Below are 121,037 nucleotides of genomic sequence, written 5' to 3' on the forward strand. Positions count from 1 at the left end.
CTAAAGACGATGCGCATCGGCATAGAGTGATGTTCCGTAAATGTTTATTCGATATTTTTAAAAAATCCTCCAAGGCACCTCACCAGCCACTTATGCGCCAGGAGTCTGCTGCGGTGTTAATGTGTCGTGCCATTCTACTCTTCACTGCTTCTTTTTTTAAAGATTTTATCTATTTATTTGACAGAGACAGACAGCGAGAGAGGGAACACAAGCAGGGGGAGCGGCAGAGGGAGAAGCAGGCTTCCCGCGGAGCAGAGAGCCCAACATGGAGGCTCGATCCCAGGACCCTGGGATCATGACCTGAGCCGAAGGCAGCCACTTCCCCGACTGAGGCACCCCGGCGCCCCTTATTCACTACTCCTGCTCTTTTGTTCCGTCTACTCAAAATGTCCGAATCAGCCTTGTGCTACCTCCTCACCCTTTAAGACCCAACTCAAACATAACCTCTGGAGGAAGCCTTTCCTGCTGCTCCCAAGCACTCCCTGTGGACCACTGTCCTTGTTCTCACTCCTCAGCATGTCCCTCTTCCTGTCCATCTCTCCTCCTCGGAGCACAAGACTGCAAGGCCCCTGCACCACCTGGTCACTAGGTCTGCGCTGACAGGAAAGTCTCAAGAATGTGCCTACCAAGAAACAAACGAGTCCCCGAATCGGTGACTTGGCTTGCCTCGCATCCACATTTCCAAAACAGCCTATACTCAGTCTTAGACAAATCAAAGACCAAACCCTCTGGAAAGTAAAGGGCTTTCAGAAACACATGAGCAGGAAGTCGGAAGGAGAAAACAAGTTAACCCTCCCCACCCCCCCCACCCCCGTCCCCCCACCACACAAATCATAGGACAGGCAAAGGAAACCCAGAACACTGGCTCCTCACCCCTCCCCGTATTCCACTGTACAGATCAGGACAGCTAAAGAACCCTAAGATTCCACAACTGGATTTTAAAATCACCACAGAACCTTCTAAAATAAAAAAAAATCAAGCAAAAATGACTTAAGTCACTTAGATAGGAATTTTTCACTGGAAAAGATCTTAGAGAGGCCAATGTTTTCCAACACCACCACCACGACACACCAACGTGCTCTATTTCGTTACAGGCTGATCATACATACGACCTTGAAATAAACCTATGCCTCACTCTTTCATGACAAAAATTCCAGAAAACACCATCATAAAGCAGAGACTAGGGTGCGGTGGTGGCAAAGCCCCTCACTGTGAGGAGACCCTGGACACAGCCTCCTTCTGTCTCTCCTCCACTGTCCTAACCTTACCACAAGTCTCTCCTGGATTTACAAGAGCTCACTGTAAAACACCTCAGAATCGAATCTGAGAAAAAATGCTTTTTATTTTAATATCATAACTAAGATATTTATTAGACGTTCAGATTACAGAGGGATTTGTATATAAAGTATATAAAACAATGTTCATTCACTAAATGGTATTTCAAGGACTTGCACACAGAGGAATAAACTAACAATGTTAATTTTGTATTCCTGACAGGAAGAGAGACAGTAATCACTACGTGGCATTTCAAAATTTCAAAGTAAAGGCAAAAATATAACATAAAACAGAAAACTTTAAAATATTATATAGATAAAATACGTAATATGCCCTTTATAATGAGTATTTAAATGCTAATTTAAATTTTTCACAAAACTGAGAGATGCTGCATTTTACCCTTTTACAAGCATAATTCATGCCACAACCTAAAACAAACTCTTTCTATCTATATCTCTTTAGCCAAAACAACCAGCCAAACCAAATGCTTATTTTATTTGGATACATCTGTAGATATGATGGGTGTAATTAATTGTTCAGCTAAAAATGCAATTCCAGGGTGCTTTTAATGATTTAGGTATACACAGCTTTAGTTCTCAGAGCAGACTAAAAATAGTGATTTTAATTTATTCCTGCTGCCTACAATTACCCACAACCATGTATTTTTAAATATTTCCAGCCTATAAAAATTACTAATTTTTGCCACTTGTGTTTATCTGCATTTAGACTTTGATTTGGATAAATTAAGCTCTCAAGTGTTCCTTGCTTTATGAAACTCTGCATGTTGTACACTTCAACACAAATAAATGACTTGTACCATTAGAGGTTTAAATAATGTAATGTATTTCATGCTCAGCCTGAAGCTGGATTCCGATGAAGTTGCTAATGCACGTAATGATTAAGTGTAACTCAAATACTAACTGTGTTGTTGAAAACATGACAGGCAATAATTTGGTCTATTATATTCTGCCATTTAATTGCCTAGTACAGACATTCTCTGACACATTATGAAGCAATGATTTACAATTATTCAAGCTGCAAAGGTCAGAAAGTGACATTATAATCATCTACATAGAGATCCCTTCTAATGCACAAAAACTAGGTAATGCCACACACACACACAGAGTTTCACTGCATTAGTAACTTTCTATTTAAGGTTTCTCAAACCGAGTAAGAATAAACAGCTCATAAGCACATTAATACACAACAGAAAATGTCTAGAATCTTTCCATGAACCTGGAGGTGACGGACTTGAAAAAAATGCCCTTATTCTCTCCCAATTAGGTAAGTTCCACTCAACTACTTAACTCCACACACAATACTCAAGACCAGACACAGGGAAGTCAATCAGAAAGAGAACACGATCCCCAGAGCAGGCATCCCGGCATCTCTGTGAAGAGAGGCCTGCAGCACTCAGCCAGCACCGCCCAGGCTTCCGCAGATCACAGGCAACTTACTAGTTTGCTACTAACTCGCTCTCTCTCTCTTTTTTTTAAGTAACTGGTTATGAAAAAAAAACACAGTAACCTAAGCTCATCAATGTTTACCCCTCTTGCCCTAATGAAGAGACAGTAATATCTTCATCTGTCTAGGCACCTAATTCTATTATACCATGTTCAATTTGTAATAACCCAAGTGCAATAAATTATAGTAATAAAATTATTTAAAACAATGCTTTAATGTGAGAAAAGTGAAACAGAGAAAAAGAGATACAAAAACAGACTGAATACGACAATGTTAAAGGAAAATACCACGCAAGCAAGTTTTTAAAAGCAGAAAACAGAAGTGGCTGGGGCTCGAAGGAGGTAAGTTACAGTTATTACATTCTGATAAAAACAACCTAGAGAGAAAAAAATAAGACAAATTAAAGTAAGTAACCAAAATAACAGATATTGCAAAAAGCAGAGAATTTTTTTTTTAAGGGGGAGAGTTAAAAGGAAGGAAACAGTGGCCTACCATTACCACCGCATAATCTGAGTCCATCACTAAAAACACATCTGTACAATGGGGATAGTAAACAGGAGAGAGACAATTTCATGACACCAGGAGAGCAACAAAAAAAAGTGAAAGCTAATGAAGGTGTAGCACACTATTTATTACTGATAGTATTACATACACTGTTACACGTATGTCCACACAGAGACAGAGAGGATCAAATTTAAATAGATCTAACAAAACATGGTGTGGGTAAGCCACTGAGATTTCAAGTCATTTTTTTAGTAGCCAAAGGGAGATCACTCCTTTAATAAAAAGCTGTGTTTGATCTATTTTTAAGCATATGTTTCCAACAAAATTAACTTCTGTATCGAGATGCTTTCTGTTATTTCTTATTCTCGCCCCACCCCATGTCAGACCCATGTCAGACCCCATGTCAGACCCACAGCACATGCTCACATGAACTGCCCATTAAGTGCTCACTATACATATACCTATACTGTGTAAAATTCCTCCTGAGATCACATTCGGGTGTAAGAAAAACACTAGGAAACCGTACTCTTCAAAAACTGCTCCTCCTAAAAGTGAAAGTAAAATGAAAGGTTTTTAAAATGAAGTTACCAATAACAGGTTCTTAACACAGGAATTACAAAGCAACACACTTCCGAAATTTTTACTGCAACATGAGCACATACAACATTGGCAAACGTGAGAGAAAGCCTAAATTCTGAGCCCCAACTACCTGACAGGAATTAGACACCTAGCACCTTCAGCTGCTTTACAAACTAACTTAAATCCATGACATACTGTAGCTAGGATTTGCTGATGCAGTGGAGAGGATGAACCTTCCAGCTCCATTTTAAGATAAAAGAAAATCAGCTAAAAGAAAATCAGCGTGGGTCCCAACAATGCAGTAAAAGCTTAAATGGCAGTCTTTGTTAGGGGAGTAGCTAATACACAACTCAAACTCAGCCTCAGTAAAAGTATTTGAGGTACAGATTTGATGAGCATCTACAAACTTCTTATATAAAGACTGGAAAAACAAGTCAATTACAAGTAATCTAACCATTAATACAGGGCTCAGTTCAACAAAACATACTGTCATTTTCATCTATTTCACTATAAAATATGAGGTTTTGTTTTTTGTTTTTTTTGTTTTGTTTTTTTGTTTTTGTTTTTGTTTTTTTCAACAAAAGCAGGAGGCTACTAAGACAAGATAATACAACAGATAATACAACAGCATGAACAATAATTTCATGTTTAAAATGTGCCTGTTCCATTATTTCTATACATTATTACCTAACCAGAACTCTCTGAAGAACAGTTTATCTCTTACAACTCCGGTAACGAAAGGGATAGAGATGAAGGTCCTGACTACTGCGGGAAGAAAAACACAGTGCAAGACCTTCTGTTTGTGACAAAATTATAGAGTTAATGTCCCTGAAAGATCACGTCACCTTTTAAAGCACGATTTTTTTTAAAAGGTAAAATTTATAGCGATGAAAGCTAATGAAGAAATGCAGCATGAGCTGCTTATGCTCAGGAACTAATAGGTCCACTGAGCATTTCTGGGATTATTTAGCCATCAGTGATAATGAATTGACGTTGTCACTAATGCTAATGCACCAGTGCTCTCCACTGCCAGGAACCTGAGAGCCAATTCTCAGTTCTCACTTTCTTCCAGGCTTCTCATGTTAGCTTTTCACCTACGTATTGTCCCACCCCTTCAAAAGATATGAAACACAGATGCCCTATGATACTTTTTCTTTACCATTAAAGGGCTCTAACTCATTATTGTTCTGTTTCAACCCCAGAGACCAAAAGGCCTTCTTCGATTTACTGCAATTCTTCAGAACTTTTAGCTTCACTGCAAAAATATCTACCCTATGAAAATCTTCATTACATCACTTTTAAATCAAATTTCACTTAAAAAAATTAGGAGAACTATTATTTCAAAGTCAAGTAAAATTCAGTGACCACCATAATGCTAAAAGATACAATTTTGAAATCTAGATTGTTTTCTCTACACACACACACACACACACGCACGCGTGCGCGCGCAGAGCTCTCGGACAGCAGTATGAAACTCAATACATCTCTCTGTATTTATAATTCTTTATCTTGGGAATCAAACATGTAACCCACTGGTATAACACTTCAGTGCTGGGGGCAAGCAGTGAGCTAAGCCATGTGTGCACTATTTAAATTGGACAATCAAAGCCAATCGATCATGTATTGTTTTTGATGCCAACTATGCCAGCAACTGCTCTCGATAAAAAGTTTCTTCTTCTCCTTCCCCAGACTCAGTAACCCTAATTAAAAAAAAAAAAAAAAAAAGGACAGAAATAGATTTCTAATAATAGAGCGCGCAAGAGTTGCTTAATTATCTTGAAGAAATGAGGAAGAAACTGCTGACTGCCTCCTAACAGCAAATGTCCACTGGAGTCTGGCCCTCCTTTTTCCTATAACTCATATATGGTAAAAAAAAAAAAAAAAAACAATAAATGAGGTATCTTTTAAAATTCCAAGACCTAGAGCAATTAAAATGAACCATTTGGCACTCGACCCTTGCAGCTAAAATCAGGAGCAACAAAACTCATTCTCCCACTGATCTTCAGGGGGCTTTAGGGCAAAGGTTCATCTTCATTTACTTTAGCTGCAAGTCACTGAACCATCAATTCTGCCAATGAATAAATCTCAGACCATGGTTAATAAAACTGCTTGCAAAGTTATTCGTAAAACTATCTTAAGGGTCAAAAAAATGAAATGCACCGTCCAACAAAAGACAGAAGCTGTTTTTGACTTAAAAGATATTTACTCAGTAGTGCCAGCCACAAGAACCTTCCCCTAAAGAAGGAAACCTACCATAACACGTGCACATTTCATAATTGAATTGAACCTGCAGTATTTCGGGAATCAGCCATAAGAACTGCAGGCTTCCCAGGTTCCACACAGAGTGTTTTCATATGATGCACTTATTCGTTAATTTCTCTAGATTAATGGAATTAAAATATATTTTTAATCAGAGGTAGGGTATTAAAATCCAGCTCTGAATGTCCTATGATATACCGTAGATGTCATGGCATTTTAAAACCTTTTAAACATTTCTGCTAAATTAATTAGTTGTGCATTAAGGCATCTCAGTGCTTCCTATTAAACGCAACACATCTGAATGACAGTTTTAACACTGTGAATGGTTCTTCAGAGGAAGAGCCGTTAAGTTAAAATGGAAAACAACAACTTTTGAAATAAAGTTACACAAAAACATACATTATACACTGTTTATCTAAGCTTCACCCCTATAACAATCAGTAATCAGCTGTCCGAAATTAAATCTTTTTCTGCCTTTCTCCTTATGGAGTATGTCCAGTTTATCCAATGAGCCATTAATATGACTAAAATTAAAGCAGTATAGCAAAAGGAAAAAAAAAAAAAACCACATACATACATACATATATACTCCTAAAGCTGTATTATGTTTTTTTTTTTATGTCTTTAAATGGAATTTACAGTTCTCTCTGGCAATGTGAATGAACATCCTATAATTTAGTCAATTTACAGATTACAGGTTCAAATTGACCTTGTAGCCCATAAAATTGCTCATCTTCAGTAGAGGATTAGAAGTGGGAGAAGAATGTCATAACTGTATTTAAGGAATTTACCATAACAATGGAAAGGAGGGTACGCATGCATAATTTTAGCCACTCTTACTCATATCAGTTTTGAATTCTGAAACAATGGCTAGCCTGTACATGCTTCCTGGTTCACCGCGGTGGAGATGGTTTCCATTTACTCACCCACAGACGTGACACTTGTATTCCCTCATCCCAAGGTGCCTTTTGACATGGTTTCTGGCATCGCCAAGCTGAGCTGTTGCAAAATGGCATATCTTGCACTTGAATGGTTTTGATCCTAAGTAAATTTAACATAAAATATGATTTGAATTTGAATAATACCTTACTGATAGTTTAAAAAGAGGCCTAGATCTTAAATCACACTTTTCATCTGTTTAGAAATCTCTGGCCCCAAAATGGAATACCTGCATTCCTTTCTAACTGGAATAGACCCGCATTCCATAATAATTCCACCAAGAAGACTTCAATGTTTCAGTGAGTGTTCCTAACTTTCAATAACATTTCTAAGATTTAAAGTCAAAAGTGATACAGTTAAGCAGTACTAAGTAGGTAAGGAGAGCCAAATAATTTTAAATTTTTCTAACAATTTGTAAAAATATTCAACTTCTAAAATGGATTATAAAAACAAATGCATATGGAGTTGCTGATATTTTATAAAGTATATTTATCATCAAATAAATTTTCAGAGGCCACCTCCTCCATTCCTCATATTTCTGCAGCTTTGAATTTACTCACATTAAGAATGGCATTTCAGATTTTTTTCTGACATTTATCCCAAATGATTCACTACATTACTATTTTAATAGCACACAATGCAAGAATATATAGTGGATAAGTTATTTGCTTTTATGATCATTTTATAGTCAGAAATCTGTGATGATTCTGCAAACCAGCAGTACTGACATTTTATTTATTGATTTGAAGAACAAATATATCAATATAAGAAGCACAGTACCACAATTTTTTTTTAATTTCACAAAGATTAACCTACACTCAAATATGAGAAAACAAAATAATTTCAACAAGGACAAACCTAGTACCAGGAATAGACAGACTGTAACTGGGACACAGTTACTAACAGGTGACCCTAACCCACATTAATGAGAAGCAACTCTCCTGGAAGAACAACATGCATATACCGCTTTTCAAATTTCTAACCACTAAGTCCCTAAATAAATAAATCAAAATCATAAAAATCACAGTCTAAAAATCAGTCCAATATGTCTCCAGATCTTTCGTATCATGTTTAGTACCTATTTGGTGAAATACCTCTTCTAATATAGTTAGAATGTGATATATGTGAACTTCAATAAATATACAAAAAGAGCTCAAATAAAAAAAAATTGCAATAAATCATATTTGATCAATGAACCTTTGTGCAGTGCCCTTGAAAAAAATAATCCTCCAAGAATACTTTGTTGAAATTGAAGCACTCAGTAAAAAATTTCAGAGTCTTAAATTTCAATTTAATTCCCAAAAGCTGACAAAAAAAGTGAAGCATTTAATTTTAATCTTCTAACAGAAATAAAAAAGTCAACAGTACTAAGCACGGGCAGACAAGGTTGAATATTTCACAGTTCAATGACAATGAAGCCAGATCTCTTAATACTTCCATTTCTACTGTTAGAAGTAGATGTAAAATATATTTAGCACCTGAATGGTTATATCTAGTCAGCTTTATATGTTTAAATGTCAAAAGCAGGTTGAGAGTGCAGCTTACAGCAATCACATTCTATCAATCACATTAGAAACTACAGTTTATTTAAATGATCTGATAAAACTAAGCCTATCACTACCTGGAAACATCTCATCTCCACACAGAATTCTATAAAGGGACACAGAAAAGAGAAGAGTGAGAAGAACCAATTTACCTACACTTTAAATTGAAATGCATCCAAGGTAATAAGGCATTTAGGAAATTATTAATTAACAATAACATCAGGACTCCAACCAAAGAAAATAAAGCTCTCAACATTTGCATTACAGTTTTGGTGAAAGCCTTTCAAATCTATGGATCTAGGTTTTCGTCACGCTGCCCCTGCACTGCACTGTGAGGAGTCCCTCCTATGGGACAAAGGTGCCACAGGGGCTGGGTACAGACCTTTCAAGTTACTCTACGTGGCTCCTTAGTGGACAGCTCGCATTCCTCACTGATAGTGTGTTGACAACACATAAATGAGTTATTCTGTTGACTGCTTTCGTGCAGAAATCACGGAGCTCCTGACTATTTTTCACATCTTATATTAGAAGAGACCGTGTTAACATCTTTCTGTGTCAGAAAAATTCCAGGGAAGTGGAGATAATACTTTTCTGCCCAAGGAAAAAGAAAGATCCTCTTTTTTCTATTCATGTTCCCAGTTTAAAGTCTGCAAGGCACATCCCAAAATGAATCCAGGCATACTGTTTATAAGGCGAAAATTCTAAAGCCACATATTTCTAAATTTTTCTTGCAAGGGTTATCATGATTATTATAAACTGTCAATACGATTTTGAATAGTTCCATTCCTAGGAACAGCATTATCCTCAGTAGGTTTTCTTCTTTTAATCTGGCCCCTGAGGTTTTCTGAAAGGGAAAAAAGAAAAGAGACTCTCCAGCTTTCTGGCATCTTACAATTTTACCAAAAGAATTCCCAAGATTTTTAAAACCAAATCTTCACCAAGACCTACAACAGCCATTCATCACCATCACTCACAGTTAACTGCTATGCATACATGGATGTGGGATGAACATTTAAAAAATGATACTCAAACTTCACATCTTAAAGAATGTCTGGAACCCATCATCTACTGCTGCTCCACAAAGCCTCAAGGCTACTTACAGCCCGCCCCCCAAACACTCAACACTTGGCTCCATCCTTCACTCCTTCCTTCACTGCGCCTGGGCCGCAGAGACGAAGAGGGAACAGAGCGCAGCCCAGCCTCTCGCTAGGCTTGGAGTCAACGCACCAACTGTCCTCACCATCTCTTCACAAGCGGATTCAGCTTTTAAACTGTCAGATACACAGGAAGCCAAACACTACCCGCCCTCACGTGAGACCTTCTCAGTGAAATCACACAACTCCCTATCTCCTTGTGTCTGAACATTTCCAAACAGCACAAGTGACCGCGTGTGCTCAGAGCATCAAATGAAGGGCTTCCGACAGTCTTATTTAATGACATCTGCCAGCCACGTCCTAAGAAAGGAAAGCTCTACCCAACAGAATAACGCCAGAGAGAAAGTGAATAGCTGTTACTGCCCTCCTAATGTAAGGGGAAAGGCAACACGGCCCTTTCTGGTCATGCTGATGACTTCACACAAGCAAAGGCACAGAAACTCTGGGGTGCTTTTTTCCTACAATTCTTAATAACCAAAACTCATTTATTTCTTAAAATGCTGTTTTTATTGTGCTAAGGATGGGAAGAAAAGGTGACATAAAATAGAGAGTAAATCACAAAATATGAAAACAGGGATTGGAAGAGTAAGTCCTTTTCCAGTTAATCATTAATAACGGTCCCTGCATTACTACTCACAGGCATAACCAAATTATCAGAAAAGCAATTCATTTTAAGATGCCCCAAGGAAGGGAAAAAAAAAAAAAAAAAAACCCTTGGGTTAAAACCAAGAGAGCAACATCCCCCAGAAAGTGGCTTACAAAACTGCAATGGTAGATTGGCCTTGTGTCCTGAGGAGCGGGGCTCTTTGTGGTGCTTTGGGACACAATAAAAATGTACTTGCTGATAAGCCCAACAGAAGATGTTAAAAAGTATGCTAACTTTTACTAAATGTTACAATCAATGATGTAACTTATATAAGTAGGGTTACTTTGTCACATATTGATAGTTACCTCACTTTCACATCCACATTAACTTGATTTTAAATGCAATTAATACATATAGTCAAGGAAGACTAATGGACTACATTCCGCACTTAACCTAGTGGACGTTTTCAAATGGCACAAGTGACCAGTGCAAACCTATTTTGCATTGTAAACGACTAAATAAATCTTAATGGATTAAGAATGATCAGCTATCAACACACAAGGGAAATTAAGTGCTGAAATGCCTACATTGATTATTTTAAATTATTAGCCTTACTCTGTTCTTGAATTTGTATGCTTTTAGTGAGCTTTAACACATTTACAAGACTTATTGACTATAATTACAAGAGAATTCAAGTAATGGACACATCAATTATAAGCAACATGTCTTGACCAGACAGTTGCATAAAGAATTCTAAAAAGAGGTCCATTAGCATCTTCCTCTTAGTTTTATTCAGTTTTTATCTGCCTTTAGAGGGCATATTAAGAAAGTACATGCCTTCTACACACGTGAACAAGCCTGATTTCTAAAAGCCAGAAAACTCCCTAAAGTGAGCAACACAGTAACGAAAGAGGTATTAATAATGCCAAGAGATCCGTATTCGGATTTATTTCCCAACAATAGCTCCACTGTTTGAAGAGTTGGGGCCAAGAGTACAATGTTTGTATTTACCTAGATTAATCTTATGCAGGTTGCCCTCTTATTTTCTTCAAAGAAAAACTTTTATCTATCTTTAATCTCCCTAAACTAGTAATGTTTCAAACTCTTTTGTCTTCCTCCTTGTAACCATGCACTAAGTTTCAAAAACTGCATGAATTTAAAGTATAGCTTTAATAATAAGCCATTATTTAAAAGTACAGTAAAATAAACCTTACAGTTTTAATGAAAATATGTTCATTGAAATGTGAATTTATTATTCAAATCCACTCATAAATTCAACCATGGAGACAGAACTTGTCTAAGCAGAGCACAATGATTTAGAAAAGCTGTCTATTTAAAATAAAGAATGTATGGCAGGTTTATAGAAACAGTGCAGTGAATTTTTACATAAATTTAGAACAGTGGCTTATGCATTTTCCACAAAAAAAAAAAAGTTTAAAAAAAATTTCCACCCCAAATTAAACATTAAAATGTAACACTACATTTGACAGAGCACAGAAACTAAATCAGGTGCTGCCTTCATGAAAACCAAATCCCTAGGACATATTAACTTTGAAAAGTGTTCACTAATCTTGATCCCTGAAAGTAGAATCTTGGTGCCTGGGAGTTACACTTTTCGATATAAACCATCTGCCAATGAATAATTTTAAATCCCTAAAATTCTAAGAAAGTTTTTATTATTTCATTCCTCAAAGGCCAATTAATATGTCCTCGGAAATCCACAGAGCCACTTAATAGCTACCTTGGAAAACCAAACAATCAGGACTCAGAAGCAACTGGAAAGCTGTTAAGAGACAGGACTTCAGCAAAGGCATCGGAGGGGCAAGGCTTTTTGATAAAATGAAAAATGTGTCAAAAAACCTGCCCTGGAATCACTAAGCCTTAATCAGCTTCGGAAACGTTCAGGGTCAACACTGACTTATGGCACAAGTTGGGAGTGCCATCCAACAGGGTCACGTGAGCCAGGGGGGCGGGCCACCAAGCAAATGCAGCGCAGACTCCCTATCTGGACGGGACAACAGGCCATGCTGCCCTTCGTCTGTGCCTGACGGGCCCACGCGGGTCCACGGAGGGGTACATACCTGTGTGGGTGCGGATATGTGCCAGGAATGCCATCGAGTTGCTACTCCGACACAACTTCCCGCAGTACTTGCAAACGTTTCCCTGATTTTCTTCTCTCTCGCGGTTGATTTGCTCAGTGTCTTCCACTATGTACTTGTTCACCTCCCGGAGCAGTTCTTCATGCTGCCCTTTAATATGCAGAAATAAATTCTGTTCTGAATCAAAGGGCTCCGTACACTTGACACATTTAAAAGTCGCCCCTCCCTCTGGAAGCTCCTCTACACTGGCCTGCTCGTTTCTCATGTGGCCTGCACTGGCCAGATGCTGATGGAGGTTGCTCTCGGTGTAGAACGACTTTCCACACAGTAAACAATGGAAGTGTTTCTCTTTTGTAGGGTGTTTCATGGCTATGTGAACATTCAGTCCACTCAAACCATCTGCTAAGAAGCCACAATCATCACAACGAATTCGTGTGGATTCACCAAAGGAACCGCCTTCAGATTTCTTCTTTTTCACGCCTTGAGCACAGTCTTTAAAGGGCAACTCACTAATCCTCACACCTGTTGTGACCAGACCCTCTTCTGACGGATCTAACAATTCTCCATCTTCAGGGTTCTTGATCCTTATTATGGAAGAATCAAACCGGCCAAAACTGTACATGGCCTGTCCTTTGTCATCAATACTGATTATAGTCTCATAAATGTCATTACTTTCAACTGCGCTATCAGAAGCTGGGCCATCCTCTTCCAAAATAATTTTAGTTTCCTGTTGGGAATTCAACAGAATTTCCTTGTTCTCCAGAACAGGGTCTTCTTGAGTATCTTTCAAATCCTCTGAACTCTGCACACTCCCAACTTCGTTCTGACCACCGCTCTCCAGGTTCAGCTCCTGCCTTGTCCTTGTCATCACAGAAGGGATGGTGCCTTCGGCCAGATGCCCTTCCCCAAGACCTCCAGGACATCCAGGTTTGCTGGGGGCATTATCTATATTCTCCCCTGCCTGGCCAACATCGCTCTCACTGCGTGTGCTCCCATCCCCAGGCTCATCCAATGTGCTGTGGGCTCTCTCTACTGCCTCATAATCCAAAGCTGGGCTTCCTGAATTTTCATTCTGAAATCTGCTTGGGGAGCCACAATTAGAGGAAATATTAAGGGACACCATCTCCTCAGGTTTCAGAGCTTTATCCTTGGCCAGAGTCTGTTGGAAAGTTTCACAAAAGGAACGGTCTTCACTGAGATTAGATTCTTCTTCAGTCTCAATCTCCACGGAGGTGGGAGCACGGAGGACCTTAGACACATCTAAATTAGTGTCCTCATCCAAAACACAACAATCAGCAGTACTTTTAGATTTCAGAACCTCTTCAGATGGCTCGTCTGAAATTATCTGATATTCTTCAGAATTGTGTTGATGTTGCTCTTCGGGGATAATGATGTTTTTGGACACTTCTGTGTCAGAAGAGGTCAGGTAAGACTGCCTTTTCATCTTGTGTTTTTCTGTGGCTGCATGTCTAGTCATCTCTCGACGAGTCACAGCGTAGTAATCGCAGGCCATACAATAAAAAGCAAATTCTTTTGTATGTTTCCGTTTTACATGGAGTTCTAGAGAAGCAGAAGAGTGAGCATTAAACTCACAGTGTACACACTTGTTATCACTTGTACCCATCACGTCTCTCTGGGAGCACGCATCCGCCTGCTGGAGAGGGTCCTCTGGTTCTAGAGACATTTGTTCCTTTTTATCAGAAAGGTGACTGTGGACTTCCCCATCTGTAGAATGAAATACATTTTCAACTTCGACTTCAGCTGGATTTCCGTGCTCTGGCACTGGCTTTTCTGAAGTGGAGGTATCTGATTCAGCTGACCTGTGAGCAAGTTCATCTGAACCTGCTGAAATGGCATTCTTTCTACAGGCTTCAAGGTTACCCCCTTCGGGGCCAACAACGATATCTGAATTCTGCTTGCCATTTGCTTCTATTTCTACACGTCCTTTATGTTTCTTAGTGGCACAATGGCGCTCCATATCTCCCTTAGTTACGGTATAATACTTACACACTTTGCATAAATAACTATACTGGTGACTGTGTTTTCGTCGAATATGAACGGTCAGGTTTGTAATACTAGAGGCCAAGAGACCACAGTGAGAGCATGTCCGCGAGATGTTACCTTTGGGTCTCCCTCTCTTTGGAGTAGTAGTCAAAGCTACCTCACCCTCTTTGGTCGTTACACCAGACTGTGGCACTTCCTTGGTAGTCAGTAGGCTCTTTTCCAGATAGGAATGTTCCTGCAACCGCACACCTTCTACATGGCCTTCAATCCTTCCATTTCCAGAAATGTGAAACTCTTCTTTTTTGTCATTTGCACCTATACACACCCTTTCAATACATTCTTCAAAACTTAAGCCAATGTTGTTTTTCTTGGCATTTTCCAGATGCTTGCTTCTCTTGATGTGCTTCTCCATTCCCTCCTTGCTGAGCGAGTAAAGATTGCACGCTTTACAAAGAAAGTGATAGTCCTGGCCATGCCGGAGCTTGATGTGTCTTGTGAGAACAGTGGAAGACCGCGTTTTATAAAAACACTTCTTACACTGAAACTGAGGCTTACTGGAGTGCCTCACTTCGTGCCCATGGCTTGCCCTGGACTTAGAAGGTTCTTCCTGAGCTACAGACTCATTCATAGGACCTTTTGTATCTTCTGATTCTAAAGTACTTAAGGATAAAGTCTGTAAAACCAAATCACTGTTAAATGACTGGGAAGTCTTTGGTTGAACCAACAAACGAATATGCTTCTCGGTTTTTTTGTGTTCTTCCACGTCTTTCTCAGACAAGAAGAGACTGCAAGGAGTGCAAAAACAACCCATATTGTGCTTTTCCTTCATGTGGTCTCTAAGATTTAGTTCATTCTCAGAAATAAACGAACAGCACTGACACCTGAGGCCAGCGGCAGTGTGCTGATGCTGGCGGTTGTGCAAATACCTATCAGGGTCCCCCCTCGACGTACTGGAAAAACCGCATGCCTGGCAGCAAAGCCTCGCCTCTTCCGCAGGGCCCCTCTCCCCGTGGCTCCCCACGCCTGTCCTATTTGGCGCTCCGTGACCACAGTCTGTACGAGCACATATCTGGTGATCAGCAGCCGGCCTCCCCGTCGCAAAGCCGCCGGAGCACACGACAGGGGAGCTCCCTTTGTCCCGCATCAGGCCCAGGGTTTCCGAGGAAGTCACACGCAGACTACGCACACCGCCACCTGCTTCTCCGTGTTTGGCCATACACTCTGTCTCACTTGCCTTCACCTGCGTTCTAAAGTGTTTCATATACAACCTCTGGGGGTCATTAGTTGCTCTTTTACTCATTCCTAAAAGATTAAGCCTTTTCTTGGCCTGGCCTTTTAAGGTAAACGTGCCAGTTCGTCGTCGGAAGCCACCGCCCAACAGGAAGACGCTGCGCTCGGGTCTTGATCTCGGGCTGGCACAGACGCCGTGCGCTGCCTGGAGGGTATTTCTGGTAGATTCCAACTTGTTAAAGAGACCCTCTGAGCTTACCAACGCTCCTATCTTTTTGCTTTTACTCTGGTTTTCAGGGTTTCGAGCTATCCCCACGGAAGTTACGTTTTCTTCAACCATCTCTACTCTTTCGGACGAAGTGCTCCGGGACGGCATCATTTCAACGAGCAGCTCGCTGCCTCCACTCTGCTTGGACACGCCTCCTCGGAAGTTGTGGACGTTGCTTCCAGCACTCCGTGCGCCTCTGGGATCACTCGTCCTTGCCGTGGGTTTAGTAGGTCTGGGTTTTACGCGAACATTTTTTGTTCCCAGGGTACACGGTTTCTTGGGAAAGGGCTGTTTTGTTAGGATCTGCACAAATCCTCCGCGAGCAGCGAGATTCTGACGCCGGAGGTGCGTCTTGCCGAGGTAGTGCGCGTTCAGCAGGTTCTCTTGCGCGCACTGGAAGCCGCACAGCTCGCAGGAGAAGACCGGCTGCGGCCCGGGCGTGGGGCCCGCGTGCACGCGCAGCGCGGCGCCCCTCTCCGCCTCGTGGCCGCAGCGGCAGCACGCGGGGCCGGCCACCTGCTGCGTGGGGCCCTCGGCGCGCTGCTCCACGTCGGAGCAAGAAGAGAGCAGATGACCGCAAACGCTGCACTTGAGAACCGGCTCGACGTGTCCGGCGGCACAACCAACACTGGTCTCTGTCCGGGGGACAGGAGAGCCTCTTTCCACGTCGAGGGAGACCACGTCCTGAGCAGACTCGTCTTCAGGGTCTGTCTTCGGAGACACCGCATCACCAGGGCTAAAACCGCAAGGAGCGGAGAAGGCCCTGGGAGGACAAGGGCGGCCGGCCGGGCCCTCACTGAGGAGCGCCTCCTTCGCGGTGTCGCCTAGCGGGGCAGGCACTTCAGGGGCGGGGCGCTCCGAAGTGTCTCGGCCCAGAGCGCGCGGCTCGACGGGCTCAGGGGGCCCCGCGCCGGCAGAGAGCCGCAGCCGCTTGCACGCGCGCTGGTTTCCGTCCGCCGCCGCGGGGACGGGGACGCGCGGGAAGCCTCTCTTGCTGGTGGGAGGCTCTGAGGCACGTGCTGTCCCGTCACACACGGGCCCGCCGTCTACAGGGCACGGTGAGGAACTTGTCGCGTCCGCTCCTCTGCTCCTGTTTTCATCGTCCTCGCTCTCCGGCTTCTTCTCCGCATCCATGGCCGCCGACGTGCTGAGGGCCGCGGCCTGGCGCGGCTCACCGGGCGCTCGCCACCTGCGCAGAAAACAGACAGCTGGTCAGGCCGCGCACGGGACACACAGCCTCGTCCGGAGGCCAGCACGGGGTGACGCGCCGAGCGAGGGCCTGTCACCACCTCGAGCTTTCCTGCACACCAAGAACTGCACGCGGCCGCTGAGGGCCGCACGGAAAGGCCTTCGTCAGACCCGGGAGCGGCGCCCGCGCCGGAGCTCGGCGAGTCTGCGCCGGAAGAGGCCTCGCTGGCCCGAGCCCCTCTCCCCGCCCGCGCACGGCCGCCGCTGGGGATTCCCACGGGGAAGCCGAACCCCCGTCCGTGAAGCAAACGAACAACCCGCTGTGACACACGCCTGGACGCGGGCCCCCTCCGCAGTCTGCAGCCCGAGTCCCGGACCCCCGCAACGCAGGAGCACGGCGTCCTCCCTTCCCTGCAGCGACGCGCCTCGCCCTGATTTTCTAAACACGTCCTCGTCCTCGTTCCCCCCCCGCCGCCGCGCGCTCTCTCGCGCCAACGGAGACCTCCTCGCTTCCCACCTCCAGTCCCGGTTTCCTCGTCCTACAGCCATGCTGCGCTCGCGGAAGGTTCGGCACAAGCGGAAACGTCCGCAGGAGAGCAGGATTAACGAAGCAAATGTGGGGGGAGAGAAGAATTTCACTGAATAAAATGCTTTAAAATCAATAATATTGATTTTATTTTTCCTTATGCCATTTAATTCAATTAAAACATCATTTTCCATTTACTTTACACCAGGACTGGAATTTTTAGCCAAATGCCACTGGATTTCGTGTGAATAAAAAACCATCAAATATTATGGCCTCAAAACTAATGATAACTATTTTATCTATTTAACTACTTTTTTCATAACAACAAACCCAATAATGGCTGTTGCTCTGATACTGCTTAAAGCAGAGAACAAAATATATTTATGTGATACTAAATGCATAAGCAACAGAAGAAAAGGAATAAACTGGGCTTTAGCAAAATTAAAAATTTCAAATGACTGTGTGCTTCAACGGCCACAATCAAGAAAGGGAAAAAACAATCCACAAAGCAGGAAAAGCATTTTGCGATCATCTACCCAACACGGGGCTTAAACACAGAGAACTCTTACCACGCAATGATAAAAAGATGAACCAATTTCTAAATGAGCAAAGGGGCTCACTATGCATTTCTCCAAAGAAGATATACAAACAGCCAAAAAGCACATGAAACATACTCTATCAGTACTCATTAGAGAAATGCAAATCAAAACCATAATGCAATACCATTTCATACTCATTAGGACGGCTAGAATCAACACATCAGACAGTAAGTAACAAGTGTTGGTGAGGATGTGGAGACATCAGACCAATCACTCAAAGGCTTGTAGGGGATATAAAACGGTGACGCCACTTTGGAAAAGAGTCTGGCGGTTCCTCAAATGACTAAGCATGGAGCCACCATATGGCCCATCAGTTCCGCTCCAGGTATACGGCCAAGAGAAGTGAAAATATATATCCTCGTGAAAACTTGTACACAAATGTTTACAGCAGTATTAGTCTTAATAGCCAGGGGGTGGAAACAGCCCAAATGTTTATCAATGGATTAACAGAAAAACTGAATGAGGTACATCCATACCCACACGACGGAATATTCGGCCACATGAAGGAATGGTATTGACATATGCCACGGTATGTGTGAACCTTGGAAATGCTAAATGAAAGAAGCCAGCTACAGAAGACCCCACAGCATAGGATTGTTTTCACTGGAAATGTCCAACATAGGTATATCTACAGCTATAGAAAGCAGGCCAGTGGTTCCTTAGGGCTGGGGGAGGAGGGCAAGACAGGGGGTGAAAGCTACAGATCATAGGGTTTCTTTCTGAGGTGATAAACATGTTCTAAAATTTCCTGTGGTGATGGTTGCACACGTCCATGAACATACTTAAATCCATTAAACTGTAGTTCAAATGGTATCTCAATAAAGCTGCTTAAAAATACACAAATTGTTGTATATAACCTACAACACAAAAGCATCTTCTATTTGTTAACTGTCTTACAAGAACAGAGTGTACCATTCTTGTAAAAGAGTAAAAAAGATAAATGTACATAGTTTTATTACACTTACAAGATGTTTACCATTTCTCAAGATGTGATCCAGAAAATATAAATTAAGTAAGAAGTTAATAGATGTTTAGGCAGGAAAGATAAACCTCTGGTCAAATACATTTAGGCAACTCTGGTTTGAACCAAAGTTTCTTTACCATAGGATGTTTCAGCACATAAGCATTTCCCAAACCAATTTCATTACAGAACTCATTATTTATAAAGAATCAAGAGACCAGTGGTTCCAAAGGACCCTTTAGAAAATGCTCCTTTAAATAAAGCATTAGGTCTGCTATTCAACATTCGTAACTAAAGCGTAAACGGGGTGGGGGGGGATGAATCATGCATCTGTCCCCAAAACGTCATGAAGTCCCTACCATAAGCCAAGTATTCTTGGTTGTAGATACTGGAATTACGGCAAAGAACACCACAAAATCTCTGCCTTACATTATAAATGGTTGGACAATTTTTTTTAGTAGAAACATTGCCCAGTCCAGAAACGTCTATTTCTAGTCAAGAAGAGTCAAGGAACTGTATTTACTCTTGCACATGAAACAACTAAAAAAGAAAAAAAAAACTGGCAAAATCTATGAAAGAACAGCTTAACACTTCGGACAGCAGAAACTGCAGGATGGTGATCAGAGACGAGCTACAAAAGAAAAGGAGTCCCAGTTTATAGCCCGGAGAAAAGGACCCAGGCCACAGCACAGCAACAGGGATCCCAGACAGAGCCCAGGGGTCTTCCAATAGAGTTGAGGGGCAGCTAGAATCTGTTGGGCAGAGTCAGAAAGAGGAGAAACACCAGAAAGAGAAGCCCAGAGACCTACACGGGTCCCTCAAGGGTGTCCCTATCAAGATAGAGATCATGCCACCTTCCCAAAAAATTGTCTCCTGCCCCTCACACTCACTCCTGGTAACTCCCCCTCTCTCCCTGAGGCAACCACTGCCCAGTCTTCTGCAATGAATTAGTCTCACCTGTTCCAAAAGTTCACAGAAACGGAATCAGAAAATAGGCCTTTTGCGGGGAGAGGATCTGCCTTCTTTTGCTCAACACAGTGTCTCTTGCATATATGAAGAGTACGCACATCCCAACCCCAGTGAGAGCAGTGTCCCGTTGTACAGGTACACCACAATTCCGTGGACGGACCCTTCTTTGGCTCTTAGGACAAAGCTGCCATGAATATTCTCAGACAAGTGTTTTTATGAACATATATGTTCATTCCTTTTGTGTAAATACCTCGGGGTAGTAAGGCTGAACTACAGGGACAAATGTGTATGCTAATCCTCTGAGAAACTGACTAAGCTTCTTACACAGCGACCAGCAATGTCAAGCATTTTGACTGATGCACACATTTTCACCAATATTTGATGCTGCCAGTCTTTTCAATTAAAGTCATCCTGGTCGTGTGTATGGCTCTCATCTGCACTTCGCTGATGACTGCTGATGGTGCTGAATACTTTGCTGTGTGCTTTATGAGATGTTCGCTAGCCTTCTGCCCACTTCTTACACAGGTTGTCTCTTTTGTTACCGAACCAGGAGTTGCTTATATGTTCTGAATATAAATCACTTGTCAGACACAGGTTTCACAAATATTTTCTCTCTTTTCATTTTGTTAATGTATTTTGATAAGCAAAAGTTTTAAATGTTGATGCAATCAGTGTTTTTCCTATTGTGGTTATTTGTATGCCTGGTGTATTTCCTGTCTCCCCATGCCAGAAGGTAAGGGCATGGTTTCTTTTATCCACCCTTACATCCAAAGAGCCTAGAACAATTCCAAGCACATATAAGGTACTAGAATAAATACCTCACTGTGATGTAATAAATGTCTCTCCTCCAAGTATTTTTTTTTTAAGACTTTATTTATTTATCTGACAGAGAGAGATCACAAGTAGGCAGAGGCAGGCGGGGGGTTGGTGGGGTGGGGAGCAGGCTCCCTGCTGAGCAGAGAGCCCGATGGGGCTCGATCCCAGGACCCTGGGATCATGACCTGAGCCGAAGGCAGAGGCTTTAACCCACTGAGCCACCCAGGCACCCCATCTTCTCCAAGTATTTATAGGTAAAATGAAAAATGTCTGAGACATACTTCAAAGCAGTCCAGCAGAGGGGCACAGTGAAGGCTATGTGCTGATAATGATTAATGCTGATGGACAGTTACATGGAAATTCAATATACTATCCTACCAACTTGTGTATATATCTGTATATGTACATGTTTGAAAATGTCCCTAACATAACCTATGTTTAACATTTTTTAGTGTTTTATCTAAAATGGTGTGAGTTCTCTTCCTTTCAATGAGGAGTCCAACCACCTCTTTCCCTTCTGACACGGCTCGGACACATGACCATACCACCTTCACTGTGGACACTAGCAGGAGCTTCACCTATGAAGTGTGCGTATAGAACAAACACTGACCTATAGAAGTGTACGTATAGAACAAACACTGACTTAGGGGACTCACACACGTACACCTCTGCAGTGTGAATGTTCTAATGATGGAACAACACACGACTCCATTTTTTCAGACAGAAGAGTGACAGCTGCATTAATACACACATACAGAATAATGAAACCCTTCATTATCTTCTATATAATGTCTCCAAAAATTTTAAAACAAAAGGAGAAAATATTTCTACACTTGTTATCGCCCAACTGATTTTTTAAAGTGATGAAATAATTCAACATCTCATTTTACCGAGAAAGAATACTGAACACTCAACACACACACACTGAGGGCCAACCGCATGAGGGGCACTAACGTGCTGCCCATGCGTTCTTTGCCCTCACCAGGCTCTTGTTCTATCAGGAGCCATGTGACATCCATGCAAAAGTACTGTAATACAAGGCCAGGTGTGCATGTGTGTGACAGGAACTAGGATCTACAGCTGTGTAAATGAGCAAGAAATCATACTTCCAAGCAGAATATTCGGCCAAAATGGCAGAAATATCATTTGAGCTAAACCTTGAGGAAACTAAAACTGCTTTTTTCTTTTTGTGACAGAGCAGGTAGAACAAACAACTCAAGTAGAAGGAAGGGATCAGAAAAGCCGCACAACACCAACGATGCAAGTACACAAGACTGTCGTCCACAGTCCGGAGAGCTACCGTGCTGGTTTTCTACTACACAGCAACTGCAAACAGAAGCAGATTGTCAACCAAGACCACATCACACAAGGCTTTGAATTGAAAGTTGAAATTCACTCAGTAGTGCCAATGAGGAGTCACCAAACACAGCGCTGATTAATTTTTGATTATTTTGATTTTGATTATGATTAATTTTGATTTTGATTATGATTACTTTTTCAGTATGCAGGACGTATCACAGGGAGAGAAACTGCAGAAAGAATGCCTTCTAATAGTTTTAAGTTACAAGGCCCAGAACTAGAAGGATGTCAGTAAGGAGGAGTGTAAGATGATTTAATAAATATCTTAGAGTGATCTAGAGAAGATTAAACAGAAATAAGAACATTTATGCTAATATAAATTAAACAGAAGAGTCTTCAACAGAAAGACTCAACAAAAGTCTTCAACAGAAAGCACCAAACTGCCAATGGAGATGCGGGAGAGAATCCAAAGCTCCCTCAGCTGGGACTGTTTAAGCGCTCATTTTTCTGGACGCAAATTTCCTTCATTCACTCAACAAACACTGACTGAAAGCCAACTAGAAAGCACCTTAAATTTTCTCAGAAACAAAGCAAATGGACAGTTAGGGGACTCACTAACAATCCTTAGAGTAAGTAAATCATAATCTCTGTTTCTTCTCAAAGTACTGGTACCAGTGGAGAAAGAAAATGAGTCTCAGGTAAGATTTCAAGACTCAGAAGACCTAGGAGGTGTCTACACTAAAGAAACGGGTATATAATTAACCCAATCTTCTTAAAGCATCTGATTCCTATACGAATCCATCAATTACCATTCAACACACATCCTCACTGTGCCACAAAGATTCTCTAATACACAACTCCATTTATAGTACGCACTCATCCAAATTCCCAGCAAGTTGTTCCTTGACTTAAAACGACAAAGAAACAAGTAAGCTGCATGTAACTTTATCATTTTCAATTTCACCTATAAAGTATTAAGTCACCAAGACTCTGTCATGAAATAAAGTTCCTGCTCTAACTGAAATAATTTCTGCTACAGTTTAAAATTCTTTAAAAAGTTGCAAGAAGAATTCAAAACACTCATATGCTTTTTTTTTTTAAACACTCACATACTTCTTAAGAACAAAATAAAACAAATCAATAGCAGCCTTCTGATGACACCTGGTGGCCAGTGCTCACAAGAAGTTTCTTTCGGCATTTTAAAGAAAGAACTTCAGAAACTACTCAACCATTTCACATGCTATCTTTACTCTGGGAGGGACGCATGAAATCTCTCCCTTCACCCTCCTCCCTTCAGTTGTACTTTTCACTCGTTCCAAGCTCATCTTCACTTCTCTCTTCGTCCCTTTTTTCTGACGTGTACATGTGCAGTGAGCTTGAGCCCTAGCTCACACGTGCTCACTTTCTCTCTTACACGCTCACACACACTCTCTCACTGGTGTGACAAAGCCACCCACACTAGAAACCACCTCTCCCTGCCTCTACCCCATGGCATCTCACCCTTCAACGCTCCTGCCCTCACCCCAGCTGGGTGTGCAAGCAGCGTGGAGTGAGCATGTGCCGGCGCCAGGCCAACGGTAAAACCAGAACAGAGGACACGTGTATGCAGCCTGGCAGGTGCACACACCGCACATATCTAAAAACTCCCAATGGTCTTTTGTCCCCTCCCTTTGGGAGTTCAGAAAAGGATGAACTCCAGAAGTCATTCCCTCCTCCCAGAAGGCCAAGGTAAGACAGGTATGACTTCCGACACGCCTGTTATGAGCTGCAAAGGTGACAGACGAGTGAGAGAGGAACACAGAGAAACCAGCGGACTACTCAGATTTCATCCACCTGCCACTTCCAGCTAGCCCTCCCACCACAGCATTGCCTAGCCGGACGGAGTACCACCGGCTCCCCATCGGGAGCTGCAATCTTACACAGACCACGGAATCCTGACATCTGATCCTACAAGAAAAAAGATCACTTTTCTATGAAAATGCTTGCAGGCTGAGTGAACTCTTCCATGACAACAGAGTATAATTTAACACGCTAAAAACCACTGACTCGATAACACCAGAGACCACGTAACCACTAGGGACAGATGTGTACGCAGATGTGGTTGATGCACCATCCCACCAGAGCAGGAACACTTCAGCCCAGTAAAACTCACGTCTTCCTTGTCCACAGAACGGGCCACAGTGCATTCCTAAGCAGTAAGTTTGCAGGCACATTCACTTCCTCACCCAGGAAAAGGCCTGTGGTAGTTTAAAATGAATCCAAAAATTCATTTTAAAGGACGAAACCTAACTGTCTCCCCTTGGTGTGGGCCAGCCTTGCTGACCCGCTTGTAAGAGACGGAAGATAGTGGAAGTCCGGGTATCCAACCCGGAGACCAGGTCGTAAAAGGCACGAGCTTTCTGCATACCCCCTCCCTGGCCTACCTGTTGTGAGGACATTCATGCCGTCTGTATTTGTGGAGAGACTGAGCTCCTACCAACTGCCAGAGAGGAACAAGGGGCTCCTGCCAGCTGGTGAGCAGCCCCTCCAGCCCCAGGCCAGACTGCCGAGGACGACAACCCCACAAAAGCCTGGCTGCTGGAGAAACCTGGTGCCAGAACCTTCCTGACCCACAGAAACCAGGAGGTAACAGATCCTTGTTGCTTTAAGTCACTGGGTTTTGACATAATGTGTTATGTAGCGACAGAGAACAGAACGCCCTTCTCTTCTGGTCACCTTGGCAAGAATAGATATGGCTCAGTTTCACCCCCCCTTCATGTATATTTTATATACATTTCCTTTCCTATGTGCTCCAATCTTTAACAAGAATCCTCTGTGCTAGCTCAGTAAGATTAAGGTACACAGCAGATGAGTATGTGTTCACTGAAGTACAATGTTTGAAATGCGTACCAAGAGCACAACTCCTATCAAACTTCCCTGAGAAGATTCTAGAACTTTCCTTAACTGACATTTACATTTATACCTCTTCCACTACCAAAACCAGATCTGATACAGCTTACAATGGAAAACTGATATAATAAAATCAAGAGTTATTACAGAGCTAACTAATAAAGAGATGAGGCAGAGTTTTGAATTTAGATTTGTATGGAATAAAAGAAATGTCTTAATGATTCCTGAAAAACCTGCTCATTTTGGACGAAGACATTCACTCATATAGGCCCCTGGAACTGCTTAGCAAGCCACCTGGCCCAGAACTAATGGCAGCCGTGAGTTCCCTTCCAGCTAGGCTCAGAAATGCTCTCAGCCTACACTCCTAATAGTCCCCAGGCCCGATGAGAGGGCCCAGGGTCACAGACATGCACAGCCACAGATCACGTGACCCTCTCCTGCCCCCAGCAGAACACTTGCAAGCTCAGGAGACCTGGGGACCTCTGGCCACAGGACTCCAGGAGCCTGATTAAGTCCCAACTCCAGAGCATCTCATGTACCGTGTTCAGTTTAATCCCAACAAAGAACCTCCCCCAGCCAGAATCTAAGGACTCAGTGAAGACCAGCGGCCTGAACTATGCACTCCCCGGCCTGAGTGACAGGTAGGAGTAAAGGCAAACTACCTGGTGGGAAAAAATTCTCACTCAAGTCAGAAGAGAATTTTGCTTCTATTCCAGGGATACCTATGTTTTATTTCCAATATCCAATTCACTTTTCTCTGAAAGTTAAAAATCAGAGTTTGTGCTTAGTGCCTCAGAAAGAGCTAAAACAATGACTTAAAAAAACATATTAATAAGGATCAAACACGGTGATCACAACAGAATAAAAAGACCATCATCCCTATCATTACCAAAGATTTCCACCTTTCCAACACTATTTATGAAAATGTATTAAAAGCAACATAAAACAACAAATCATGGGACAAAAATAAACTGCACAAGAAGCTCAGCGTCCATATCCGGCTACTTCATTTTCGTTGGGTTTTGTTTTTTTTTTTCAATCTTCCCATACTTCAAGTACTATTTTCCAAATACAGTAAGTTGATCCAGTAACAACTTAATTTTATGATAATCTTAAATCAACCACCTCTGACAAATGCAGCTTTTGCAGTCAGAAATATTTTACACAAAAAGCTAAAATTTAATATATCTTTCAAAAAGCATTTATTAAACCAATGCTTGTTAGTATTTCCATCGAATATTTTTAAATTTATTAAAGAAATAAAATTTTTATTGGAAAAGGAAAACAGGATAAAAGAAGAGGATGAAGACTCTGAGTAGAGAATGAAAAAGTTCAGGGCTATTAAAAGCAGACACATAGGATCCTTAGTATCTTACGCCATTTGAAAAGGTTGTTTTACTATCAATGTAACTAATCACAATGAAACCATCTCTTACAACTAAAGACATTATAATGAATTTTCTTTACAACTACAGAGAAATGGGATTTGCTGTTTCACATCAAATAGAACAGGCTGTATAAATTCTTCTTCCTATTTATTGTAAAATATAATTTCATCTATAAAATCAGTCATGAAATATTAAAACTGAAACAACAGAATTTATATCCTTTACTTAATTTAGTTTAAACGGTCTATTCACTTAAAAAAAAGGGGGGGTACGTGTGATAGAGCCCCCTGTACTTTCTCATTAAGTGTTTCCATTAGACCCTTTATTTTCAAGAATTTATAATATGCCCATAAAAAAAGCATTCCATGATAAAACTTAGTATACTTTCCTCAGATTTGCCTTTTATCTTTTTTTCAAAAGGCAAGACAATGAAGCACAGGGTATATGAAAGCGGAGGAAAAAGGAGGAGAATAAGAAGAAACATGTAATATATTTGCTCTGAAAATTTTAAACACTAGTAAAAAAGAACATTGAAGAGCAAGGAAGGAAGTCTTTGTTTGCCTCCCAACCGGCCCAGCGAAAGGCCGCAGGACGTGTGACAGCCACTGGCCCTGAGCCTCGGAGCCCTGGGTTCCATGTGAGGGAAAGACAAGACCCTACATTCGAGGAGAAAACCCCTCAGTGACATTAAGAAGCCACTCAGCACTAACTACCAAGAGAAAAGGTATGGATTTTTTTTTTTCATTCCAGTGGAAAAACAGGAAGAAAAAGGGAATTTCCAAATTGCGAATCTGGGAGAAATACAACAAAAACATGTCCCAAGACATGTTCCAGAGTTCTTGGCGAGACCTCTTCAGCAGGTCCACTGGGGAGAGCGGGGACGGGTACAAAGGCTCATCACAGAGCTGCAGGGAAAAAAGACTGAAACTGCTAATTTGGGGAGAAATCTGGAAAACACTGTAATTCCAAATGTCAATAAGCTAACACACGATATAAAACTATCAAGCCTCAAGACATGTGGAATATAAATTATTAGGTATGAAAAGATGTGGGTGCTAAGAAAGTATATTTAGAAAGGAGAAAGCCTTCAGTGTTCAATTTTTAAAATGGATGCAGATCCAACCCAGTCCATTTACATACCAAAGTTAATAGTTTTTTTCCTCTGGGTGGCAAAATTATAGGTAACTTTTTTCTTTTTCCTAACATTTTACTATACTTTCTAAAATAGATTATTTTGGGGGGGAAGACTGACATGGACACTTTAAAAAGTCTCTTCAGATGGCTGAAGTAATGAAAATTGATGACCACCATCAAGAAAAGAAGAGAAACCCTAAGAAAGAAATACATTCATGATTGTGCTTCTTGGACTAAACTCAAGAGTCAAAATAAATAAAAGGATAGTTATGGGGGATGTTTGGTGAAACACTCAGGACCTCCCACTGACAATCAAGAAGGGAGGGAGGTGGACAGCAACAATTAACACACCATTAATACCCGACCTTGGCATCCCAACACCAACCCTACTAAAAGGAACCTGGCAGCCTCAAGAAATGACAGATTCTAGGGCTGGAGCAAGGTAGAGGTGTACAAGATGAGCCTGGAACATTTTCTTTATTATGTCAAAAAGTAGAGAAATGCTTTTAAAAAAAAAAAAAAAAAAAAACCCGATGTGACAAAGACACTGGAGTCAGCTGGAAAGGGCTCCCACTGGCCAAATCTGGGACGACTGGAGCATCAAATAATTAAGCACCGGTAGACACAGGAATGGGTAAGTCCATATTGATAGCTGGGAGACAGATACATGGATGAACCGATGGACAAACAACAGCTCTGTGTGTACTAGGATGCTGAGGGCCGACTGGTAAAGATGGACAGAGTGAAGGAGACAGACAATCATAGTGGCAAAGAGTGCCGAAGAATCACCAACGGGTACTAAATCTGGGGGGATCATTTCGATATGCAGAATGCTTAATTGGTGATAAAGCAACTGCTTATCAGTTGCAAGGGAGGAATTAAAAAAACAACCTCAGTAACTGATTGTCTGGTGGATAAATCAGCAACACCTTGTGGGGGGAGGGTGGTAAAAATTAACACCCTCAAGGAAGGGCAGACAGACAGGGTATGCCTCCAGACAGAACACTCTTGGAAGGACAGGACCCCCATGCATCCATGCAGCTGAGAATGCAAATCCTGCAGTTAGACAAGAGGAAACAGCAGACAAACACAAAGTGAGGAATACTTTATTTAACACGGAAAAAAAACAAAAAAAAACAAAACAGGGGGAGGACTACATTCTTCACCCAATGTCAATGTCATAAAAGACAAAGACTATGGAAACATTCCAAATTCAAGGAGGCAAAGGAGACAGGACAACAAAATGCAATGCCTGTTTTCAACCTGGATCCTGTGGTGGCAGGGAAAAAATGCTACTACTAAGGACATTTTAGGTCAACTGACAAAAAGGACTGCGATGATTAACTGTATGTGTTAACTAAGTGGGTTAAGGGATAGCCAGATAGCCGGTAAAACACTACATCTGGGTGTGTCTATGAAGGCATTTCTGAAAGGGACAAGCACCTGAATCAACAGACTGAGTAAAGATCACCCTCACCAATGCAGGTGGGTGTCCCCCAATCAGTGAGGCCAACATAGAACAAAAAGGCAGAAAAGGGGCAAATTTGGTTTTTGTTTTAGCTTGAGCTGGGACATCCGTCTTCTCGGGCCTTCACACTCCTGGTTCTTGGGCTTTCAGAATCAGAATGAAAACACCAACATCTCCGTGTCTCCCGGCCGCAGAAAGCAGACCGTGGGGCTCCTAACCCCGGTGCCATGTGAGCAAGCCCTGGCCCACAGCCACTCATCCGTGTGCACACACACATGTGTGTCGACTCTCCGTCTCTGAAGAATCCTGACACAGAGCTCTGTACAGAGTAGTTCTGGAGGAGAATAGTGAGGTGAAGTTTTCTGACTTAGTTCTGGGACTTCTAGAAGAGGCTCTCTAATCTGATTAAAGATGCTAACTACTCTGTTTTCAGTAGAGAGAGCACTTCCATTTGGTCCACGATGAGAATGGATTGCAGATACACAAAATATCTGCACTGGATATTCCTAATCAACCACTTACATGAACGCAAGAGCTAAGTGATTCCATATACGATACTAACGCATATGGGAGCCACGGAATATACCGAATGGCTGCTTGGCCCTAATGCAGCTGGACAAAATGATGAAAGAAAACGATGAGCTCGGAGAGTCGGAGTCCCCGCTCAAGCACAGCATAAATGACCTGAGAGCCTCCAAGTGTGCCCCAGAGGAAAGCCTGATCTCTGCAGGTTTGAAAGTGCCGTGTCTCAAGTGCCGAACACCCTTCTGAGACTGGCTAGATCAGAAAGCCAGCCGAGTGTCCTCCTCGCAGCGGTGCACTGTCACTCCGAGGGCACTAACCGGGAAGGACCCAGCCCCTCAAGGCTGGGACGGGGGCATGCAGGAGACTGTGATAAAACTGGGGATACGGAGTCCCTAAGTTCTCGTACATCTTCTTTGCTGGCAGAAGAGGTCCTCCCAACTCCAATAGTGCCCTCATGCCAGGCTCATATTTCATATATCTGTATTTAATATGTCATTGGTTCTGTTTCTCTATAAGTACCAATGTAAAATTATAAAATACTTCAATTATATACAGGAATATCCTTATCTCTAGAAAACAGACACTGAAAGATTTATAGGTAAAGGGTCATGATATATTTAAATTTCACTCTCAAAAGGTTCAGGAAAAAAGTGTGTGTGTACACACACGTGTGTGTAGGAGAGAGTATGCATACTCTCCAAATTATCCCCAAATAAAAAGTAAAGAACATGACCACCAACAAAAAGGTGAGCTGGTTTCAATCCGATGGCTTACAAAGACCTCCGCACAGCTCTACTAACCATCAGCGGGGGGCACGGTTAGAAGACTATAACGCTCCTTAAAAGTGACAAAGATCACTTCTTAGACTTGACAAAACCCTTACTCTATACACGAACTAGTAGTTCCCATTTAGACTCCCAGGAATCCAAAAAGACGTGACTTCTGATTGAGGTCCTACTGCAAAAGTTATCCTTCCTCGTATAGCTGAGTCTCTGTACTAAAAAGTTTTAACTCCTTTGCCATCATGGTGGGGGGGGGGGAGATGTTGGCATCTTCCTGTCCATTTTTGCCCACTGCAGTTTCCACACCAGCCTTAAAAAAGTCCTGGGAGATGCCAAGGCCAACAGAACGTCCTACTTCAGAGGAGTATGAGGGCATTTTTCGCGGTCCTGGCAAAACTGGTTAATGTGCTGAACCTTCAAAATTCCAGTGGCATCAACCAGCTATCCGCAACAGATAAACCTTCCTCACGTCCCACGCAAAAGGCTGCAAACCGGCACACACAGCGGAGCTTCCCCGCAAAGGCACGATGTGAAAACGCACACAGTGGGCACATACAGCTGAGGCATCACAAGACTTCTCACATCCATAGGTCCAGTCGGCACCACTTCCATCTCCAGTCCTCCACATGTAAGCTCTGACCGTAGCATCCAGTCCGGTTCTCTGTGACTAGGAGCCGCTGGCAATCATATACACCTATGGGTCCCTTCATTACGCTAGAAGGTTCTCTCTGCAGGTTTCTTGCCATTCATTACACAGAGCTCTTGTGCTTCTATAATTTTTCTTAACCCTTTTCCCATAGTTTTCACCTAGTATAACTATTTATTTCCGTTCTTAAGTTTCCCTCTGAACACTCCTTCTGACTTCCATTTTGCTGTTTTTGACTAAGCCTCTGTGTCTCTCACATCTCATTCTAACTAATTACTATAAATGAGAGAAGGTTAAATAACCTCCAAACTTTATTTAATGCTTACATTAAACTTTAATTTAAACTTTATTTAAATGATTGTTCTTGGAGTATTTTAACACAATTCTTCTGTTTTACCTGATGTGGTACAAATTACAAAAATAAACTCATCTGAAATTCTATCACTTTTCCTTTATTTGTCTTCCCTGCTCGTATTTATCCTGCCTACTGATATGAGTGTTAATGAATTCAAAAAATAAAATATGGGTAAAGAAAGGCAGGAGAGAAAACGACTATATACAAAGTCAGACTCTTCAAAAGCAAAACCAAAAAAGGCTAAGTTTCAGTTTGCTCATCGTCTATAATGCGTAAGACTCATCTACAAAATTCTGGAACACTTGAACAAAGAAGCTCCCTTCTCAACTTAGAAGGCAGATATTCTGTATTAATTTATACATCAGAAGACAAACTATCAAAATGAATAAAGAGGTTAAAACATAACGTGTGTATAAGTCCAACATCTTAGGTAAGTTCTAGAACCAAGAGGGGAGTGAAGACGTGCTTGGGGTACCTCCTCGGTTACAAGGATGGCAGAGTCACCCCCCTACAAAGCCCCTACTACTGCTGAAGTGCCCAGAATGTCCCCATGGTGGCACCTTACGTATGCTTAGGTGAACAAAAGAATATGGGCAACTGGAAGGAGAAGAAGGGAGACAGCTGAGTAATTTCCCACTGCCCTTCTTTCCTCATACACCCAAAATAATTTAAAGCTGTGATCTGGTGGTGCTTCTCAGCTCCCTTCAAGCCTTGTCACCCTCTGTGTGCTCGGGGCAAGGTCACCATCACGTGCTTTCTCTGCCACGGATTCAGTGTTTTCCAAGATCTCCCCTTCCTTCCACGTTCATGGTTGAGACATGCTGTTTAGGTGATCGCTCAGTGACAACAAATGTAGACAGTAAGCAAACAGAATAGCAACCTTCTCAAGAGGAAAATGCTGTGGCCAAAGCCCCCTCTGACATATGTGTCTGCCGGTTTCCAGTGGCTGCATTTATTTCTATTCAAAATCTATGGATGAAGTACGGAAGTGACTAAGGAACAGTGTTTCGCACGTGAACAGAGATATCACTAATGCCATTTTAAAATAAAGTCCTATACCACAAGCAAGGATTTTTAAATAAGTCTGTATTACTCAACTATGTATAAGAAAAAAAAAATAGGACCAACTTAGGACTCCACATATACTAATACATCACTTCCTATGACAAGGCCAAGTTAAAAAAAATTTGAGATTAAAATACTATGGTATGAAATACAGCAAAACAATGAAGTAGGCAAATATCAACACTTGAAAAATTCTGCATCACATACATCTTACTCATTTACTAATTTTTTAATTCTATCAATTCTAAAAAATCAATAAAAATCAGTAAGAATTGTCAGCTCTGAGTTCATTCTGAAACCAGCATGCTCGGAAAATCAGTCCTCTCCCGCACGCTGGCAGCCCTTCCTCGGGGGTCTCAAAGGCGCCATTTAGGGAGCGTCACATGTGGCTAGGCGCCTCCTTCAGATCACACTTCTAAGAAAATAGGGCAGAATGACAGAACACCCCAGCCCTGTAATCCCACGCTTCCACTCTCTGAGGAACAGCTCACAGAACTCTATCCGTAGAGAAGGGTAACTACAGAACTCTAATTTCCTACAGCTTCACAACCTGCTTTTCCTTTACTGATTTGGATACAGGAGCTGGAACCAACCCGACGAGAACTTAATGCCCTAACACCTTAACTACTGTAAGAAGTGGGCTTAAAAATGGGTCAAACACAAATACAGAAGTCTGTGTCTTGCTCTCGTAAGCTTCCAAGGCAGGTAGGTATTCCTGCTCTGCAGGCAGTCAGGTCCCCACTGATGCTGGAATCCCAGCTCCTTCCATCTTCAGGGCCGTGCCTTAGAGCTTCCTCATTGCCTGCATCCAGCGGACAGAAGCAAAGGAGCAGGAAAGAGGCAGCACATTTGCTTCCTAAAAGCCTTGACTGAAAAGTGGCATCTACCGCTTGACTCACACTTGCTTCCTGCCAGGGTCAGGAACAGGCGGCTAGGGCCCTGTAGCTCCATTGTTTGAAAGAGAAAAACTGATGGGTTTAGGTGGGTGGCCAGCCCCCTCTACCACACACCAACCCCAAAATTACACAGTGCTTCTCACGAGAACATTAAGGAAAGCTTTCAGTCCTTAGAAGACTTAAAAAAGCTTTGAGAAAGGCAACTATTCCCAAGAGCATACCTGGAGCTCTTCCTTCCATATTTGTAAAACAAGGGAATTACAGACCACATCCATAACTTACAAATTCACCTAATCATCAAAACTTGAACCCTTGGAGCTACCCATGGAGACACTGTGATTAAGAACATCGAGGGGTGCCTAAGTGGCTTGTCAGTTAGATGCGGCGCTCTTGACTTTAGCTCAGGTCATGATCTCAGGGTCATGAGATGGAGCCCCATGTGGGGCTCCCTGCAGGGCCTGGAGTCTGCTTGGGATTCTCCCTCACTCTCTCCCTCTGCCTCTCCCCCTCGAGCTTGCACATGCATCCCTGCACTTGCATTCTTAAAAGAAAGAAAAGGAAGGAAGGAAGGAAGGAAGGAAGGAAGGAAGGAAGGAAGGCAGGCAGGCAGGCAGGCAGGCAATCTGGGGTAGGGACAAAAGTCTATGGTTTTGAAGAGCTCCTGCATGACTGTGATGAGCCAGACTTGCGATCTCCTGGATTAAAGTCCTTCCTACCTTCAAAAAAACAAGACATACTTCACACATATTTACAGGACTTGCAGCTGAGGCACAGAGGAGGAGGAAGAAAGAAAGGGGAACAAGCAAGCTGAACCAGGAAAGAGAGTAAATGTGCTGTACTAAACTGGCCGCCACACGGAGAGCTCAGACCCACCCCCACCCCACCAGACCGTTTGCCTACGTCATCACTTGCCACAAAGAGATATTCTGAATGTCCCCTTTGGCAAACACTGCCTCAAACTCTACCACCCTGAAAGCCTAGGGTGTTAATCACCACCCATATGCAAAACCACATGATGGACCCACAAGATCTTTAATGAAAACTGTTTGATCTCATTTTTTGAAAGACAGTAATTTCTACTACCTCTACTAATGATCTAAATTTTCTAAGCTATTTTTAAAAGTACATTAGCACCTTAGTTTAAATTCTAATGTCTTTATAATTATATGCACTACTATAACTATGAGTCCTCATCCTATAGTAACTGATCCAATAATTATATTTCAAATTCTGACCTATAATTCAGAATTAGCAGAAATCTTATGTGAATTGTACACTTCAAAAGCAGTAATTTGTTGCTTCTTCTAGGTTTAAAACACCAAGTTTCCATTATATTTAGTAACTGACAAGAACACTGGACTTTGGCTGCATTGGATGATTACACTGATATAACTCCAACTGTGTTAAACAGTGTCTTTTCCCAACCAGGCTTCTTATTACCTTACTTGTTTTTATTTAACACTGTTTTGTTGTTTGTGGGTTTTTTTCTTTTAATATTTTATTTATCTACTCGACAGAGAAATCACAAGTAGGCAGAGAGGCAGGCAGAGAGAGGGGGAAACAGGCTCCCTGCTGAATAGAGAGCCCGATTCGGGGCTCGATTCCAGGACCCTGAGATCATGACCTGAGCCGAAGGCAGAGGCTTAACCCACTGAGCCACCCAGGTGCCCCGTTTGTTTTTACAGGACAAAAAGCAGAGCATATTAGAGAAAATAAAGGAGAAACGTGAACATCAAACACACTGAAAAGCACTGAGAGCTAAGACTGAGATAATGTAGCTTTAGCAAACCGCAGCAGAAACTAGAAAAGCTGAAGTATCTAAAATCTGTTTTAAGAAGCCTGTGTTCTACATCTGCCCATAAGGGATCTCTGACAAGCACTCCATGTGTCTGAAATGCAGACATCCCTGCTATGGAAGGACTATCATGGGCTGTCAACTTTAGTGAGGGGCTGACTTTGATACAAAGTATGACATGATATAATTACAAATGTTTGACAGTTCTGGTTTAGAAAATTTTAGCACTCTGAATATTAAACAAAAATAGTAGTGCTATTTGGTTCTATAGGACATATAATTTGACTTAGGGCTTCTAGAACCACATTTTTATTTATCCTGTTCTTGTTAATTTCACACCTTGATTGCTTTAAATAAGGTTTTCAGCATAAGCAATGTTTAAGAAAAAGTCCTCTCGTATGAGATAAATATGACACTCAGAAAAAAAAATTATCAAAGGTTAAAAAAAAAAAATAGACAAAGGTAGATTTCCCAAAAGTTCCCTTTTTAGCAACCAATTGCCCAAGTAAAGAAGTATGATTTCATAAACTCTCTGCAATAACACCACTTTCTAATGACCTGGAAGACACAGCCCTTAGAATTGCAACAGAATACGACTGTTTTTCAGCTTTAGGGACTTGTCATCTGCTAGAATGATAAAGCCACATACATTTAAAAACAAACCTAAGACAAAGTAACATGGCAAATGGGATGAAAAGAGCCGTTACCAGTCTTCCACACTACCATTTTGACTTTTACGTTTTTTCTCATAACACCAACACTCTCAGTCATTACTGTTTTGTCAAATTGTCTCCTTGCTCTGACCTTGTCTACAGTGTGTTTCAGATCAGACAGACTCTATCACTTCCACGTGCCCACGGATGCCTTCCTCCTCTGTAGTGGTGGCACTGGCCCCCACAGGTTCACTGTTGAGGGTCAATCCTCAACAGAGTATAAACTCAGTACATAATGTGCTTGGCACCCAGTAATTGCTCAGCAAGTATTAACAATCATTATCATTGAAACCAATTTTCTTTTTGAAATCTCTGCTCCTGAAAGTAACTTTATACTCAACTCCTGCAAAAACACATCTTTACCACAATCACCCCATCCTATCTTTTTCATATAAAGTGAATAGTCCCTCTCATAGACTTTGCAAACAGAAAAAATAAAATAAAATAAATGCTTGTGTTTTAAATATTTGGTAGACACAAAAAATAATTTTAATATGTGCAAGTTATTCAGCATCATAGAAGCCAGCCCTGGGTACAGATCACAGCTTAAAAAAATGAAATCCTTGGGACGCCTGGGTGGCTCAGTTGGTTAAGCAGCTGCCTTCGGCTCAGGTCATGATCCCAGCGTCCTGGGATCGAGTCCCACATCGGGCTCCTTGCTCATCAGGGAGCCTGCTTCTCCCTCTGCCTCTGCCTGCCATTCTGTCTGCCTGTGCTTGCTCTCTCTCCCTCTCTCTCTCTCTGACAAATAAAAATAAATAAAATCTTAAAAAAAATTAAAAAAAAAAAAAATGAAATCCTTATATTCGTAGTCCCTCTTGGTGCCCCCATCACCTATCCTCTTACAGAACCGTCTGCTAACACGAACTTTGTGTTTATGTTTTACTACTTCATCAAATCTGTACTTCTAACAATATGCAATTTTGTTTTGCAAATTTCTAAACTTAAAAAAAAGGGGGGAGACTAAATGCATTCTTCTGAAAGTATCTTTTCTTCCCCCAGATGACATTCCTGACACCTACCCTTGGTAATGCATGTAGCCAAAATTCATCCAGTTTCACTACTGTATAGTCCTTCACGGTAGAAGTATAATACAATTTACCCATCCTCTTGCGATGGACACTGCTTCCAATTTTCTTCTTTTACCAGAACAACCGTGAGCACTCTTGTACACGCCACCAGGCACTCAAGTACAGGAGTTTCTCCAAGGCAGTGGTTTGCCAGTTTTGGCATGCACCTGATCACCCGAAGAGCTTGTTAAGTGGCCCCATCCCCATGTCTGAGTAGGTCTAGGTTGAGGCCCAAAATCTGCCTATGATTCCCATGAAATCTTGGGAACACAATTTAGAAGCACTGCTCTAGGAAAAAGACTCAAGAATGGAATTACTGGGACAAAGGGTACATGCATCTCTAACTTCACTACATAATCCCAAAGTTATCACACCAAGTTAGACTCCTACTAGTTGTGTGTAAGCACTCCAATTGTTTCTTACCTCCCAAACAACAGATACTGCCAGATTTTTACACTGCAGCCAACCTAATGTGTGTGAAACTATATATCCTTTTCATCCTAATTTGCCTTTCCTTAATTACTAATTAAGTTGAAAATCTTTGCATTCGGGATTCCTCTTTTGTGAGATGCCTACTGGGGTCCTTTGCCCATTTTTCTATTTTTACTGATTTGCCAGTTACCCTTCTGGATACTAATCTTTTATCAGTAATATGTACTGAAAACGCCTATTCTCACTTGTGACTTCTCTGTTTACTTACTTGATGGTTTCTTTTAATAAATACAAGTTATCAATGTTAATATTGTCAAACATATCAATCTTTCACTTTATGGCCTGCACCTTCTGTGATTTTAGAACCTCTTGTCTGTATCAGAATCCTACAACTACTGTCCTACCTTGTCTTCTAGAAGTTTCACAATTTTGATGTATTTAAGCCTTTGATGGGCCTACAGTTGATTTTTTTTTTTTTTTTTTTTTTTTTTTTAATGATGTGATCTAGAAATGTATCCCACTCTTAAGGAGCTTCGTATTTGGTAAAGGCCACACTCACAGCCCACAGCCAACTATAATTTTTGGGAGGATACAAAAAGTGCCCCAAGTGAAATACTGATTAGGTATTAACCACGCACTCCTTCATTGAAATTTATTCTGCTCTCTCACTGGGGCAAACAAAAACATGAAAATTTGAAATATGAAAAATATGAAAACAAAAATAGGAAAAATTTCAATGTGAAATTAGACTATGATCCCCAACCTACCACATCCCAGGAAGAATCCTCAAAAAAATCCCGAAAACTCAATGTGATGTCTTTCTAAAAATATAGAGAATTAAGCACTGGAGAAAGTGTGGGAAAACTGTTGCTCTCAATAGTATCAGCTGCAATATCCATCTATACACCTTTCTAGAAGTTAATTTTTCGCTCTCTCTCCACACAAGCATGTGCACATGCACACACACACACACACACAGCCTTACAACAGGTATATTCTTTGAGCTATCAGTGACTCTACAGGAAATAACTGGACAAAATATGTATTTAAGGATATTCAGCATGAAACTCTTTATAATACAAAAATTATAAACAACCTAATATCCAGTGACACAGGATGGGCTAGAACATGTCTGTACACTGGAGCACGGTGCAGATTACAGTGCATTAATGTGAAAAGATGTTCACAATATTCCAGTAACTAACCAAAGCAGTCAACAAAATGCACATATAAATATTCATTTATTCATAAACATTTATCAAGTGCCTTGGGTGCGCCAGGTACCAAGCAAGTCACTGGTAAGCAAAAAGAGGTCTACTCCCTGAATCCAGGGAGCTTGTGAGCTTTGCTGGGAGACAGACCAGATACATGACTTCAAGTTATTCTGGCTGGGACAGTAAAGGCACACACATTTTGAACACAGAGACAATTTACAGGTGTATATGTGTAATATATCCAGCATCAAAGAGAACACACGCACCCAGCTCTATGGACAACCAGCTGCTGGTAAGAGGGAGAATACTTAGAGCAAACACCTTGTGAGGAACTGAAGTGTATCTATCTTCTGCAAAAAGGCTCTGGGGAGAATTTTAAGAAATGCAGTGTAGTTATGGAAAGTCACACACTGGAAGACAAATGTGAGACACTGCAGAATCACAGCAAAAGAACTGGGACAAACAGCATCCATTCCTTCCAATTCAAAACTGAGACTGACCAAGACCAAGTTCTTGAGCAGATGACCATTCTTCTAAGGGCCTACACTTTTCCCTTTCCCTGCTACGTTTGTGTCTAACAAATAAGAATAAAGCTCCCGAGATAAGAAATATCTCACAATTGGAAGAGGCTCAAAGGATTCTGACATTATATGCTCATTTCTTTTTAAACTTCTGCACCAAAGATCAGTGAAGTGATGAGAGTCATTAATTTCAAAGGGAAAATTTTTAACTTTAAAGCATAGCTATCACACACTACCTCAACCAAGAGATCAAAGTTAACATTCACTAGTGATAAGACATATCTGCCTCATGTACGTCCCAACACGAGACTGAGAAGGGCACAACTTCATCGCCGTGGTATTCCTGCCAAAAAGCTTCACCTTCACTTTACTCATGAAAGGACATCAGACAAATCCAAAACATCAGACAAATCAAAACATTCTACAAAATAACTGACCAGCACTCTTCAAATGTATAAAGATCATAAAAAATAAAGAAAACCAAAAGGAGCTGTCACAGACTGGAAGAGACTAAGGAGACCGAGTACCGTACAGCAATGTGGGATACTGCACTGGGTCCTGGACAAGAAAAAGGACCTGGTGGTGAACCTCAAAGTCTCCAGAAACTGTCTGGTTTCGGTAACTGCACTATGGATGCATAAGATGTTAATAAAGGGATGCTGGCTGAAAAGTATACAGAAGCTCTCTGAACTACGTTAGCAATTTTTTTGTAATTCTCAAATTATTTCAAAGTATAAACTGTTTGCAAATCATTTCAGATAAACAATACACAAAGGTATGAGATGAATCACTCATTACCTGTAACATAAAAACAGGCTACATCCTCCAAAATTGTGCTTAAAAATTCCAATATTTGCGAACAGGGCTTATGCTGGAATAAACTGTAATTATTTCATAAAAGCCTGTAATTGTGATAACGTAGAAAATACAGTCATTTTCCTAGGGTACTGAAATCTCTCCAGATAAATGGCCTAATTTATTTTCCCCCTTAATCTTTTTTAATTCAATTCAACTTACATTTATTTAACATCTACTATGGCTACATAACTGCTAGAGCCTGATAATATTTTGATATATAAGAAATGAACATTTTAGAACACAACAGAGAAAAGCATACAGTAACAAAACTGGAATAATTTTTCACTCCTATACAACCTAGCAATTAATACGAACGCCTTTTTAGTGCAAATGTCAGTAAGATAGAGGACCCTCACAGCTCACGTGAATCCCCTTCAATAGTAAGTGGTTTTGACCTCTAGAATTATCTCCAAAAATTATCCTTGGAAATGCCAAAATGATTCTCTCCAAGAAACACTATATTTCTAGTCCTTTATTTTTTTTTTTTTAAATCATTATGGTTTTGGTGCGCTGCTATTTGTAACACAAATTTAAACCACCCAATTTTCGGAGTAGCAGGGAAAAGTTTACACTGGTATAAACCCATGGAGCTTACTCACTCTCCTAAGAGATCAAAGGTCACATCGTGTATGGCTAGGGGTGTCAAAGTGTGACCTCGGAGCCCACAGCTTCAGCATCACCCAGGAGGAGCTGGTCAGCAACGCAGATTCTCAGCTCCAGTCCACACCTGCTGAGTTAGAGGCTCCAGGCATGCTGAGCAGCTGTGTTTTCACACACTCTCCAGGTGACTCAGCTGCACCTTCACTTTGAGAACCACTGATGGAAGCAGAAAGACTGGTCTGGCAATCAGGAAGCCTGATTCTAATCCCTGCTCCACCACTAGTCTCTGAGAGATTACTCAGCTTCTGTGGGGGCTCAGCCTCCTTACAGGATGACCACGGAACTGGAACAGATCACTGCCACACGCCTCAGACCAAGATTTGATCGATCTAGGAAGGCAGTCCCTCCTATAAGGCCTAAAAGTGAAATGGCCACCCAGGTACTTCCCCACATCTTTCTTTTTCATCAAAATGAAACAATCTAAATTTCTTCTTTCCCTCAACTGGTCTCTGAATCACATTCAATATATCTAAAAGAAGGGGTGCCTGAGTGGCTCAGTTGATTAAACTACTGACTCTTGACTTTGGCTCACGTCATGATCTCAGGGTCCTAGAATGGAGCCCAGACTTGGTTCCACACTCAGTGGGGAGTCGGCTCCAGGATTCTCTCTCCCTCACCCACCTCACTCCCATTCATGCATGTGCTATCTTCAAAAAACAAACAAACAAATAAATAAATGTGTGTGTGTGTGTGTGTGTGTGTGTGTGTGTGTGTGTGTGTGTGTGTAAAATGTCTTATTTAGGTAAAATTGTGTTTGCTTTAGCAAAAGCAATACAAATGCTGACTTTATGGTTGCCTATTTATTTGAATAAACAAGTCTGTACGGGAGGAATTCCACATAACAAAATCTCCAAGAAATCCAGCTACTATAGACTGAATTGTGTCCTCCCCCAAAATTCATATGTTAAATCCATAATCCCCATTGTGATGGTATTTGCAGGTGTGACCTTTGAGAAGTACCTAGATTTAAATGAGATCATGAGAGTAGGGTCTCCATGATGAATCAGTGTCCTTATAAGAAGGGGAGAAGAGTCCTGAGTTCCTCTCTCTGCCATGTGAGGACACAGCAAGGAAGGGGACATATGTAAACCGGGAAGAGTCCTCACCAGGAGCCAGCACCTTGATCCTGGACTTCATGCTCAGAGCTGCGATAAGTAAATTTCTGTGGGCTGCGATAAGTAAATTTCTGTGGTTTCTGCTCTCCAGGCTATCCTATTTTGTTCTAGCAGCCGAGCTAAGACACTCACTCAAATGTCCCCTCTGGTATGGGGTTCTAACACACCAGGTTATAGCTCAGAAGAACTATGCCCCCAACCCTGCACAAAGAACATGGATGATCTGACCACAGAAAGTATTTAACAAGTTTGAAAATAAAGAATTTTAAAACGTATAGAACTAGACACTTCCATTACTGCATAAGAAAAACAGCTTAATTTCTTCTCCTGTTTGTGGCTTTATGAACTGGGATTCTTCTCACCACTGTGATACCTAAGAAACCTGTCATACAAAACCCCTTCTCTGAGATGTGGGGAGAGTCTAATTTACAAAGGTCAGAGAATTCTCCTCTAACAACACGAACCCAATTAAAGTCAATGTTGGGAGAAAGGCCCCATGAAGCAAGTGAATGCCAGCTAATCCTGGGCCCTAACTCAAACCCTGTATCCTGAGAGCCCTCACCCAGGCTGCTTCCCAGGCAGTCAGACATCCTTTGCTCTATACATCGCCACGTTAGCACTCTGGAAAACGCACTCCGTTTGTTTCTGTATCTGCCTCATCAAGCAGATCCTGAAGTCACAGTGCATTGCCAACACCAGCACCTACAGTGGTGTCTGGAAATAAACAGGGACCACTGGTGGCTCCCTTCACGTTGCTGAATGCCAGTGGAACTCTGTCCTACCCTACAGCTTTTCTGCAAATCCCAAATTATTCCAAAATACAGTTTTTAAAAACACACCAGTGGCAACTGCATTATCAGCAAGTCACACTTGCCTTACAGAAAGACCAGCTGCTGGAGAACCTTGCCTTACTGTTCGTCAGACATGTCAACAGGAGTTAGTCACCTCGAGTGTAAGGAACTTGTGGAAGAATGCGTAACTAACACTTGAGATTTGAATTCTGACACTAACGTTGGTCACGTTAATCTGGGTTTTAAGTGGAAAAAAGTGAAGAATTAATCCGTACTCTAGGAGACTGCTGTGCTAACTGAAGCATGTGGAGTACACACCAGAAATGATGCTCTAATCAATGCGTCGGTGCCCTTCCCCGCCCGGGGTCCCTGCTGGACCGAACTCCTCGCCGCAGAACAGGTGCGTACGGTGACTAGCCCCACCAGCGCTGGCTGTAAAGTTGCAAGGCCGTCACCATCAGGCCTATGACTACCTATAAAATAGAGAAATCCTACACGTTTGTCCACGGATGCCCTTCCCATTCTTGAACCCCCCGGTGAAACAGAAGGGCTCTTCACAACTCCTACACCCCACAGGGGTCCGGAGCTCCTGGGCCACCTCCACCAGAACTAATCTCCAGAAAACGGGCTGGCACACTCAGGGCGTGCTCTCTGGCTAGAAGAGCTGCGTGTCTACCAGAGCAAAACCCGCCGCTGCAAGCAACCGTGTGCCGCAGCCCGGGCCTCCCCCTGGCGTCCGGAGACGCTGACCGCGAGGGGCCAGGACCCTCCAACTGCAGTGGTGCTGCTCTCGGTCACCAGCTGCCCGCCCAGCGTCCTTAACGGAAGGAGGCGCGAGTGGCAGCGGCCCATCGGTGCATCTGGAGGTGACCTGGGCGTGGGCGGGCGCAGGAGGAAACCACCGCCCAGACCATAAACCGACACCTCCGCAGCCCCGCGCCGGGGCAAGCCGGGCGGTAAGAAGCGCCCCGCTGCGTGCAGGGGTGCTGACAGCCGAGCCCGGCCGCAGACTGCCGCACAGCGAGCGGGGGAGGGCGGGAGCGGAGGCCGGGCGGCGGCCAGGCCGCGGGCGGCGGGCGTGTGCCGGGCGAGGCTGGGCGGCGTCGGGAGAGACCGGCGAGCGGGGAGGGGCGGAGGCGGGGGGAGGGGGGAGGAGGAAGAGCGAAGGGCCCTGGCGGGGCTCCCGGCGCCCAGCCGCCCGGGCCCGGGCCCTCAAGCCACCGCCCCCAGGCCCTGCGCTGACGCTGGACGGTCCCCGCCTCCAAACCCCCCGCCCCGGCCAGAGAATAACTTACCTGTTTGCCGACGGAATCGCTCCTGCTCGCCTCTCTGACTGACTCCTCCGGCTCACCGTCTTCCCTCTGGGAGGAAGGGGAGGGACTTCCTGTCTCTCCTCGGAGCGACTTCCGGCGGCTCCCAGGTCGACTCCGTGGTGGACCGAGCGCCGGACACCATGACCAAAAAATAGGATCCCGGAACTGGTTTAGCGAAACCCACATCGGGTTCCGTGTCTCTGCCCCGAGTGGCCGGCAGACCCGGGTGCTGCCTTGGTTTCAGTCCATCAGCTCTTGCCGGAAGTCACTCCGAGTTAAAAGCGGAAGTCCACCCCCTCCCGGGCAGAGGAAAGCGGAAGGGTGGAAGAGTCAATCTAAACAAGGGGAGATATGCGTCAGGCTTGCGGGCCCGGCGCGTCTGTCCTGGAGGCCCCCCGGGATTTTCAGAGGGTCCAGAGCGGGAAGCCCCCGGCCGGTCCTGCCTCCTCCCTACCCCAGCCGTCCCCACTCCGCCCCTTCGCTCGCCATAACAAGCCCCGAGGGCGGCGACGGAGAGACGGACGCAGCCCGGCTGGTGCGGGAGGGCCAGGGCCTGCGCGGGCCAACCGCCGGTCGTCCTCCGCTTGGGCCCGGTTCGAGGGCCTCCCGGCGCCTCCGCGGCCCTCCTCTCAAGGGGCGAGGGTTTTGTGCTGGGCTGGGCGCGTGCACAGCTCCAGCTTCGGAGGAAAATTCGGGTGACTCCAGGGAGGGAATCCTCGAAGTCGCAGGCGCTGGGAAGCCACGAGCGGAGTTCCGACACTAACGGGGAGGCCAAGACGCTGAATGTGGTGGTTCGCCAGTTTGGCAAGAAAAGCTGAAAAGTGTTTGGTGCTTAAGACGTTCCCGCGCGGGCCGCGTTTAGAAACCTTAAGGGCACAGTATAAAGATGGTTCGAAAGCCAGCACGACGCGGGGTAGTAGTCCCCGCCCCCTCCCGCCCCTGTGCGGGAACGGGCGCAGACCTCCGGGCTAGAACCTTAGCCTTGGAAACTCACAGTCTGGCAAGGGAGACCGCAGCTTGGGAAGTGCAGTGGCAGAGACGTTGTATAAAGCAATGGGCAGGGATCCACCTTGGGGTCAGAGTGCGAAGATGCCAGTTTGCTGTTTGCCACCTGAAATGATTTGTATTTAGCTAATTTTAAGCAAATGGGATTTTAAAATTACGGCCTTATGATTATGGTGATAGGCTTTCTAAACCAGATCATCTTTCAAGGTCAAGTCCAGCTCAGTTCTGTTTTTAAAATGCAGATATTGGGTTAATGATAACAAGTTTAATATTTTTAGAGGGGCGCCTGGATGGCTTGGTCGGTTAAGCATGCCTTGGGCTCAGATCATGGCCAACATTTACTGGGTGAAAACATTCCTGGTAATAGATAACTAATAAACTAGATTCTTTCAACAAAGAGTCACTTGAAAATTCCTTAGAATTTACTTGAAAATGTAGTACTTACCATCTTGTATTGTCTGTTTTGACGGTGTTAGTCCTGGATGACATGGTGATACCTCTCTCAACGCCAGCAGTAGCTAGTGCAGTTCTCCATATGGATTAGGCATCCCGGTTGGTCTTTGGGTTATCGATCTACCTTTCTTATTTTGGGGGTTTAGTTAACATGTCCTCTTTCTTTCTTGAACACTGAAATAAAATTCAAGTTTATTTTTCATTTTTATCATCCATTATTTTGCTGAAACAGGTCTTTACATCATAATGTGACTTTAAGGAAGTCAGTTGGACCTCATTTTACTCATGTGTAAATTTGTGATGGTGTCTGTTTTCCCTAATTTTAAAAAAATGCAAGAATAATAGATTTCATTTCCTTCATACAAGGTGATCATTCACACTCAACTAGAATTTGGATAACATTTCATTTCTGACCCCTCTTTTTGCTTTGTAATGTTTTATTTTTACATTTAAAAGTACAAAATCTTTCGGTGTTTCCTTCAACCAAATTCTATAATCATGTGCTTCATTTTTTATGCATATTTTTCCAGAGCCATTTGAAAATAGATTGCAAGCATGATGGCCTTTTACCCCTACACATGTCAGTGTACATTTCCTAAGAACATGGATAGGCGCTTAGATAGCAATACAGTTATCAAAATCAAGAAATTAATGCTAATATGATGCTTTTATTTAATAAGCAGACCTTACTCATATTTTTGCACCCATTTTTTTATCTTGTTACCTTTATTATGTAATTTGGATTTCCAAAAGAGGTTACAAATGAAGCACAAAAGAAGTCACAGCAGGAGACCTTAATCTCTTTATATTAATAATTTCTTTAAGTGTTATCGATTAAAAAAGAGATTTCCAGAATGGATAAAAAAAGAATATCTTGGACCCATGTGCTGCTCACAGAGATGTTTGTTAAAAATTATCTCTTTCCATGTGTACTGGCTTCCATGTGTTTCTGATGGAGCAGAGATCATTCAGTTCTTTCCTCCCTTGCATGTTTCCCTATGTATGATGTCATTTTTCTCTCGATACTTTCACATTTTTCTCTTTATTTTTGACATTCAGTGATTTCGTTATGATGAGCCTCACCATAATTTTCTTCATACTTAACCCGCTTGGTGGTTTTGTGAGCTTTTAACATCTGTAAGTTTACATATTTCACCAAGTTTGGGAAACTGGGGGTTATTATTTCTCCAAATACTTCTCTTCCCCATTCTTTTTCTCCTGAACTCCAATCAAATATATATACATCTCTTGCTACTATATACGACTCACTGAGGTTTTGGCTTTTTTCTTTTGTTTTCATTCTTTTTTTTTTTTCTCTCAGACTTTCAGATTGAATAATTTCCGTTGATCTATTTTCTATGTTCCCTGATTCCTGTATAAACTTGCAGTCTTAAAACATTTTTTTCATACTACCCTGACAAGTGCAGCTGTTGCCCCTGATGTGACAGAGTGCCTATTCCCAGTATAAACAGAGCAACACGTGTGTCCCCTGATTCTTCTATGTTCTCTCCAGTTATCTGGTAAAAGCAGCTAGGGATTTTTTTTAATTTCACAGATTGCATCTTTTAGGTCTAAAATTTCTGTACAGTTACGTCTTTCTGTTTCTCGGATGAGATTTCCTATTTGTTTACTTTTGTTTTATTTTTTAAAGATTTTATTTATTTGACAGAGACAGAGGGAGAGAGGGAACACAAGCAGGGGGAAGGAGAGAGGGAGAAGCAGGCTTCCCGCTGAGCAGGGAGCCCGATGTGGGGCTCCATCCCTGGCTTCATGACCTGAGCAGAAGGCAGACACTTAACAACTGTGCCACCCAACGCTCCTACTTTTGGAAGGCATATTTTCTTTTTATGTACTTGAGCAAAGCTGTAATAGTTGCTTTGATATTTTGCCTGCGAATTCCAACATATAAATCATTTGGGGATTAATCATCATTAATTTTCTCTTTTTTCCTGATTGGGAGTTATGTTTTCCTCTTTTTTAACTGTCTAGTAATTTTGAGATGTATTACGGACGTTTAAGTAAATGTAGATATTATCAATTCAGTTATGTCCTTCTGAAGAGGTTGTTTGTGGTTGATAAGGATTTAACAGGCAGTTACTTTGGCTGTCCTCATACTCCACACTGTACCTCGGTTGTTAACGATGGCAGCTGAAACCTTCAGTTCCCTCAGCCTTAGCTGGGATGCTTGAGTCTGCTTCACACATGCATAGTTCAGAGGTCATCTGGCAATTTAGGCAAAGTGTACAGAATTTGGTGTTCTCTCTTTGTGACTCCTCTTTCCAGAACCTCCCTCCCCTCACTTCGCACTAGGGTAGTAAACCTGAGCTCTGCCTTCTGGTTCTTTAAGTGGAGGTTTTGTTTTGTTTTGTTTTGTTTTTAAAGATTTTATTTGAGAGAGAGAGAGAAAGAGAATGAGTGAGAGAGAGGCCACAAACAGGGGGAGTGGCAGAGGGAAAGGGAGAAGCAGGCTCCGTGCTGAAGAGGGAGCCCGATGTGGGGCTCAGTTCCAGGACCCTGGGATCAAGATCTGAGCCAAAGGCAGATGTTTAACCAATGGAGCCACCCGGCACCCCTAAGTGGGGTTTTAAATAAAGTTTAGTTGGCCTCTTTTATTTGATTATGACTATTTAAAGATTTTTTTTTTATTTGTTTATTTGACAGAGATCTCAAGCAGGCAGAGAGGCAGGCAGAGAGAGAGGGGGAAGCAGGCTCCCTGCTGAGCGGGGAGCCCGATGCAGGGCTCGATCCCAGCACCCTGGGATCATGACCTGAGCCGAAGGCAGAGGCTTTAACCCACTGAGCCACCCAGGCACCCCTGACTATGACTATTTAAAATTTGAAAGAAAGCATTGGTCATTTTTGGTTACTAATCCTTTTTGATGACTAATTTAACAGTGTCATTTAAAGTTCTAATTTCCTTTAAATTAACATGTTCTGCCATTACATTCAAATGCCTACCTACAATAACAGTCAGAATGTGCTACGAACACTTAGCCACCCACACTAGAATTTTAAATCTACATTCTTTTTGAATGCTGTTTTGGTGAATTTCAATGTGGGAGGTGAGATGATTTCAAACTTCACATTTTCTTTCATAGTCAAAGGCATAATTTTTCTGACATCTTTTTTCATTCTGAATAAGAAATTATACTAGCATAATGTTTTAAGTAAAATTTTTTCATGTAACAAAAATGTTTTTCTGTTCAATCTATCTAAACTAAAAAAGCCCAGAAGCATTTATTTACTTAACATAACTGTTAAGAAATTACAGTCATTATACCCACCAGCTGTTCTCTTCCACATCATGCTGGAACAGAAAGAGTAGATCACTTTGCTTCAGAAAATCTCCTTTATTTCTCTTTGAACTTCATCAATTGTTTGAGCCTTTGGACAGCTGAGCAAAATACAGAATATACCCAGCCTAGCTTCTGCCTCCCAGAGCTTGCTTCCTAAAAAGGAAAGTTCTTTTCAATGTAGTAAAGAGGAAGATTATCTTTCTTAAGTGTCATGAGCTCTACAGAACAGAATGTGGATGTTAGAGTTGGCCAGGGAAGAACAGAAATAATGTACAAGGACTAGGACTTGGTTTAAGTTCGCTGCTTGCACGAAAGGCATTGGTATTAAAGGCAGGTGACATAACTGCATTAGATTTGACATTAAGTACATTATCACAGAAATAAATACTTCATCTTATATAATCAAGAACTCAAATCCTTATTTAATTCTTTAGCTATTACACGATCAATTAATATTAAAACAAATTGAAAAATAACATTAAAAACAAAAGCTGGATGATGTTGAATACATTTTAAACCAGATACTTAAAATAGCATTTAGTATTTAAAAGTCATTTGGCCCTATCATAAAATGGTATTTGAGGACTTGTTTTTTAAGTGGAAGTAGCTATCAGTAGAAGTGAGAAGCCAAACTGAATAGCATTATCTTCTTTTGTGAGCTTCCTTCTTTTTCCACTTCTAAAAAATTTGTCTAGTGCATATCGTGGGCTAGGCACCGTGTTTAGTACAGTCTTTCAACCCAGCGGGTTCGTCGGCCCATGGGAACAGCACATCAGCATGGCCCAGTCTTGTGGTTGCTCAAGAGAAATCTTTTGTGCAAATCAGTCTGCTGATTTTGAAATGCTGGCATCCAATTCATAACTACTTAGGACATTGTGAAAGCCACATGAAACATGGTGGGTGGCGCCTTGAGCTCACGGGCTGCTCTCCTGTGGCCCCTGAAATAAGGCAGAACCCTTACGAAGACACGAGTGCTGCCCAGCAGGACACATACAAGCCATTCTCAATCAACGGCACCTCTACGTGATTTTTGTTTTTTCTTTTTTAAGATTTTATTTATTTATATGAGAGGGGAGAAGCAGACTCCCTGCGGAGCTGGGAGCCGGATGCGGGACTCGATCTCGGGAGTCGAGCATCATGACCTGAGCCGAAGGCAGTTGCTTAACTGAGCCACCCAGGCGCCCTACGTGACTTGTTTTAATGTGCTTTTCCCCAGCACTGGCTGCTCCCAAGACAGTTTCAGCTAGAAAGAACCAGAGGAAGAGCATAGAGACACAAGTGCATGCAGGGAGACAGCAGGCCTACCAGAGGGTACTCAGAAAATGCGGCTGCAGACTCAAAAGGAAGATTTCAGCAAGCAATACTGAGCATCTGCTGGGACAGGCGTGCTTGGGGCCATACGCGCGTGGGAAAGGGCCGCCATTTATGTGGAGATTGGCAGGGGCTTTCACAGTAACCCTGCAGAAGTTGGGCAGGATTTGGCTTTCAGGCCATAGGAAGTGACAGTGCAAATGGAAGTGGTGGCTTCTGAAATGGAGTCAGCTGATTTTGATATTAAACTGGATTTGAAAGAGAAGCGTCAAAGAATAGTCAAGATTCCAGTGGTCCATGTACCAAATCAGGGACACTGCAGGTGAAACAGGTATGGGAGGATGGATAAAAGACTGGTTTCCATTCTAGGTGAATCAAGTTGCAGATGGGAAATGTACAGGAGGACCAGGGGTCCAGTCCTTAGTAAAGGGGGCTGGGTGGGGTGGGCCGGGAGTCGCAGGCATCTGAGCTGAGAAAGGGATGTGCAGTGAGCATGGGGAGGAAGAAGAGGCCAACACCAAGTCCTCTGTGTGTCCTTGGCCCACTGTCGTCCTCCAGCTGCAAGTGCAGATAATGTCACCAGCGAGGCTCTCGCACTGTGCACACACACACACGTTTCCGGGCCGACACACTGAGTGCAGTTACATTGCTCAGAACTGCTTACAATATATTTTACAAACAGCTTTTGTTAACTCACTAATATGAACACCCTTTTAAGAATATAAACTGGCATCATAAACCTCTTGCAATTAGTTCTTGGGAACTTTGCCAAATACATCAGGCAGTTCCCACAAAATCCCAAATGTCACATGATGCGACCTACTCTGGCGAGCATGAACCAAGCTTAATAACAGAATATCCAATACCCGTCAATACTCAACAAACAGGAATCGATCTTCCCGTGCAGCAGAGGAAAAGTAGATCATTGACGGATACCCCCATAAGACTCATACCTCGTTTGAGTCACATTTCTTTTTTAAGATTTTACTTATTTATTAGAGAGAGGATGAGAGCGGGGTGAGGAGCAGAGGGAGAAGCAGGCTCCCCACTGAGCAGGAAGCCCAATGCGGGGCTCGATCCTAGAACTCCAGGATCATGACCTGAGCTGACGGCAACTGCTTAACTGACTGAGCGACCTGGGCTCCCCTTGAGTCCCATTTCTGAGACAAGACTCAGGGTAAACTGAATCACAGGCCCTATACTGCAGCCCTTTTGGATGTGGTGTTGCAAATGTTAAAGCTGACATTCCAAGAATCCACAAAGAGATTAAATATGTTAGGCTTTGATTTTATTTGTAATCATAAGAGAAACATTTTTAATAAACTCTTAAGTTCTCCATTAATGTGATTTAAATAATGAATTTATAAAGATTGAATTGATTTGTTTACATACACTCAACTGTAGAAAAATTACATTCTGTTTGTTTGTTTGTTTACACCATCAAATGCAATCAAGCTGAACAAGATGGTTAACTGAAACGATTACTGAATGCAGCATTAGCTGATGGCTTCAAATTTAGAACCTGTGACTGATGTCAGGGCTGATTAGATTTGTTCTCTATCTAAAACTGATGCTATTAAAAGCTTTAAGCAATTTAAATGTAGTCACTGAGTAAAATTACAACAGGGTGAGAGAAATTCTATCAGAATTGATTCTGCGGTGGTGACTTTATATGTGCACAGATGTTGGCAGGGGGTTCAGTGATGGGGTAGAAAAAAAGAAAAGGGTGCAGGAGGGGTGGTCGGTTGGCATCAATCCAAGAAAGGTAAAGAGCCTTGGAATAGAAAAAGTACTCATTTTCACACAGGGAATCCCAAATGGCGTAAGGATATGACTATTGCTTGTTTCTGTTTCAGAACTTCCAAGAAGCAGGCAAAATAAATGAAGGGAAAGCAAGAGGTTAATATGGCATCATGCTTTAGTTATTCCTCTACAAACGAACCCACAGGGAAATCATGGTAGCCAGTGGTGGGACCAAGAGTTTTACTAATAAAAGGAACGTGTGGTAAGAGCAAGGGTAATGTACACACTATGCGGAATGATTATGAGCACCTTGGAAGCTAAAAGCCCACCGCGGGGATCAGACCCATCAAACTGCCAGGGAGGGTCTAATGAAAGAATTGTCCTTGTGCTCCAGGGAAAGAGTGAGTCCAATCCCGGGGCTCCTGCAGCCGGACTTGGGGAGATGTTGCAGGTAGTGGTGACTTCGGAAAGGTGTCCCGTGTGGACACTATGCCATTTTCAATGGCTGTGCCTTTCAAATATTTTAGGACTGGTCCAAATGTCCTAAGACATTTTAAATGGGAAGGAAACATTATTTCCTGGACCTGAAGTTCTCTGGATATTTAGATTCTATTCCTCGCCAGGTGTGTGGGAGAGCGTATCTGTCAGTAGGTCAGATCTAAGCCGGAAGGTTCCCTTCATTATCAATGCAGCTTAGCCAGCTCTAGGAAAAAGGCAGCAAATAATTTGGATCCCTCTATGTAGTTCCACCTAGCAAAGAAGAAATAAAGAGAAACGCTGTTACTTCCATTCAGATGATGGGGGAAGGTAGTCTACAATGTAAATAGGAAGTATTGTGAATTCAATCTAAAGTATGGAGCACATGGGGAGGTGACGATGTGGAGACCCGGGGTTTGTGCAGTGAAGGACAGGCCCCCCCACAGGAATCCACTGACCTGTTGATCTTCTCGTTCTGAGCGTGCTCCCCATCATCAACAGCGCCCAGCGGGAGCATCATCACACTCTTTTGGATGGTGTCCTGGAATATTCTGGCAATTGGTATGGTTGACCCGTCCCGGATCATGTCTGGCTCTGTTCCAAACACTGAAGCACAGGGACAGAAGGCATTTGAATGAAATAATGACAAGACTACCCTAGACATCTTCTCAACTGTAGTGTTTGTTTTATCTTTCCCCTTTTTCTTGTTTATTTAACCATTAAATTTGGTGCCTGGGGTAAGTAAGCTTCTTGATACCACGCAGTTTCTCTTCTAAAATAGTCAATAGAGTCAAGAAGAAAGCCATGGATGCATTCTTTACAATTACCTACTTCAAAAAAAATTTTTTTAAGTAAAATTTTTATTTTAAACTGTAGATTTTACAGGAAAGTTGCAAAAATAACACAGAGAGAGTTCCCATATGTTCCTTACTTTACTTTCTGTGATGTTAACATCTTACGTAACAATCGTACAATTATAAAGAACAGGAAATTAACATTGGAATAATATTATTAACTCGATTCAGATCTTATTTAATTTCACCAATCCTTCCCTTTATCCATTCCAGGATCCAATCCAGAATCCCACATTGCATCTTGTCACTGCTTCTTACTCTCCTCTGGTCTATGACAGTTTTTAATCTCTCCTTGTCTTCCATGACCTTGACCCACTTGAAGAGTACTGATCAATTGTTTTGTAATGTCCCTTCATTTGGGTTTGTTTGATATTTTCTCATGATTGGAAGAGGTCTTGCATTTCTGGCAAGAGCATTAGAATACAATTACCTACTTTTATGGTTGCTTCATGAATTAAATATTTGGAAAGTGGGACTTCTTTGGTTTTATAACCAGTAGACAAATAAACAGCTTTATTCAACTATCACCTGAGTGTTGCGGTGCTTGTGCTCCACTGTCAAGGTAGCCCATGAAACAGTGTTAATGGACACCTGAGGGGCTAAGGAGCAATGATTTCAAACCGTCCAGGCCAGAAGATGAGTTGTTAGTGACGGGAGTGGAGAAACAAAACAAAATGAAGTCACACAAGGTAACATGCCATGATGCCATGTCTTCTGTATCCACAGAGTAAAGTATGAGTGTGAGTAAAGACGATGTACTTTGTTAGAAGAACTGGTTTTGCACACAATAAACCAAAAGGTACCTTTCCTGCAAGAGTATTTCTGGTCTTCACTGTTGACCTTGACATTTCAATTACACCTCCCTCTTCAGCTGGGATTACCTTCACCTTCCTAATATCTTTTCTTCCTCTTTTCTTAACTTCCAAACTTTACTGGTAAAATACTGCTACAGCTGGGAGCAGTAGAAATGATTATGTAGAAAAGTGGGTCTCTAAGTCTTAGGCCTGTCCTCTAATTTTTAATGTCTCTGTCCTTTGTACAGATAACCCTGATAAAGTGTTAGTGCTCCCAGGTGGTCTGGACCTCCAATTCCAGCTCTGCTCTGTTAGGGATGTGCCTAAGGCCTCAGCTGCCATATAGTGCCAGTAGTCCCTAGAAACACGTGTCAGGGTTTCCCCACCCGGCCTTTTGGGGACACCCTGAAAGTCCCACTGCCTTTCAGAGGGTCCACTATGTTGCAGGCGTTGGCAGTGTCACCTTCCTGCTGCAGAAGCCAAAGAGACTGGATATTCCTTCGCCCTGCCCAGGCAGCCAGGACCCAGATGTGTGTCCTGTGCTCACCAAGCACGTGATTCTGCCCGGGACGTGGAAGCATATGCCGTCAAAACAGACCCCATCTGAGAAATTCCAAATAAGGCTCTGCTCCCTTCCCTACTTCCAGGGAAGCAGAGCGGCCCTGAAAAGACCACTGGTTCTAGAGTCAGATAGGTCCGAATTGAGTCCCTGTGCTTGGTAATTTTATAAAACGAGCATCCACAGGAAGCCTCTCTGTGGAAATCCCAGGTGGCCTGCTGTGGGGCTGTTCATATCAGAACTGGGCCCCATGGAGAGTGCATTAAAGACCCAAACCCTGTGAGGCTGGGTCTGTGGTTAGCCCCTTCCAGGGTGACCCTGATTCTTGGGGAACGGCCTACCTTCATACAGTGGGTCTCACTTCCTGTTCCCGACCTCCTGGTGGCCCACTGCCGTGAAATCCCAACCTCTCTGTGACCAAGAAGAACAAATCCCCACAGGGCAGCCCAATGTCAGCTTTGTTATCCCATTAAATTCGAGCTCCTTTTCTTTTTTTTAAATAAGAGTTTTGTTTTGTTTTTGTTTTTATTTGGTTTCTTTCTGGTTTGGTTTGGTTTTAGAGAGGGAGAGTCGGCGTGCACGTGCGTAAGTGCCAGAGGCGTGCGGCAGAGGCAGAAGAGGGAGAGAATCTTAAGCGACTCTGCAGTGAACCCAGCCCAGAGCCCGACGTGGGGCTTGATCCCACAACCCTGAGATCACGACCTGAGCTGAAACTGAGAGTCAGATGCTCAACTGACTGAACCACCCAGGCGCGCCTAGCTCCTTCATTTTTAACCCCAGATTTCCTATTCTTCCATGCAAACGCTGCTATGCCTTTTAAAGGACATTTTTATACGTTGGCCATCATTTCCATAAGTATCAGACTCTCACAAGTCCGTCATTTTGTCCCAAATTCAGGCTTCCAGATGTGAACCCAGCTTTGCCACTTCCAGCTGGGTGCCCTTCATTCAGCAAATTCCTAAATCTCTTCCAGGCTTACTTAGTAAACTGGAGAAGGCTGTGGGGAGGGGTCGGGGGGACAGTGCATAGGAAGAACCCTGGGCGGAGTTGCTGACACTCAGTATGGAGCCTGTCTGAAAAGGAGAGACGAACGGAAATTCTGAATGAGCCTGCTTTGTCCATAGCCCCACCAGGCACCGCACCCTGGTCCCACTGAAAACTGGCAACTTGAGGTACCGCACGTCTAACCTGTTTTGATGGCTCTTTTTGCTGCAAGATACTGATTATCTTTAATATTTGCGATCCACGGCTGCAGTCCTAGCGTCATAGAAACAGCCATCTGGTTGGAACTGTTTCTTTTGGAGAATATATTTTCAAGATGCTGTTTTACCTGAAAAGGAACATTTTCAGCTGTAAGAGAAAGCTTCAAGTTATTCTCCCGTGCAGTGAATAAACAGCGGTCTTTGATCAAGAAACTGAAATCCTAGCCCAACAAATTGAGCATCGTGATTTTACTCTCATTCTCACGGAGGGCTGAGTAAGCGAACAGGGCCCTGGGACTGAAAGCTTTAGCAGTGAGAGAAACTGGTCTCCCTCCCTTTCTATATCCAATCCCCTTCTATCCTCCAATTCCCAGCCCTGCGCCCTCCCCATCCTGACCACAGTGACAGATTGCTAATGTTTGGCGATTATGAAACACAATACAACTTCTCCATTTGAACATCCCTCTTCTCAGACTTGTCAGTACCTTAATGACAATTTTGGGAATATTAGGCATTTGTTAATTCTTGAAAAGGGGGGTGATTCCAAACCAAGCGATAAAGGAGCCTTTTGTCAGCCTCCTTCTCTGTCCCCTGGGCTCCATTCCAGTGGCCACTATGGAAATCCTCCCAAGAAAAATTCCACACTCTGAAATATCCCTGCCATTCATCCCTTCGACAAACATTTGTTGAATGCCCGTCACGTTGCTAGGAGCGGTACTAGGTGCCGGGAACACAGCTGTGAGCAAAACCAGGGTGGCAGGGGGTCCCTGGCGAAATCCATACGTTGTAAGAAAGAGAAACAACACATCCAAAACAGGAGGAAGGAAGGGCAGGAAACAGGGACGGACACAGGGAAGGGGTTTGTTTTAGGATGTAATTAATGCTAAGAAGACAATAAAAGAGGTCACAGGGATATAGAGATTTGGGATGACGTATTCGCAGAGCTCATTTATTCAGAGTGTACTTTCTGTTGAACTTGAGGTAAACTGGTGATAGTTTGATAATTTAGACAGAAAACTCCTTCCAGATAACATTTTCATTAAAACGGCTGCCTTCAGACTGTTGATTCCAGACACCAAGGGCAAACCAGCTACAGGTCTGAGTGTCTGCAGCCCCATCAGGCCACAGGCAGTGGGCTTCCCCATCTGCGTGTAAGCCAATCTTGCCTTGATGTCAACTGTTCAATGCAGAAATACTTCCCATCGCTCCAACCCCAAACGATTATTTATCTGACTACTGTAATTGCATATAATTACAGACAGAGATTTTTACCAAACGAAAATTCTGTTGGTTTCTTGACATTTGTTCCAGTCCCTTTTCTATCGGGGAAAAAATGGAACTTCAGCGCTAACAGCTGAACAGCTCACTGCGCTGGGAGGCAACACTCAGGAGTGGGGCTACAGGGAGAAACACGCCCATCTGTTACCTGTTTTTCTACCACAGACGTATCCATGTGAGGGACCAGACGGATTGAAAATTTCCCTATAACTTGGCCAGGGATGACTGTTTTAGCTCCAGGCTCATCAAACGCACCCTCAATCCCATGGATTGAAAGAGATGGGTACCTCCAGAGGTGCATTAGAATCTCCTCCTGAGGGAAAACAAGATTATTTTACTATATAAGAGAAGGATCCGTTAAAACTCTGTTGACTTGTACCACCTGTATCACCATCTCTGTACATCTCTGACACCGCTCATGACAAGTTAATTATCACCTTCCGTAGACATGCCTGGACTGTAGCACAAGTCCTTCCCCTCCGGCCCTGAGTCCCTCTGCCACCCCCGCCTGACCGAGCTGCTCCACGGACGCAGGCCCCTCATCGCCTCAGCTCTGAAGTTAATAGATGGCAAAGGGGCTTTCAGAATTTGGGACTTGATTAGAAACTTCTATCCCCAATCACCATGATGATCAGTTGCATAGGAAAGGCATTTTCTTTTCCAGAAGGCTTCGAAGAATTCTGCATATGTTTGAGCTACTTTTCTTGCCTGCTATGGCCAAGGCAGAGCTGGTCCCAGGGAAGAGATCTATCACTTCTGTTGGGCATGATCCACCCCCTCCTGGCAGGCCCCAGAACGAGCATTAGCCACCACACACCGTAGCAGGCACAGGATTTAAAAAGAAGAAGGGGAAAGAAAACATGCAAATTTCCCAGAAATGAATGCTCTGGGCTCTTTTTTTTTACTACCCCAAGGCAGCCATGTAGCGACATACAGATGAGCCCCAAAGGCTCTTAATTCTGTCTGCTGAAATGAACACTTAGGGGGCTTGGAGCTAGAAAAATCTCAGAGCGTTCTCATTTTTTTTTTTTTTTTTATTTGTCAGAGAGAGCGAGCACAGGCAGACAGAGAGGCAGGCAGAGGCAGAGGGAGAAGCAGGCTCCCCGCTGAGCAGGGAGCCCGATGTGGGACTCGATCCCAGGACGCTGGGGTCATGACCTAAGCCGAAGGCAGCCACTCAACCAACTGAGCCACCCAGGCGTCCCAGAGCGTTCTTATCTTTAAGCAGGTAGGAAGCATGGGCAGCCAAAGTCTGGCATGGGATCAAGTCCAAGAAACTGACTTGGAAAATCACTTGGAACTGAGTGATGGCCGCCTGAGGCCAGTGCCAGTCGGACCCCAGAGTAAGTTCTGGCTGCTCTAAACTGAGGGAGGTAAGTGGCCATGAAAGTGAAATTCTGCCTCCAAATGACCACCCACACTCAGTTCTGAGATGCATAGATTCGCAGCCCATGGTAAATGTGGAACGGGAAAAACGGGCTTTATTACTGGCATGCCTTCAGACTAGCCACCAGTTGTGACCATACCTTGGTGTCAAACAGAAATCTCTTAACCCGGCTGCTTCTCCGGTATTCTTCTAGGTCCAGATGGATGGCTTTGTACATTTTCCTCTCCTCTTCAGTAAGAGGTGCCACCTGGTCATAGATTCCGGGGATCAGAATGTGACCAGATGAGTCTACAAGACTGCCTGCAAGGTACACAAGGGAAACAAAGCCAGGAAGAAGTTACGGGGGCACTGATGTTCTGGGCCCTGGGCAGGACCATGGGTGACTCTCCTGCAGTGGGTCTTGTGACGGGCCCTGGTCCCCTGGCAGAGCCACTGGCACCATCCCCACCTCCGAGGGGGTGGCTGGAGGAAGGAGCTGGTCTCCAGGCAGACTCAGGTTGAGTCAGACTCATTCCAATGTCCACCTTGTCAATGGCGAGATGGAAATACATGGTAATAGGCTGGGACTTACCTGCCTTACAGAAGTTCTCAATGATACCTCCTGTGTTATAAATAAGGTTCCTTTCGAAATTTCAGTTGATCCTGAGTTAAAAAGTACTGTATGTTCATTATAAAAAATCTTCAATGCGTATGTATGTGTCTACACAAACATTCCTGAGGAACTGACAATCCTCTTTGCTTCTTGGCTTCTCTCCCCCTGCACACACCATCACATAATAAACACTCATCTTTAATCAAAGCACAATACCCTTGCGGTCTAGCCTACGAGGCCTGCCTCAACCACAAACACCTCCAGAGTGAACACGCAGACGCACTCGTCTGTTATTTACGAAAGAGCTTGGGGATTAATAGGAATGGGGGAGGGAATCATCAGCGACTACCCACAGAGGAAGTCGAAGTGGAAGTTCAGTAAACACTGCTCACGACCTCGAGAACGTGCTTACCAAAGCAGCAAGCAGACTATCAGAAATGGTGACAAATATATCCTGGGCATCTAAATTCACCCTCAGGCCCCCTGCAGCCTTTCATTCAAGTAAAGACACTTCAGAAAAAAAATGCGCTCCACATTCTTAATGTGACTATAACTTGACAATGTCAAACTACTCTGAAGCACTGTATTTTCAAATCTTCCTGTCGAGGCCGACAATTACAAAGCAGAGGCTGGAAGGCTCCAGTGGGATTCCCCTCACGACTGGAGGCCTGCTATGTTCAAGGCACGGGATGAACGCCAGGGCCAAGAGGATGTGTGAGACCCTACTTTCATCAGCAACAGCGTCACAACTCACCACATAGGCTAAATGACAAATGTGACCCTCCCTAAACCCAATGGCAGGTGATTTGGTTCTCTGTGTAGACATAACAGAATCCAGGGTAAACACCCTACCAGAACCCACAGGGATGGCCATAGTGTGGGACATATTGGGTGTCCCAGCACTTTGAGATGATCCTAGAAGGCAAATCCCAAGCTCGGAGATGTCAAGGCAGCAAAATAAGAAGGGAAGGCTTTGCTGTTTGGTTTTCAACCATGTCCTCCTTAGTGCCCGTCCCAGTCCCCCACACACTTCACCCAAAATTCTACAGCCACGCTTGGGGTACGGTCTGCAGCCTGCTGCGCATGAAGCAGCCTCCCGACAGCACTGACTTACGGAATTCCCCGCATTTAGCCCAACAAAGCATATAACATAGTAAAAAATGGTACCAGCCCATTAGTAAAATTCAAGTCAAACAAACGTTGGATGCCAGTGATTGGGACTGCCTGTCATTGACTTGCAGACCACCCTCTGTACCCACACCAAAGTCAAAATCAGACATAAAAGCACCATCAATAATACAATCACTAAGTCTTCCCTTAGTGCATGTCCCTAAACTTCTGCTGACATTATCATAGGCAAGGACAGAGCTGCAAAGAGTTAGAAACAGACCTTGCTCTTAATCTGCCTGGAAAGAAACAGGGTGAAGAGACCCTGTGGGTCCACAAGCAGTTGCAAAGGGGCACAAACTGCAAGTGCGCAGAGCAGGCTGGGAGCCCACAAGGGGGGGGACACACGGGGAAAGCCAAGGCGGCATCACCGTTGGGCCCCGGAGATGGTGTGGGACGCACCTCGGTGGTGAGAAGCAAGGAGTGCTGGAAACGGCAAGGTTGGGAACACTTAAGACCGGCGATGCTCTAGCGGCCAGGATGCTTGGCCTCTGCATCCTGACACTGAACTCTGACGTTCTTCTTATTTTTCCAGCTGGTCTTGCCAGATATTGTCATGGGCAGCGTGGAAGCGGGTCAAACTAGGACAGGGTTTGAGCAGCATGGCCTTTCTACACGCTCACTGCACTTCTCCAGCACACCTGGCCCTGCTCAGTCCTGGGTATGGTTTTGAATCACGGATCCTGTTTCCTCAGGATGCGGGGGAGCTTTCCCAGCTATGGTCTTCTCAGCAGACACAGATTCCGAGAGCCAAGGAGTAGCATGTCCTCCTCTCCCTGCCCCTCCCACCCCCAGCAGAGGTTTGTTTAGGCGCCACTCAGCTCAGCACAAGGTGTCCTCCAGGCACTGCCACCGCAGGGCCAGGCAGTGGGAAAATGCCACGCATGGCCGTCCCTGCTTCTGCGATCCACGATCCACGTCTCGCCCCAGTTCTACAGCACTGGCTGCATTCCCATGAAAACAGGATGTTGCTGAGAGAGTTCATCTCCCCACCCCACCCCCTTTCCCCCTTGAAATCATGATCCTCTGAATTTGAAGTAATTTCTGCAGCCACTAGGGCCTCCTCAGCCAGGAGCCCAGCCAGGAAATGCATGGGAGGCAGAGAGGGTTGTGCCTTTGAAAACTGCACCCGGGAAGCAAATGTAATCCTTGATTCCCAGGAGTCCTCTTGGATTTTAACATGTTAATACTACGGGGTGGTTGGCGCTTGTAAGAGGGCCCTGCCCCCACTCCCCAGACGTGACCTTCCCTGCGACTTTTAGGAGAGTGCAGGGAATGGGATTATCCACCACAGGAAAGTGTTGGAGCTGAGGGCTCTGTGCAAACTGGGCATCTGCACCCCTGCCATCCCCCGCCCCCCAAACACAACGCAGTCTAAATCTCTTTGAAGATGGGGGCGGGCCAGTTTCTCTGTGTCCCCCAGTGGGGACTCCTGGGACTTTCACACAGCTAGCACTCAATAAAGCTTTATAATCTATTAGAAATCACAGTTATCAGGGTCATAGAGCTGAGGAACTCAGAAGACAGAGAGATTAGGAACTTGCACAAGGTCACACAGCAGCAGGGTTTTCCTCACTAATGTTCAGGGCACCTGTCTGCTATAGGGGGAGGACCTGATGGAACCAGCTCTCCTGGGTCATCATCCCTAAACAGCAGTGACCCCACAGGAAAGCATGGGAGCCAAGACACTATTGGGGTCAGCAAGCAAAAGTGCTTGTCATCAGTCTGAAGTTCAATCCTCAGTCCTCCGGTCTTTGTACAACACATATGAAAGCCATACAGATGATCCAATCCAGAATCACTTCATTATGGACTGATTATTTGATTTGTCTCCAAAAATTAAAGAAAGTGAAACCATATGCTTTTCATTCTGTTCATGTTCCTCATCTGATTTTTCCTCGCAGAGCCATATACATTTGTAGGACTGAATGGAATTCTATGCCTGGGTAAAATCATATAGTCTAAGAGAATGTCATGCAATGATCATGATTGGGAGAGACTGAAATGCACTGTAAAGATCTGATGATGTCGGGGTACCTGGGTGGCTCAGTGGTTTAAGCCTCTGCCTTCGGCTCAGGTCATGGTCTCAGTGTCCTGGGATCGAGCCCCGCATCGGGTTCTCTGCTCAGCGGGGAGCCTGCTTCCCACTCTCTCTCTGCCTGCCTCTCTGCCTACTTGTGATCTCTCTCTCTGTCAAATAAATAAATAAAATCTTTAAAAAAAAAAAAAAGCAAAATGGATTGTTGTTCCCAGCATGGGAAATATTGTCAAGATTTACATTTTAGGAAAACTAGATGGCCATAAAGAATAGATAGATGACAGGCAAATAGAGAAAAAGGACAGGTGGATGGTAGAGAGTTGACACCGGAGCCAAACAACACATGAGAGGTAGACATAAAGATTTCATTATTTTCTTCGGGGAATGAAGGGGCAAGAAGCTCAACAATCATAGAGATGGTCCTGAAGGCCACCCAGCAGGTGGCCCAGGTGGGCTGATGGTGCCCAGTCTGAGTCTGCCAAGGCCAAGGGGATGCAATTGAGTGGGGCAGAGGGAAAGCTGTGTCACATAAAGAAAAGAGGCTTGTGCTGATCAATCCCCATAGAGGACATGATTTTGGCAGTTTGCCCAAAAGGGGCATGCTGTAATATTTGCATAAAGGTACCCCACAGGCCAAGGAGACATATACAAGTATTGTGGAGTCTGAAGAACACCAAATTGTGAACATAAAAGGGCCGCGTCCTTGCCAGGATTGCAGAAAGGGGCTCCTCCGAGTGAGGCTCCTGAGGATGAAGCGTCCTTCACCACCGGGATCCAGCCCACATGCAAGCAAGGGTGACAAGATGAATCAAGGCAGTCAGAGAGGGCACACTTGCCCTCTAGCAGAGCACACACGTACACACAGCTTCCGCCCGTAAGCTCCAGGCGCTCTACGGGAGGGCAGGAGCAGGCAGCAACGAGCAAACCGATGGGGGGTCTCTGGGCCACTGGAGGCCACAGAACTGGAAGCAAGGAGCCAGGTGGTGCCACTGTCTTTGGATCATGTCTGGATGCTTCTCCAGAGGCCCTCGAAGCTACTGCCCCCGGGTGTGGCCAGATGTGTCACAATACCCAGTGAAAGAGAGGGGGGTGAGCTGAGGAAGAGCTTCCATCCACGAACAACAGTGATGTGGACTTAATAAGCCCAAGGAACATTTAGCCGAAGTGGGGGAAGCTAAGAAAATGGTTTTTCTTCTACTCCACCCTTGCTCAGAACTGGTTTGGAGGCCAAGGAAGGAGAGAGGCACTGAGTCAAACAGAACCATATTCTAGTAGATTCATTGATGCTTATCCTTGATGAAATGAAGGGGCGCCTGGGTGGCTCAGTCAGTTGAGCGTTCGACTTGTTGTTTCAGCTAAGGTCATGATCTCAGGGTCATGAGATTGAGACCTGTGTTGGGCTCCACACTTGGTGGGGGTCTGCTTCTCCCTCCCCCTCTGCCTCCACCCCACCCTCTCTCTCAAATAAATACATAAATCTTTAAAAAAAAATGAAGTGAGATAAGACATTACCAAGAAGAGCAACCAAATCAGCCATTGGTTCGTTGAGGACACCCCCAAAAGTTCCTGAATGAAAATCTTGATCTCTGCACTTCACCTGGAAGACAGGTAAAAGAGAAGACAGGTGCTCACCTCTGTGGTTGCTCTGGGGATAGCTTTCACGTGGCGGAGAACACCCCCACACGATATCCCTCAGGACTCGGGTGGCTACCTCCCAGTCACATGACTTAGAGTATCTACCCCTCCCTTGTCTTCATTTCTCATTCTTTCCTGAATCCCCGAAATGGATTTTGGTCCTCAGTTGTTTGTCTCACACAGCTCTGTCTGGGGCCAGCAGCCCCTTCTCCGAGTGGCTGAAGTCTATGTATTCTGCCCATCTATCTCTCCCCACTCCTTCCAGAAACCATCTCCTCTTTATTCTTTTCTTGCAGTTCTATTAATGTCTCCACTAGTGACTTTCTCCCTGCCTCCCATTCTGGAGCTCGGTCCGTGGCTCATAAAAAATGAATGGTTTACCATGGAAAGACTTTCTGGTTCTAAATTGCTGTCAGTATGAATAGAAAAGCTAAAGGGAGCTGAACTGGACATCATACTTGGGGATCACAACCACCCAGGACCCACTTTACAGGTAAAGAAACTGAGGTGGTGAGGTCAAGGTGTCCACACGAGGCTGTGCACCATGGGAGCCAGATTCCCATGCAGCCCAGCCATGCCGGTGCCCCTCCTCTTCCCCTGACCACACATGCACATGGGGGTCCTGCAAGGACCTGCTCACGACAGACCCTGATCAGGCAGTCAGAGTCACAAACCCTTGAATCCTCTCCCTCCAGAGAAATGCACACAGCATGGCCACTCCAGTTGGGAGGCTTCCTGAATCCCCCAGTCCCTAGACTGCTGGGACCCCCAGTCCCTAGACTGCCATGCCTCCAGCTCAGAACTCTGCTCTCCCAAGAGCTTTCTCTCTCCCCCCCCAAGATCCCAGGACAGAATCCTCCCTCCACACCACTGCAAATACCTCCACCCTGAAGTAGCTGTTCCCTCGTGTGCCGTAAGTGAGGGCTGGCTTCCTCTGGCTGAGCCACAGGTTATCTGAAATGACGATGTAGTCGACACTGGAAAAGAACTGGTCCTTCTCCTCTCTGACCAGTTCCTCTAGGCCCACAGAGCCTGCTTCCTCCATCCCTTCAATGACGAATTTGATATTCACAGGGAGATCCTGAATCAAATAAACAACAGAATAAACCATTCAGGCAAAAAAATCGCAAGACTTGACCATTCATCTTTTCAGATCCAGAATTCGTTTGCATGTGACATAAACTCATGAATTATTACATACATTCAGTGTACGGGTTGTTCACACTCCCATCAGCTCCGTTCACAACAAAGGAGTTGTAACCAAGACAGTGAAGGGGAATATAATGGAAGACCAATGTATATGGCCTCCAGCATGACCCCGATGGGCTCAGCACGAACCCTAAAGGATGATTTGGTGAAGGAATTCCTGCAGGAGAAGCAACACCCTCGCTGTGGAGCTCTGCTAGGCCCCCACAGAGACACGCTTTCTTCCTTCTACCCAAAAGGAACCTTTCAAGAAAGGTTACTAGATTACAAAGCTCTTTTCCATCCTCATAATTCTGAGCATGATAAATGAGAACTCTTTCCTTTGAAAGACTGTCTAATGTTTAAGCCTCAGGATAATTTTTATTTCAAGTATCTGTTATTTTTCAGTTCTGAGTTCAATCTGCCTTTTAACTTATTCAAAGGCTTTGATCTTGCAGCAAAATGGAACTTGAGTTTTTCTCTAGTTAATATTAGGGCACAGAATAGCTCCTTTAAAATTTTTACAATGTGCCTTTCCCCCATTTGGTTTTGATCTTTTTGTATCTTTATAATTTATAACTTCATATCTTTGAGAGCCACATGAAGAAGAGAGGTCAAAGTCTTTTCCTGGAGCATAAAACACACACAGAACTCTAGAAGTAATTCTATACAGATAAACGATGGCACAAACATACTAATTAGTGAGTGGGATTGACTCACCAAAGATTAACAAAGGCAGGACGAGTGGAGGATTATGTATTAGAAAGTAAGTGACCTTCGGTCATTCAGTTGGTTAAGGGCATTTTGGGATAATGATTTGTTCAAATGTATCCCTTGCAAAGATTTATTTCTATGTGTCTTAAGAAGTTAAACTAAAGTTCTGAAATATTAATATTTGAAAGCCCTTTATTAACATTTAACTAGAAAACAATTTCTGAGAAGTAGTTGGATAGCTTAAGAATTTTCTGACAAAATGTGATTAATAATATACAAGCCAGAAACCACAATGTGTTGGGAGAGAGGGACAGGCCAGCTGCCAGGCCTGGGTTTTGGTGTCTGCTCTGTCACTGACACACAAGGGCCCCGGGACAAGCCATCTCACCTCTTGGCCACTCAAATCCTTACCTATGCAATGTGGGTATTAACGGTTGTCTGACTTCAGTAAAACAATCCAGTGATGAGAGGGGCCTTCAAGTGTTCAGTAAGCAACACAAAAGGAGAGGATGGGAGGGTGGAAGTATGAGGGGGCATGAGAAAAGAGGAAACCCACCTCATAAAGGACCTCACACTCACAGGCACTAGGATTCCTCTGTGTGTGATCTCATTCACTCCACTCCAGATTCCTGAAGCAGAAATAACCATTCCTACTTCACAGATTAGGTCAGTGAGGCTCAGAGAGGTCAGCTGATTCATCCAAGGGCAGTGAACATTTCTTATGTTTTGTTTGTGATTATGTAAGTTTCAGAGGTGACAGTTAAAAGGTAGATTTTGGCCTTTATAGAGGAAGTTTCTTAGAAATGTTGCTTTCTCCCTTGGGAGAAAGGGAGGGAGGGAGGGAGGAGGGGACGGCAGAAGGAGGGAAGGAGGAAGGAAGGAGAAAGGAAGGAAGGAACGGAGGAGGCAGGAAGTTGTCATCACCTTCGTGGTTGTCATCACTGTCGTCGCCGTCACCGTGTCGTCGTCGTCGTCGTTGTTGTCAATCTCATCATCCAGTCTTCTTTGTTACCATTGTCCTCGTCACCCTGTCGTCGCGATCATCACCGTCAGCACCACTGTGGTGCCTCCACTCACTGTCATTGTCACCGTGGTCACCATTGTCCTCATTGTTATCGTCACTGCCGTTGCCGTCCCCTTCCTCGTCATCATCGATATCATCGTCATCGTTCTAGTCATCATGGTCACTGTCTTCATTGTAGTCATCCTCGTCGTCGTCACCTTCATTATCACCATTGTCACCATCATCACCGTCACCTTTATTGTCACCATCATCACCGTCACCTTTATTGTCACCATCATCAGCCGTCACCTTTATTGTCACCATCGTCAGCCGTCACCTTTATTGTCACCATCATCACCGTCACCTTTATTGTCACCATCATCACCGTCACCTTTATTGTCACCATCATCAGCCGTCACCTTTATTGTCACCATCGTCAGCCGTCACCTTTATTGTCACCATCATCACCGTCACCTTTATTGTCACCATGTCACCGCATTCACTAGCAACATCATCATCAGCAACATCATCGTCCTCATTGTCACCACTGCCGGCACCATCCCCTCCCAAACACCTGGTCACCTACTTCCTCCAGGGATCTGAAGGCGCTCACGGCATTAATCCACGCTAAGACAGGCCCTTTGTTGTCTGTTGCTCCTCGTCCGTACAGTTTTCCTTTAAAAATGAGGGACGAGTGTTTAGAAAAGCATAGACACCTCTGCCAAGTTGAGTGAGTGAAAAACAAGGTAGTTTCATGGGTAATCATTTCAACAGTGCTTTCCATTTTCCCAGGCACAGATCTTGCTCCGAGGGCACAAAGTCTGATTTCTGACGTACAAACAGTATGGTCATTAGCTCATCAGATGATATAAACTAATTTGAAATATACAGGTCCCTTTGGCCTCAGTAGGAATTAGCTATGTCATCCAAGCTCACTGAAAAGGACCTGAGGATTTGTTGCAGAATGTCATGTAACATAGTCTCTCATTTCAAGATTTTATAATTAGTAGAAGAATGAAAAAAGGGTATGTGTGTATCTCCATTAACCTTTCTTCTTCTTTTCTTTAAAGAACATAATTACACTTAGTATTTTAAAAAGGAAAATGTGTGACCTAGACAACTTTTTCCTCCCAAGAACTCCCACGTTGGGAGTCAATTTGCCCAGGGGCACACGTCGTGGGTACATAACTCATAGTTTCTTTCACAAATGAGAAAAAAGCCAGCCTCATTGGACAGCTAGCAGACTATGAGACTGGTAGCATTTTGTCCATTCTTAACAAGAACAGGGAAGGCCTGGAGCTGGGGACAGGAATCACATCTATGATTCCTAAGCCACAAAGAACCCAGTACCGATACGTCACTGACCATCCACTTCCGTCAGCGTGTAAGGGTCTGTGAGCCACCCGTCTTCCTTTCTAGCAGGTTGCACATCCAAGTGGCCATAGAAGCACACAGTGGGTTTCTTTGGATCATTCCCCAGTTCGGCCAGGATGATGGGAGGTATCGGGAGAGTCTGACCATTAGGCAGCTGGAAACACACACACACACACAAACAAAAAAAAAAACTGATCACATTTAAAAAAAAAATGTTTAGTTCACCCAGAAAATCCAGACGTGACATTAGGAGTCCTGTTTCTACCCCTGGGTTTTTTGTAGAGCCCACAGAGTTTCTCTATTCCTCACTTCATCTGCCTCTAAAATGGGTACCATGGGGCGCTTAGTTAAAACATACAAGATAATTAAAAGGTAAGTGCTTCCTTGGATGCACAGGGGCAAACAGTAAACTTAATCGAATAAGCTCTCCAATATGAACTCAAACTCAAATGGCTTAAATTAGGTGGACGTGGTCCTTGAAAACACACACCATTTGGAGACACACCATGCTGAGGCAGGCAGCACTGGCGCCTAGATTAAGGATCGCCATTTGCCCCTGGCACATAGTCATAAGCAGTGACTCTGATGAAAGACTGGAGCCTTTGAGAAAGGTGCACCTGAAAGTAAGGGAAAGGACAGTTTGGGAGAAATGCGGCCACATGTGAAGGATATGAGGAATACAGGGAGGGGGGCCTTCCCAAAATAAACTGGCCTTTGCTCACCCAGTCCACTCGCTCTCCCCCACCCCCAGTCCTGACACGATGAGAAATCAGTAATACCGACTCGTCTGGGACCAGATGTCATTTTTTATCCTTATTGGGGATGGAGATTATGGGAGCATTTTTGAGGAGGATCAGATCAGAGTGAGTCGCAGTCTTCCAACACCCAAGGGAAGGCCTGGCCAATGCCCGCGGGAGTGGCAGCTCGTAGAGAGGAGGGAGCCACCCAGCACCTGCTGATCACCCAAGCCCACGGAGTCCACACTGGCCCCCAGGCGCCGGAGCTCATCTGCCGCCAGCACCATCATCCTGAAGAGCTCTTGCCTGAGGTGGGGCAGGGGCTGCACGGAGTCGCTCTCCACGGCCACCCACTCCTTAAGTGTCTGTAAGGGAAGGTGACAAGGTGATTTGTCTAAGGCGGGGTCAACCACATCAACTACGTCCACTCTAGGTGATGTGTCTCAAGGGCTGGAGGCACCAAACCCCCAGTGCTCGCCACCTGCACCCAAGACGGAGCTGGCCAAGGCGATATTCAAGGGTGACCGCAGACGGGCAGAGATGTCTGCTGCATGAAGAACGGGGCAGGACCGGCCAGGGAGAAGGCTGCCTTCCTGGGCACTGGGCCTGTGCCTCCTGGGATCCACCATGTCTGGTTTCTCGGGAACCAGGAGCAGCTGGCTGGCACCCCTCCTCCGGGACCCTGGGCCTCCCACAAATGCCCCCGGAGGCCTCTGGAATGTGCAGCTCACTCTGATTAATCACACAGTAGCCTCGGCTGGGCCACAGAACACCGACCACGCCTTGCACGTTGGGTTTGTGGTCGTCCTCCTCCCCACACCTCCAGAATCCGGTGGGCGGTGTATCCCATGGCCATGCAGGCAGACAGCCTTGGCTCTTGGCCCGAGTTCCACCCGTTTGAGTTGAATGATTTGCTTACGTTCCTCAAGTTCGTAGCCTCGGCTCCCTCTTCACATGAGGGCAGTGCTCTCTACCAGCAGGCTACTGCGGGTGTGATGCTGTCACACACTAAGAAATACCTCTTGGTCTTTATCCTGGGCTCTTGGCCAGAGCACCTACAATCTTTGTAACTTCCTGTGCCATAAAGGTGCTGGGAGCATCTTTTGTTCAGACACTGGCTCTCCGTCTGGAGTTCCTAACACAGAGCTCCTAACTCCCTTGGGATTTCCCGGGAGACGGGAGCCTATTTTGTTCTAGTGGGCTCCTGGATGGGGGCTGGTCACTGGAAAGACCAAGCCATGATTAGAAACTTGGTGCTTCCCACCCCCTTCCCCAGGGAGGGAAGAGGGCTAGAGACGGGTTAATGATCATTCATGCCCACGTGATGAAGCCTCCATAAGCATCCCGGGAAGTCTGGGGTTCAGAGACCTTCCAGCCTGGGAGGGTGGTGAACCCCAACCCCAGCAGGACAGAAGGTGCCTCCAACCCCTGCCCTATGTGCATCCTCATCTAGCCACTCATATCTACCCTTTATCGTGTCCTTTATTACGTAACAAAGGGCACACGTAATTAAGTGTCTTCCTGAGTTCTAGAACTGTTCTAGTAAGTGATAAGACCAGAGCAGGGTTCATAGGAGCCCCGATTTGCAGCTGCTTGGAACATGTAAGTCACTGGGGCCTCCCTACCCACGTGTGACTGGCATCCACTACTAGTGGGGGGGGGCAAGAGGGTGACGCTCATACCAGGCAAGCGGTGTCAGAAGGGAGTTGGACTGTGCGATGCCCCTTTGGTGTCCAGAAAACTAGCCAGTTGCCTGATGTGTGGAAAACGCACACGTCTGTCCACAGAGGTGAGGGGAGCCGTCAAAGAAAACAAGCATTCCTTTCCGTGAGGATTAGAAAAGATGACGCACATAAGACTCAGTTCAGTGCCTGGTCCCTAGCAGGCACTCCATAAACATCAACTAATATTGAATCATCGGTAACAATCAAGCATTTCCCATTACTGGGGCTCGAGTTGCTTATACTGGGCTTGCCACCATTTTTATTAAAAACCAAGCGTACTTCGGGGGACTGATCTTGGATTCCCCAACTTATTCCAGTTAGATCTCTGTCCTGGTTGTAGCACTTTCATTTGTATTACGAAGAAATTAACCAAACCTAAGGAATGTTGTGTTTCACACCTTAAACTGGAATTTGTAGAGCAGATGCTGGCACGTAGTCCATAAAGGTAATGGATGGGACCACGTGAGGGTGCTGCGGAAAGGAGAATTTTGGCTCAAAGACCCAAATGACCATACCTCCACTGCATGCTGTCCCTCTCCCCCTGTCTGAGTCCCCACTCAGGCTTCAAAAACCCAGTAGGCACCATGTCAAGTCAATATGCCAATGAGCACGCGGAAGGGTGTCGTGAAGGTCAGGTCCAGGACCAGTGGCCATTCAGCACTGTGTGACAGCAGGAGACACAAACTCTTGACTGTTGCTCACATTGGCGGGGAGCTCCAGTGTACATGTACTGAACACAAATGGCGGGCCACACATGGCATGGGGGTTCAGGGGACAAGCTCCCGTGACATGTCACAGAGTCCCCAGGCTGTGGTGGACTCACCCATGTGCCAGTGGACAAGTAGGTCAGCGGAGGAGAAGGGGACTTGCAGGCTGATGGTGGCTATGCCCCTTCCCTGCCCCCACCTTTCTGCTGCCCAGCCTCCCTCCCCCCTCGCCACCCCCTTCATCTCTTCTCCTCTGAGATGTATGCCCACACCATGGGCAGTTTGCCACGGCGTGAGTTTGGAACGGAGCAGAGGATTATAAGGGAGAGATAAAGTGCACGTTGCACAAGGACTACAGAAGAGCTTTGACATTGAACTCGGCAGAACTCTGGACCTGAAGCTTGCTATAGCCAGGTCGTAGTACTCTGGGCTGGTGTCAGCGGGGGGGGGGGGGGGGGGCGGGGGGGGGGTGGCGGGGGGGGGGGGGGGGGGGGGGGAGTGGGGGATGAGTCTCAGGCAGGCTTTGCAGGAGGAGGGGACCTCAGCAGGGAGCAGGCTCTCTGATGAGCTCAGCGGGCATCATCGCTACACAGACAGCCCAGATCAACACGCTAGGAATGCCGTCTCTAGAAGGAAAGGCCGAGGAGGAATCTCTTCCCTAAATGTAACAGTATTTATTAGTTTAACTCAGTGAGGAGTCATAGGCATTTTACATGGAATTAAGTTTTCAGAAAAAAAAAAAAAGCCCCCAAAACGCACCTCCCAGCAAATAAGCATTCACCCAGCTACCCAAAGGGTATGTCCCACAAGTACCTTATGTGTATCGTACCTCTACAAACTCATTCTGATGGAGATCAATGTACTGGAAGGCCTTCTCCAACAGCCTGGCGGGCGGCGAGGATGGAGAGAACATGCTTCTCTCTAGCAGCAGCAGGGAGGCAAGGAGAGAGGACGCCTGGAGTGGGCCATAGGGGAGGGACAGCAAAAATAAATACCAAATTTTGGACTTTCAATCTTCCAAATCATTCAAGGATGCTTATGTTATCCAATACAGCTGCTTCCAGTCATTGGGACTAAAGTAATAAAGGTGGTAGAACAGGAAATGCATTTATTGCTTTATCTTCCCCGAAACGCTTCATTTTCAACGTTTAAGCATTTCAGGAAGACAGAAACCAAGAAAATAAACTTGTCTTTCAATGCCGCACTTAGGATTTTCCTGTCCTGCAATCCTTCCCATGGGCTCTCGTCCTGAGAAGGTAAGCCAGGGTGCTCCACCCCTGGTGACCAGGGCAATATTTGTGAGAGAGAGGAGTGGGAAGCACTTTTCTGTGCGATCAACCAGTTTATTGGAAAAAATACATATATTTTGTAAGGACTCTCTAAAATCTGGTGCGGTCTTGTGGGTTTCTCCTATCTGCTCCTGAAGGTACTGGACCTGCCAAAGAAACTCATGAGCCACGCTCGTGAACAGAACACGGGAGGCCTGGGGACCACGTAGCCCCTGCAGCCACACTCTCCTTGGGAGGCCCAGCCCTATCTCTCCTCTTCCCTCTCTGCTTCCATCCCGGAAGGGCCCTCCCTTCCCTGCCGGAGCAGACCTCACCCCCTCCTCCCTCCCCTGCGCTGCTCCCCAGACATTCCCCCATCCCCACGGTGGGCTCGGGGCTGGGCTCCTAGCAAAAAAACCAGGTCCAGAGGAGAGGAGGCCGACCAGGTTCAGAGCTAAACTAGTGCTCGTCTTCCCACCCAGCTCTTCCTTCTGGATTTTTGTACTTCTTACAATAGAACTATTTTAGATGTAGGCTGCTCCCTCCCTCCCTCGGCCTCCGGTTCCAGGCTCTGGCAGGACCGACCAAACGAGGACTGCGACTCAGCAGTAAGATCCAAAGTGACCCAGTTTAAAAGCGGGCAAAGGATTTGAAGAGAGGTTTCTCCAAAGAAAATGCACTTGTGGCTTATAAGCACATGAAAAGGTGTTCAACCTCATTAGCCACCAGGGAGATGAAAATCACTCCATACCCTGAGAACAGGTAAAAGTCGGGATGCCGGACGACAGGTGGGGATGTGAGGAGAAGGCCCCTTCCTGGCCAGGCCCCGGGGATGGTGGCCTAGTCTTCGCCTTCCTCGTGGCAGCCGAGGGGTAGAGCTGATCCAAAGGACCGTCCGCGGACGAGCGGATACACAAAGACGTGGCCACGGCCACACACAAGGGGATGTCACTCAGCCACTGAAACAGACGGACGGCTAACCCACGCCACGGCAGCCACGAGCCTTTAGCACACAGTGCGAAGGGACAGACACCGACACGAGATACTACAGAGGCTCCCGGCCCGTGTCTGTGAAATGTCCAGAGCAGGCAGATCCCGAGACGGGGGACCTTGCTGAGGAGGGCTGGGAGGATTGGGGGAAATGGGGAGCGAGCGCTGACGGGCGGGGGGTTCCTTCTGGGTGGCTGGAATGTTCTGGAATTGTGACGGCTGCACAGCTGGATAGACTCACAGCTGCCAGAGTTCGCACCTGGGTGATGTGTAGGGCCTGGGAATTAGGCTGCGATACGGTCGTTATAAAAACAGCAATCACCAGTAGAAGCACTCATTCAATAATGAGTCAGGGAAATGTTCATAAAGGACGCAAAGGAGTGGGTAAAAATAAGGTAAAAGGGGACGGCTGGGCCGCTCAGTCAGTTAAGCGTCTGCCTTCAGCTCAGGTCCTGTTCCCAGGGTCCTGGGATCGAGCCCTGGAGGTGTTGCGCTTCCTACCGGGCAGGTAGTCTGCTTCTCCCTCTGCCTCTCCCCCTGCTCCTGCTCTCTGTCACTCTCTCAAACACATAAAATCTTAAAAAAAAAAAAAAAAAAAAAAAAAAAAAGTTGGGGTGGGAGGGAGCCATGCTCATTCACAAACGGATTAAGAACTTGGTCCAGGGGCACCTGGATGGCTCAGTGGGTTAAAGCCTCTGCCTTCGGCTCGTCATGATCTCAGGGTTCTGGGATCGAGCCCCTCATCGGGCTCTCTGCTCAGCAGGGAGCCTGCTTCCTCCTCTCTCTCTCTCTCTCTCTCCCTGCCTCTCTGCCTACTTGTGTCTCTGCCTGTCAAATAAATAAATAAAATAAAATAAAATAAAAAAAAAGAACTTGGTCCAGTAGATGGTGCCAGTGGGCCGCTGAAGAGCTCCCCTTGGCTTCTATTCTGAGAGGAAGCAGCCAAGCTTGGTGGCAGCAGAGCCAAAAAGCCAAAGGTTTCAAACAAATCCAGAGGAAATGAGCCCTCAGACGCACAGTGGCAGGGAGATGGAGCTGTGGGCACCCAGGAAAAGCCCTCTGAAATGGAATAGGCTGATTTTTTTGCAGCTGTGCCTAAATCAATATTTGAACTCTTATTATTCCTTCGTTCAATTTCCATTAAAAATTATTCGATGCTCCTCTCTGATAAAAAATAAAAAGGGGAATTTGAGGAAGAAAATGGAGCCACGGGCAAAGAAGGAAGACGGTGACGGCAAGGACCGAGAATATTTCCAGTTTCAGTGGGAACCGCCTCCCTTCCCAGCGGGAGCTGCAGGCCAAGGCCTGGTCTTCCCAGAAAGACTGGTCCTGCACACTTCCCTCTGTACTCCCTCCCTCCCTGCAGAGCAGACTGAGCTCTGCCGTCCTTTCACACAACAGAATTCTGGAGCTGTGGAAACTTGCCTGAGAACGGGAAGGTGAAGCACAGGTCGGAGCGGAACCAGGAAGGCCCGGGCTTTCCTGTGTTCTGGGGAAGAGCAGGGGCCATCCCAGAGGAAACTTCGCTTGCTCCCCAGGCTTCTGCTAATCCCAGCTGGTTGTTCTTTGACTTGGAACAAATGTCCAAGCACCCTGTGCTAAATCTCAGTTTTAAACACTTTTGCCTTTTCAGACCTCTTCAAGTTATGCCCAGGTCTGTGGTGTAACCAGCCCCAGGCCCCAGGCTGGCTCCTCCTCCTGGGCCTGTCTTCCCTGCGCTCTCCCCCAGCTCTGATCACGACTGGACAAAGTCAGGTGCTCCGTGTGCTTAGAGGATGGCAGCCTTGAAACCACCATGGGCTGCCTTCAGCAAGGTCACTTCCACCCGCCCCCCCACCCCAAGAATAGCAGGTGCCCTAAAAGGGGCTAGGAATGGGGTAAGCTGTTGATGAAACCCACTCCCTCCCCATTTGCTATTGCTGGTGGATTTTTGATGTCGACTAGAATAAACAATAGAAAATGAAAACGCTGTTGCCTCCCACCCCAGACAGCCCCAGCCAAGCTGGCTTCCTCCCCCATGCACACAATGGCCAGCAGCCAAACCCTTTTCCGCCTGTAAGAAACCTCAGTGCCAGCGCCGACTTGCCCACCAAGAATTCCACTCACCGAGTCTTCTGGAGTCCGCGTGACTGTCTTACAGAGGCTGTTCTGTCCTGTGCCTGCTTTGATAAATATGTTATCACCCAGAAAAAATGCCTTATGCGCCTACTTTATCTCACCACGACAGGATTGAAAATAAAATCCCCAACCCCAAACCAGGCTTTCCTGACCTAACCAGGTAAACTGCACTGAACCCAGTGATCCTGCGGAGATTAACTAACTCTGTCCCCAGAAGCCTGAGCAAGCTCTGGGGCGTGGCTTTCAGAGGGAGCCTGAAGGCCGTCTGGGATGAAGGAGAGGGTTTCCAGGAGCAGAACTCCCCCAAAAGTCCCCAAAACAGCCAGTTTCTCCACCAAAGACAGCCAGAAGCCAGGGGGTAGAGGAGGAGCCGGGTGCGGGGCACAGGTGGCACGGGCAGGAAGCCTGCCCGGGGCCTTCTGGAGGCCCCGGAGTCCTGGATGAGGCACCCCACCCTCCTGGGGCCCCAGGCTCCCGGCACAGTGCTCCATCCTTGGTGGCACGATGAGCTGCTCCCGACTGCAGAGGTGCGTGTTCTCTCCCTCCCTCCGGGCTTTGCCCCACGCAGGCCGCAGGGAAGGGGAGAGCAGGCATTGTCTGCTGCGATGTCACCTCAGGGAGGCCTCTTGCAAACTTTACAGTCCCTCCAGTCCGGCCAGGGATCTGGGCCTCTCCAGACATCAGCCAGAGAGGCCGTCCTGCCGTGCACCACTTCTGAAGCCTGCTGTCCCCGGGAACCATCCAGTTCATAGCACCACAGCAAAGGGCCAGAGAAAGGGCTAGAGAGAGCCAGAGGCCTTGCAGGCATGCCACGTTGCGGAAGTCACACCCTGAAAGGTGCTGCACCCCAACGGCAGTGTCCCTGAGTGGAGCTGAGAGTCTCCCCAGAGGCAAGAACCCAGACCCGGGCACGGCCCTCAACACTGGGGTGAAGGGCATGAGCCCCTAGTCATCCGTGGTGCTGTGCCCAGCCAGGCCAGCAACCTGTCTTAAGATCTCCCGGCTGTGCTGAGACAGGAGCCACTGTCCTCTCCTTCTTCCCTTCAATCTCATTTGATGGACTTTTCGTCTGAGTGTTAAGATCTAATCCACCTGTGGGAGGGACTGTCCGATCTCGGGGCACAGCAGGCGAAATCGGGGTTCTGGCAGCATCGGAAGAGAGAAGCATCTGGAAGCTCCAGCAGGAGGAGGAGGGAGAGGGGGGATGAGGGCAGTGGGCACAGGGAAGCCCAGGAGACCCAGGTGGCCCAGGAGCCACACAGACGCGGACAGGGGAGCACGGAGGTGCTCAGGGAGTCAGGCAGTTTGGGAGGGACTTTCTTTTTTCATCTAGAAACCTGTAATTGCCTCCACACTCTTAAGCATCATAAAGCCCTAAACTCACAAAAAACTCGGTTTGACTTTGGAGCATGGGTTTTTCTTGTCCTTCAGGACTGGGCATCAAGTCCAGGTGTAAAGGGAAGGCTAGGCCCGACCGCCTCCTGGAAGTGTAGTCCCACAGGCAGCTTTTTGGTTGTGAACAAATAGTTCCACAGGTGAAAGTTCGGGAACAAGGGCAGGCTGAGGAAAGGGCAGGAATTTCTCCATCCCACTCTATTAGTTCCCTAGGACTGCTGGAACGTCCCACAGACCAGTGGCTTAGAACCCCAGGAACGGATCCTCTCACGGTTCTGCAGGTCGGAAGTTGGAAGTCGCTCTGGAGGCTCCAGGGGAGTCCTTCCTTGCCTCCTCTCAACTGTGCAGGGGTGGCCGGCCATCCCAGGGGCCCACTCGCAGGTGCACGGCTCTGATCTGTGCCTCAGGCTTCACCCGACCCCGCCTGGGTGTCTCTGTGTCCTCTCTCTTCTCAGAGGGACTTTGGCAGTGGCGTTAGGGTCCACCCCACTCCAGTATGACCTCATTTTAACTGATTATATCTGCAAAGACCCTACTTGCAAATAAGTTCACATCCTGAGGGTCCAGGTGGACATGAATTTCGACTCAGCCCGCCCCACGCTTTATTTTCTCTACCTCACACTCTGTTGCGTGGTCACTTAATACCCGACCTGCTTGAGGGCTGGGGCTTTTGCCTCCCTTTTCTCCGTATCCCGAAGTGCCTGTTGCAGAGCCAGACCCCTGCCAGCTCTCAGCGAACAATTACACCCACAGTCCTCCTGATCTGCACTGACGTCACAACTTCTATGTCAACTCTGTGTAGAAAAAGCAAGATTGGTCGCTCATAAATCTGTTTCAGCTGTAACATGGAGAAGGGAAATGCAAATGTAAATTTGGGCTGATCCTGTTCCCTCCCAGGAAGCTGCAGAGTCTGCAGGGTCTCCCGCACGCAGGGCACCTGCCACCAGCCCCTCTCCACAGAGCATCGTCACCGACCACCTACCTGCACCCTCCTCCCCTAAGGGACCTCGGATTTTTTCTTACTCCTCAGCTTTGCTGGGATGCGTCTGACATCCTGGTGCGTCTTGCTCTATCCTCATCAGCCCTTAGCACACTGGGTCTTCTTTTATTCTGTAAAATTCTCCTCTGTCCCAGTCCTGTTTCTCCGCCACTCCCTTGGCTCTCTTTCTCCAGCTATGACTGTGGTCTACGTTCAGTCTGTCTGTATCCTCCAGCCCTCGCGGCTTCCCTTATTTCCTTCTTTGCTCTCCGCTCTGCACCTGGACTCTGTGTTTTGCAGGTGATCAGGTCTCTCTTGGGGACCAGTTATACATTTACCTGAGCTCCCGAGTTTTTCCAATGAGTAATTTCCATTGTCAGGACTTCTAACTTGTGTTTCGTATCTGTCTGTTTTTGAGTCATAAATACCTTCCGCTACACGATCACTGATCTCTTGAAGAATTCAAACACACAGCGTTTGCATCCATTTTAAACGTGTTCTACTGTTTGTGCTTCAGAGGACATAAACTCACTTCTCAGTCGATGTGGACTTTCTTGCTGTGAGTCTTCCGTATTCAGGATTTTCACTAGCAGGCCCACTTGAATATCCGCTCTTTTATTCTCCTTCTCCGGAATCATTCCTGCCTAGGACTGTCATGGTTGCCTCTAGTGGCTGCTTCAGGATGCCTGGTCCAGGATCTGGTCTTAAGCTGGTGGCTCCGCGTTCCCAAATAGCAGGCAGTGGGGCTGGGACGTGTCCCCAGCAGGGGCCTCTGAAGTGGCACTGGCTCCAGCTGCCCTCCCAGCCTGGGCGTTTTGGGCCCTATCACCCCGCGGGAGTCTCACTCAGCAGCTTCAGCCCCTGCTCTCCACTGTAAGTTCTGTTTTGTTCTGCTCAGTAGGGATATTTATTATGTTTCTGAGTCTCTGTCTTCTCAATTAAAAACTTAAAGCACATGTAGTCGGGGTATCTGAGGTGGATGGGAATGCTGCTCAGAAGTCCCGGCAGTGATTTCCCTTCCTCGATGGCAAGGGCCCCCCAACCTCAGTGCGCAGGGTCTGCACGCAGGCTCATGTGGAACACACCTCACCACAGGCTTCCCCAGATTCAGGGGGAACAGGATTCGCAGGAAGGCAATCCCTGAAAAGCTGCGTGCTCCAATTATGGTGCCTTAAAAGGCATAAACATCCATGTCCTGGATACCTTCCGCTTCCAAGACAAGGACATGGGATCTATCAACGACTGTGGGCCCAGCACCATGAGTTCAGGATCTAAACCAAGGTGTGCGTCAGTAAGGGCTTGGGGCTTGGTGTCGTCGTCCCAGACCAGTGCTCCTACAGAGACACTGGGCTGTGAGCAGTACAAGGTGTGTAGTTAGGTAACAAGGTGTCCAAGCAAACTGGAAAGCTGAGATCTCTTAGTACAGCAGGCTTGGGGAGCCCAGGGCACTGGCAGTGCTCCTCATCCTACACTCTGTGGGAGGTCCCACCCGTGCACTCTCCCCCCTCCACCTGTGCACACTCCCCCTCGCTTCTCTCCCTTCACAAGTTCCCCACGCCCTCAGGATGCGCTGCACCTCATTCCTTCAGCGGAAGACAGGGATCAATGCCCCCAATTTTATGTGCCAGTGGCTGCTGAAATTGACTGCGGTCCTTTTCAGTGCCATGCATAGTCCGAAAAGGCACCTCTGTTCCAGCCAGGGAGCTTCTGAATGGGGAGGAAAGTAATCACTTGAAAGAGCAATTGAGATGCAGGACACTTGAGGAATTATGGGGGCAGCGGGGAGAGGTGCTTTGGGGACAAGAGTCGTTACACCTGGGTGTGCTGGAATGACCTACTATCCCATGCACAGGGCTGGGAGGGGTTGGGGCAGAGCTATCCTTCTGGTTCACTTCCTCCCGCTGCACTTTCTGTCCCAAATTAGTGAGACTAAACTTAAAACAGCTTGTCCAGGCGCTATCTCATAAGCAACCCCCCCGCATGGTCCCTGAGGCGGGAGCTCTGTGGGATGCCCCGACAGCGGACAGTGTCAGGACCAGCACCCCCTACCTCCACTCTGCTCCCAGATGCAACCCCAACAGTGCTCAGATTTATAAAATATGTCTGCTGACAAAGTTTCCAGAATCTTTTTGGTAACTTGAAACCTTAAAATTATACTAAGCTAAATGACACTCATTAAATATCCAGACTATTTCTAGGTAAAATACTGAAACGATTTATAAACATAAGTTTTAAACATAAGTTTATCTATTTTTGGCTTCTTATCACAGAGAGACAGAAGATAGATGAGTCTGTTGGTAAATATATTCTTTTGCCGCACTGAAAGTCAGCTGCACTACGAGGAAGCACATGCCGGTAAGAATTGTGAAATGACGGATTCACAAAGCTGCTGAGCTACAGAATCCATGTGCAACAACCAGCCCCCAGCTCTTGCTGGTGTTCGCTACATATCAAAGCTACAAACGCTAAGAATCCTAATCTGCGTATAGAGAGTGAAACTGCTGAGAGCAATTAGGGTTAAGAAAGAAACCCTATACACAAAGAACACAAGGAAAGTAAGATATGTTCTTGGTTAAAAAAAAAGGAATATAAGGTGTGAAGATGTATTCTTACTAAAAGAAAAGAAATTCTGTCCTAGTTTAGGGTTATCTAAAGTTTTTTGTTTCAAAATTTAAAAAACAGGAAAATAAAAAATAAAAAAAAACAAGTATCAAAAGTTGGGAAAAAAGAAAGAAAACCCTATGTTGTGTGGTGAAACCGGAGAAAAGTAAATGAATTTATTATAAGTTTTTTTTAAGTTTTATTATCAACAATGTGACTATGTAAAACTACAACTGAATATTCTTTCTTGATTCAAAGAAAAAGATTTTCTTGGATTATTATGAAAGATTGCTCTTCACATGTTGAGCAATCTGCCCAGAAAATAAAGATTATGTGTCTTATCAAAATAACCTCCTGTACTGCACGTTGCCCTCATCAGGTCTTTGATCACTTAAGAAAGCTGAGTCTTTTCAATATTGAAAGAACTAAAGCGTTTTTCCTTCTTTCCTGCTCCTCCTTCCCCCCAAACTATGTGACTTTCTGATTTGCCATTGAGATGTTTAAACTGTCACTCTGGTTGAATAGAAGACCAAATATTATTTCACATGAACGATGATCATATTTAATCAGGTTTTAAACTTCTGGATATTTTTGACAACTTCCAAAAGTCAAATTCTAAATGAAAACTTTGACTTAGACCCAATTTGGGGATTTTTCCAGAGAGTCCCTGGACAACCTCAAAGATTGGGAGTGATATTAACTCTAATTAACTAAATTATAATTAGGTCTATGATAAGTTAAATTACATGAGAAGCACTGTCAAACAAAAGTGATGTTTAACTTTCAGGTTGTATTTGTATGGTTACTAATATAAGTATTTCAAATATTGCATAAATGTTCTAGAAATCTGTCCATGTTTTTACTGTACATAGAATCCATCACAATCCCAACATTTAATTTGAAATGCCATGTGCCTCATTTCCTTTTCGCTTCAGTCAGTTTGAAACGAGCTTTCAAACATGGTTAGCCATGACCCTTTTTCAGTCTTTGTCACTGGCAGGCACTGCCTCACTCTGGTTCTTCTCCCAGAGTGTCCGTCAGCAGCAGCAGCAAGGACACTCCTCCGGGACTTCACCAGAGGAGCTCCGCGACCCTGCCACGCAGCTGGGCGCAGATTTCCAGGGTAAGGAAGGGCTGATGCGATCACAAAACTTCTAACCCAGAATCAAGCAAGGCAAAACTTGACTACTGGAAACTGGAGGAACTGACGAGCATGACTGCCGTTTTCCACTTTTTGGTTGAAATAATGCTGATTCCTTTAAGATTTAAGGAAACCCTTTTTTCTTCTTTTCTTAAGCTATCTTTAACTTACAGTAATCTGATAAATTACCTCTGTAAACAAAATTGAAACATTTATGCTTTTCTCCCTGCCTGATCCCTCCAGAATTGTAAACTCTTACTGAGCGCTCTTATTTTCACCACACTATAATTCACGTATCTGTGCCTATATATTTTACGTATAGGCAAATGCGTACATTAAATAGGAATCTGTCCTCCTCGTAAGAGAATATAGTTTAAAACACTGATTACCAAGACCTTGACTGGAAGGCCGTATTTGAGAACACTGCGCATAGAATCAGATAGGCCCAGGTTGAAAGAACTAAAATTGACTTTCCCAAACCAGTAAAGCACCCCCAAGCCAGCCTGGTCCCTTACTTACAGGGTTTCTAGCCTGACAGGTGAGTAAGGATGGACACTTTCTGGTAGACCCAGGAGACTTCAAATATGAATACCGTATGGTTTCGTTTATACGTGGAATCTGAAAACCAAAACAAAGGCACAAACAAACAAAAAAACCAGACTTTAGACCAGAGAACCAACTGGTGGTTGCCAGAGGGGAGGTGGGGGATGGGTGAAATTTATAAAAGGGATTAAGAGGTACAAACTTCCAGTTACAAAATAAATAATTGACAGATGAAAAGTACAGCATAAACTACGGAATAGTCAATACCACGGTAATAACCCTGGTAATTATGCTTATCACAGGGAGCACTGAGCAGTACCTAGGGCTGCTGAATCATTACATTGTATACTTGAAAATAACACTGCATGCTATATCCAATAAAAGAATTATTATTTTAAAATAGATATTGGGAAGCCTCAAGAAGGGCGGGATTCGCCCAGATCTATAGGTACTTGGAGATGAAGAATGATGGCAAGTCCTTGACTTGACTTTCTGGTCTAGAGAGATTTTAAAAGTCTATTCTGAGATTCTTTATTTAAAGTTCTAGTGAAGCAGACTTAAAAAGAGCCTATGACCAGTCGCAGTTCTTGCTGCACTTCCATAAATAAGCAGGCCAAGTGTAATGCAAGTAGACTTACTTTACGAACGAATTAATCCTACTGTGACGTCTGCTAGAAATGCAGGTGATAGCGGAGAGAATACCGTGTTTCCGCAAAGAACAGTGGAAGACCCACCATCAGGCCCTTGCCCTATCCACAGTTACCCACTATAAACCAGGCTGGGTCCCCAATTCTTGTTCCCTCCAATAACTAGCTACAACTCTCCAAACTAATGTTTCCAATTTTCACCCACCCTCTGACTTGGAATCACAAAGAACTCAAACTTCCCTTTCTCCCAAAGCCCTGCAAACTGAAGACAGACAACCTGATACAGACTTCGAGAATCCACGGCAGTGGTGCGTGCACGGACACCTTTTCCCGCCTGCGGCTATGCGGGGCCACAAAGGAAGTTGACCAGAACACCCAGGGCCGTCACCAGAGTCACCCCAACTGCAAAGCAGGAATTCATCAGAATCACACCCACCGCTCCACCAGCTAACGATGCTCCAAAGCTAGCATCCCGGAAAATCTCACCTGATTGCCCTCTACACTCAAAAGCGGAATTTGGAGTTTGTTGGAATCATACATTTTTATTTTTGTTTCCTTAGAAGTGCTTCCTGTTAAACAGCTGCCCGCCTGCCCTATAAGGAGCCCTAAAAGAGATCCAAGCTGCCTGGGGCTGGAGGCAGGGACCAGGGAATGGGGAAGTCATTGTTCAGGGTACAGGACTTCTTTAACAAGCTTGTGAAAACATCCTAAAATCAACTGTGGTGATGGTCGCACGTATCCGTGGATACACGAAAAGTCACTGAATGACACCCATAAAATGCAGAGTCCTGGGCCCCCACCCCAAACTAGGCCCGCAAACGGTGAGGGCGGCGGGGAGAGTTCGGGGCTTAGCAAGAAAGGCACATGGAGGGCTCTCCACATCCGCCGTCTTCCCCTACAGGTGGCACCTTGCCTTCTGCCGTCAACGGCTAGGAACACTCAGTAGGAACTTGCTTTCAGTGGAAGGAAAAGAGCAGAGAAAAGCGCCCGCCACGCGTCCCAGCTCGCCCAGCCTGGAGCAGCTGCTGGTCCTCATCCACGCCCACGGCGGGCTCCACGCTTCCCGCACAACCGCATGCCAGGCGCTGCGGAAGCCCTGGAGAACCTTCCACACACCCCCTCCCCGCAGGGAGACCGGGAGCACCTAGGAACATTTCCAGGGCCTCATCGCAAGGACCCCGTGGGCATCCATCCAACCCGCCTGCTGCACTGGCCGTGCGCACGCTCCTTAGGCAAATGAGGTCTAGTGCTCTGGACCTAGGACTCTGGTCATCAGGGGGTCTACTCACCACTCTTCCGAGTTTGGGATCCATTGGGCTGGCGTCTGTAGCCTCTAGCAATTTCCCTGGACCTCAAAGGAAAGGGGAAGAGATGGTCTTATCCAGGTCCTCAGCGGCTGTATTCACTACTTCTGGGCACACTGCTTGTCTGCGCCCCCGCCCCTGCCCCGGGACAGACAGGCAGACAGGGCTGCTACAGTGGACCATTCACATTCGGAAAACAAAGATGCTTCAGAGACACTCATTCAGTGTGCAGGCCCAGGAAGAGACAATGCATCTCATACGCATAGATAATGGGATGAGGCAGTGGCCTGGAAGTCATCTGATGTCACTGAAGGCCAGCAGGGCAGCTCAGGCTGCATCAACAGGTGCTTCTTGGAGTGCATGCGGAGCGGTGGCCCTTGAGGGGAAGCAAGTGTGTGTGCCCAAGGCCAGCAGAGATGAGACAGAAGCAACAGGAACACAGCCTGTGACCTGGGGCAGGTGTAGAGCCTCTGCTCTGTCTTCCGGGGGCCCTTGTGACAAAAGCTACATGTGAGCTCGATCAGCATTATAGGCCGCGTGTTAGCCCGCCTGGGGTGCGGCAGACATGCCGCGGACTGGGGGAGGCTTAAACCACAGAAATCTATTGTCCCCCAGTTCCGAAGCATGGAAGCCCAAAATCAGGGTGTTGGGAGGATTGGTGCCTTCTACGGGCTGAGGGAGAACCTCTTCCTGGTCTCTTCCAGCTGCCGGGCGGTTGGTATTCCTCATCCTGCGAACACATTACCCGATCTCCACCTTCATTCTCACATGCCCTTCCCCCCGTGTGTGTGTCTGTGTCCAAATGTCCCCCTTCCGCGAGGACATCAGTCATGTTGGATTAGGGCCGGCCCTACTCCAGTGTGGCCTTGTCATAATTAATTGCATCTGCAAGGGCCCTATATCCTAGTAAGATCACATTCTGAGATACTGGGGGTTAGGACTTCAAGTTATACACTTGGGGGCTGGTGGGAGACACAGTTCCACCGCTAATGGGCTGTTTCCAAATCACCTAGAGAGATCTTTCCAAACACACCAGACTGTGAATCCAGATCTCCAAGGGTTATCGTGGGCAGGGTTGATCCCTGATCTCTCCCACAAGCACAGGTGGGGCCACAGGACCCTGTCCACTAACACCTGGGTCAAAGTCCACATTGTTCCCTCTTGAGTAGGCTTTGGCCATGACCCCGCTCTCCAAGGAACTTTTCTTCTTCCTAAATGACTGTTCAAGGTGTGCACTGAAGCCGCCTCTCCACAAAGGCCATTTCAAAGAACAGAGGCCAGCAGAATTCTGCAAACCATCTTTTTATGCAGCATTCCTACAGGGGCCATTGTCGTAGGCCACAGAGTAACAGATTCTCCTAAACACAGGTGATTTATGAACCTGGCCGTGAACTTGGAAGGAACGGACTATACTGGGCTCTCGTGAGAGCCCAAATTGGCCCACTGTCACATGTTGACGGGAAACGGTGCAAAGGCAAAGAAAGGAAGGTGTGAACAGCATTTGATCAGACTCATTTCCCGGTCCCCACGCAGCCCGCTCCCTGAAGCTGCGGAGGATGACACCGTTAGAGTTTTCTCCGAGAGTGAGTTAACCGAGCGTTCTCCATGAGTCCTTCCCTATCTGAGGCTATGCAGTCTTTCTCTCTGATGGCCTTGGGATGAACGTCGTGGCAGAATCACGGTGCAATTCCCAGTATGTATTCCCTGACCCACGGAGCGATGGCAACGGAAGCCAGACCCATTTCCTGCGCGCACCCCCCGCCCCCGCGGTGCGGTTAGGAGTGGCCACGTGACCTCCTGAGAGTAAGAGGCCGCAGAGGGAACTGGGCCTGGCCTGCATCGCGCCTGAAAGCACAGGCTGAGATGCGGCTTGGGCCGCTAGAACTGGAATGGCCACCGCGGAGCAAGAGACGACAAAGAGCAGAGGAGACCAGGGCCCAGGGACAGAGGAGCCGCCGCGCCAGCCTGGCCTACCTGTGCGGGCTTGACAAGGAGAAACACGTTAATGGCCACAGCCGCAAAGGCTCCGGTCACAGTGGCCTATGTCCTCACTAATGCACGTAATTAAGGATTCTGACATGTCTGTCATCTTTTCCTGGTGCCATTCCTGAAAGTGACAAGGGCGGAACGAACTTGCATTTCCCTCCGGCACGTGGAGACACTCAAGTCCCTTCAGGCTGGAAAGGCTCCTCTGAGCTCGTCGTCTTCTGGGTCGAGGACGTGGCCCGCTGAGTTCTGCCTTCCTCTACAGGAGACTGGGCGGCTGTATTTCGGTGGGGGGCCAGCTGCCCGCAGGGGAGTGGCAGCACAGGGTGAGCTTTGGATTCTGCACGTCCGAGGCCCCCCACCCCGGCACAAAGCAGCTTTGGCAATGCTTCGTGACAAGAGCGCAGTCTCGTCCGCGTCGCACGACTCTACGCCCTGACAAGGAACCAGAGTGGAGGTGCAAAGACCCCAAGCATGGTGGCTCAGAGGACTGAGCCACACGAGTGTCCCGGTGAGCGAGTGGTGTCAGATGGGGGAGGGATGGGGAGGCTGGGAGGAAGCTGGAGGCTGCAGGGGACAGGGGCTTCCAAACACACTGCAGAGAACCCAGGGCTCTTAGAACCACTTCCCGTGTCACCATCCTGCCTCATTCAGTGTTGGGTGGGAGGACACAGGGACGAGCACCTCACTCTGCCTTTCCTTGTGTGCGCTGGGGAGAGAAGGCAGGTGCCGGGCCCTCCCCGCCCCCCCCAGGGCCCCCCCGCACAGGACAGGGTACCCCACAGTGAGGCCGACGGGCAGGAACTCTCCCAGAGGCTTCATTGCTACTTTTTATTTGGCAGCACAAACTGAGAACAAATAATCCTTCCAGTTAAGTTTAGGTTTTGAGGAATCATAACAAAGAGAAGACAGGAGACACCGGTACTGGCTTCAGGTCGTGCGAGCAGGACAGAACCCACACGAGGCCAAGGGATCAGAAGGGGCGGCCCCGGGAGGCACCGGGTGCCCCCGATTAAATCTCCCCAGCGCACGCATCCTAGCGGGGAGGCAGGGCTGGGCCGGCCCGCACTGAGGGCTCCGTGCAGCCCAGCTGGCTGGCAGCCACACCCCGCAGTTGTGTGCTGGATCCTGGCTGTTCGCTGTAGACCTCACGCTGTCCACCTCCGGGAACGTGGCATGGTCACTCCGCATGTGCCGGACGAGAGGGCGAGGAGAGCGCTGAGCTGCACGGTCCTGAGTGGCGGGGACGGCGGGGGACAGGGGCAGCGCTCCTCACTCCTACAGCTGGGACACCTCATACAGGTAGGCAGCCAGCATTTTGGTTCCTTCTATGTAGTTCAGCCTGATGGAGAAGAATAGGCCGTCGTGTCGGCTGCTGTCCAGCGGTCCAGGCGTGCGCCCGGCGTCCTTTCCAGGAGTCCCACTGTCCTGGCTTGCTGGCCTTTAGTTTGCTGGCCTTGAGAATTTGGCCACCTGGTTCTCAAGTGTGAGTTCAGTCTACCTGCCCCACTAGGGACCCATCCTGGTCGTGGTCTAACAGAAGACACGGGTCCCACCCAATACCCAGTACTTAAGAAGAAAAGCCTCACTTTGCTCACAGCCCCTCCCTTTGGATAAAAGGCCTCCCCTGTGCCTGGATATCCAGGTCTCTGTCCCTTCCCTTGGCCTCTGTCTTAGCCGGTGACTAGCCTACCCCCGTGACCCCTGGACGGCTCCTGTTCTCTGTCCTCCTTGGCTCTTCGTATCACCCACAGGTCCTCCCTGCCTGCCTGGACCCTCCTCCTTACAGTGCTAACTCAGGGACACCTTCCACCCTGTTGGCTGAAGAGCCCGCCTCATGTCTGCATCAGCCAGAAACACAGAGAGGGGGCTTGGGACCAGCGAAGACACTGACTTTCCAAACAGGCGAAGCACGGAGTTTCTTTAGGAGTCCTAGATGATGTCCCAAGACAAACATGGGCACTGGCTGAACCCTGCTGTGAAGAACCCCCCGTGCCCAGGGCCTGTCGCCGCCTCCAACTGGAGGTGCTTGCTACCCTGAAGACAAGATGGCAGCAAGCAGAGCACTGCCCTTGGGGGGCCTCCCTGCCCCCTCCTGCTCTCCTCTCAAAGCAGCCAGACAGGTGGGGAAGAAGGAGGCGGGGAGGGAGGAAGAAGGAAAGGAAAAGAAGGGGAGAAGGGGGGGGAGGAGGAGGAGAGGGAGGAGGCGGGCAGGGAGGAGAAGGGAGGGCACACCCAGGCTCTCACGGGTCTCTCAGGGGCAGCCATGAGGAAACGAACGCAGGGGCAGGACACAGGACCCAGAGCCTCACCTGTTGAGCTTCTCATTCTGGGAGTGGGCGCCGTCGTCCGCGGAGCCCACAGGCAGCAGCATGACGTTCTTCCCCGTAGCCTCCTGAAAGGTCAAAGTCACAGGAATGCTGCCACCTTCCCTGGTCAGGTCGGGCTCGACACCAAACACTGGGGGAGAAAAGTAAAAGACACGGTGAGCTTTCAGGTGGCGAGGCTGGGGACCTGCAGCACCTACTACCCAGCGACAGGAGTCCAAACCCCAGGTGTGGCTCGGGGACGGCAGCCAGGCTCTCCCAAGTGGGCGGCTGGCATGGCCCCACCCTGGGGACTCTCCTGGGCCCTTGCCTGCATCCCCTGGGGAGAAGTCTCACCTGTTTTCAAGGCTCTTCTCCCAGCCATGTAATGAGGGTGGTTGAAGTCAGACACCCAGGGCTTCCCACCATGGCCCATGTACACCTTGAACTTATTGGGGCTATGCAGGTCGGCAAACTTCTTCGTCAGGTAGCTCGTGACCTGCGTCACAAATGAGACACAACGCACTGTAGTCTGGCCTCTGCACCGGTGCTGAGGTCCCTCTGCAGGGGGGTCTAGAGGGGGGTTGAGCGGAGCCCGCAACAAGTCTACACTAAGTCTACACCTGTCTACACCAGTTTACAGAGTCTACAACGGATCTCGTTTCTCGCTTCCTGCTGCGCAACACTGAGCACGACTGTGGTAACAAAATAAGGGATTTTATCAAGAAACAAAATCCAACAATTTGAAGCTAAAAGGTACACTTTCATTCAAGCAACCTACCCTTTACAGATGTTCCCACTGGATGATGTTTAAATCAAGTCTTTAAAAAACATCCCTTGATGTGCTTTACATTAATCATCATATGCAGACCAAGAGTGGAGCCTGGCGCTGACTGGGGCACATCTGACGACAGAAACTCAGGCCTCAGTTTTCTTGCAATAAGGAAGTCTCTGATGCCATCTCTCCAGGAAATCTCAGATGAGGGCAAGGTGACTGCCCCCTCTGGGATTTTCCCTTTCTGGAATCACGCCCGTCCACTCCTCACACTGGCCCAGACGCAGCTCCTGTGGGTTCTCCCAGTAACATACTTGGCCCGAAGCTGGCATCTGCCCAGAAGCCTTACGATGAGGTCAAGGGTCAGGTTTTAGCATGTCTCAGCAGTGACAAAAGTCACACGTGATGCTTTTTATATGGCCTTTATCTCTGATCAGTTTCTGAACTGCTTATTCAGGCAATTATGGGGTTGCCAGGAGTCAAGAAGTAGGGAAGTGTGGGTCTGGGGTTCAGTGCCCTCCTGAAAGTCTTCATGCTCTGAGTCCTCTGTGGAGAAGCCACCCCCGCCCACGTCCCAGCTCCCTCACATGCCTGCTCGCTGACGACTTCTGGAGTCATGTTGGGCACGAGCCTGATGGAGAACTTGCCAACCACTTTCCTAGGAATCACGGTCTTGGCCCCTGACCCAGAAAAGGCGCCTTCGATCCCATGAAGGGAGAGGGACGGGTACCGCCATCGGTGCATCAGGATGTCTTTCTGCAGAGAACAAGAAAAGGAGTCAGGGGACAACACTGTCTGCTTATGAAGGAGACGGCAATGGCATCTGAGAAGTTCCACCAGGCAGCCCACGGCCTAGGGTCCACACCATCACGGGCATCAAGTACCAACCCAGGAGGGCTGAGACACGAGCCTGCCCCGAATGTGCTCTGGAACCTGCTTTGACACAGCACAGTGTGAGGGCTCTGTCACACTCCCACAGCCTCAAGCGTGGCGTCTCCCGGCCTCACTGCTGGTGGCCAGGAGAGCCACGGGGTTCCCACCAGCCCCGCAGAATTGAAGGCAAGTCATGAGCCTGCCTAGATCAGAGCTCCTGCAGGGCCAGAGGCACCAGAAACCAGGAGAGAGAGGGCAGCACAGCGCAGGCCATCTGTGAGCTTCCCGCCCCCCAGGGGAACGGAATGCAGGAGGAGTTCCTGCGGGAGCAGAGCCAGGACCATCCACGGAGCCCTGGGCCCAGGGACCACGACAAGCATCGTCACCCTCTGCCAAGGGGACTGGCCCAGAGCAGGCCCTCATCTCCTACACATGTGCCTGAGACCAGTGCCTCTCACGCCCACTGTGCCCCAGCAGCAGCACAAGACAAGTCTGAAGAGGCCACATGGCCACCTAAACTACAGGCTGGCAAGGAGAAAGGTGACGTGGCTCCGGGCTCCTCAGAGACTCAGCCACCTCATGTGTGGACTTCCCGTCTGTGAACCAGATAGGGTCAGTGAGACGGGAAGAGAGACACGTGGTCCGAAAGGAAAACACATCACACATAGATGCTAACTGCTAGGCAACAATGCAGGAACGACAACAGGAGTCTGTTTGGAACCAGCTTTCCCAGACACACCCTTGCCCTGGACTACTCTTTCCTGGCCTCAGGCCCCCACTGCCAGCGGCCCCCCCGCCGAGCCACCTGCAAACTCCCGCCGCAGTCGGGCCACCAGCCCTCCCCCGTGTGGCCTGCTTCCAGATGCCCCCAGGCCCACCCCATGCCACACCCCCAGCTCCAGGCTCTCCCCTGCAGTGGCCCAGCTGCTCTCCCGCCTCGCTGTCCCCACTCTGACCCGCATCGCCTCTGCCGCCACTTGCCTGCCAGGGAGGGCTCATCAGCTCCTCCCTCGGCTCAAACCCATCACGTCCGCCATCTTCCAGGACGGCACACGTGCTCCTCGGGACACCACGGGCCTGCACACCGGGCCTTTCCAGTCCGAGTCCCAGGCTGCCCAGGGCTAGTCCACCCCACGACCAGCTGGGCTCCCTGCGCCCTGCCCTGGCGTTCACCCCTGCTGACCCCTACCAGCCTCTCCTGGCCCTGGAGTGGCCTCCACACTCTGTCACGCTTCTCTGCCCATCTGTCTCCCGGCGAGATGAAACTCACGGGCTGGGCCTGGCCATATCCCTCTTGCACCCCAGGGTCTGTAGCTGTAATTCTACTAACAGCTACATCAGATGTCAACGCACACTCGTGCCACACAAGCCAAGAACTAGACTAATTAAGAGAAAAATCCCAACACAATTTTTTCTTCATAGTTAAGTAACTACTTTGAGCCAATGTTTTTCACCGTGGTCCTCAGCTGTTGGGGACACCTTCAATCATCTCTGTGCCCAGTGGTAAAACATCACTTTGCAGACACAAATCAGGCAGAAGCTGCTGCTACTGTGTGTTCTCTGTGTACGTTCTCCAGCTCCTGAGTTGTCAAAAGTCAACATGTGACATTTTTAAAAACCTCCTCCTTCCGATTCCAAGCCTGGTAACGTGCTGCATTCCCGCGTCAGGACCACCTGAGGACTCGGGGACACACGCAGATGCCTGATCTCTGCCGGCAGCCCTGGCTCCTGCCCATGGGAGTCCCCAGCACAGGGCCTGGTGGGAGGCTGTGGGTGGGGGGGCGCCCACCTTGCAGCTGTGCAGCAGAGTCTCCGTCCCCACGTCCCTGGCGTACTCCTCCAGGTCAAAGTCGATCTGGTCGTAGAGCTCTAGCTCCTCCTCCGTCACGGGGGCCACTGCCTCATTGATGCCAGGGATAAGGATCTTTCCTTTCTTGTCCACCAGACAGCCTGGGAGGGCACAGAGGAGGGGTGCTTACCGGGCGGGTGGCAGAAACGCAGCAGCACTCCCACGGGGGGCAGGGGGCCCCCACCCCAGCAGTTACAGTTCCTGGCAGAGCACGCAAGCCCTGCCTAGGAACAATCAGTTAAATGTCAAAACGACCCAGTGAGGGGAGAAGTAGCGTCTCCTCACTGTAACACAGAGATACAGAAGCGGGGGGTGACCTGTCCTGTCACGGACCAGGAGACAGACCAAGCAGACTGCCTCTGGCAGGCTTCCTGTAAAAGCCACTACACTGATCAAGAGTTCTTTTTTAATCCAGGTTGCATAAGAAACTAGCAGCTCCCAAACGAAGGAGTCTGAGATGAACAGAGCAGAATAGGCTCCCATGCTAGAAACAACAGGCTGCACGTATGGTGGCCGTCATCCAAGAGGGAAGGGGACAGAGCTTAGGCTAATCCTGGGGTGAGGCAAAGTTTCATCAGCCTTGACAGCAGGATGCAGGGAGGACAGGGCTGGGCCTCCCTCCCATAGGGCGGAGCAGAGGGGGCCCTCACTGGGGCGCTGGGGTGCCGAACAGACCGGGGCAGGTGCCCTCCCAGGGACAAAAAATACAACTGTGTCCTGTGACCCTAGGGGCCCGCTCAGACAGGGATGACGGAGCCAGGGACTGCCCGGGTTGGGTCCCTGAGGTAAGGCAAGGTTTAGTGACACACAGAGGGGTCCAGGGAGACAGAGGCAGAAATGAAGCTTCTTCTCCTTTCAAAGGGAACGGTGAACGGAAGGAAGTAGCAACAGGGAAAGAGACAAAAGCAGTCCACAGAGAATGGTGACAGCGCCAAATGCTGAGGACAGCCTGAAATAAGGCCACTCTAGCTTCTCTCCCAAGTCACCAGGCAGTGAGTGGAACCCGTGCTTACCCATCAATGTGATGAGATCTGTCATGGCCTCGTGCACCGAGCCCCCATACACGCCTGAATGCAGGTCTTTGTCACTGCACTCCACCTGGACGGACACAGAGAGCCCTCCGTCAGCCGCTCGGCGGGAACTCAGCCTGGCCACGTGACAGCACGGAGAACAAAGAACATTCACGAGATCTGACAATCCTCAAAATCAAAATCTGTTCCCTCGAGGAACAAAGCAAGGCATTTCCGAAATTACAAAACTTCGGCAGCAACAAAAGAAATACTCTTTCGGGAACGCTGACCGGGGGAAAGCGGGGGTGCTGACCACAGGCGCGCACACACGGCTTCAGAGATCTTACGCTCTTCTGCTGAAAGAGGACGCGCACCATGAAAGGCGGCCTGTAAGGACCTTGAGCCTGAGGACCTGGGGCCAGCACCCGCTGCCTACTTCCCCTCACTAGCCTGTGACCAGCATTGGGCTTGCAGCCTCGCCAGGCCCGAGTCTCCACACCTGTGAAATGGCAAAGTGGGAGTGACTGACCACAGCCCCTGGGCTCTTGTGTCAGACTGTTTGTAGAGAGACGAAGGGCTCAGGGCAACAGTGACGATGACGCTGGCATTTTCAGCCTCTAAATACTCCCTCACAGGAACCAATCCACCCAGTGTGCTGGATCTGGCCTCGTCTGTGGAAGGGACGCAGGCTCAGCTGAGCCTAGCCCTCCCATGTTGCCCCTGCGCCCGGCTTCTGCGTCAAGCACAGCCACCCGGTCCCCTCGAGATCTCTGTTCTAGGCTCCAAGACAATTCTCCAAACACCCGGCAGCTCGAGGTGGCACGGAACGGACTCTGGCTGGACAATCCGGAAGGGGAGTCACACGAAGACCCGGCCCACAGAGAAGGCTCCGGGATTCTCCATCGCACGCGGGGCCCCCTCCTGCTACGGAAGGACAAGGGAGACCGCGGGCGGGGAAGAGACACCCCAGAACACGGAGAACTCGACACGCTACCTCGATGAAGAAGTAGCAAATGCCCCTGAGCCCGTAGGTGATGCAGGGCTTCTTCTTCCCCAGCCAATAGTTGTCGGAAATGCAGACGTAGTCCACGTCTTTGAAGAACGTGTCTCTCCGGGAAAAAATCAGGTCGTCCAAGCCTTCGGAGCCCGACTCCTCCATGCCTTCCAGACAGAACCGGACGTTGACTGGGATTTCCTGCGGGAGGGAAATGAGTGACGGGAGGCCTTCAGTTCTCACACGCTTTTCTTTCTTAGGCACCACACACAGGAAGTCACCAGATGCTTTGCAATCACAAATATCACTCGACTTCCTCCAGACCCATCGGGTGGGCTGTGTGCGCCCTGTGGTGACCCTCAGTCCTCACGTGCTGGGTGGTCCAGGCACATGCGTAGAGCCGGCCGCGGCCACACCCACACTGCAGACTCCTGCCAAGGATGTCACGGTGTGACCACACTTCCTACCCGCAGGGACTGCTGCGCGCCCCAGCACCAATAAGGAGTCTCTAGGGAAGCCTGAGTGACTCTCTCCACACCACAGGCCACAACACAGTGTGGCAGGGATTGGCCACCACCCCCGCATGCCAGAGAGAGGGCACCTGCTCCCATGCCTGGGCACTCCGCACCACGACCCCCCACCTTCCACGCGCCAAAGGCCCTTCTCCCACAGAGCCCATGGAAAGCGCGAGGCGCCACCCCGCTTGGCTCCTGCTGTCTCCCAGGCTCCCCGGTGCCATGCAGGGAGGTGGCCCCTCCACAGAGGAGCGCACGGAGGGGCACCCAAGCGAGGTGACTTGCCAAAGGTCACATAGGCTACAAAATGGCAGAGCCCCCATGTGGACACAAATCCCTACAGTCCTTGTTCAGAACTGCCCCCAGACAGCCCTCTGCTCCACCTAGGTCACCCCCTGCTTCTGCCTCCCGAGCACAATCTTTCCTGGGACCTGGCACGTGGAGGGGCATAAGTGAAGGGCTCTGGCAGCTCTGCGCTGCACATAGCCACCCTCCTCTCGGTCACCCCCAGATCCCAGGGGGTCCTGGAGAAGGGGGAGCCTTCACGGTCTCTGAGCCCAGTCAGCTGGAGGTTCTGAGCCTATGCTCCCTCCTGTGCAAAATGACACCATGGACCAGAGAGTCCCAGACCCTCTGCAGACCCACCACTCGCCCTTTGGCAAGAACGCTTGTCTTGTTATTCTTATTTTATCACAGTACAAGATAAAGCACGATGCAAAAACGGTCTACACAACAGTGCTTTAACAGCAGGTTAAAGACAGTTGAAAAGATCAGTAAGTAACAAAATACAAAGTCTCTGACAGCTAGAAGTCTGGGTGCCCTGTTCCTCCCTACTCCCTACTTTTCTATTTTACAAACTTTAGACAGGGGCAGGTATTTCAGTTAAGAAAATGTATCTTAAAAAATAAAAATTTTTCAGGAGGATAAAAACCACCCTGAGAAAGCTAGGTCGCCCACTCCCACACGACCCACGACCTAGCCTCTGGGTGAGGCATCTCAGCGGCAGAGCCTGCGGCTGAAAACTCGAATTTCAGGTGCTTGCTGGGGTCCCGCTGAGTCATCAGTACTATGACCTATGGGCAACTATAAAACAATTACAATTCCTAAAGCTGGAGAACAAACCTACAATCTTACCTCTGATCCCACTGTGCTGATAGTTTTGGGGGAACTTGCCTTCTCATATCCTGGGGATCTTTGATCTTTACTGGCTGTTCTGGAAACACACAGCCCTGCTTTGTACCGCTCTGCTGGAGCAAGGCAGTTAGATGTGATTCGAGTACCTGATTTGTCTTCTGGAAGGCTTCCAGGGCGTTCAGCCAGCCAGCCACTGGCCCCTTATCATCAGTTGCGCCTCTCCCATACAATCTGCCTGGAACAGCAATCAGCAAGCCCAGTTACAATCCCAAGGAAACAGACAAGAAAGCGTGTTGCTGGTGCATAGCTGACAGCGTGTCAGCGCCCCCACGGGCAGCTGGCCCGAGACCCCCTCTTCCAAGTGGAAGCCCCGTTTTCATTCTGTCAGAGTCCCGAGTCCCGCTCCTCCAGTACTGTGAGACTCTGCCAGAGAACTCCCCATAATCATTAAGAGCAAGCCCGTGGCTGCTCCCAGCTCCCCTCCCCTCCTGCCAGCAGACACCGCAGTCAGCCAGCGCTCCTGTCCCTGCCGACCCAGGCTGGAGACTGCTCCAAGGGGCAGTGCCAGCCGACTCATTCCTTCCAATCTACCTCCTCCACCAGCTGGTAGCAGATAAAGGTAGGCAACCTAGTCATATGTAGGACCCACAGTGCACCATCATCAAGAGATTACTAGAAATCTCACATATCCCCAATTGTGACACCTAATTCGGTAAGGAGAAGAATAGATTCATTATTTACTTCTCCATGTTATCCCTTTGAAAACCAAAGGACACGTTCGCTACTGCTTTTCCTCCATGTCGTTGGTCTCAGGATCCCCCCTCTGCACACCCACTCCTGGGACCCCTAACAAAGGCTGGTGGGCACTGGCCACCACAAAGGTCATTGGGCCGTTGAGTCCAGATCCTGCTCCCCACCCTGTCCTATGATGCATAAGCTCATTGGAGGGGGACCAGGCCGGAGGAAGGACAGCACTCGGGCCAAAGCGTGCTCAGGGCTCAGTCCCTCTCTGGCCAGGTCTGTAGCGGCCAGGCCTCGGACTTGCTCATGTCCAATGTGTTTTTAGTGTTTGGCAGTTGCAGCAAGACCACCCAGAAGCAGCAGGACGCTTCCAGCCATCGCCACTTTGGGAATTTCTTTCTATAAACTAAACCCACTTCTCACAAAAGCTACAGAATTCTCCTAAAAAGCGTCCTTGCTCCTGTGATAAGCACTGACTGAATCACTCGCTCCGACATTCCAAAACTGTGCGGGACAGAGGTGCCCAAGGCGCTGTGCTCCCTCCCTCCCAGGCCCCCCTGACAAGAAGGACCGTGTGTCACCAGCTGACCACAAGGAAACTTATCTGTGGGACGAGGTGTAACCCCAGCTTCATTCACGCCTGAGACCCTACCGCGGGTGCCTGTCTGTCAGATTTGGGAAGGAGGGAGTGGGAGGCCTCCCAGGACAGTGGGTGAGCAGTGCTGGTGCCGAAGCCGGGATCAGCTGGCACAGGTGCCAGAGCAGTGCTGAGGAGAGACGCGTGGGAGGGACAGAGGAACCCCGCTGAGTCTCCCGAGAGGTGTCAGGGAGAGACACATGGCACTGAGGTCCTCACGTAGCAGGGAAAAGGGGAGGAGGACTCGCAACTTCAACAAGCAACAGGCGAGCTCTCCATAAGCCGCGTGTGTTGGCTGGGGAGGAGCCCCGCGGGGACTGCAGGCCCACAGGAGCACGGTGGGGGCAAGGGTGACCTCCAGGTTTGTGGACGGGCAAGGGAGGTGGGGGGACCGTGTGGATGCGGGGGACAGGGAACAAGGACAAAGGGCAGGCCGGAGAGCAGAGACAAAGAATCCCATTCCAGACAGTGGCAAGGGGAACAGGCGTGGATGTGCAGGACTAACGCTCAGCGGGGGCCTACTGGGAAGTCAGCGACCACGCTGTGACCCGACCGTGGCGCGGAACCGAATTCCCTCAGTGACGTTGCTGCGAGTGACAAGTTTCCTCGACTGTGCACAGTAACGGACACAGCTGACCCTGAGCCAGGGAAAGGTTTGGACAGAAACCCAGCGCATCCAGTTATAAGGGCTTAGATTATAGACAGTCTAGACTTAGCCCAAGGGGGCGACACACAAGTGAAGGGGCTTCCTCATCTGGCCAAAGACGGTCAGGTACAGAGACGTGGAGATTCAGGAATGAAGGCAGGAAGAGGCTCCAAACCAGAGGGGTCAGGAAGAAGGGAGGGCAGCCTGGAGTGGGTCCTAGACAGACAGTCTCAAGTGCCCGTGGGTGTGTGGCCCAGGCAGGGCTCGAGGACCATTCCCGAGTGATCATTACGTCCCCAGCCAGTGCACCCCCTCAGGCAGAAGAGCAGGAAGGCTTCTCCAGAGGAAAGTATCCCTTACCGTCGCGTTCCACCAAGGTGAAGGGCTCGCTGTCCCAGCCATCCTCCAGGGCTGCCGGCTGCACGTCCAGGTGTCCGTAAATACACACGGTTTTCTTCTGCGGGTTGGAGCCCAGCTTGCCGAGTAAAATGGGAGGGAGCGGAATCTCAGAGCCGTCAGGGAGCTAAGAGTCGAGAAGGAAGCAATTGAGGACAGCCTTTGTTTAAAAAAACTGGGTGCTTATAGTAGATATTATTAAAGTATCTGGACCAATTTATGTGTTCCTATCAATCAGCCTATATCGTAGAGTTCAAGAACACAGTGTTCCGCTGCATCAGTAATGGACAAGACATTCCTTCCCCATAATCCAGAGCACTCAGACTGTATAATGTTCACCAACTGTAGGCAGTTTGGTAAATTTTTAAAAGCTGACTTTTTTTTTTTTAACGTTTACATTAAGAAAGCATATTATGAAGACTAAGTTTGGGGTACAACTTTGTTCATTATTTTTTAAATAATGGATGAATACTACTACCATCTTCTTAAAGCAGGAGCTACACATTTGAAATTCTGCATGTGGATCACAATTGTGCACAGAAAAGGATGCAGACCGGGACAGAAGAGAACAGAATATGTAGCAAGCCACAGTAAAACCAGCAGTGAGAGCCAGGAGCTCCCTCCTCACACTGAACCAGTCCCCATAAGCCCCTAAGATCAGGGGTGCTGGGGGGCGGGGTATCAGGGTATCAGTCAGAGCACTAAGTGGACAGGTGCTCTAGGTAGCGTGCAGGCCGCCAGGATTCTTGCAGGATCTGTCTTTCCAGTGAACTGCACTTGGAAACACTCACCTCAGTAACTCTTGGTAAGCCACAGCACTGGCGCAGCCCTGGGACTGACTCAAGGTCGCCCCCCGCCACCCACGTGAAGCACTCCCAGAGCTGGGTTCACGCACTGCTTTCCAGAGGACAGCCCCAGCCTTGAGGGGCAAAGAATAGTTCCTTAGACTCACGACCCTGGTCACACGTGACATGTGGCACTATGGCTGCCACTGGCCCGCCACTGGCCTCAGGAGAATCATGATTTTTAAATGACTGATTTTCTCTAAATAAATTTCTACTCAATATAGCTAAAATACTGAAATACTTTACCGTTTTTCTGAGATGCCAATTGGGCCCACAGATAAATTTGTGCTGAAATTCACACTGCAAATTGCAAATCTCTGCCCGGACATCCCTAACTACTTGCAACAGGGAAGAAGGAAGTCTGGCTAGAAACACAGTCACATGCTTACGGGCTACCACATAAGGGTACCGCTCTCCTGGAGACCAATCTTCGACAAGGATTCCACATGTCTCCCCGCTTCTGCCCCATCCCCGCGGCCACCTCCCTGCTCCAGTTCTCAGCCCTACACTCACGGCCCTGGCGCCCGACGGGCCCGAGTCCATCCTCTACACTTGGTTCACTTCTTCCCTCACCTCACTGCTTGCTCACAAGCCACGACTGTCCCATTTCCTCAGCACTTCTGTCTGGAGGTCAGGCCCCCAGTGACCAGGTCCCCCCACATGTCCTGGCCACGCGCCCTTTCCATCCTCCTGCCTGGGCAGCAGGCAGGCCCGACTTGATGTCACCTGCAGCACCTAGGCAGTGGCCTGCTCCCAAAGAGCCCGCCGGCAGCCTCGCCCGCCGTCCACGCCCGCCGGCAGCCTCGCCCACCGTCCACGCCCGCCGGCAGCCTTCCCCACCGTCCACGCCCGCCGGCAGCCTTCCCCACCGTCCACGCCCGCCGGCAGCCTCGCCCACCGTCCACGCCCGCCGGCAGCCTCGCCCACCGTCCACGCCCGCCGGCAGCCTTCCCCACCGTCCACGCCCGCCGGCAGACTTCCCCACCGTCCATGCCCGCCGGCAGCCTTCCCCACCGTCCATGCCCGCCTTCAAGCCTTGCCCACCAGGGGCCCAGGCTCTGAGGTCCGTCACTAAGACCTGAGCTCCAAATGTCACTGTTCCCCCAGAAGCCTGAGGACGCCTTGGCTTCTGCATGTACCCGTGAAGACACCCAACTCCACCTCCGCACCTGCCCCAAGTCATCACGGCTTCCTAAAACATGGGTCACTGCTGTGACATAAAGTGACGACAAGAGAAGCTCCAAAGGCTGTCACCTTACACTACAAGGATCTCTGCAGAACTTTTCTAACGGTGACGAAATCAGTCAATTCCTTGATAAGAAGAGGTCTTGCAGTAATTTGGGAGGGCTGCGGTCATTTATCTTTTGTGGAAGGCTCTTTCTGAAGAAATGCACTGCAGGGTCAGTGTTAAATAGAATAAATCTATTGTAATGAAACAACTCTTGTAAATTGTTTGCCACCTAGATTTTTGTTTTGTTGTTTTTTTACCATATTAGGAAAAAAGGGAAGGGGAGCAAATCAGTTATGCTTCTCAAGAAAATATCAAGTGGGGAAAAGTGCCAGGAAGATACAGTGTATCTTAGGTCAATTGTTACATTTCTGGCCAAATGAAATCTCATACATACAATACTGAGTGGGAATCAGGAGACCCATGTTTGAATCTCCTTCACCATCAACTGATTGTGGGTGCCCAGTGGAGACACAGCCCACCTGGGCCTCTGGGTTCTTCTCTTTATGAAAAGACCAGATGCCACTGAATGTCCACACATAAAACCCCAAGACTATAATACCAGCGGACACTTCTGTCACCAGGCAAGAGAATCGAAATAAGCCAAACCCTGTCACCCCCTGTAATATAAAATAATATTAAAAACTTGGAAAATACATGACATGACACATGCCATTAGTGTGGGACGTAAAATCATCTGAAACTAAAAAAACTGAAATAATATACCATTAGTGAGATGGTTCACTATGGTTCACTTCATGTCAGGAAGAAAATGAACCAATGTCACCAGTCAGAATCCTACAGTAAAATGCAGCTGGGCCCCCGGGCCCAGTAGCTCTTTTTCAGGAACAAACTCATATAAAAGTGCTGTTTCTACCAGCTGGGATACAGGGGGCACAGCACAGTGAGTGGGGGTCTTTATCACTTTTACACCTACACAGACAGTGTACAACTTCCTAGTTTGAATGCACACGGCTTTCTAGGGGGCAATCTCAGTGATTTTCAAAGAGTGACCATGACATTACTTCTTCTTTTTTTTTTTTTTTTTAAAGTAGGCTCCACACCCAGCATGGAACCCAACTCAGGGCTTGAACTCACAACCCAGAGATTAAGACCTGAGCTGAGATCAAAAGTCAGACGCTTAACCCACTGAGCCACCCAGGTGCCCCGACATTAACTTACTTCTGAGTAACCTCAACACTTGAAGAAAAACGCTGAGTATTACAAAAGCTTTGCCCCCATCCAGCTGAGAAAATTATACAGTTCAGTATTCCAATCAGGACTTTTTTATTTTAAAGACAAGCAGATTATCTGAAGCAAAAGATGGTTTAAGAACATGCTGAGTCCTACATGCCTGGGTGGCCCAGCTGACTGAGCGTCCGACTCTTAATTTCAGCTCCAGTCATGATCTCAGGGTTGTGAGATCGAGCCCCATGTTGGGCTCCGCATTCAAAACGGAGTCTGCTTGAGATTGTCTCTCCCTCTCCCTCTGCCCCTTCCCCAGCTCACATGTGCCCTCTCTCTCTCTCTCAAATAAATAAAAAGGAAAAAAATAAAATAAAAAGGAAAAAAATAAAATAAAAAGAAAAAAAAAAAAAAGAATGTGCTGGGTCCTTAGGTAGGTCTGCTAATTGTGGTTCTGTACTTCCCAGAGCACCAGTGTCATACCTTCTGCTTTCCAATATCTACCAATTCCACTGAGCCACCCAACTGCTTGATCTCTGCAGCAACAACTTCCAGCATCTTCCTGATTTCGCCTCTCTTCTCGGGCCATGCAGATACACTCTGGATGGCTACCCATTCTGCGAGTTTCTGTTTGTGGAAAATAAGCAAAAAGGGATTCTGGAAAGGTGCTCCATTAAGGAAGAAAGGTATTCACAAATTTGCTGCCTGCAACCAGTCCATTTTTAACATGATCGCTAGATGTCGAAGAAAAGAGCGATCACATTTGTTTTTTAACATTTAAAAAAACCTGGCTATATCCAGAACTACAGCATAACAGAAAAATGTCACATTGTGTGTTTTTAACCATTAAGCATGAGATGAATGTGAAATGTACAAAGTTCCATAAATAAGTTTATAACTGAATCTAACAAAATTACAACTACAACATAGAGAAAATACCCAACATTTTCACAGTCTAAGTTAGTTTGTTATTCATGCTCACTATGGCCAAGTTCTTTGCAGTATAATTGGTAGACTGAGTCAAGATTTCATCTGAAATGTCTTCCGAGAATAACTTTAAAGCACAGTTCTTTAATGTCAAGAAACAGATTTAATTTACAACATTACCAAATAATTTAAAACAGATGAAATGCAAAAAGAAAGTTAAATTTCTTTAGTCTCTATGTACCACAAGAAATTGTACATGCAGATTAAATAAAAATCTCTCATTAGCTCTACTATTTCTGGAAAAATATATTTTTTGTCAAAAGCTAAAAGTATAACTTGCATACTATTACGATGAGGCCGAGGAGAAGACCTCTAGCTAATACACATACACTTTCCGGTTACCATTTCTTTTGTGTGGTGAGAGAGCTGTAAGAGCCACTCTCTCAGCGAACTCTAAGTGTGTAACACAGTACTATGAACTACAGTCACCAGGCTGTTACAGCCAATCCCTAGAACTTACTCATAACTGAAGCCCGCACCCTTTGACTGACCTCTCCCCCTTTCCGCCAGGCCCCAGTAGCCACTATTCCACTTCCTGCTTCTGAACCTTCAACTTTTCAAGATTCCACATATAAGTGAGATCATGCAGTATTTGTCTCACTCTGTCTAGACAGTATTTTTAATACTTAATTTAAATGGCACAGCTCCGATTAGTTTCTTGAAAGTTCCTCAGAGCCCTGCTGGATTAAACCTAATTTTAACGCTTACTATAATAAACATTCCCTTACCTTAATGTAGCGATCCTGATTTTGATCGACATATTTAAACAGGGTAGTGAGGGCAGACATCTTTCAACCAGATCGCACTCCTTGAAGGCTCCTGGAAGGAAAAACCACCCGTCAGTACCGCCAGTGGATGGCCTGACTGAGCGGCAGTCCGGAGGCCTCGTATTTAAACTGATAGAGAGCTGCCCCGCCCTCGAGGCCATCACGAGGACTCCAGGAAGTGAGCAGAGAAGCTTGGGGAAGCAGTTAGGGTCTCACAGTGACCTCCTTCTCTTTTCTCAGAAGGAAAATGTGCACAAAGTTATGTGTCAAAACGGCACAAAGCCAAAGAAAGGGTCTGAGCTGAAGACCATCTGATGAAAATTAGAAGCAGGTAGTTCCTGGTAACACTGACTTACCAGCACTCAAATTTTTTGGAAAGCACACAGAAAACTTCCCATTTACTATTACCACGGAGGAAATAAATACTCCAAGGATGCCAGCAAAAGTGTCACATCCTGCTACTGTCACAAATCCACAACACAGCAAACAAGACCCAAGGAGAGGTAGATAAATTGTTTTAAAAGTTGATAATCTGAGCCCAATGGTCAAAGGCAACATGTGACACCCCCACAAAGGCCTGATTAAGATAAAGGAACGTCTGTGGAAACCACAGCCCCCCTCAGGGTGCATTTGCTATCCTGTGTGGGACCCAATACACTCTGCTCCACTTTGCAAATACAGGGGAAAGGAAATCATCGCACTAGTCATCTTTAAAATGGGAATGTATAGGAAACCAAAAGGATCCTGGTTTGGGGACTTCCAAAATTGTCTCCACCCTCCGACTGACATTTCAAATTCCATCAAGTGGCAAGACTGGCCTGAAGCAGCCTTGGGAAGAGCTCGGCCAAACCACAGTGATACCAAGGATGTCAGAAGTGCAGCTGTAGTCCCAAGATCCTACAATATCTAGGTAGTTCTAAGGCCTGGGGATGGACACACTGTAGACACAGAGTACTTTTTTCCGGGTATGGGTTCCAAAGTGATTGCTCAGCAGAGGCGTGACTGTGTAGTGACATCAGGCCTGCTAGCTGTTGAGCGGATTAAGGAAGTTACCCTCGATCCCTGCGATCCCTGTGCAGCAGGACTTGGTAAGGGCAGGGCAAACCACCCAGTTCTCAGAGCCTCCCTCCTCCTCTCCAAACCACCACCACTGGGTGTAAAATATTTACAAACCTCCTAGCCAGCCTAGCCTGCTTCAGCTGAGGCTTTTATCTGAAAGACAAGACAGTCCACAATGCTGGAGAGGCATTTCATGAGCACCAGTAAGTCAAATTCTCATCTGTCACCGATAATGCAAACAAAGAAGCTATCTATGACAACTCGCCACGCTGGGCACTTTTCCTTCAGGTCCCTGGTCATGATATAGCCCAAATCCCAAGCTCACTGAGCACACTCTCATTAGTGCAGCCAAATTAACCAAGGGCAGGACGCCTGGGTGCCTTAGTCCATGAGGCGTCTGCCTTCCGCTCAGGTCAGGACCCCAGGATGCTGCGATCGAGTCCCACACTGGGCTCCTTGCTCAGTGGAGAGCCTGCTTCTCCCTCTGCCTGCCACTTCCCCTGCTTGTGCTCTCTGACAAACACAATCTTTAAAAAAAAAGAAAAGAAAAGAAAAGAAAAATTAACCAATGGCCTATTGGTTCACCCCAATATATAACTACCCAAGCTGCACTTTCCCCAAAGACTAAACAGAGACCGGCCTGCTCAGCTCTCCATGCCAAGTCCCCAGGGCTGGCTAAAAAGTAACTCCTTCTCGGAATTAGTAACCTAGTCAAAGGAGGTCAAGCCAGGGCCAGTGTCGCCCTCCCACTCAAGTCTGGGTTATTCCTGTCCCAACCTGCCACTCCTCCCCATCCAGTCCCCAGCCCACGACATGGGGCCACTTTCATTGCCCTCCCCCCTGTCCCTCCCCCGTGAATCCCACTGATGAAGGTAAAAGCGATGCGCGGGTGTGAACAAGAGCAGACATTATGCTTCCAAAATAAATGCCAGGAGCTCTGAAATGTCCTGGGGGCGGGGGTGACATTACGTAAATGATGAGGCCAGGGAGAGGCAAGGCCAAATGAGACTGGCAGCACCTGGGCCCCTCTAGCGATGCCTACGACTGACTTCGCTCTGAGCGTCCCCGTCCTTGTCCCTCGGGAATTCAGGGCACATCGCGGAGTAGAGACGCACGAATCCTGGCTTTGAACCCACAGAAGCCAGTGAAACCGGGGCAGGAACCTCCAACGCGCCCACTCCGGGGCTTGATCCCAAACATGCGTACAAACCCTCCTTCGCCACTCGTCCCTGCTCACGGGAGGGGCAGCTGGCGACACCGCGTCGGCGCGAGGAAGACCGTCCCCACCCAGGGGGTGGCTGGCAGGGGCCCCGCCCGGGGGCAGGACCAGCTCCATCTTCCAGACGAGGAAGCCGCTGAGGACACGACAGAGCGAGGCGCCCCCGGCCCGAACGCTGCAACCTCCCGGCCTCAAACGCCGGCGGGCCCCAGCGACCCCTGACCCTGGGCCTCCGCCGGGCGCGGAAGGGCTCTGGTACCCTACGGGGCTCGTCAGGGGCCAGCAGCTGACGCCTCTGCGCGCCCTTCCCGCGCTGGCAGCCCGCAGCGCCCCGGACCCCCGGGAAGGCCTTCTTCCAACGGGGACGCCCGCCCTTCCCGTCCCTGCTGGCCACGCGGAACGGGCGGCGGGCCAGGCCGCGGCCCCGCTCCCACAAGCCGAGGCGCGACTCCCGCCGTCGCCTGCGACCCACCTGCCCCATCCCCACCCGCGCTCGCCCAGTGCCGCCCGACCCTGCCCGGGGAAGCCCTCACCACAGCGGCTGCCGCGCCGGTTCCGCACCACGTGCCCGGTCACGCCCCTGGCGCGGGCCCGCCTCCCGCCGCCCCGCCCACCAATCCCCGGCCTCGCTCGGAGGGCTGGCGGGGCGTCCCGCCCTGCCCACCAATCCCAGGCCTCGTCTGCAGAATGGGCCTCGCCCCGCCCCACGTCGCCCCGCCCCGCCCCTTTCACCAATCACCGGGCTTCTTGGAGAGCCGGCGACTCCCCGCCCCGCCGTGTCCCGCAGAGTCCGGCGGAGCGCAGGTTTCCCAGGCCGGAACCCCAGGCCGGAACCCCACCCTGCCCCACCCCACCACCCCAGCCCGCTTCTTCCTTCTCAACCGGTTCCGCCGGGCGGGGTTTCGGTCCGTGGACCGTGAGGTCCTGAGGTCCCAGGAGAGGGGGTCCATGCCCCACCCTCGGGCCTCTCGGGCTGGTCTGGGGCGGTGCTACCTGCCGTGGCCCGACCTGGGTCGCTGGGCCAGCCCAACCCCCTTTCCGAGGGAGCAGGATTTAAACCCTGCGGTCCTGGGAGGTGATGACGGAAGAAGACCCACTGCTTATTTTTGCTTGTGTTTTCTTTGCGGGACCCGGGGGTGGTGGACATCTCGTTAGAGGAGGCCCCGAAGAGTTCGCAAAACCTGCACCTTTCCCACATGCCGTCCTTTTTTCTTAATGGCAAGTTTAATAGTTGCTGTAAATACTTTAAAATAAAATGACCCTCCCGTAAGTTTTCCATCTGTATCCCTCTCAGGTTGTCAAATTGTAACTCTTTTTTTATTAAGTTCGAGAAATGAGGGACTATTATGATCATATATATCACAATGTTATCATATACTATGACGTCCCCCGTCAAGTCGAACTGTACGAAGAGCTTTTAAGGCGGGAAATTTATCTATATTAAATAATCTATGATTCATTTTTAACTTTTTTCTTGTCTTTGTGTGTTTTTTTTTTTTTATTTTAATTGAAGTGGAGTTGACATATAATGTATTAGTTTCAGGGACACCACCGTGATTTAACAATCATAGCCATTAGGAAGTGCCCACCACAGTGAGTGTAATTACCCTCTGTCACCAAAGTTGCTACAGTATTCCTGGAAGTTTGTAGCTCTTAATCCCCATCACCTAATTTGCTCTGCTCCCACAACTTCCCTCTGGTAACTGCTATTTTGTTGTCTACGTTTGCGAGCCTGTTTCTCTTTTGTTGTTTTTTGGATTCCATGGAAAGTTGAAATTATAAGGTTTTTGCCTTAGCGTAAGACCCTCTAGATCCATGCAGTTTATTGTGAGTGGAGAGATGTTATTCTTTTTTTTTTTTTTAATAGCTGGGTAATAGCCCTTGTGTATATATCTCACAACTTCTTTATCCATTCATCTATCAATGGACACGGGTTACTCCCGTATCTTAGTTATTGTAAATAATGCTGCAGTAAATAAAGGGGTGCACAGATATCTTCGAATTAGTGTTTTCGTTTTCTTCGGGTAAATACCGAGAAGGCAATTCCTGGATTGTATGGCATTTCTATTTTTCATATTTTGAGGAACCTCTATACTCTTTTCAAAGTTGCACCAATTTACCAATGTCACCAATTTTTTAACCACTTTTTTTTTTTACCAATGTTGCACCCATTTGCACTCCCACCAATAGTGCACACAGTTTTCTTTTTCTCCACATTCTCACCAGTGCTTGTTATTTCTTGGGTTTTTCAAATTAACCATCAAATTGTAACATGTTAATACTTGATAGTCTTTTATTGATGATTCTGTCATACTTCTCTGCAAGAGACTATGTATGGAAATTTAAATTAATATTTACTTTTCTATAGCTAAAATCTCTAAGTGCTAAAGATTTTTTCTGGATTAAATTCTCATTATAATCATTATTCTATGTGATTGATAAAAACCACCTAAAACAGGGTGCCTGGGTGGCTCAGTGGGTTAAGCCTCTGCCTTCGGCTCAGGTCATGATCTCAGGGTTCTGGGATCGAGCCCTGCATCGGGCTCTCTGCTCAGCAGGGAGCCTGCTTCCTCCCCTCTCTCTGCCTGCCTCTCTGCCTACTTGTGACCTCTCTTTCTCTGTCAAATAAATAAATATTTTTAAAAAAACACCTAAAGATATTACAGTTAACCCTTGAACAACACAGGCATTAGGGGTACCAATCCCCCTGGCAGTCAAAAACCCATTCATAAGTTTTGACTCCCCAGATCCTCAATGACTACAGTCTTCTACTGACCAGAAGCCTTACTGATAACATAAACCGTTGACTACCACATATTTTATGTATGTATTATATTCTATATTCTGTAAAACATATATAAAGTACATCTATAAAGTAAGCTAGAGAAAAAATGTTAAAATTATAAGGACGAGAAAATATATTTGCAGAACTGTACTGTATTCATTTGAAAAAATCCACGTGTGAGTGGACCCATGTAATTCAAAGCCATGTTGTTTAAAGGTCAACCGTATACATTTGACAAAGAATTTTTAGATATTGAAAGTAATTTATTGGAAATGTACCCTTTAATCATATCTTTTGGGCTTTTAAAAAATTGGTTTAGATGTCTATAAGTGAGATTATTGCTGGCATGATACAAGGTTCAGTGAAAAATACAGCAAAAAGAAGATATTTAGAGTAGAATCCATAACACATTACCATTAAACTTACCAAAATTTTATAGCTATGCAGCAGTAATGAGAGCAAAGAAGCTGTTGGTAAATTAGAGCAAGGGAGAGCCTTCAGTCCAAGTAAAAGTGAATATTATCTGTGTACCTAATAATCATCTGGCAAAAGTTGATGGAAACATTTCTCTTACAGATCTGAATTAAGATATATTAAGAAAATACAGAATTTACTCTTGAGATGGAACTCTTTTACTTGGAAATATAATGTTAATTGTCAGAAGCTGGTCTCCTTCCTCTTGCAATAATGCATAATATGCAGGTAACAGGCATCCTTGATTAAGGAGGCATTCTCTAATAATAATATACTGTGGTATTTAGAGTTGCTCCTTTGTTTGGAACATGTGAGGCTTTTTTAAAGGTTTTTATTTCTAAGTAATCTCTACATCCAACAAAGGGCTCACCCCAAGATCAAGCACGGCACACTCTTCCTACGGAGCCAGCCAGGTGCCTCCTATTTGAGGCTTTTTGAGCTAAACGTACAGCATTTAGAATGATGCCTGGCACTGGCTTGGTCTGTTCGGGCTTATACATGACAGGAATTTACTTCTCACAGCTGTGGAGGCTGGACGTCCCAAGACCATGGTGCTGTCCGAGTTGGTGTCTGGTGAGAGCCTGGCTTCTTGGTTGTCTATAGACAGCCGTCTTCTCTCTGTGTCCTCACATGGCAGCAGGGGTGAGAGAGCCCTGTGGGGCCATCTTTACAATGACACAAATCCCATTCCAAGACCTAGTCACCTCCCAAAGTCCCCACCTCCAAATCGCCTTGGGGATTAGGTGTCAACACATGAACTTGGGGTAGGGGGGCACGTTCAGTCTATACCATCATTTTGAAAGGAGAGCAGGAAGGCAGGAAGCAGGACAGCAGTTATCAGTCCAGTCCGCTCTAGGAGAGAGGACATGTGGACTTTGAGCAGCTGGAAATTGGTGCCCTTAAAACCCTGAGACCTCCCTTAAAAGTCCTCGTGTGACCCCAAGTATTCCAGTCTGAAGACCACAGCATTCCATGGCTATTCATTACAGGAGCTGACACTTGAACCTAAGTGTGCACAGCTCGGAATCTCCAGCAGGTGGCTCCGCAATCCAATTGTTTTTGGGTAAAGGCTACTTTTCCCACCCTGTTACAGCAAGTAGTCTGATCTGAGCTTAAGGAGCTAAGTAAATAGTTTTCTCTTTTCTGTGGGACTTTTAGGAGCAGGGACACCATAAAAGAACCCAAGGAAAGAGGTATGTGGACGGTTGACCAGTGGTTGGCTACATCAGAAAAACTGATGTGATTTACTCTGAGAATTTAAGGAATATAGCATTATGCAAGTTAGTGCTGATTTCGGACCCACTCATAAAAGCAGTAGCTCTTACTTCCAGTTACCGTAATTACCCAGCACGAGTCAAATTGTATTATCCAGAATCTCAGTTAGTTCTGTGTAACCAAGCTTAACTAAACACACAGCCATGGGAGCCCCCATCACCCTGAAAAACAGAATTTTCCTGGGCACAGAGGCCACTTTGGGGAACGTAATGATTCTCTGGGGCCGCAAAAGCAGAGACGTGTGAGGCAACTACATTAAGAAGGCACCTGCCAGGGAGGGCAGCGGACAAGAAGCAGAATCCTAGGAGGCGGGAGGGAGCAGCTACAAAGGACCCGCATGGCTCCCCATATCGTTAGGCTAAAGCAGCTGGTAAAGTTGGTCTCCCCCAGAACCAGCCTCCTCTCCCACTCTGCTTTCTCTCCCTTGGCATCAGCCAATCCATTTCTCCAGCCCCAAATGTTTGCCTTTCCTTTGACCGACCCGGCATTCAGGATTAGTATACCTGTCACCTGCTGTACCCCATCGTTTGGGACAGGACCCAGGGAGCCTGGGAGATGTAAAGGCTGAGAGGGAAGTTTTCAGTTTCTGTCAGACTTTAATTTCCGTCTCTTGCTGTCTCTGATCCCAGGGGAGCGTAAGGTCTGTAGAGACTGGGGCTCTAAGTAACCCCGGCCTAGCATTAAAGGGTTAGATTCTGTAGTTCTGGCTTGTTGGCTCATGTTGTCATGTCTGGGCAATATGGACAGTATGTTCTCTGTTTTCCCGCAGGCATTCTTAGCCTTGTGTTTTTTACTAAAGATGGGGTTGTGCAGCCATGTGTCTGAACAGAAGCCTTGCTATCGGTTCAATGGTAGATATTCTTTTTTAACATTTGGTGTCTCGGAGGTAAATTTTTGTTAATGTGTTAGAGCCACACATAGATCTTTGCAACCTAACGCTTTTGGAAAGAATGTTCTGGAAGTCATGGCACTGTCATACCAGCGCAAAGCTGTAACTAAACACATTGAACCTGAATCTCCAGCACTGACAAGTCTAGCACCGGGCATACAGTAGGCACTCATTAAGAACTTGAAGAGTGAACGGACAAATGAACGGGTGGATAAAGCGATTTTTTCTCCTATTTGTTCCTCTCCTGCCTCGGATTGCTCTCAGATGGTTGCACTTTGTAGCTGTGGTGGTTTGGAAGGAAAGCCAGAACGCTGTCGCTTCCCCCAGGCGTCCTGCTTTGTGAAGCACAATTATATATCGATCGGAAAGGCTTGAGACTCAATCTCACAGTTGCTTACTCATCATCTGAGGCTGGACCTCAGAGTGAATGCATACAATTCTACGTGTGCAAGTTTTAAATGGCTGTAGCACTCTAATGCATGGTAATTCCATCCAAGACAAAAAAAAAAAAAAAAAAATCGGGGATCCTTCCGACTCGTACGAGATTTCAACACAAACCAATATTTCTGCCATACCCACAGTCATTGGACAGAAGGGGGAAGCCCCCTCTTCAATTCCTTTTTTTAAACTATTTTTTTTATTTTACTTATTTATTTGATAGAGACAGAGAGAGACACAACAAGAGAAGGAACACAAGCAGGGGCAGAGGGAGAGGGAGAAGCAGGCCTCCCACTGAGCAGGGGCCCTGATGTAGGACCCTGGGATCACTACCAGAGCCGAAGGCAGACGCCTAATGACTGAGCCACCCAGGCGTCCCTTCAATTTCTAAACAGCTTTTGAAATCCTATGGCCAGTCGCCAGCTGGGTACGTGACAGAGTTTCAATAGCTTCCAAATGGTTTTGTGTTTCCAGGTATCCCTGAATTAGATCTTTAGGTTTAGTCTGAAACTAAATTGTAGTAACGTCCCTTTGGATTTCTCACATTAATTAAATATAAGGAAGATGCAGAGACCTCCTTAGAAAGTACTGTTTCCAAAACTTGCGACATTTGTTAATTCACAGAGCACGTTTCCATTCCTCGCCCCCTCCATCCTCAGAGCAAACCGTGCGACGGTGTTTTCTCCCTCTGTGTCCTGCTGCCCTCGTATTCCCTTTTCTCAACGTGTATCGTATGCCTTGAGGGTGGAGTGCGGATGACAAAGAAGCCAAATGTCTTCTAACGGTCGTGACAGCATCACCCTGTTTCTTACCAAAAACCCCTGAAAGACAATGGAATCCATGAATTTTTGCCTTCAAAAAAGCCACGATATGTCTTAGTATACAAAAAAGTTACCTTTGACAGAATCTCCATTTTCTTTTTTATTGTGGATCTTAATGCAAGATCCACTCTCTGAACAGGTTCTTACGTGTTCTCTGCAGCGTCGTCAACTAGGGGCGCACAGAGATCTAGAGCCGATTCCCCTGGCCTGACCGAAACTTTCTACCCACCCAACTGCAACCTCCATTTCCTCTCCCCCGGCCCCTGGCATCCACCAACCTACCCTCTGTTTCTGTTCGTCTAACGACTTTATACTCCTCACGGGAGTGGAATTGTGCAGCATCGTCCTCTGTGTCTGGCGTATTTCAGTCAACATCATGCCCTCCAGGTTCAGCCTTGTGGTCGCAAATGGCAGGATTTTCTTTTCTTTTTAGGATTTATTTATTTATTTATTTATTTATTTGAGAGAGAGAGCACACACGAGTAGGAGAGGCAGACTCCACGCTGAGCCCAGAGATCGTGACCTGAGACAAAATCAAGAGTTGGCTTGACTCTTGGGCCAACTGAACCATGCAGGCACCGCAGGATTCCCTTTTCTGAGGCTGAGTAATACCCCATTGCTTGTATATGTCACAATCCCTTTATTCATTCGTCCACCAGTGGGCATTTAGGTTGCTTCAAAATATTTAAACTGGAATTACCATGGGTAATTTATGCAATCCCATTTCTAGGTATTTATCCAAAAAAATTGAAATCAAGATGTTGAAATGATATCTGTGCTCTTCGGCCCAATAGAGCATTATTCACAATAGTGAAGATGTGGAAACAATCCAAAACGGATTTCAATTACCTTTGGCATTTTTAACTAAGGCTTCACAAAGTCCTTTACTCCTTGTACTTCGGAGAAAAATAGTAACTTGTCCAAGAAACAGACGCTGCGGCATTGCCTTTGTGAGTGTGTCTGGACAAGTGGAGAGAGGGCCAAGGTCACATGATGACCCACCGAATGAAGGGAAATCACAGAAGGTTTAGAGTCTTGCAAGATGCACCGTAGGCCTGGCCAGCCCATGCCCACAGCAGCACAGGAGAGAGGTTTGGGAACCTGTGGCTCTCGGTCACATGATGCCACGGTGGAAAGTTCTGGAATAAGGGATGAGGAGGACTGGTTATCAAGCACACTCCCTGGATTTCTGCTCACACGTATATCTTTATTACAACACTGACAAGGATAAAAACGACTGATTTTTTCATTTTAATCTTGTTATCTGTGTGAATTTCCAAGTGCTGTAAGAATTTCAAGCTGATTTTGGAACTTCGCAACCAATAGTACTAACTGGCATTTGTCATCCTTTTTCAGGTGACTGTGTATCAGGACTCCCCTCTGAGTTGGCGATGAGTCTTCTGGGATTATGTCCTCTCTCGGCTGTGAGAATACCATTGTCCTTTTCTCACTGATATTTAAAAATACCCAAATATTTAAGGATTATATTCACTAATTAATGAAGAAAGGATTTTTAATGTTTCAGCCTGTGCTCCCACTTCTCATCTTGTACTGCTTATTTGGAAAGGATCATTTAATTAAAAGCACAAGACACCGCAGCTTACCTCAGATTTAAAATAAAGGGTATAAAACATAACAGAAACATGTGTGCTCACCAAAAATTATACCCACTTACTGATAACTCCCAGTGTGTTTCTGCCAGCACAGCTCTCACGGGTTGCATTCAGTGGTCCATGATCTTTCCATTTCCGCCTGTTTTTATGCCAGGACAGTTTATTCTGATGATGTAAGGATGGCTAGGACTAAGAGTTTCAGTTTTCCTTTTTGTGATCAACAGACTCGCCTATTACCTTTTCTTGTCTTATTGGAGAAGCAACGCATATATTGGGGGGACTTTAAAAATTCATCATTTGTTGACATTTCACTGGCAGTTTGAAGCTATTTTCCCCCGGTTTGTTTTTCACGTGAGGGGTTGGGGTGGGAGGGAACAGATCCTGTTTCAGAATATAAACAGCATTAAAACCCTTGGCAAAGCAAAGGAAAGTTGAAACCGCTGAACGTTCCAGCACATATCAAGAGTTCTGTGTGTTTTAGGTGATAGCAATCTGTCCACGGACTGGAGGAGGAGGGGAGCCGCGTAGTTACTGGACAAAAGCTGTACATGCGCTGGGAAAATCTATTTCTCCTCTTGACATAGCAAAATAACCAAAGGCACAGAGAAATGCACAGCTGGGTGGTGGCCCTTTCTGCTGTCCTCAGATATCTGTCACCTCCCAGGTAAGATTCCAAAACGGTGGCTGGCCCGTAGCATCCTCTGGAGGCAGGCTAAGGGACATTGACGTATTACTGCCCCTGCCGTTTGCTTTTGAGTCTTGTCTCTGGCTGTGAGACAAATGCCATGTTGAAAAGTGCGGGGCCATCAGTGCTCAAGTGCGGGGTTTGTCCTCTCTCGCTCTCGTATGCACATGTAGGCTCGCCACCCTTGCGACCTGTTTTCTAATAATTTAATAACATGTGTATTCGTTTCTTGGGACTTCCAGAACAAAGCCCCACATTCCGCGTGGCTCCTGAGCACGGAGAGTGTGCTCCTCCCCGCCGGTCTGGAGCCCAGAAGTCTGAGGTCAAGGCATCAGCAGCGGGATGACCCCTCTGAAATCTCTAGGGCAGGAGCCTTCCTGCCTCCTCCAGTGTCCGGTGGCTCCGGGGTTCCTTGGCATTCCTTGGCTTGCAGCTGCCCGGCTCAAATTCATGCCTGAGTCTCCAGCTGCATGCCCTAGTGTCCTTTCCTCTCTCGTGAGGACACTCCCCATCCATTTAGCAAGAACTCCTCCTAGTGAATTGGCTGCAAAATTCCGATCTCCAAATAAGTCCCCGCCCCAAGATTCCAGGTGGATGTGAATTTGGGGGACACTAGGCCACCCAGTAAACATGCGTTTTGCAGTCACCTTCTGTGTGCACAGTACCAAAGCCATTCTCCAGGTCCCCTCCTTAAGAAAGCTGCCACGGACTTCATGCCCAGTGGGTCCCATCACTCTGGCAGATCAGTGCATGGACTCAGCCAAACAGACACCCTGGTAATCAGCGTCCAGAGCAGTTTCTGGGGTCTACTAGTACTTCCGGAAGGAAGAAGAAAAAGAGGAAGAGGGGTGCCTGAGTGGCTCAGTGGGTTAAAGCCTCTGCCTTCAGCTCAGGTCATGATTCCAGGGTCCTGGGATTGAGCCCCACATGGATTTCTCTGCTCGGCAGGGAGCCTGCTTCCCTTCCTCTCTCTCTGCCTGCCCCTCTGCCTACTTGTGATCTCTGTCTGTCAAATAAAAAAATTTTTAAAATCTTAAAAAAAAAAAAAGAAAAAGAGGAAGAAAAAGGAGGAAAAAATAGAAGAAAAAAGTGTGGAAAGGGAAAATGAACAGAGATGAGACACTGAGGAAGGAGAGGAGAAAGCAAGACCCTGGCTGTCAAGCTCACGACGGCAAAGCACCTGCTGGCCTGAGAGCGAGAAATGGCACAACTTGCCCATCCACATGCCATCTCCGTGCTTGTCTCCGAAGCACGAAAGTGCAGGTGGAACAGTGCCAGAAATCGGGCTTTCCAGTGGCTTCACTCAGATGGGATCATAGGGTGCTTGTGCAGTGGGCCACATAGCCCGCGGTTCCTGACCCCACTGGGTGTGGACAGCAAGCTCAGGGCCCCCTGGGAAGAGCTGTGAGTGCAGGGGAAGCGAACTAGAACCCAGTGACCTTGGGGCACTCTAGTCCCTCTTTGAGGGTTTAAGGTCACCATACCTGCTATGCACAAACGAGGACACCAGGATGGCCAGATACTCAGCTGGCGCCTGGTTGAGCCATGGCCTGCAGAGCCTGTGTGTGATGGAAACTTTGGGCCCAATCGGAGAAGTTCTTTACCATGAAATTAATGAACTGTACGGTTCAGGGCTCCTCTGCCACATTTGTAAGCCAGTATCCACTTTTGCACCTTTTTTATTCATCATTTTATGTCCGTTTTCTTCAAGAGAACTTTTAAATTCCAGATCCTTCAGACCCCATAAACTGGGGGCCAGCCTGGACTAGCGAAGGATGGTTAGAGCTGCCCAGAACCACCAGGCAAAATGTCCAAGGCCCACCCAGCCCTGGGTCCCAGCTGCTGCTTTGGATCATTTCAGAAGACATGCGGGTTTCACTCCGGAGGCTTCTGCTGTCCGCCTGTGATCTACTGTGTGCAGCCTAATTTTGAAAATCCACTTTGCTTTTCACCATATTAATTTTACAGGAAATAGAATGGAAGAAGCTGTCTGTATGAGCGATCTCATAATTACTTTTGGCTCGGGTTCGATTATCTTCAAGAAGTACCTCCGCTCACGGAGAAATCCCCTGGGCAGCTTTAAAAACCCCATCATCGCCCCATAGTCTTCTAGCGGTTCTGGTGTAACTGGTCCGGGATGCATTCTGAGCCTCGGGTTTCCTGGAGCTCCCAGCGCCCCTGTGTGGAGGGCCGCGGGCAGGATCCAAGTTTGCCTATCTAGTGTACCTGTGTCATTGGGAAGAGTGTCGGGGGAAGGTGTGAGGGGACTTCTGTGTACTTTCAGGAGGGTAACAGGCCAAGAAGGAGCCAGGGGCACAGCGGGAAGATGGGCAGCAGGGGTCCTTGTCCCTGCCGCGTTTCCTTCAGGATCCAGCAAGCCCTGGAGCAGGCGGCCCGAGGGTGTGATCTGAGCACCTGCAGGGAATGGAACAAGGGCCAGCCCGGTGGGCGGCTTAGACCCGAGGCAGGGGGAGACATTCACGTGACTTCTTTCAGTCTGGTGGAAACGAGAATTCCCTCAATACAACTCAAGACAACAAGTTTCCCATTAAAGCTTTTATTGAACAGATGGGGTTCAGTTGTTAAATGCTACCGGGAACACTGAACCAAGTTTCATTCCCCTTTAAAACACTGGTCTCTTGGGAGCACACAGGCAAAATAAAGAAGCATCGAGTTCAAAGATGTGGTCTGTTCCTGGGTTAGGTAGCGGGTCTTCAAACTGTCAGCAGTGGTTGTCGCTCGCCATTCCAGGGTCAGTACTCACTGTGCTCCTAGAAGAGACGAAAAGAACTTGGAGCCTGGTTTGGGGCCGAGAGGAGCTCATCTAAGGAGCCCGAGGTGGCGGCCGTGCTCAGCACTCAAACGCTCGTGTCTCCCCAGCCCACTCGAGATCTCTGAGGCGCGGCTGAGCACCCACTCGCGTTCGGCACCCACGGTGAGGAGCGTCACAGCCGCACGGTCCGTTCTCGAGTTGCCTGGGATGTCCGCACAGTGTCCTGTCTTCGGGCGTCCCGGCTCCCCGCGGCGGCAGAACTGGCTAACCAAAGCGCAGTGACTCCCCGCAGCCATTCGCGGTCCCGCAGGCTTCGGGCTGGAGGTCGTCAGTAACGGTGTCCGCAGGACGGGATCTTCTGCTAGCCTCTGGGGAACATCCACAACTCGCCTCTCCTAGCTTTTGGAGGCTCCCTGGGCTCCTTGGCTCACAGCCCCTTCTTCCTTCTCCAAGATCCTTCCTTTAATCACACCTGCAGCGTCCCCTTGGCTGGGTAGGGAGACATGCCATGGGTCTCAGAGACGAGGGTGTGGACGCCTCTTCTGTTGTCATCACTCAGCTTCCCACATGTGCGAGGTACCAGTGGAGGAGTCTCCTGGGAAATGAACAAACCTGGATCCAAGAACCATCTGGAAAGTCCAACTCTGCAGTGTCTCAGATGCACACCTGGGGGGCTGTGCTCCTGCACCATGAGTTTCGGCTTAGCCACAGGCTTCCTCTTCAGTTTGCTCACATCAGTAGAAACGCTCAGACTTTCTTGTCTGCCCTCCTTTTGTTGATAACTATCTTGTTTATGTGTGTAACGACCATTAACTGGGACTCTTCCGATAGTCTCTGTCGTTGCAGCAGAAACCGCTAAGACGAGCACGACGTAACACGTGCACATATTGTGACGGCCCTGGTGCGGGGACCACACCAGCCAAGCAGGACTGGCTCAGGGGGTGTCCCAAGGGGTCCTGTCAAGATTAGCTCCACTCCTCTCTCCCCTCCACAGGCAAAGCCAAGACTGTTCAGAGAGACTGAAAAGGGAGTCAAGGAGGAGTTCTCTGGAGTAAGTGGTTCAGGGGCTGGGTATCTGCTCTCTGTTCCCCGCTGGGGAGAAGAGAAGGTACTTGACACACCACAGACCACTTGAAAAGCTTGTCATGAGTCTTCTGACATGAGTGTCTGGTTTATGTTGGAAAAGCTTCCGGTGACTCACTAGACACTGACTGTCCTTCTGACTAGAGGAAGTGCCTGGGAGGGGAAGGGTCTCCCTCCAGAGCTTCCTGCGGGCCAGATGTGGATCCTGCAGAAAGGGACCAGACTGGATCATGTTGAGTGAGAATCTACCCAGGAGAACCACCTAGAGAAGGGGAGCCCAGAACAAGGGCAGAGGATAAAGTGCCAACAGCCAGAAGAAGCATCAGACAATGGAGTCAATTGTAGGTAAAAGACATCAGGCTCTGGGAATATTATCTCTGAAAAGCTCATAAAAGCCTCTCCTGATGAAAGAAATCAGCATTTGAAATATGCCAAATCTTCAGGACTCCAAATTCAAATCACAAACATCTTCAAGGAAGACCTTTCCCTCCTGTGGCTGCCATATGCATGTGCAAGTCACCCGTGGAGTCTTGTAGGGCACAGCCTGCAGCACTGAGTCTCACATCTGCTGCACCACTGTAAGGTCTTGAAACACCAGCTGGCATGTGGAGGAGGGGTTCCCAGTTCCTGCTAATATGGGGAATGAGCATGGACTTCTGCCTCTCTTTCCATAAACAAACCTTAGGTTATAGAGAGAAACATGGAAACAAAACAACAACGAATAAGCAAATGCAAGTCCCCTGGGAGACTGATGGCTAGTGTGGGAGCAGAGCAGGGTGAACGTGGCTTCAGCTGAAACAGAGGGTGGCTGGTCTTAGCTGCGAGTGGTGGGGGAATGAGTGAAGGGAAAAGTGATGTAAGCGCTCTGCTCTTGCCCCAGTCATTGCCCTGGGATCACCAGTTTCTATGACCAACGATGTAGGTGTCTGTAGGAATAAAAATCAGGGCGGGACCAAGCCCACGCTTAGCAAGGAGTCAATGCATCCATTCATTCACTCAACAAATATTTATCAAGTGTTCCCCATCCTCCAAGTACTCATCTGGAAAAACCTCACACGCTCAGGAGTGGGAGCAGCAGGTGCAAAGGTCCTGAGACAGAAGTGTGCCCCATATATCCAAAGAACAGTGAGAGTCAGAGGGGCTACATGAAGAAAATAAGGGAAAGAGAATCAAGAGATGAGGTCAGAGAAATAATTAAAAGCAGATCATGTAGACTAGGGTGAGGCTTTAGTTTTTAATGTAAGCAAGATGGAAAGCCACTGAGGGCCTGAGCAGAGAAATAGCTGTCTTTTCTTGAGAATGACCTGCAGGAGGGCAAGGTAGAGGCTGGATGAACACTGAGGTTGTCGCAGGTAGAGACATGGATGCAGCTCTGGAAGCAGTAAGGCAATGCTCATAGGAAAATCAAATAAAAAAACGGCAAAAGATTTGAACAGACACGAAGATATATGATGACAAATAAGCACACGAAAATATGTCCAACATCATTAGACGTTAGGAAAATGCAAATTAAAGCCACAGTGTGTTCACCATAAGCCTTATGTGCCTCTTCGTACCAGTGTTGTCTTAGATGGGAAATTCTAAGAAGGCAGGGAACTTACTCTTAGTCGGAATGGCTAGAATAAAAGAATCCTTGCAACACCAGTGCCTCACGAGGATACAGAGCCCCTGGGACTCTCAGCACTGCTGGTGGGGTTGTAAAATGGTGCAGCTGCTTTGGCAGTTTCTGATAAATTTTAGCGATCCCACTGCTAGGTGTGAAATTTCTGGAGAAATAAAAATGTACCTTCACACAAAAAACTGGACACGAATATTCACAACAGCTCAGTTTCCAGTCACCCCAAAGTGGAAACAACTCAAATGTTTGCCAACAGGTGAACAGATAAAGAAACCGTGGCACAGGGGCGCCTGGATGGCGCCTGGGTTAAAGCCTCTGCCTTTGGCTCAGGTCATGCTCTCAGGGTCCTGGGATCGAGCCCTGCATCGGGCTTTCTGCTCACGGGGAGCCTGCTTCCCCCTCTCTCCCTCTGCCTACTTGTGATCTCCACCTGTCAAATAAATAAATAAAATATTTTAAAAAAAAAAAGAAAGAGAAGAAACCGTGGCACATTTATGCAACGGAATGTGACTCAGGGATGATAAAAAAGAATAAATTGTTAACACCTGCAAAGACTTGCATGAGTCTCAAAAAATGTTGTGCGAAGGAGGCCAGTCTCAAAAAATGTATGGTTCCATTTCTATAACAGTGTCAGAAAGTCAGATCTCTGGTGATGAATCTGTATTGTGAGATTCAGTGATTCTCGAGAGAACATCACCTCGTGACCACCAGGGGTGGGGTGGAGGGGGAGGTGAACGTAGGGGGGAGGTGTGAGGAGGATTTGGATGATACAGACTGTTCTGTACATATGGCGGCATGAATCTGTACATGCGCTAAAATTCAGAGCATGGAACTCACACATGAGAGACGACTCTACTGTCTTTTCACTTAACAGTAACATGGTGGAAGCTAGTATCAGTTAGGACCTGTACAGATGATTATTATCACGCGCTGTCTTAATTTATTCTTTTGATTGAAGAACAACGGACATGAATATTGTATTAGCTTCAGGTGTGTCAATAATGATTCAATATTTATATACATTAGAAAATGGCGGCCACAATAAGTCTCGTTACCATCTGTCACCATGCTAAGTCATTACAATACCATTATATTGTGTAAACTGTGCTGTTTAAACCTCAAGTACCCACAAGTCCCTCATTAGAGCAGAATTTCTTACAGCTCCCAGGAATAGTTGTACAGTTTCTTCAGTTACTCAAATACAACGTTGGATTAGGTCACAGGAAATAAAGCAATGCAGGAACGAGACACGGATGCCTGTCGCGACCTCTCCTAAACAAGAGTGACGGGAGTTTCAGAGAAAAATAAAGAAAGATG

General features: G+C 46.9%; 3 protein-coding genes across 7 annotated transcripts in view; all 3 read right to left on the minus strand.

The window, feature by feature from the left end:
• The window catches only part of LOC111154259 (zinc finger protein 407), a 431,681-nt gene extending 387,754 nt beyond the window's left edge, over nucleotides 1-43,927 (minus strand). Inside the window, exons 1-3 of the mRNA XM_022513763.1 lie at nucleotides 43,876-43,927; nucleotides 12,386-17,094; nucleotides 7,008-7,122 (exon numbers count right to left, since the gene is read on the minus strand). Of these exons, the coding sequence (XP_022369471.1) occupies nucleotides 7,008-7,122; nucleotides 12,386-17,039 (4,769 nt within the window). The 5' untranslated portion in view covers nucleotides 17,040-17,094; nucleotides 43,876-43,927. The remainder of the gene's footprint in view (nucleotides 1-7,007; nucleotides 7,123-12,385; nucleotides 17,095-43,875) is intronic.
• A 7,305-nt stretch (nucleotides 43,928-51,232) lies between these two features.
• LOC111154244 (carnosine dipeptidase 1) lies at nucleotides 51,233-75,726 on the minus strand. 3 transcript variants are annotated; one of them, XM_022513741.1, is made up of 12 exons: nucleotides 75,493-75,726; nucleotides 71,958-72,083; nucleotides 68,913-69,062; nucleotides 67,952-68,114; nucleotides 67,173-67,261; nucleotides 64,565-64,765; nucleotides 63,562-63,646; nucleotides 58,392-58,552; nucleotides 57,014-57,178; nucleotides 55,574-55,715; nucleotides 52,637-52,784; nucleotides 51,233-52,451 (listed from the first exon to the last, which is right to left on the minus strand). In XM_022513741.1, exons 2-12 carry the CDS (start codon nucleotides 72,039-72,041, stop codon nucleotides 52,385-52,387), a joined length of 1,455 nt encoding a protein of 484 aa, XP_022369449.1. In that variant the 5' UTR covers nucleotides 72,042-72,083; nucleotides 75,493-75,726; the 3' UTR covers nucleotides 51,233-52,384. The 3 variants fall into 3 exon arrangements, with proteins under 3 accessions (XP_022369449.1, XP_022369451.1, XP_022369450.1); XM_022513743.1 differs by lacking the exon at nucleotides 75,493-75,726 and having other exon boundaries at nucleotides 51,317-52,451; nucleotides 71,958-72,137; XM_022513742.1 differs by lacking the exons at nucleotides 68,913-69,062; nucleotides 75,493-75,726 and having other exon boundaries at nucleotides 51,317-52,451; nucleotides 71,958-72,094.
• Nucleotides 75,727-86,923: 11,197 nt separating this feature from the next.
• On the minus strand, nucleotides 86,924-105,840 carry LOC111154262 (carnosine dipeptidase 2). Of its 3 annotated transcripts, XM_022513770.1 has the most exons (13): nucleotides 105,803-105,840; nucleotides 104,543-104,550; nucleotides 102,950-103,037; nucleotides 101,718-101,861; nucleotides 97,941-98,103; nucleotides 95,703-95,791; nucleotides 93,908-94,108; nucleotides 92,917-93,001; nucleotides 91,844-92,004; nucleotides 89,773-89,937; nucleotides 88,764-88,905; nucleotides 88,413-88,560; nucleotides 86,924-87,442 (listed from the first exon to the last, which is right to left on the minus strand). In XM_022513770.1, the coding sequence occupies exons 3-13, from the start codon at nucleotides 103,007-103,009 to the stop codon at nucleotides 87,379-87,381; spliced, it is 1,422 nt and encodes a 473-aa protein (XP_022369478.1). In that variant the 5' UTR covers nucleotides 103,010-103,037; nucleotides 104,543-104,550; nucleotides 105,803-105,840; the 3' UTR covers nucleotides 86,924-87,378. The 3 variants fall into 3 exon arrangements, with proteins under 3 accessions (XP_022369478.1, XP_022369476.1, XP_022369475.1); XM_022513768.1 differs by lacking the exon at nucleotides 104,543-104,550 and having other exon boundaries at nucleotides 102,950-103,040; nucleotides 105,800-105,819; XM_022513767.1 differs by lacking the exons at nucleotides 104,543-104,550; nucleotides 105,803-105,840 and adding an exon at nucleotides 104,162-104,452 and having other exon boundaries at nucleotides 102,950-103,040.
• Nucleotides 105,841-121,037: the final 15,197 nt, after the last annotated feature.

The sequence above is a fragment of the Enhydra lutris genome, unplaced genomic scaffold (assembly GCF_002288905.1).
Source record: "Enhydra lutris kenyoni isolate GAN:26980312 unplaced genomic scaffold, ASM228890v2 scaffoldscaffold36, whole genome shotgun sequence".
Taxonomy (NCBI): domain Eukaryota; kingdom Metazoa; phylum Chordata; class Mammalia; order Carnivora; family Mustelidae; genus Enhydra; species Enhydra lutris.

Excerpts from the sequence above, each read along its gene's own strand:
- LOC111154262 (XM_022513770.1), bottom strand. The coding sequence starts at position 103,009 with ATGTCTGCCCTCACTACCCTGTTTAAATATGTCGATCAAAATCAGGAT. Across the intron at positions 101,862-102,949 it reads ATCAGGATCGCTACATTAAG|AAACTCGCAGAATGGGTAGC; the intron begins GTAAGGGAATGT and ends TTCCACAAACAG. Across the intron at positions 95,792-97,940 it reads CACCTTGGTGGAACGCGACG|GCAGATTGTATGGGAGAGGC; the intron begins GTAAGGGATACT and ends TTGCTGTTCCAG.
- LOC111154244 (XM_022513741.1), bottom strand. The coding sequence starts at position 72,041 with ATGTTCTCTCCATCCTCGCCGCCCGCCAGGCTGTTGGAGAAGGCCTTC. Across the intron at positions 58,553-63,561 it reads TGATTTGGTTGCTCTTCTTG|GCAGTCTTGTAGACTCATCT; the intron begins GTAATGTCTTAT and ends TGTACCTTGCAG. Across the intron at positions 52,452-52,636 it reads CAGAACGAGAAGATCAACAG|GTGGAACTACATAGAGGGAT; the intron begins GTCAGTGGATTC and ends CTTCTTTGCTAG.